The 144,179-nt window shown below is 42.7% G+C and overlaps 7 protein-coding genes across 13 annotated transcripts; 3 read left to right on the top strand and 4 right to left on the bottom strand.

Moving 5' to 3' along the window:
* Positions 1–3,455: 3,455 nt before the first annotated feature.
* On the bottom strand, positions 3,456–5,460 carry fam43a (family with sequence similarity 43 member A). The gene has a single exon (XM_021603574.3). It carries the CDS (start codon positions 5,217–5,219, stop codon positions 4,185–4,187), a length of 1,035 nt encoding a protein of 344 aa, XP_021459249.2. The 5' UTR covers positions 5,220–5,460; the 3' UTR covers positions 3,456–4,184.
* Positions 5,461–6,411: 951 nt separating this feature from the next.
* lsg1 (large 60S subunit nuclear export GTPase 1) lies at positions 6,412–13,758 on the top strand. The gene is made up of 14 exons (XM_090235395.1): positions 6,412–6,819; positions 8,460–8,586; positions 8,696–8,816; positions 8,965–9,051; positions 10,460–10,546; positions 10,640–10,700; positions 10,856–11,032; positions 11,155–11,550; positions 11,675–11,776; positions 11,891–12,027; positions 12,269–12,399; positions 12,531–12,610; positions 12,781–12,951; positions 13,110–13,758. The coding sequence occupies exons 1-14, from the start codon at positions 6,727–6,729 to the stop codon at positions 13,299–13,301; spliced, it is 1,962 nt and encodes a 653-aa protein (XP_090091521.1). The 5' UTR covers positions 6,412–6,726; the 3' UTR covers positions 13,302–13,758.
* A 980-nt stretch (positions 13,759–14,738) lies between these two features.
* tmem44 (transmembrane protein 44) lies at positions 14,739–19,857 on the top strand. Its single transcript, XM_021603572.3, has 10 exons — positions 14,739–15,340; positions 15,434–15,563; positions 15,679–15,766; positions 16,075–16,238; positions 16,343–16,429; positions 16,610–16,777; positions 16,901–17,041; positions 17,281–17,385; positions 17,497–17,643; positions 19,564–19,857. Exons 1-10 carry the CDS (start codon positions 15,159–15,161, stop codon positions 19,690–19,692), a joined length of 1,341 nt encoding a protein of 446 aa, XP_021459247.3. The 5' UTR covers positions 14,739–15,158; the 3' UTR covers positions 19,693–19,857.
* A 9,357-nt stretch (positions 19,858–29,214) lies between these two features.
* Positions 29,215–98,261, top strand: atp13a3 (ATPase 13A3). 4 transcript variants are annotated; one of them, XM_021603569.3, is made up of 32 exons: positions 29,215–29,436; positions 50,273–50,353; positions 67,853–67,937; positions 69,133–69,306; positions 73,921–74,100; positions 74,288–74,358; positions 75,892–75,975; positions 76,429–76,498; positions 77,779–77,913; positions 78,472–78,544; positions 78,874–79,005; positions 79,215–79,391; positions 79,554–79,711; positions 79,926–80,114; positions 80,254–80,466; positions 80,784–80,903; positions 81,068–81,085; positions 81,190–81,343; positions 81,615–81,860; positions 82,706–82,878; positions 85,220–85,348; positions 85,439–85,518; positions 85,660–85,702; positions 85,814–85,923; positions 86,103–86,199; positions 86,308–86,380; positions 86,811–86,988; positions 87,286–87,464; positions 87,642–87,730; positions 87,893–87,973; positions 89,001–89,093; positions 89,904–98,261. In XM_021603569.3, exons 3-32 carry the CDS (start codon positions 67,887–67,889, stop codon positions 90,114–90,116), a joined length of 3,783 nt encoding a protein of 1,260 aa, XP_021459244.2. In that variant the 5' UTR covers positions 29,215–29,436; positions 50,273–50,353; positions 67,853–67,886; the 3' UTR covers positions 90,117–98,261. The 4 variants fall into 4 exon arrangements, with proteins under 4 accessions (XP_021459244.2, XP_021459243.2, XP_036833872.2 ...); XM_021603568.3 differs by having other exon boundaries at positions 78,871–79,005; XM_036977977.2 differs by lacking the exon at positions 89,001–89,093.
* Positions 98,262–99,989: 1,728 nt separating this feature from the next.
* LOC110524173 (small conductance calcium-activated potassium channel protein 1) lies at positions 99,990–106,934 on the bottom strand. Its single transcript, XM_021603566.3, has 8 exons — positions 104,450–106,934; positions 104,212–104,307; positions 103,675–104,093; positions 103,267–103,408; positions 102,434–102,544; positions 100,633–100,760; positions 100,431–100,500; positions 99,990–100,334 (listed from the first exon to the last, which is right to left on the bottom strand). Exons 1-8 carry the CDS (start codon positions 106,091–106,093, stop codon positions 100,053–100,055), a joined length of 2,892 nt encoding a protein of 963 aa, XP_021459241.2. The 5' UTR covers positions 106,094–106,934; the 3' UTR covers positions 99,990–100,052.
* Positions 106,935–109,826: 2,892 nt separating this feature from the next.
* On the bottom strand, positions 109,827–120,122 carry LOC110524172 (coiled-coil domain-containing protein 124). 3 transcript variants are annotated; one of them, XM_021603564.3, is made up of 5 exons: positions 120,008–120,122; positions 114,049–114,232; positions 113,649–113,856; positions 113,441–113,546; positions 109,827–111,818 (listed from the first exon to the last, which is right to left on the bottom strand). In XM_021603564.3, exons 2-5 carry the CDS (start codon positions 114,205–114,207, stop codon positions 111,617–111,619), a joined length of 675 nt encoding a protein of 224 aa, XP_021459239.1. In that variant the 5' UTR covers positions 114,208–114,232; positions 120,008–120,122; the 3' UTR covers positions 109,827–111,616. The 3 variants fall into 3 exon arrangements, with proteins under 3 accessions (XP_021459239.1, XP_090091519.1, XP_021459240.1); XM_090235393.1 differs by lacking the exon at positions 120,008–120,122 and adding an exon at positions 114,847–118,790; XM_021603565.3 differs by lacking the exon at positions 120,008–120,122 and adding an exon at positions 114,487–116,737.
* Positions 120,123–133,078: 12,956 nt separating this feature from the next.
* LOC110524171 (N-acetyllactosaminide beta-1,3-N-acetylglucosaminyltransferase 3) lies at positions 133,079–138,981 on the bottom strand. 2 transcript variants are annotated; one of them, XM_090235392.1, is made up of 2 exons: positions 138,836–138,981; positions 133,079–135,686 (listed from the first exon to the last, which is right to left on the bottom strand). In XM_090235392.1, exon 2 carries the CDS (start codon positions 135,674–135,676, stop codon positions 134,516–134,518), a length of 1,161 nt encoding a protein of 386 aa, XP_090091518.1. In that variant the 5' UTR covers positions 135,677–135,686; positions 138,836–138,981; the 3' UTR covers positions 133,079–134,515. The 2 variants fall into 2 exon arrangements, with proteins under 2 accessions (XP_090091518.1, XP_021459238.2); XM_021603563.3 differs by lacking the exon at positions 138,836–138,981 and adding an exon at positions 138,768–138,830.
* Positions 138,982–144,179: the final 5,198 nt, after the last annotated feature.

Raw genomic sequence — 144,179 nt, 5'->3', positions numbered from 1 at the left:
ACGCCTGCTCCCACTCTCCCTCTCTGACACTCAAGGGCGCCAGGCTGCCTTTCATTACGCACACCTGTCATCATCATTACAAGAATCAGCGTTCATTTAACTCACCTGGACTCCTTCACCTTTTGATTGCCTTCCCTATATCTGTCGGTTTCCTCTGATTCAGCCCTGTGTCAGCATTGTGGTTGTTCCGTTTCACCTGTCCAGAAACAGTCCTTATTCTGTTCCTGTCCGTGGTTATTAAAATGTTCACTCCCTGTACCTGCTTCTCGTCACCAGCGTCGATCCTTACATTACCCCCTCATTTTTTTTAACATTAAAAAATATATACATATTTTGGTTATTCTTTTACCATTTTATTTGAAAACAATCACAGTAAGGTACTTAATTGTTACCCAGGAATGATTTGATATTGAAATACAAACTGCTGCATTGGACCTTTAAGGTGAAGTTGTAAGTGACATTTGAATTTTAAAAGACTATTTTATTCCTTTTATCAGTGAAAAGGGAGAGACAATAACATCTGCTCTCGCCCCACGAGGTTTGAATTAACATATGTTTACATGCACTAAATGTCAACACATCGTGTTAAACTGTTAAATCAGACACACTCAATAAACACGGAGAGGATATTCAGGTTATGCTGAAAAACAAAAGAGACAGGAACAAGGTTTGGCGGCCTTGTAAAGGCATCCGCATACTTGGTCCGGTTTGTTCCTAGCAGAACTCAGCTTGGCGAAGCGAACATCTGTGCCACGCATAATCCCTTAAAAAGATTTGCTTAAAAAAAATTGAAAAAAGCAGAAATATTACTGTTTGTCCCTCTTGAGACGCTGTACAAAACAACCTCCAGTAACACTTCAGAAAAATAGTCACGAATCAATCTAAGATAAATCATGACTCTGCCATTCATTTTGACATTTTTTAGTCGCCTGATATTACATCTAACCAAGATGTTTGATGCAGTATTGCTCAAGTTAACAACATTGGCATGAAAACGAGTCATCTGTCGTTGAAAGACAACAATCACTTAATTGAAGAATCCTTATTGTTGACCAATCACAGACAAAGGAGTGTAGACTTCCGCTACCGAACTTTGGCTTGCCTCAAGAAAAATGTGCGCTCAAACAGCCGAACACCAAAACGAACAGAAACGTCACAAAATGTTGTCATAATATATGCATTAGCCATTTTTACTAGGAAGCATATGGTAAGCTTAACAAAGCATCCAAATGTAGCTTGCTGGCACTGAGGGAAAATATACAGTAGGTCACGGCTGCACTAGGGCGAAACTGTCTAGTGATGGCAAGGGGTACTTTAAAAATAGAAGACTAATGGACAGTTTCGCTGTCTTTATGAGAGGTTTATAGCGCTAGTTTGCAGTTGTCCACTAATAGCACATCCTGCTGGTTTATTATGTGGTGAGCATGGGCTGATGATGTCATACTGTCTGTGGTGTAATTATTGTATGGGAGGCTTCAGTGAGACTGCAGCTAGTGCAGATGGAAGCAGCACCACATTGACAAGGGGAACTGTGTGGGTTGACACACTGTTGCTATTTCGATTCCCCCAGTACAGTTTCCATCCACTCCCTGAAAGAAAGAAAGTGCAGCGAGTGACACAGCCTTGGTGTTGTGTAGTTTTGTCTTACTATGTCCTAGTGACCACCATTGCATCAATTCAAAATGAGGAGATGTGTTGCTTTTTATAGGACCCATGGGCAATCATTGATTGGCCCAAAGCACTGACTTCCCATTTCTAGAGCCGTGGTGGGCCATCCAGGCTATATATGAAGTGTTGGAAAGGTCTTGGGTCTGTTGGTTAAGTGCAATAGGCACTGTTCATATAACAAGACACCTTCACACATCACCTGGATTCTAAACAGGGAAGAAGCTCATCTTTCTCGCCTCATCTCTAATTCAGTTCTTATTACTGTGCCGCAGCACAGGTAGAAGTGGCTGCCTCTGAAGTAGCATCTCTGCATGCTGTAGAGTGCTCTGGAGTAAAGCACTGGCAGACAGACTGAGGCTAATGCTGGACTGAAGCAGCACTGAACTATCCCCAACTAGAATACTAATGTCCATATCAATACAGTAGTCCTTGCAGACAGACAGCCACAGAGAGTGGAGACTGCCCTCAGCTCCCTTCTCATGAAATATGATCTTAAGAACACCATGCCCAGTAGTGTGACAGCCCTGACAGAGCAGTGCTGTGACCATGGTGGCACTACTGTGTTATTAATACCACTCAATGTGACAGGCAGGATCTGAATACAGTTGGTGGTATTCATGTGGGCCTGTTGCTATGCGTGTTTGGTAGAGCATGGACGGGAAGCTTCCGTGACAGTCCTTCTACTTATAGAAAAGCAATAAAAGTAGCAGTGTGGCTGCAGTCTGTGAAAGCAGATAGCACCCTAAGAGATACTGTAGGTCACACGTGTGTGTGAGCCTGAACATAGAGTCACGAATTGAATAGGATCTGTATGGAGCCTAATAAGAGCATATTCTGTTTAGGCAAGACAACCTAGGCTGTAGGCAAGACTTTAAATATCAAACACGCTGACAATTGGGCTAACATACACACATGACTCAGATGTATTGATACACATCGTTATTTGTAAAGTACGTACGGAACTTGAATCTGTACCAAATTCTGCAGTAACAAAATTGTAATAATAAATTAATAAGAATTAGCTTAGTAACTACTATAAATAGACACCTTGGTCTTACATTAAGTCTTTTTTTTTATGTAACACAATACTCCCTCTTTAATGACTTGAGCCCCTAGTGGTTTACCTGGGCCTGTTCCTGTTGTACGACTACAACCATAATAACAATCATGAAACATTTCTAGAAATCCCCTAATTACAATGGTGACTGCGATACAGCGAGCCCACCTTTCAAAAACAGAGCTGGAGAGAAAATAGAGGTGTTGTTTGCGGTGTGATTTTCACTGCAGGTGTCGACGCAACAAGTAATGGATCTACTACCTCTTGAAACATTGTCACCAAAATAAACTGAGCAACGCAGAAATGTCTGTGAGAGAACTGACAGTTGACTAATTTACTAGAAATCATTAGAACAAGAGAGTATTTTCCCTTTCCCAGAATAAACTTGGCCATGAGATGTCTCTCCCATGCATGCCAACCTCCACTAAAACTATTTTCCCCAAATTGTGTGATTCCCAAGGATGGGGGGGGGGGGGTGTAATGTTGGTAAATTAATCTTTATCAATCAGCTACATACAAAAAAGTAGGCCATAAAAAAATGTAAAGTGTGAATGCTGATATGTTCCATTAACTCATTGCAATTCTAAACCCAGTGGTGCATGCATGGACCTAAATTTGGAGGGGTAAAGTTGAGGCATCAAATAACAGGGTGCACATACTCTACGGAAATGATACTGGATTCTTAGAAGTATTGTACCAAATGAGTGCATGAACTATACAAACGCCTGCATATTCTTTCATTTTTATTTTGTATTGGTCTTTTTTTAAGGTTCACATAAACAAACCACATGTTCTCCTTTAAAAAAGAATGGATATCTGTATACACATAATGCATTTACGATGTACATATTAATACATTAGGGTAATTTTCTTTTGCACAGCAAAGATATGACATTATGTTTATGAGACCATATAGGCCTACGAGAAAACGATATTATACACATAGCCTAATAAACGTAATACTCGACTGAATTTAACAACAGTTTTTAATTGTAGAAAAGCGTTCTGAAAGGAGAGTGAGGGACATCTACTCTAACCCATCGAGCCAAAAAGTAAACGTGCTTTTAAAACGTAAAGTTACATATTCGTGGACAATGTTGTTCAAGAAGAATGTCATTTCCATGAGGGAAATAGGTTGGGTAAACAAGCTCTAATACAAACCCTCTTATTGAAGAGTGGAAATCACTGTCCTGGTGCGCACTGCGAGTTTGGGGTTCAGTCTCAGCATGCAGTCCTCCCCTTTTCTGTAGACTATCCATGTTTTCCCAGAATATCATTCAATAATAGGTGTTTTTTGTGCGGATTATGTCCACAATCATTGTAACATGTATCCTTTCACGAGGAGCCGCAATACTACAGGCATTGCCTACACTCATTTAATGGACAGCGTGAAATAAACAGAAAAGCAAATTATTTGTGGAGGCAATTTTGGCTCCAGGACAATGCAGACTTATTTATGTTATTTCCTGCATCTTCCCCCCTCGAATCCGTTAGAGACCGAAATTGGCTCCTGGTTGCTTTCTATTGACGATTCGCTGCCCGTGCTCTCCCCGGAGAGGAGTCGGGTAACCCTAAAGTCCGCTTTTAGCGTTTGTACGTCGTTTCCAATGCACATCTCTCCAAGGTCACTGATAATCTGGGACAGCTCCTGTTTACCATTGCCCACACAATCGTCATTCGTGTCTAGAATGTCCTCACACTCAAAGAGCATCGCTTTCTCCTCCTCCTCCTCTCCGATCAAGTCCTCTGTGATAGAGCCCAATTTGGGTGCGCTCCTGCTGCGCTCCACCGGGGGTTTGTAATAACACTGTCCGTTTAGAAGCTTCCTGAGAGGCACAAGGGGTATGGTTTGTTCCCCTATCAGCTGCTGTTGCTGGTGCCTTGCATCGTCCCTCCTTTTGAGTCTTTTAAATTCAGCAAGCGCTGTTGCCGAGGTCTGGTACAAAAGCAGTGCCATGGCCTTTGCCTTCTCCGGCTTGGACACCAGCACCGCATGGCATCGCAGCATCACTGCCTTGTGCTTCATCTCATGTCTGTATATCCAAGCGAAAATTTTGTGTAATCTTGGGTCGGCAACGCAATAGGTTATCCGGTGCAATAAATACAAATGTCCCGGTCTCCTCGCCTTGTCGTCCACATGCACCATCCGGATTCCCTGCGAGCTGATGGTCAGTTTCATCTTCGTGCCATTTTTGCCCATTTCGCTCTTGCCCCAAATCTTGCTCACAGCCACGTCCGTACAGCCTTCTCCTTTCGACTGGATGGTGGTGGCATTGCCCAGGTAGAGGACCGTGTATGTGGGGTCTTCGCTGGTAATTTTCACCTTTTTCCTTTTTGACTTGAACATGCTTCCAACCCTGTTCAAAGCACTCTCCGGACAAGACTTGGCAAAGGAGGTCAGCGCAGAGTAGTTCAAACTCACGGCATAACCCTTCTGCTTCGACTGTTTATCTTCATCTATCAGGTCGAACTTGTTCTTCTTCCAAGGCAGCATTATATGGTCGTGTCACGTAAACAGCAAAAAATCTACAACTACAGCGAACGTTTTACTGCAACTAAATCTTATCTTTTTACTGACCCTTTTCATATAATAGCAACTCCAATACAACAAACAGTCAAGTTATCCTGTAATGCATGTGTTCATCCTCTGAAGACTTCTCCATAACCAGACAACTGCGCTATCCCATTCTGCGGTTAATGATTGCTGTGAGGTTGGTTCTGCTGTGAGTGGGATGGTCTACAGTGGATATATACTGGGTTGAACCATTTCAGTGTCGCTGCAGGGAACATAGAGGAGGAGACCAAAGTCAAACAGCTCTCCCTTGAGGATAAAATTGGCACTCAGAGCGCACTTACAAAGGTTTATTTATGAACTGAAATCATACGAATTTGGGAAATATAGGCTAATATACAAAACTGATAACAGCTTATATACACCCGTCCGGTAAATTGCAACAATAATTCCGTTGTGCCTACATTCACTCAAAACACAACGGATATAACTTCTGTTTCTAGTTCGTTTAAAAACATAAATCTAAATGCAAGAGGGATACAAATCGAGCCTATACATAGCCTACCTAAAGTTTCATTATATCAATCGTATAATACAAATTAACGCTGGTTTGCGGTCAATTATTCAATGTATGGCAATGCACAAAAATAATTATTTTGGTCCTCATCCTTTGTTTTATGCTGCCATCTGTTGGCAATGATACAGAGTTTCCCCCTGTACTGATAACATGCGTTCAAGCCTCTTTCATTCGTCTGTAACAAGTTTAAAATAAAATAACATTTAAGAATAAGAATGTTAGGCTATACGTATAAGTAGGCTATACAAGTAGGCTATACGTATAATTAGGCTAGAGTATAATAGTCTCTTCATGAAACACCCCCAAACAAAAGTGTGGAATCTTCTGAAAACTTTCCCCACAAAAAGGAAAAAATAACTGTATATATAATATATAAGGCCTATAGTTATGAAAAAATATAGTTTACAAATCTATCTGAACTAGTTTGTGTTGCGCATGGATTGCAGAAATATAATTATAAATATATTGAGTAGGTTATATATTTAGAAATGAATACAATTTAGTATCGACATTTAGGTGGTAGCATCTGTCACATGACCTTGTCCTTGGCGGAACTATAATTTGCCAAAGGATGTTTCCTTCAATGCATATTTGAGTGTTGGACACATCTTTTGGAATGTACCACAAATCAAAAGTCAATGCACAAATCATTACATTAAATCCTAATGAAAGCTATACAAATACACAGCGAGTTTGATTCAATAACCTCCAGGTTCAATAATCTCCAGAAATAAGTCTAATTATACATTAGAGAAAACGCGATTAATCTCGATAGTTATTCGTCATTCTGCAGTGAAGTTGGGACGTTCCGTTTCACTTCCTCATGGGATAACAATTCTCACATGGGCTACATTTTTACAAAAACAGATTTGTGGTAACGTTAACAAGCAAGGCTAAACAAAAATCGAAAAAATGGGTAAGAAAAAGTCTGCCATGGGGCTCGGGAGATCACTGATAAAGGAGAGACTCAACGCAGGCCGAGGCAACAAGAGGGGCGATACTTGGGTAACGTTAACTGTTACTATATGTTGATGATACATGTTTCAACAGCTAGCTAGCTAGTTAGCGAGCTAGACATATAACAGGGTTCTATCCAGTTCTACCTTACTATTTCGCTGAGGAACGTTAATTGGAGGAAAGCAGAATTTGGTGAATTTGTTAAATGAACTACATTGCCTTTGGAAAGTATTCAGACCCCTTGAATTTTTCCAAATTTGGTTACGTTACAGTCTTATTCTAAAATGGATTAAATAAAAAATTATCCTCAGCAATCTCCACAAAATACCCCATAATGACATAGCTAAAACAGGTTTTTAGATAACAACTTTAATATTTACATAAATATTCAGACCCTTTGCTATGAGACTCGAAATTAAACTCGGTTGCATCCTGTTTCCTATGATCATCCTTTAGTTGGTTCTACAACTTGATTTGAGTCCACCTGTAATGTAATTGATTGGACATGATTCGGGAAGGCACACAAGTCCCACAGTTGACAGTGCATGCCAGAGCAGAAACCAAGCCATGAGGTTTAAGGAATTGTCTGTAGATTGTGTCGAGGCAAAGATCTGGGGAAGGGTACCAAAACATTTCTGGAGCATTGAAGGTCCCCAAGAACACAGTGGCCTCCATTCTTAAATCAAAGAAGTTTGGATCCACCAAGACTCTTTCCAGACTTGGCCACCTGGCCAAACTGAGAAATCTGGGGAGAAGGGCCTTGGTCAGGGAGGTGACCAAGAACCTGATGGTCACTCTGACAACTCCAGAGTTCCTCTGTGAAGATGGGAGAACCTTCCAGAAGGACAACCATCTCTGCAGCACTCCACCAAACAGGCCTTTATGGTAGAGTAGCCAGATGGAAGCCACTCCTCAGTAAATGGCACATGACAGCCCACTTGTAGTTTGCCAAAAGGTACCTAAAGGACTCTCAGACCATGATAAACAAGATTCTCTGGTCTGATGAAACCAAGATTGAACTCTTTGGCCTGAATGGCAAGCATCACGTCTGGAGGAAATCTGGTACCATCCTTATGGTGAAGCATGGTGGTGGCAGCATCATGTGGCAGGGACTATGAGACTTGTCAGGAACGAAGCAAGGATGAACAGATCAAAGTAGAGAGAGATCCTTGATGAAAACCTCTTCCAGAGTTTTCAGGACCTCAGACTGGGTTCACCTTCACCTGGGTTCACCTTCCAACAGGACAACGACCCTAAGCACTCAGCCAAGACAACGCAGGAGTGGCTTTGGGACAAGTCTCTGAATGTCCTTGAATGGCCCAGCCAGTGCCCGGACTTGAACCCGATCGAACATCTCTGGAGAAACCTAAAAATAGCTGTGTAACAACGCTCCCCATCCAACCTGACAAAGCTTGAGAGGATCTGCAGAGAAGAATGGGAGAAACTCCCAAAATACAGGTGTGCCAAGCTTGTAGCGTCATACCCAAGAAGACTTGATGCTGTCTAAAAACCTGTTTTTGCTTTGTCAAATTGCTTTAATTAAATCAATTTTAGAATAAGGAAGTAATGTAACAATGTGGTCAGAATATTTTCCGAAGGCACTGTACATGTTTTAATGACCGTCTGTCTTATTAGCTGTAGCTAGCTAGACAGCTTTCTGATGACTAAACTTGATCTCACATTGCCAGCTCCACACCAGTGAACTGAACGATGGCTACGACTGGGGTCGTCTCAACCTGCAGTCAGTGACTGAACAGAGCTCTATGGATGACTTCCTTGCAACTGCTGAAATGGCCGGGACAGAGTTTGTTGCAGGTAAATACTCTATTGCATTGACGTGACAAGTGATCCTTGAAAACAGTCATCTACAAGTACTTTAGACTGGATTCCCAGGATGCAACTAATGGATAAAATGTTTCCCCAGAAAAGCTCAACATCAAGTTTGTGGCAGCTGAAGCTCGGGCAGGATTACTGACAGCCGAGGAGACGGCAAAGCTGAAGAAGCTGCACGAGGAGAACAAACAACTCCTCAGAATTCCACGAAGGTGCAGTAAGCCCAGAGACTTCAAAGTTATTACACTGTCAACATGTATTTTATGTCTTCTTTCTAGTTGTCTTAGAAGTAAGAATTGTGCTAATATTGCATTGCATCTGATGTTCCATTACTGCCTTATTTTTCTTGTAATATTTCAGGCCTCACTGGGATGAAGGCACCAGTCCAGAGGTCCTCCAGCAGACAGAGAGAGACAGCTTCCTGGAGTGGAGAAGAGAACTGGCAGAGTATGAACCCCCCCCCCCCCCCCCCTTTAATTGAATAGGATGTAATTGTTTTGATGTTATAGATTGTGTGCCTGCATTAAACCTTTAACCCTATTCTTAATTGTCTGCTATAGCATGTTTTGGGAATGGATTTAAAAGTTAACGTGAAAAGAAATCTTCACTTGAACTTGATTGATCAACTCCAACAGCCTTCCTGCATCTAACACAATTTGTATAATTTTGTTTTCCTGCAGTTCAGTGTTGTCACTAACTTTGCTCACTCAGAGGGCTGTAAGAACAAAAAAATGGTAACCAAACATATGGGATAAAAGGCATGGTGAGGGATTAATGCTGCACCATCCTGTTAGTAGTTCTTAAAGAGTAAGAATATGAAATTAAATAGTTACAATGTAAGAAAAAAAAGTGTGGATATAAAAAAAAGTGTGGAAAATATTATTGAATGATTGATAACACACTATTAGGCAACATAAATTGGATCAACCACATTACGTGGACAATTAATCAATATTCAGACTTAAGGTTGTCTATAAAATAATGCCTATAGAGAGCAATAGTAATGAAGTATTTTTGTAGGCACTAACTCCGCCATGGCTCATTGGCCAAAGCCTATGGGGAAATCAATGTATTTTTGTAGTGCTTTTGGATAAATGCCGAAAATAAAGTCTGGTAAACACAGGCTTAGGAGATCTTGTGTTTTGTTCTATGAGAATCTTCATCAGCTAATGTCACTTTTTGTGAATTTTGAAGCATTTATGTAATCAAAACAAGCACAAAGGTTGATTCTATTATCTTAGACTAAAATGTATAAGATCTCCAAAACATGTATTTATCCCAAAACTCCAATATTTCCACCATAGAAATGGCTGAACGAAACAGAGGTAACTCATTTCTGTTTTTTAGGACTACAAACTAGCGAGTTCTATAATAGTAATTTAAAAAAAAGCCACTTTATCATATCTCAACATGTGGAAATATGGAAGAACCGGGATCATTTGAAATGTAAGGGACATCGCACTATACATCACCTGAAAACGCATTCATTTCCATTTAATTTCATATTCAAGTTTGGACATACAAAATAACAATAATGTCCTTATTTCATTTATTTAGCTGTGCTTACCAACCTATAAAAGCCATTGAAGCAGACCTAAAGTAATTGTTTTAATATTGTTGAGATGAGTAAAAATGCAATGCAAATTGCCATTCTAATATGGCATTGCTAGTATGACCCTCTTGACTTCTCAACCACCTGGTAAAGCGCTGTTACTTCCAAAAGTTGGGGGTTAGGGAGAAGAAGAAAAAAACCTGAAGGTCTTATGAGTTAGTAATAACCCTTTAATTCACCTTAAATTCCTAACACTGTTTTATGTCAGCAGTGCCTGGATCTTTATCTTATCTTGTTTTATAGGCTTGAAGAGGAGCAGAAAATGATTCTCACACCTTTTGAGAGGAATTTGGATTTCTGGAGACAGCTCTGGAGAGTGATTGAGAGGAGGTAGGAATCAGAGCTGCTCGGTCTTGTGACACTGATTGTCAGCTGTTCGATGCCTTATATGATGGTGGAAATGTTGTGAATTTCCCTCCGCAGTGACATTGTTGTTCAGATTGTTGATGCCAGAAACCCATTGCTATTTCGTTGCCCTGACCTGGTAAGTAAAGGGCCTAAGGCTGTCACATCAAACAATTGAGGCCAATTTTTCTTGAATGTGGGATGAAATTGCCAGGTGGGGGAACCCACCCCACCAAACTGATAGTAGGGGAAACATTGCGGTATTTCACCCATTGATCTTCCTGGTTCCTGTAGGAGTGCTATGTAAAAGAGGTGTCCCGGTACAAGGTGAACTTGTTGCTGGTGAACAAGGCTGACCTGCTGACCCGGCAGCAGCGGAGGATCTGGGCCAGATACTTCCAGAGAGAGGGCCTCCGCGCTGTGTTCTGGTCCGCACTGGTGGAGAACGAGAGGCTGGAGGCAGAGGAGAAGGTGAGGAGGCAGTCACATTTTAATTGGAAGGTCTTAGCCTGTTTAAACCTGGTTACTTTATTTGACTGATGAAAGACAAGTTGCTAGGGTTCTCCTCTTCTGCCTTTGTTCACTCGTCACAGGGAATGGAAGTGGAGGAGCAGGAGGATGAAAAGAGCGAAGCGGAGGATGAAGGTGAGGGAATGCCAGACAACGACAATATGAGCCGAAGACAGGAGGTAGAGGATAACAAGGAGAAGAATGAGGAAGAGAGCGAGGAGGAAGATGATGAGGAGAGCGATATGGAAGGGGAGCAGTTTAAAGACTGCGTAGCAGAGGGAGACTGGCAGACGGCATCGGAGGGTGAAGAGGCATCAGAGGATGAGGAGGCAGATGACGAAGAGAGTATAGATGGCTCCACCCACGGCTCCTCCTTCCACAACTCCAGTCGCCTGCTGACAAAAGATGAGCTGCTTGCCATATTTAAGGCGGCTCACGATGGGCCAACATTGAAAGAGGGCGAGCTCACAGTGGGGCTGGTGAGTACACACAGATACACACACACTGGAAATCGATAGGCTCAAATGTTGCAGTAGGAGAACAGGTCTTGTGTTTGGAGTGACGTTTGTGGGATCTCAATTCTCCTATATACTCTCTGAACAGGTGGGGTATCCCAATGTGGGCAAAAGTTCGACCATCAACACCATTCTGAGAAATAAGAAGGTGTCCGTCTCAGTAACGCCTGGGCACACCAAGCACTTTCAGGTAAAGACCGGCTCTGATGTAGCCTGCTGGACCTCTTAAAATGTGTTCCTTTGGTGACGATACATTATTTTCTTGTGGGGTCAAAGCATTCAAGTGTGTTTGTGTGTGTTCCAGACGCTGTATGTGGAGCCAGGTCTGTGTCTGTGTGACTGCCCTGGCCTGGTCATGCCCTCCTTTGTGTCCACTAAAGCTGAGATGATGTGCTGTGGGATCCTGCCCATCGACCAGATACGAGACCATGTGCCTGCCATCTCTCTCATATCCTTCAATTACCAACCCTACACACCGCTCATCTGTTAACTTATGGGTGTAGAAGAGTCATATTTATTGTCCCAATCAATAGATAATACTGGAACAATCTCTTTCTGAAATACATGAGTCACGGTTAGATCTGTTTTAAGTTGGACGAAAATAGAGCTGCACATTTTACACCGGTAAAGGAGTTTTCAGATGTTTGATTGGGTGTTCGGTGTGGTTAAGGCCTTAACAGACTTCTCACGTGTGTCAGACAATTCCTCGGGATGTGCTGGAGGGCACCTATGGCATCAACATCATCCGCCCGCGAGAGGACGAGGACCCCGACCGCATCCCCAACTATGAGGAGCTACTGATGGCCTATGGATGTGAGACTATAAACCCTGACCGTATTCAGTACAGCACAGTGTAGAACAACTGACATAGCACAACGTTAGCCATATGATAGTGATGGAGTCCGAACAAGCCATTGGCACTGTTCTGATCGGTTCTCTTTCAGACATGAGGGGCTTCATGACAACACACGGACAACCTGACCAGTCGAGATCAGCCCGTTACATACTCAAGGATTACGTCATTGTAAGTTAACCCTCATCCTTCTCCTCCCGCCGCCAAATACATGCTCTTGTTGTACAACTCTGGTTTATTAGGCAGAATAGTCTAAATATGGTTTAGTCTGTTTACCTACAATTCAGTCGGTAGTAATGGGAGAGCAGCACCACTAACTGGTTCTGTCTGACCATCTCCAGGGAAAACTGCTGTACTGCCACCCTCCTCCCCACATCAGTGCTGCAGACTTCCAGCCCCAGCACAGCAAGTTCCAGGCCGGAGATGCAGACGGTGAAGACTCCAAGATAGGCAACAAACCGAGCAAAGTCAAGAGGCATGAGAATCTTGTGGACAAGAACTTCTTCCATCAGGTACAGTAGAAGGCAACTCCATAGAAATTACATTCAAATGCTGCATTTGCAGAATTGACACCAAACTCAAGCCAGTCTAGGCAGATGACTTTATTACCATGGGTTGTAGTGAAATGGGATAATTCAGATAGTAACCCCATTGTGTTTTTTTATTCCAGGAGAATGTTCGGGCGCTCACAAAGGGGGTCCAGTCTTTCATGGGTTACAAGGAAGGCAGCGTAGGCCAGCGTGAACTGGTAAATCAAGGGAAACCTGGCTTAGAACAGCCTGTGGGCAAACCCTGGAAGAAGCATGGCAACAGGAACAAGAAAGAGAAAGTACGCCGACTCACCAAGCACCTGGATGCCTGAAGAACATCTATAAACTGTTAGAAATCGCTGGTAGTTTGGATTGTTAACCCCCAAAGGACTTTCCAATGCAATTACACAGGAATTGGTATGTAGATACTGGTCAACAACAATAACCTCCATTGCACTTTTGCAATATGGAGAAACGGGGAAAGGTTGCCTTTTGATATCAAACATAATTCAGGATATTCTGTGTAACTCATCATGCATTGCAGTGACAGTACATTCCACTATTACCAGAGCAGAGTTGGGGTCAACTCAATTCCAGGAATTTCTGCAACTGAGATTGAGCCTTACTCTGAACCAGAAGAAATTCATTGGAAATCAATCAGTGAAGATTGTCATTTTTCAATAATGTTTGTTACAAGGTGCAGCCTATTGTACTTTACAGCAGGGATATTCAGCAGGGGGTCCGCAAAAGTATATTAAAAAAATAAAATAATGCTTTTTTAAATGTCAATGTTTTTACGAATATCGCAAGTAACAGATACAATTGTTTTACTTACATACCTACAGTAGAAAAGAGAATAATATATTTATGATAATGTCAACTTTATTTGTCAACTCCTAATATTGAGCAAATTACACTCACATAGGAATTGAAAAAGCACCCGTGAATAGGCTACCAGTGCAGCTTGTAAGCTTTCTTGACTTGGACATACATTTTTGCCAACACATGGCTAACCTTTCAGCGAAAACGTGTTTTGGAGTTACCTTTTGTAGTTAATAGGTTATTTTAGAGTTTACACTTACACGTCCAATTATAATGTGGCTGCTGGTAAGCTTTTTTGATTTGGGCATAACGTACATTTTTGCTAACCTTTGTTTAACCAGCTAAAGAGCTGCTCTTAGCGAAAATGGTTCGAGTTACCTTTCTGGTAATTATATTGCGGGAAGGTAAAAAAAAAAAGACTCTTCAGAGAGTCTGTCGAAATTGGGCAACATAAATATGAATTGCTCATTTGCTACGTGAGGCTTATTTGATCGAATAGAAGTTTCATCATGGTTAGGTTATAAATGTACTGATAAGTTGGCGCACGTGGCATTTTGGCAACTTACCCAGTAAACGACCAGTATACCGGAGTTGCGCCTGCTGTCATAGAGCTAGATAGAGGACTCATCGTAAGTATTGCCACCATTTTAATGTACTTAACTGGGTGGGCATTCCTATATGAGTTGGGAGCATTCAGCAAATGAACAACCATTTACTTCTTTAAAATTGAGATAGCCTCAATGGCGCTTTCACAGACTGTAATAGCACAGATACAAAGATGAATCTTCTATTTATCTCTATGGCCTGTTCACACGGGTATCTGCCCTCTCATTGGCTAGAATGGTCCCACCTGATCTCACCTCTCCCTGCCTTCCATCTTTGAGGACAGGCATTTCCATTGTTTGAGCTGTCACTCGAATATCAATATAATAGACAATCTTTGCGATAGCTCACATTTTTTTCTCAAGAGAACTGCCTTTTATCTTTCAGTGTACAGCAAAAATGTGTCTGACTGTACCATTAGAAATGGTTTCCAATTGATTTGCTTTGTTGCACATGACTGGTGTACGCAAAAAAAAAAGCGAAGTACATTTTCATATTAATATAAATGAAATTGACCGAGTTTCTCATTACATCTACCTCCATTTGTTTAGTAAATGCATCAACATTCCCTGGCAAGATCATGCGTTTAAATTCGTATATTGAACCAGTGCTTCTATTGGGCAGCGCTTTTGTGAAGTAAATGCATGTCATCAGGGCACAATCGCGCACATCTTTTACATACCTGTGCTGTGCACCACCTGTCGCAGCTGGTCATATTTGCCATTCCCTAGATTTGTTTTAGGTCAACGGCATAGTTAGAAGATATGGGAGTGGAAGCACAGAGTGTCACAAATGGACAAAGCAGAGCAGAAAGCCTTTCGTTTGACTTTACGTCTTGGTGGCGCCACGACATTATATCGACCTGTTTTTCAAACAGACAGAACGTTTGCATCTCGACCGGACTCGTCTGTTTGTCCGTGCTTCTTTTGATAATATCCTGTTTTATGTGAGTATGTGGGTAATTATGCATTTAAACATGGAGTAAAGGCTACTTATTATAGTTGTTTTACTTCACTTTTGTCCGAAATGCTTGTTCAAGGCTGGTATGTCTGAGATGCAGAGGCCGGGACAGGAATTCCGGCAAGGAGGCAGCCTGTGTCCTCTACTGTTTCTTTGGCAATTTGTGCAGCACCATCGGGGCATTTCTCTCCAATCAGCTGGCTCTTCAGGTGACAAAACGATATTCTATTTCCAGACCCTATATGGGCCTATACTGCATAAGATCATGATTACCTGCTACATCCATCATTATATTCCATGTTTCTTCCATTGTGATTGTTTTAGGTCATAATGGGTGGTTTTATGGCAGCTGTAGAAGTTATTCATTTCATCTCCATCTTCCCGATATTTTTGCGTTGGAACACCAGAGCAGGTAAGCGAGAGGGTGGGTCCCTTTTACACATGTATCACTTTTGCCTTTTTTCCTCTGAGTTGCTCACAATAGCCCTTTTGGCACAGCTTGTGCTTTGTATCCTGTCCTACAAGCCCTTATCAACACCCTACACTTGCACAATGTGCATAGGCAAAACAGTAAAGAAATGTTTTATCTATAAAGCCGAGCGATACCAAACAAATGAGGCTGAAGAGAGGGCCTTGTGAAATATATTTTTTCATGTTTCAATGGGCAACATTCAGTCATCAGAGCTGCAATCCTTAACCTTTGCCCCCTTTTCCCCTCAGAGAAGAGGCTGAGGATGATGAAGAGGAGGAGGAGGCAGAACTTCATGGCTGTGTCTCTGCTGTTGGTGGTGGGTGGAGGGAGCTACCTAACCTCCAGGACCAGCCATGGGCTTGTAGACAGACCTCTCACTGGGAGAAGACTTCTTCTCACTGACCTCCTGCATGTAAGTGTGCAGATTCTCCTATGAATTCACTCTTCTATTACCTCCCATAAATTACAGAGTGACCTTTTCAATGGCTCACTGACTACGCTTGTCTTCTTGGGCAGGACCGTATGGAGGTCCTCGGTTACATTCTTGGTCTACTCTCTTTTGTGATTGCCTGGACCTCTAAGTTCCCTGACCTCTCCAGAGCAGTAAGTGACACCCCGTCACAGTTCACGTCCATTCATGTCTGAGTTGCCCATACTTTGCTGTATTGTCACAACAGTCCCTCAAAGCCAACTGTTATGTGGTAAAACACAGCGTTATACATAACGCTCACCGCAATACTGCATAATGCCCGTAGCACTTTAACCTCTACGTTGATCTTTTAGCACAGAGGGGAGAGTTCAAGGGCACACGTGTCCTCTGGGTTGCTGTGCTCTTTGGCCGGTGCCCTCTACACCTCGGCCATATTACTTTACGACACCCAGTATGAGTTTGTACTGAGAGCCATGCCGTGGCTCCTGGCGTCAACGTGCTGTGCAGCCCTGGATCTTGCTGTATCCTTCTCAAGCTTATGAATATGTGAATAGAATATCGGGTCATCTCCCTAAATTGACAGAGTTCTAATTTAATTGAACCCCAACCTCCCCCTTTCAGTTTTGTCTTGACTTTGTGGTCAGATTGTGGTCCTGTCCTGGTGTAGGAAGGGTACCCCTGAGCAGCAGCCTGGGGGGGGTTCTCCAGATACAGAGAGTCTCCTGGGCGGCTCCTCTCCCCCCAGTCAGCACAACTCCAGTGGGAAGACAAAACAAAAACACCCAGTAAGCCCACAGTCCTGTCTTCATATGCCCGGGTTGGGGAGCTGGACTCTGAATGTCTGATTAAATACTTACTTGTATAGAAAGTATTGGAATGAAAGACCAACTAAAGATCTTTAAGCTACAGAATGAAAGACAAAATGGCAGTTTGAGAACTCTTTCATTCATATCCAGGCTTTGCTTCACACAGTATTTGATAATCCTCTTTTTAAATAAACACCACTCTTATTTCCTCATGTGAGTTGGACTTGGATGGAGCTCCTCCCCGGGTTCTCTCCAGTAAGAAGAATCTAAAGTTTGCTGACATGGGGCATTACATGGATGTCAACATTCAACCCGTGCGAAAGGTGAGGGTCAAGACTTCTTCAGAACGTCTGCCATGGGCAAAGTTTTTATTTTATTTAAAAAAAACTTGACATACAACTCAGATTTGTACCTCCTTCGATGTATGATTTCAGGTGTGTCTAAAGGAGGTGACTCTCTCTAGGGAGGAGGGGGTTTCAGAGAGCCTTCCCCTCAGGAGGACAGTGAGGGTAGTGAGAGTGGATGAACCCTGCACCTCCGAAACGTTCTCAGACTCCTCATCCCTCAACTCGGATCTGGAGGTCAGATGAAGACAAATCTTTATATCCTGTAAAATCATCTTCTACAGTGAGATATGGTCCAGGTCTTCTGAGTTAGTGAAGTGTAGTATGTGGTAGTCAAGAGATGTGAACTGTAAAACCACTTTCTGCCACAAGGTTGTGATAGTGTTCAACCATCCTCCACACACTAGTTGCTTGTGATTTATCTACACATCAAGGAAGCCGATAATTTTCTGTCAGAACACATTGCAGGCCTATTACCAAGTAATGAAGGTAAAATCAAGACCTTTAACTGCAAGCTCTTCTGAAGTGCTTTGCTTGCCAACTTACTATTTATTTAACTTTACTTCATTATGCTCAGGTCTTCCCATGTGAACTTGCTATTCTGGTGCAGTGACAGTCCACTCATGACCAACCTGTCATCCTCATAATTAGGAAAAGTTTAGAATGGTTAGGGTGAGCGTGCTATGTTTTTAATGCCTTGTGGGAAATTAATTTTCTATTGGCACCCTCACATCTTTCGAATAATGGTGCTCTCTGTGGTTTTGCAGAAAGCCAAGTCACAGAGGATGTCATTTAATCTGAAACAATTGCAAATGGTGTGAGGGAAAACAATTGGAACGTTATACTATTCACCAAACAGGAAAAAGCAAATGATGTGAACCTCCCCTGGCAAAGTGCATTAAAGAGCAGTAGGGCCCAAACAAGGGTTCAGAACATTCTGTAGTTAACATGGCTGAATTGAGTCATTGTCATTTTGTCAGCAGTGGCATTCTACAGCTATGGGCTGTAGTTTGTACAGTATGAGGTTTTTCATCCGTTCACTTAACATCTCAAATGTTATTTGCCTTTGGTTAGCATTAACTATGGTCTGATAAAGGCCAGACGTCCAGTTACTTAGTAATATATGATGGGGGTTCAGTTAGTCCGTTTAGTTCTGTCAACACGTATTGCATAATCTTCAATCACTAACGCTCAGACAAATCATCCATAAGTGGGGATGGGCTGGCAGCCTGGCACACGTGTTCCTTTAGGTCTGAAGGGCTGTTCTGGATTCTTTGAATGTAATGCCCCTCTACCTTCATTTCTATTATATAATACGAGACTGTCTAGGGCCATACAGCTGTAAAGTTGTTTGGTCTTATTTGGAGAACAAACGGGCCAAGTATTTAAAGCATTTAATTTACTACTGAATGATATAAAAAAAATAATTAGCATAAACCATGATGCTGACAAAGGATTTAGGTCATTTTTGCATATCACTATGTGCTTTTGTATTGAAATCTCATGAGGAAATAATAAAGGCCTTTTGCAATTTTGCCGGCTGCATAAACTCACCACAGGGCTCTGTATAAATGGTCTGTTTTCTTGTTACTCTGAAAACAACCCCAGCCACAAGAAAGCTGCTTGGAATTCCCATTAGTATTGTTTTTCTTGCTCATTTCTGCTGAGCGCTTGTTCGAGTTGGGTTGAGGTGAGGCGGAGGGGTTGAATTGTTCAAGATTTGCGTTGTGGCCCCATTATTCTGCTTTTAAAAATCAAGGATTAAATAGCAGGGCCATTCTGCCTCGGAAGCAGGCACAAAATGGTTGCCTAGTCTATAGGAGATTCGTCACTCAACTCTGCTATTTTGGGAGCTGTTTACGGTCTCCTGTGTGTTGCCTGCTGGTCAGGGGCTTGGCTCAACATTTTGGACACTGCTCTCCAAGGACTGAGGAGTTTTTTTGGTTGAACATGTGACCACATTGAGTATCACAGTTTGCAGGTTGCAGTGAACAAATTTAACATTTGTGTTTTTATTGCAGTGTAGAATATTTCCTTAGAGACCAAGAACACAATGTAATTAAGAGGTAGACATAAACAATGTGTCAACCATAATGAATATGCATAATGGGTAAACGCTATCTCTGCCCTGTAACAACACAACTGTCTTCTCTCCAGTGGGATTTTGAAGACGCAAATGCACAGTGGAACAAACTGCTAAAAGAGAACGTGGATGGGTTTCCCCTGCAAGAATGGCCGAAGAACCCAAGCCCAAAACCCACCTGCAGCTGTGGTGGCATCATTTGACAGGCTGGGAAGCGGGTATAAAGCAGAGTGGGTGAAGTGGTGTGATAATTTCAAACACTGGTGAATGACCTGGTGACACTTCCTCATTACATCACATGGTCAGATCTGTGTTTTGGATTGTGAATATAAAGATAATAAAAGTGCAAAAATTGATCTTCCATCAAACTTTGTTTTTGTCATGTCTTATACTCTCATTGGGTGTAATAAGTTATTGGTTTGTTGACATAACAATGTGGACATTGAGCCAGCTGGTTTTAGTTTCATGGAAGATTTAATTAATGGGTTCAATTACTAATGGATGCACTATGGCAGTGCATCTGATTCTCTTTGTAAGTTTGTCAACTACAGATGCTGTCATCGCTCCTCAGATGCTCAGCTCGCCTCAGACAGCTTTCCTGTAATGGGTTTGCACCACTCATTAAACAGATGACACCCAGACTCATCAGCTTGGTGTTTGCATGGACTGCACTAAATAATGAGACCCATTTGGGATGTGTCACTGTAGACCATCCTTAATAAAACAATATCGCTCCATGTCTGCCTCGCAAGGTCAAGGGTTCACTTCCTGAATTTTCCTAGTCAGGCCAGGTTATCAGGGCTAAACTGGGAAAGGCCCAGCAGACCTGATTGGAGCCAGATTAGAGGACAAGGGCTCCTCCGTCCTTCCCAGTAGCTCCCAATCCTCTGCCTGTCTGGCCCGTTTCTCTAACTAGCGGATAGTATGGTGGCAGAGTTGTTTTAACTGATGGGCATTCAAGTGACTTCCCTGGGTTCTGATAAAATGACAAATATATTCGAGCAAAACTGTAAAGCACATTCTTCACCACATTACATATCATTTGACATGTCTGCTGAAGACATTGGTCTGTGACAAGAATGACGGGTATCCCAATAAATTGATATATAAACAAAAATATAAATGCAACAATTTCAATAATTTTACTGAGTTACAGTTCATAAGGAAATCAGGCAATTGAAATAAATTCAGTAGGCCCTATGGATTTCACATGACTGGGCAGGGGTGCAGCCAATGGTGGGCCTGGAAGGGCATAGACCCACACACTGGGGAGCCAGGCCCAGCCAATCAGAATTAGTTTTACCACACAAAAGGGTTTTTACAGACAGGAATACTCCTCCAGTTTCATCAGCTGTCTGGGTGGCTGGTCTCAGACAATCCTGCAGGTAAAGAAGCCAGATGTGGAGGTCCTGGGTTGGCGTGGTTACATATGGTCTGCGGTTGTGAGGCCGGTTGGACGTACTGCAAAATTCTCTAAAATGACATGGAAGTGGCCTATGGTAGAGAAATCAACACATTTTCTGGCAACAGTTCTGGTGGACATTCCTGCAGTCAGCATGCTAATTGCACATTTCCTCAACTTGAGACATCTGTGGCATTATATTGTGTGATGCAACTGCACATTTTTTGTGGCCTTTTATTGTCCCCAGCACAAAGTGCACCTATGTAATAATCATGTTTAATCATCTTCTTGATATGCCACACCTGTCGGTGGATAAATTATCAAGGCAAACAAAATTTGAAAGAAATAAGCTTTTTTTTAAATCTTTTATTTCAGCTCTTGAAACATGGGACCAACACTTTACATGTTGAGTTTATATTTGTTCAGTATAAATGGTAGGCTAAATAAATGCTTCAGAGTTCAAGTAACAGACACATCTCAACATAAACTGTTCAGAGGAGACGTGAATGGTTGAATTGCTGCAGAGAAACCACTACTAAAGGGTAACAATAAGAAGAAGAGACTTGCTTGGGACAAGAAACATGAGCAATGGACATTAGACCGGTGGAAATCTGTCCTTTGGTCTGATGGGTCCAAATGTTTGATTTTTGGTTCCAACCACCGTGTCTTTGTGAGACGCAGAGTAAGTGAACGGATTATCTCTGCATGTGTGGTTCCCACCGTGAAGCATGGAGGAGTGATGGTGTGGGGGTACTTGCTGGTGACACTCAGTGATTTATTTTAGATTTCAAGGCACACTTAACCAGCATGGCTACCACAGCATTCTGCAGGGATACGCCATCCCATCTGGTTTGTGCTTAGCGGGACTACATTTGTTTTTCAACAGGACAATGACCCAACACACCTCCAGGCTGGGTAAGGGCTATTTGACCAAGAAGGAGAGTGAAGGAGTGCTGCATAAGATGACCTGGCCTCCGCAATCACCCGACATCATCCCAATTGAGATGGTTTGGGATGCAGCCAACAAGTGCTCAGCATATGTGGGAACACCTTCAAGACTGTTGGACAATCATTCCAGGTGAAGCTGGTTGAGAGAATGCCAAGAGTGCAAAGCTGTCATCAAGGTAAAGCTTGGCTACTTTGAAAAATCTAAAATATATTTTGATTTGTTTAACACTTTCTTGGTTACTACATGATTCCAAATGTGTTATTTCATAGTTTGTCTTCACAATTATTCTACAATGTAGAAAATAGTAAAACTAAATAAAAACTATTGAATGAGTAGGTAGGTGTGTCCAAACTTTTGACTGGTACTGTATTTACAAAAGTATGTGGACACCCCTTCAAATGAGTGGATTCGGTTATTTCAGCCACACCTGTTGCTGACAGGTGTATAAAATCGAGTACAAATCCATGCAATCTCCATAGACAAACATTGGCAGTAGAATGGACTTACTGAAGAGCTAAGTGACTTTCAACGTGGCACCATCATAGGATGCCACCTTTCCAGCAAGTCAGTTCAGCTGCCCCAGTCAACTGCAAGTGCTGTTATTGTGAAGTGGAAATGTCGAGGAGGAACAACGGCTCAGCCACAAAGTGGTAGACCACACAAGCTCACAGAACGGGACCGCTGAAGCACGTAGTGCGTAGAAATTGTCTGTCCTCAGTAGCAACACTCACTACCAAGTTCCAAACTGCCTCTGAAAGCAATGTCAGCACAATACCTGTTCGTCGAGAGCTTAATGAAAAGGGTTTCCACAAGCCGAAGATCACTATGCCAATGCCAGGCAGCGGCTGGAGTGTTGTAAAGCTAACACACACACATCTAAGTAAAGGAATGGAATGGAATTAAGTAAGAATATGGATGAGCAATGTCAGAGCGGCATAGGCTAAGATACAATATATAGTATAGAATACAGTATATACAATCGTGGCCAAAAGTTTTGAGAATGACACAAATAAAAAATTTCACAAAGTCTGCTGCTTCAGTGTCTTTAGATATTTTTGTCAGATGTTACAATGGAATACTGAAGTATGATGTGTTCTTAGGCAAAATTGTGAGTGAGCCCACTCCCTTGGCTGAGAAGCAACCCCACACATGAATGGTCTCAGGATGCTTTACTGTTGGCATGATACAGGACTGATGGTAGCGCTCACCTTGTCTTCTCTGGACAAGCTTTTTTTCCGAATGCCCCAAACAATCGGAAAGGGGATTCATCTGAGAAAATTACTTTACCCCAGTCCTCAGCAGTCCAGTCCCTGTACCTTTTGAAGAATATCAACCTGTCCCTGATGTTTTTCCTGGAGAGAAGTGGCTTCTTTGCTGCCTTTCTTGACACCCAGCCATGCTTCAAAAGTCTTCGCCTCACTGTGCGTGCCGATGCACTCATACCTACCTGCCTGCTGCCATTCCTGAGCAAGCTCTGTACTGGTGGTGCCCCGATCCTGCAGCTGAATCAACTTTAGGAGACGGTCCTGGCGCTTGTTCAACTTTCTTGGGTGCCCTGAAGCCTTCTTCACAACAATTGATCCCCTCTCCTTGAAGTTCTTGATGATCTGATAAATGGTTGATTTAGGTTCAATCTTACTGGCAGCAATATCCTTGCCTGTGTAGCCCTTTTTGTGCAAAGCAATGATGACGGCACGTGTTTCCTTGCAGGTAACCATGTTTGACAGAGGAAGAACAATGATTCAAAGCCTCACCCTCCTTTTGAAGCTTCCAGTCTGTTATTCGAACTCAATCAGCATGACAGAGTGATCTCCAGCCTTGTCCTCGTCAACACACATCTGTGTTAACGAGAGAATCACTGACATGATGTCAGCTGGCCCTTTTGTGGCAGGGCTGAAATGTTTCGGGGGGATTCAGTTCATTTGCATGGCAAAGAGGGACTTTGCAATTAATTGCAATTCATCTGATCACTCTTCATAACGTTCTGGAGTATATACAAATTGACATCATACAAAAATTTATATTTGTGTCATTATCAAAACTTTTGGCCACGACTGTACATATGAGATGAGTAATGCAAGATATGTAAATATTGCTAAAGTAGCATTATTACAGTGGCTAGTGTTCCATTTAAAGTGGCCAATGATTTCAAGTCTGTATATAGGCAGCAGCCTCTCTGTGCTAGTGATGGCTGTTTAACAGTCTGATGGCCTTGAGATAGAATCCGTTTTTCAGTCTCTCGGTCCCAGCTTTGATGCACCTGTACTGACCTTGCCTTCTGGATGATAGCGGGTGGAACAGGCAGTGGCCTTCCTGTGACATTGGGTGCTGTAGGTGTCCTGGAGGGCAGGTAGTTTGTCCCCGATGATGCGTTGTGCAGACCGCACCACCCTTTGGAAAGCCCTGCGGTTGTGGGCGGTGCAGTTGCCGTACCAGGCGGTGATACTGCCCAACAGGATGCTCTCAAGTGTGCATCTGTAGAAGTTTGTGAGTGTTTTAGGTGACAAGACAAATTTCTTCAGCCTCCCGAGGTTGAAGAGATGCTGTTGCGCCTTCTTAACCACACTGTCTGTGTGGGTGGAACATTTCAGTTTGTCACTGATATGGAGGCGAGGAACCTTCTCCAATGCTGTCCCGTCGATGTGGATAGGGGGGTGCTCCCTCTGCTGTTTCCTGAAGTCCACGATCATGTCCTTTGTTTTGTTGACATTGAGTGAGAGGTTATTTTCCTGACACCACACTCCGAGAGCCCTCACCTCCTCCCTGTAGGCTGTCTCGTCGTTGTTTGTAATAAAGCCTACTCCTGTTGTGTCGTCTGCAAACTTCATGATTGAGTTGGAGGAGTGCATGGCCACACAGTCATGGGTGAACAGGGAGTACAGGAGGGGACTGAGCCCGCACCCTTGTGGGGCCCTAGTGTTGAGGATCAGCGAAGTGGAATGTTGTTTCCTACCATCACCACCTGAGGGCGGCCCGTCAAAGTCCAGGACCCAATTTCACAGGGCAGGTTTTAAACCCAGGGCCTTAAACTTAATGATGAGCTTGGAGGGTACTATGGTGTTGAATGCTGAGCTATAGTCAATTAACAGCATTCTTACATAGGTATTCCTCGTCTAGATGGGATAGGGCAGTGTGATGGTGATTGCATCATCTGTGGACCTATTGGGGCGGTAAGAAAATTGAAGTGGGTCCAGGGTGAAAGGTAAGGTGGAAGTGATATGCTCCTTGACTAGTCTCTCAAAGCACTTCATGATGACAGAAGTGAGTGCTACGGGGCAATAGTAATTTAGTTCAGTTACCTTTGCATTCTTGGGTACAGGAACAATGGTGGCCATCTTGAAGCATGTGGGGACAGCAGACTGGGAAAGGGAGAGATTGAAAATGTCAGTAAACACACCAGCCAGCTGGTCTGTGCATGCTCTGAGGAAGCGGCTAGGGATGCCGCCTGGGCCGGCAGCCTTGCGAGGGTTAACACGTTTAAATGTCTTACTCACGTCGGCCACAGAGAAGGAGAGCCCACAGTCCTTGGTAGCTGGCCGCGTCAGTGGCACTGTGTTATCCTAAAAGTGGGCAAAGAATGTGTTTAGCTTGTCTGGCAGCAAGACGTTGGTGTCTGTGACATGGCTGGTTTTCCTTTTGTAGTCCGTGATTGTCTGTAAACCCTGTCACATACGTCTTGTCTGAGCTGTTGAATTGCAACTCCACTTTGTCTCGATATTGACATTTTGCTTGTTTGATTGCCTTGCGGAGGGAATGGCTACTCTGTTTATATTCTGCCATATTCCCCGTCACCTTGCCATGGTTAAATGCGGTGGTTCGTGCTTTCAGTTTTGCGCGAATGCTGCCATCTATTCACAGTTTCTAGTTAGGGTAGATTTTAATAGTCACAGTGGGTACAACATTTCCTATACACTTCTTGATAAACTCAGTGATCGTTTGCACACGTCCATATTATTCTTAGTGGCTACCTGGAAACATATCCCAGTCTGCGTGATCAAAACAATCTTGAAGCGTAGATTCCGATTGGTCAGACCAGCGTTGAATAGTCCGTAGCATGGGTGCTTTCTGTTTGAATTTCTGCCTATTGGAAGGGAGGAACAAAATGGAGTCGTGGTCAGATATACCGCAACACCAACTGCGAGCCAGGTCGAATCGCCCAACATCAGTGCCCGACCTCACTAATGCTCTTGTGGCTGAATGGAAGCAAGTCCCCTCAGCAATGTTCCAACATCTAGTGAAAAGCCTTCCCAGAAGAGTGGAGGCTGTTATAGCAGCCAAAGAGATTGTGTCAGGCATGCAGAAACCAGCACAGCACACATGCATATTGTAAATGCAGGTCCTGAAACCAAGTCACTGCCAGTGCATTGTATTCATTCTGATGTCGTCTGAGTGCTGAGCTGGCGTTCCCCGGCCTGTGGGCTGTGAGGGTCCAGACCCTGAGATTTATTATTTTCCCTTCTGAGACTGGGGCAAATGACAACAAACTGTCTTGTCCATATAAATATGTGGAATTCTGTTTGCACAACTGACTGGGAGCAAGGATTAAAACATCTGAAGCAGCAGTCCTGAATGGGCTTTCTTGTTTTTCTTTAGGATTGGTGAGTACGTCATAGAAGCCCACACTTTGAGGGAAGATAGATATGGGATGTATTCAAGCCAGTCTAAGCTATTAGAGCTTTTGCTCATTATAGACTATGCATATGCTACAGGACCTTCAGAAAGCATTCAAACCCCTTGACCTTTTCCACATTTTACTGTGTTACAACCTGAATTTAAAATAGATTAAATTGAGATTTTGTGTTACTGGCCTACACACAACATCCCATAATGTCAAAGAGGAATTATGTGTTATTATTTATTTATTTTTTACAAATAATAAAAAATGAAAAACTGAAATGTCTTGAATCAAGTATTTAACCCCTTTGTTATGGCAAGCCTAAATAATTTCAGTATTTTGGGGGGGACTTAAGTCACATAAGTTGTATGGACTCTGTGTGTAATAATACAAAGCACTAAAGTAATACAGCAAAGCAATTCACTTTTTGTCCTGAACACAAAGTGTTATGTTTGGGGCGAATCCAATACAACACCCGAATTAGTACCACTCTCCATATTTTCAAGCATAGTGGTGGCTGCATCATGTTATGGGTATGCTTGTAATGGTTAAGGACGATAGTTTTTCAGGATAAAATAGAAACTAAATGGAGCTGAGCACAGGCAAAATCGTAGAGGAAAGCTGGTTCAGTCTAATGTCCACCAGACACTGGGAGATTACCCTTTCAGTTGGAATATAACCTAAAACACAAGGCAAAAAGTTACCACTGGCTAAGTTTATGACGTAAAAATGCCTATTTACTCTGTTTCATCTGACTGCGCAATCCACTGTTTCATCAGCCCAGCCAAACAATTAATATACTTGATCTGCACTATAAAAAGCATATAGACATTATCTCACATTACTTTTAGACTAACATTATGTTTTCAACAGTAGAGATTTGTATAAACCTTGCTGTCTGTCTCCGACATTTGCAACATTGTTTCAATATTCAAATTCGATCTCCAGCTGTCCCATTGTAATGAACGTGTCGGGAGTCGGGACAAAACAGACAGGCAGGCAGCGTTTCTCAATCAGTCGAAATCATGAATCAGCGGGCATCATTTTTATGGATATTTCAAAGAAATATAGATTGAAAAAAAAGTACAATGAAACAAAGTGCAGCTAGTTGCAGTCTTTCCAGCTTCAGTTTGAAGTGATTGTGTTAGCTGCGTTGTTGGCTAGCTCCTCTGAACAACAGTGTCCTGAGAGTGAGAAATGTTCTATGACAGATTAAATTGTGCTTCATTAGCTCATTGTTATGGATGTATCCAAATAAATTTCACTAGAAAACAACTTAAACAAATGCACTGGGGAGAATGTCTCCCCCACATTCTGAAATTGCATTTTTGTCCCCCCAGTTCTATAAATGGAATGTGATACAGAACGAGGTAACGGTTTGCTTTACGACAATGCAGATGCCTCCAAGCGGTCGGATAGGCTGTTTGGAGTGTTTATACGACTGGATAAAATATATATATATATATATATTTTTTAGGTGCCCCCACTTCTAAAACCAAAGTTGCGCCCCTGAGCAACCGAACCAATAGAACGTACGACCAGCCGGCTTGGGTAGCAACCCTAGATTTGTGTCAGGACTATTTATTGTGGAAGGATTAAATAGTATGAATAAATTCACCAAAATAACGTTTTTAATGAAAATATGTCAATCATTATTTGAATATGTTGTATAAAAGTGATAATGCCCTCGAAGCTGGTGTTTGGAGGATATATTGGCACAGTTTTCCGACCCTCGACTTAGTCTCGGACCTAACAACCCCCATTCCAATATATCCCCCAAACACCAGTTTTGAGGGCATTATCATTTAGAGACTTTTCCAGAAAGAATCATAGCTGTAATCTAATCGCTGCCAAAAGTGCTTCTACAAAGTATTGACTTGGGTGTGAATACTTATGTAAATGAGATGTTTCATTTTCAATACATTTGCTTTAATTTCTGAAAACGTTTTCTTTTTGTCATTATTTTTGTATTGTGTGTAGATGGGTGAGAACAAAATATCAATTTAATCCGTTTTGAATTCAGGTTGTAATACAACATGTGGAATAAGTCAAGGGCTATGAATACTTTCTGAAGGCACTCAAGTTCTTGGATGCATTCAGATTCAGTTTTCAAATTCAGTTCTCTAAATTCAGATCCAAAACCAGAGACATCCTGGTACTTTGTCAGCCAGGAATGGTAGAGAACAGATAGAATAACCCTCTCTCTGTGGTAAACATAAGATTCTGGCAATTTCTGAAGCCAATGTGGCATGTTTAAATGTATTTTTTTTTCATATAAATGTGTCTAGCGTTTGAACCGTTTTGGTTATAAGCTATTATGACCCCATTCCTAAAAACTTAGTCTATTGAACATGGACGTGCCTTCTGTCCCCTCTATGATGACCACAGCCCGCCCACATTTTGAGTTTAGTGTGTGTCATATCTATACATTTAACCACTTTTGAGGTAAAATATTTTTTTAACAACCATCCATTTTATAACTGGGAGACATTAGAGATGTGAAAAAAACATGGTTGTCTTTTGTTCTACCTCGGGTAGGGGTATCTCAAAAACTAAAGCCCTTTTTGAGGATTGGCCACTAGCCTATTCATGCTGTGGCTATGCATGCAGAGTACAACCATGAATGAAATGTAACGCTAGATTGTAATGTTTAAAGACAACAAATGTGACCCAACGAGGTGAATGAATAGAAGATTTCATAAGGAAAGAATGTGTGCCATTTCACCTTGCGTAGGTTCTCTCGTGATCTCATATCCTGTGACAAACATCCTCTTGGTAAGTGAGCCAGTTTCAGGCAGTTCATTCGACGACTCATTCGCTCGCTCTTCCACTGAGCTGTCAAACACGTTAGATATTAAAATATAGATGGCCAGCTAGCTAAGGAACTATTTGACTCTTCAACAACGTTTTCCCATTTAACAATAGCTGTTCTCGTCTTACTATGACTCTCAGGTGATCTTCAGAGAGTCCAGGTGGTTCTGGTAAGTGTCTTTATTAATTTAATTTGAACCCTCCACATCACCCCATGTACTGTTGGAGCGTGCTATATAGGCTAGCTAGCTGTCTATAAGAAAGCAACCTAGACACAGTGCCAGTCATCCTCAGCCATGAGTGTAACGTTAGATAGACTTGGTCGGATTGCGTTCCCATGTGTATAATCAAATGGGGATTCCTCATGTCGGTTGTCTGCCGTCTCTCCTGACCCAAGTAAGTAGTTTCACATTGACAGCTGAAAGAGTAGGGCTAGCGAGATACACTCATGATATTATCTGAAGAAAACATAAGCTAATTTAGCTAAGCTTTGCTAGCTGTTATTGTATGCCGTTTATGACAGAGTTGGCTGGCTAAAATAACCAAGATGACAAAACAACACGACTATTTGCTTTTGCTACTAACTAACGTTAGGTAGCTAGCTAGTGTGTATCATCGCTGTCTGGCTCTGTATCTAATGAGTGGCTACTGCACTGCACTCAGGCGGGCAGGTCTGCCGGTTTTGACTAACAGAAGTGACTTTTCGTACAAGGTTAGGAGAATTTACGCAGCAGGTTAGGAGTATTAACGTAGCAGGTTAGAGGAATTAGTTTTAAGGTTTTAAAGCTGGAATCCTTAGTTACTACATCCATCTTTGGACGTATAAATTAAAGATATACCCATTGATTCTTGAATATAACAAAAAAATGCCTTATGAGCTTCAACTTTTGTACCCCATCAGAAACCAAAATATAAGCTTGTTTTACTCCAATGTTTGTAAACAAACACTGTATAGCCTCAAAACATGGTTAAAACTATAATTGTTATATCATGGATAGTCAGTCCTTTCCTCCATAGCTGTCTATGGATTTGAGTGGTTACATTTCTCCAGGCCCATCACTCAGGCTATCTCAGAGGGCTAGTTAAAGACTGTCAATAAATTTCACAATATAATTAGGCAATTTTTTCATGTTGTTCACCTTTTAGTTCTCATTACATGCTTTCAATGTTTGTATATACATTTCTACAATGTATAGTATGTTTGAGGTTAAGTCATTGAAATTTGGAGCTATTGGAATTTTAACATTGTCCCATGTACAAATTTACCCTAACTAACCCCTATAGGGATATCCAAAGTCAACCCAAATTATGCTTGGGTTGTGTGCTTCTGGACTCTGAATTGATGATCACTTGGGTGCTGCCAGCTGTGAGCATGTGTGAAACAAGCCGAACCTTCATTGACATTGTGATGCAGTCACAACCACAAGTCTCACAACTCTGTTTTAGATGTGACTGAAATCATGACCCAAATTATCCTATTTACAGGTAGTACATTTAGACAATAAATGTTTAACTCAAATCGATGCCACATAGTCTGTTTCCTATATGAGAAGTTTAGTTTTTTTAGTGGCAGTTGCTCTTTCAGGAAATTAGGGCTTTGCCCAAATCAAAGAAATTAAGTAAACCTTAGGATACCAGTGATCAGCCGGATCAAATCGCATTTTATTTGTCACATGCTTCGTAAACAACAGGTGTAGACTAACAGTGAAATGCTTACTTACAGGCCCTTCCCAACAATGCTGAGAAAATATAAAAATAATAACACAAGGAATAAATACACAACGAGTAATGTTAACTTGACTATATGCACAAGGTACCAGTCAGTCGATGTGCAGGGGTACGAGGTAATTGAGGTAGAGAGATATGTATGTGTGTATATGTATTTATATTAGTGGTGCCCAGTCAGCTGTTTGTTCACCCGCACCCGCCTGCAATTGCTAATAACCCATTCGCAACCGCCCAACTATATGTGGAAATCTGAGGCTTGCACCCGACCATAACTCGCTAATATAGAAAATGCGCTGGAGGCTACAGTCAGACTGCAAAGTATTTTGTTGACTGGGTGCATGATTATGCTTTGCATGATTTAGATACTTTTCTGCTTATAATTTCCAACATATTGGTACGGTTTTTTGTTGTTGTTGTAAGTCATCTCTATAATTAGATGCATGCAGCTTATCTTCTGTCATTATATGTTGCCCTAGAAGACTAAATAAACCCATGCTCACCAGAACGTCGTAAATAGTTTCAATCTAGTTGACATCGGGAAAGTTTTCTGTCATCCCTGCTTCTTTTGTAGAGCAAAGGCATTTAGGGACTGGGGGGAGAATGTAATAACAAAAGAGAACTGGAAAGTTTACAAATTACATTTGCATTCTCTCAAGATGATGAAAGAAATAATATTTCTTCACACCTGTTCTCAAGTTAACATTTTGCCACCATTTGGTGTATAATTTTACAACTAGAAATGATTAATTCTGCAGGAGTTAATATTAAAGCTATATGAGGTTATAGGTCTACAGTCAGTCAAGATTTCAGTTTCCATTTAACTCATCTGAACAGTAGGCTACAGTTTCCATGATGTGCCATCGGCCTATTGGAAGTCCCTAGCTGTGTTCAATTACCCATACTAACATACTACATACTTAATGAGTATATACTACATACTATTAGTTCATTTGTAAATGAACAGTATCCTTTCAGTTGAGCGTACTAGAGCTTTGCCTGTCTACAGGAAGTTGATGCTGTTGCTATGCAACTTTTTGCTAGCTTTTCAGAGCTCTCAGGGGGTTCAGAGCGCACACTGGACGCTCTGGCTGAGGAGTAGGGTTGATCTGAGAGTTCTGATGTCATAACGGCAGTCAAGCACCCAAATTAACGTTGGCTAGTTACTTCCAGACACAAATGAGAGGACATCTCACTCTGGCCATTTTACTCGCCATAGCAGAGCTGGTTAGGCTGTTTTCATGTTATCCAGAGCGTTGGTGAGTGTAACTGTGCTGTGCTGCTGGCAACAATTTAAATATGTTTTTTTTTACGAAGTTTACTGACACTGGTCATATTCCACGGGTGTTGAGTGTTCGTAAATTCATCAGTTATTCTGCGCTCTGGCACAGAAAGTGCTCTGAAATCGGAGTAGATAACCAGAGTGAATTAACAATGTCCATTGAAAACACAATGTCTATACCACTTAGCTAAGAATGATGAATTATCAAGTCAATAAACGTTGGGTAGTTAGTTAGATGGCATATAGTTAATATACTGGCAAGTCCGATATATTAGTTACACTAGGTAGCTAGTTAACTTCTTAAGGTATAAGGGGCAGCATTTTCACTTTTGGATAAATAGCGTGCCCAATTTCAACTTCCTGCTACTCAGGCCAAGAATATAAGATATGCATATTATTAGTAGATTTGGATATAAAGCACACTGAAGTTTCTAAAACTGTTTGAATCATGTCTGTGAGTATAACATAACTTATGTAGCAGGCAAAACCCAGAGGACTAACCTTTCAGAATTTTGCTTTTTTGAGGTCTCTGTCTGTTCAGTGTGTTCTCATTGGGAAACTATATTTCTTAGGAACTTGTTTTCAGTTCCTACTGCTACCACTGGATGTCACCAATCTTTGGAATTTGGTTGAGGTTATTCATTTGTGCAATGAAGAAGTATGGCCATCTAGGAACTGCGTAACACTGTTGAGAGTTGCGCAAGACTTGAAAAGTAGCTTGGTTTGTTGTCTTCCTTGAACACAGATAGACCCTGATAGTCTTCAATTTGATCGATTATAAACATTTAAAAATATCTAAAGTTGTATTACAAAAGTAGTTTGAAATCTTTTGGCAAAGTTTTCAGGCAACTTTTGAAATATTTTCTAGTGCCGTTGCGCAATTTGGAAGCTGTTTTTTTCTGGATCAAACGCGAACGAACCATCAAAAATGCAAAGCGTCAATACAGGACTAAGATTGAATTCTACTACACCGGCTCTGACACTCGTTCGATGTGGCAGGGCTTGAAAAATATACGGACTACAAAGGGAAACTCAGCCGCGGACTGCCCAGTGACGCAAGCCTACCAGACGCGCTAAATGCCTTTTATGCTTGCTTCGAGGCAGGCAACATTGAAGCATGCATGAGAGCACCAGCCGATCCAGACGATTGTGATCACGCTCTCCGTAGCCGATGTGACCAAGACCTTTAAACAAGTTCACCACTAAGCCTAGGACCCTGGGACTAAACACCTCCCTCTGCAACTGGATGCGGGACTTCCTGACGGGCTGCCCCCAGGTGGTAAGTGCAGGCAACAACTCATCTGCCACGCTGATCCTCAACACGGGCCCCTCGGGTGCGTGCTTAGTCCCCTCCTGTACACTGTTCACCCACAACTGCGTGGCCAAGCATGACTCCAACACCACTAAGTTTGCTAACGAGAACAGTGGTAGGCCTGATCACCGACAACGATGAGACAGCCTATAGGGATGGTGTCATAGACCTGGCAGTGTGGTGCCAGGACAACCTCTCCCTCAATGTGAGCAAGACAAAGGAGCTGATCGTGGACTACAGGAAAAGGTGGGCCTAACAGGCCCCCATTAACATCAACGGGACTGAAGTGGAGCGGGTCGAGAGTTTCAAGTTCCTTTGTGTCCACATCACCAGCAAATTGTCATGGTCCAAACACACAAGACAGTTGTGAAGAGGGCATGACAGCACCTTTCCCCCCTCGGGAGACTGAAGATTTGGACTCTGTCCCCAGAGTTCTAAAGTTCTAGAGCTGCACCATTGAGAGCATCCTGACCGGTTGCATCACCGCCTGGTATGGCAACAGCTCGGCATCTGGACCATAAGGTGCTAAAGAGGGTAGTGCGTATAGCCCAGTACATCACTGGGACCAAGCTTCCTGACATTCAGGACCTATATGCTAGGCGGTGTCAGAGGAAGGCCCCCAAAATAACCTTCTTGTTATCATTTAAAAAAAAATGTAAACATTTATTTTAGTAAATATTTTCTTTACCCAACAATGCAGTTCAAGAAATAGAGTAACTTCTTGGTGACTGGGGGGGCAGTATTGAGTAGCTTGGATGAATAAGGTGCCCAGAGTAAACTGCCTGCTACTCAGCCATAAAAGCTAGAATATGCATATAATTAGTATATTTGGATAGAAAACTGTTTGAATGATGTCTGTGAGTATAACAGAACTTATATGGCAGGTGAAAACCTGAGAAAAAAAATCCAACCCGGAAGTGGGAAATCTGAGGTTGGTTGTTTTTCAACTCATGCCCTATTGAAGATACAGTGGGATATTGGTCATGTTGCACTTCCCCTGGCTTCCACTAGATGTCAACAGTCTTTAGAACTTTGAGGCCTCTACTGTGAAGTGGGGCCGAAATGAGAGGGGAATGAGCCAGGTGTCTGGCAGATTGCCACGAGCTCGTGACGCGCGGTCATGTGAAAGTTAGCTTGCGTTCCAATGCTTTTCTACAGACAAAGGAATCCTCCGGGTTGGAACATTATTGAATATTAATGTTAAAAACATCCTTAAGATTGATTCTATACTTAGTTTGGCATGTTTCTACGACCTATAATATAACTTTTTGGACTTTTCGACCAACCTTTCGGCTCGACTTGCACGTGCGTTTGGATTTGTTTACCAAACGCCCTAACAGAAGTATCTATTTGGACATAAATTATGGACATTATCGAACAAAACATTTATTGTGGAACTGGGATTCCTGGGAGTGCATTCTGATGAAGATCATCAAAGGTAAGTGAATATTTATAATGCTATTTCTGACTAATATTGACTCCACAACATGGCGGATATCTCTTTGGCTGTTTTGGTCTCTGAGCGCCATTCTCAGATTATTGCATGGGTTAAATCTGACAGCGGTTGCATTAAGGAGAAGTTCATCTAAAGTTCCATGTAAAATAGTTGTATCTTTTATCAATGTTTACTATGAGTATTTCTGTAAATTGATGTGGCTCTCTGCAAAATCACCGCATGTTTTGGAACTACTGAACATAACACGCCAATGTAAAATGAGATTGTTGGATATAAATATGCACTTTATCGAACAAAACATGTATTGTGTAACATGATGTCCTATGAGTGTCATCTGATGAAGATCAAAGGTTAGTGATTAATTTTATCTATATTTGTGCTTTTTGTGACTCCTCTATTTGGCTGGAAAAATGGCTGTGTTTTTCTGTGACTTGGTGGTGACCTAACATAATCGTCTGTGGTGCTTTCGCTGTAAAGCCTTTTTGAAATCAGACACTGGCAGGATTAACGAGAATTTTATCTTGAAAATTGTGTAAAATACTTGTATGCTTGAGGAATTGTAATTTTGAGATTTTTGTTGTTTTGAATTTGGCGCCCTGCACTTTCACTGGCTGTTGGCGGGGTGGTACACTACCGTCCCGAATATCCCAGAGAGGTTAAGGGCTTGTACGTACAATTTCTCGCCCCAACTCCGGATCCTGGATGTCAGGAAGTCCAGGATCCAGTTGCAGAGGGTGTTTAGTCCCAGGGTCCTGAGCTTAGTGATGAGCTTGGAGGGAACTATGGTTTTGAATGCTGAGCTGTAGTCGATGAACAGCATTCTCACAGGTGATCCTCTTGTTCAGGTGGAGGAGGGCAGTGTGGAGTGCAATAGGGATTGCGTCATCTGTGGATCTGTTGGGGCGGTATGCGAATTGGAGGGGGTCTAGGGTGTCTGGGATGGTGGTGTTGATGTGAGCCATGACCAGCCTTTCATTGCTACAGATGTGAGTGCAATAGTCATTTAGACAGGTTACCTTGGCATTCTTGGGCACAGGCCCTATAAAATCATTTATTTTTTCTTAAGTTTCTGCTCTCAATCACACTTTAAAATAGGTCTTTGGGAGACCCTTTCTATCTACCAGAACACTTTTCACTAACAGAAAGTGGTACGCGCGTGCACCGCACATACAGAGATGGAGAATTCTTATTGTCTCTTCAGAAAGTTGCAGGAAATACGAATCACTGATGCATTCTGTTAATTTCTTACGATAAACTTAGGCTATTTAATAAATAATCAATATAGTTGATTAGTTGATTCCTTAAGTTCAATTCATTTTTGAGTATTGCATTCCGTTTATGTCTGGATTCCATCTGCGTTCTCTGCATCGCAGATTTTATAGGGCCCTAACTATGGTGGTCTGCTTGAAACATGTGCGCAGTCTCTCCCAGACTGGGTCAGGGAGAGGTTGAAAATGTCAGTAAAGACACTTGCGAGCTGGTCAGTGCATGGTCTGAGTATGCGTCCTGGTAATCAGTCTAGCCCCGCGGCCTTCTGAATGTTAACCTGTTTATAGGTCTTACTCTCATCAGCTACGTAGAGAGGGATCACACAGTTGACCGGAACAGCTGGTCCTCTCATGCTAGGTTCAGTGTTGCGTGCCTCGACGCGAGCACAGAAGGCATTTAACTCGTCTGGTAGGCTCACGTCACTGGTCAGCTCGCGGCTGGGTTTCCCTGATAGTTTCCAAGCCCTACCACCTCCACCGAGTGTCGGGCCGTGTCTCGACTTGACAGTTTGTGCAGCTTTAGTGCTCTGATGGAATTCTGACAGCGTCATGCGTCTACATTTAAATGTCTACAGTGTGTCCGGATTCCCTTATCCCGCGCTATATTCAAATGCCAGAGTGCGCTCTACAAACACATACTGGTGTTATTATATTTTCAACTAATTGCAGTAGCTAACTAGCAAGCTAGCCTCTGTAGCTAGCAAGCAACACTAAAGGGATTGTAAAAGGATTAGCATAACGCTAGCCAAACCAAAAATATATTTTCTAAATATTTGCTACCCCCTCACATTTGAGGCCAACAAACGTGTTCCTCGTGCTAGGAACGTATTTCCTCCAACGCTATAATGAAAATGTTCCTCTTACTCCCAAAACATACGTTTTCTGGATACTTGTGGGAGCAGTGTTGATGGCGTCGCTCATTGTATGTGCTTTTGGTAGCCTGATTGCGTTCAGAGGAGAAATCTGCACACAATGCATCCCTGACCACCTGTTGAAGTGGTCAGCCAGATCTGAACACAATCAGACCACAAAACGACTTTTGTGTCTCCCGTCTTTTCAATGCGGTCTTCGTATTTTGATAGCAGAAGTCGCATGTAAGTGTCAAGTGTTTACACGACCAGAGCCGGCGTAGTAGGATTCGATTTTAGTCCTGTATTCACGCTTTGTCTGTATGCTGTACTTGTCGGAGGTCTTAGTGGAATTTCTTATAAGCATCCCACTCATTGAAAGCGGCAGCTCTAACTTTTTGCCCAGTGAGGGTGTTGCCTGTAATCCATGGCTTCTGGTTGGGATATGTACGTACGGTGCATTCGGAAAGTATTCAGATCCCTTGACTTTTTCCACGTTTGGTTACGTTACAGCCTTATTCTAAAATGTTTTTTTTTTAATTCCTCAATCTACACACTATCAAATGTATTACAAATAAACATGCATTATTTCATAGTTTTGATGTCTCCAATATTATTATACAGTGTAAAAAATAAAGAAACCTTTGAATGAGTAGGTATTCTAAAACTGTTGACTGGTAGTGTATGGTCACTGTGATGAATAAATAACTAAACTGCCTTTGAGGAATAAAATGCTATCTACTACTAGCCCATATTTCTTTTTTTCTTTGATCAGGAGCATCTTGGAGGTAAGTCTTTGTTAATAGACTAGTTTGGGTGTCAGATTTTATTTTAAGACTTGACAGTCTCTTCTTGGTTTCCTCATGAATGTGCCAACTGCAGAAGTTGAGGCTCTTCGGCATCCTGTTTTGCCATGATTTGTATCCCATTGATAATGTACATTCCATTTTTGGGATTAATTGATTAGGATAATTAAACATTTCAGATGTGAAGAAAAGTACCTCGTTACTTTTTCTGCATCTGGCTGCAGTGTTCACTATCACAGTACAGTTAGAGCCCCTCTTTCTGTTAGAGCCCCTCTTTGCTTTCTGGAAAGCTCAAGTTAGTACAGGGTGTTCTTGCCAAACTGGAGATTTGGAGGTGGTTATGGAGGGCTTGAGAAGCGCGGCACCAATCTCCCCCAGGCCTTTGAGCCGATGCCTGGGTACTTTTCACAGGTGAGCTCAAAGACTGTGGTCTGTAACAGGTCTGCCCATGTTGATCCGGAGTTGGGGCGAGAAATATCCTGACATGGTGCAAGTCCCTTCAGTAGCCTGGCACTGTTTGCACTCCAAGCCCACGGGCTGCGGCACATAGAGGGTGGCCTTTCTAGTCCCTGCCCTGCGGTTTACCTTCCAAGGCCAAGACAAACCAGCAACCCCCATCACTGAAAGCGTAATTAAGTGCTTTAGATTAAAATAGAAACAAATGTGAAATTTTGCGCTACGGAGTGAACCAGAGAATCAAGTTTTTCTGCCGAAATGGGGAGTCCGAACTGGTACCCTCGAAGACTGAACATTGTTGATGTGAAATGGCACGCTGAAATTATATCTAGTGAAGTTGACGAAATTAAACTGCTTGGAGTAACCCTGGATTGTAAACTGTCATGGTCAAAACATGTTGATACAACAGTAGCTAAGATGGAGAGAAGTCCATAGGTTTGTCGCACCTGGACTGCTGTTCAGTCGCTTGGTCAGGTGCCATAAAGAGGGACTGAGGAAAATTGCAATTGGCTCACAACAGGGCAGCACATCTGGCCTTTGGATGTACACTGACATGCATATTATTAATGTTAGCTCTCTATCTCTCATGGCTCAAAGTGGAGGAGAGATTGACTAACCACTACTTGTATTTGTGACATTGACATGTTGAATGCACCGAGCTGTCTGTTCGAACTATACACTCATGCATACCCCACAAGGCATGCCACCAGTCTCTTCACAGTGCCCAAGTCCAGAACAGACTATGGGAGGCACACAGTACTAAATAGAGCCATGACTACATGGAACTCTATTCCACATCAAGTAATTCATGCCAGCAGGAAAAAAAATTATTTTAAAAAAACTGGTAAAAATACAGCTTATGGAACAGCGGGGACTGTGAAGCAATGCAAGCATAGACAAACACATATACGCATAGTGTACAAGATGGCGCTGGAGGAAATGGCCGCCGTTTTACGGCCTCCTAACCAATTGTGCTATTATGTGGGTTTTTTTTCACGATATTTGTAAATTATTTTGTACATAATGTTTCTACAACCTTATCTTACGGCAGAAAAGAGCTTCTGGATATCAGGACAGCGATCACTCACCTCGGATTAGACAAAGATTTCTTTTTCAACAACAACAGCAAGCAGGACTCACACGATTATCTCCAAACAACCCACAGGGCAGACATCCCAGTTATTCGCAAGAGGAAGTGAAGCCGAGGATGAAGAGCCGGATGCCTCGTTCGGACCCGCAGAAGACAACTAGGAAAGCTGCTGTTACCGTCAATATTACTCGCCAACGTGCAGTCAATGGACAATAAACTAGACAAGGTAAGATCACGAATATCCTACCAACAGGACATCAAAAACTGTAATATCCTATGCTTCACGGAATCGTGACCGAACGACGACATGGATATATGCTGCACCGGCAGGATAGAACAGCACACAGGTCATAAGACGAGGGGGGGGGGTGCGGTCTGTGCATATTTGTAAACAACAGCTGGTGCACGAAATCTAAGGAAGTCTCTAGATTTTGCTCGCCTGAAGTTGAGTATATTGGAATAAACTGAAGACCACACTACTTGCCTAGAGAGTTCTCAGCTATACTTTTCGTGGCTGTTTATTTACCACCACAGACAGATTCTGGCACTAAGACCGCACTCAGTCAGCTGTATAAGGAAATAAGCAAACAGGAAACCACTCACCCAAACCACTCGCTCCTAGTGGTCAAATACTTTTTTTAATGCAAATTTAAATCAGTTCTACCAAATCTCTATCAACATGTTAAATGTGCAACCAGAGGAAAAACAATTCTAGATAACCTGTACTCCACACACACAGACGCGTACAAAGCTCTCCCTCGCCCTCCATTTGGTAAATCCGACCACAACTGTCCTCCTGATTTCTGCTTACGAGCAAAGATTAAAGCATGAAGCACCAGTGACTCGGTCTATAAAAACAATTGTCAGATGAAGCAGATGCTAAACTACAGGACTGCTTTGCTATCACAGACTGGAACATGTTCCGGGATTCTTCCGATGACATTGAGGAATACACTGGCTTTATCAATAAGTGCATTGAGGACGTTGTCCCCACAGTGACTGTACGTACATACCCCAACCAGAAGCCATGGATTACAGGCAACATTCGCACTGCGCTAAAGGGTAGAGCTGCCACTTTCAAGGTGTGGGACTCTAACCCGGAAGTTTTGCCCTGCGACGAACCATCAAACAGGCAATACAGGGCTAAGATTGAATCATACTACACCGGCTCCGACACTCGTCGGATGTGGCAGGGCTTGCAAACTATTACAGACTACAAAGGGAAGCACAGCCGCGAGCTGCCCAGTGACAATAGCCTACCAGACGAGCTAAATCACTTCTATGCTCGCTTCGAGGAAAGCAACACTGAGGCATGCATGAGAGCATCAGCTGTTCTGGACGACTGTGTGACCACGCTCTCCGTAGCCGACGTGAGGAAGACCTTTTTAAACAGGTCAACATACACAAGGCTGCGGGGCCAGACGGATTACCAGGTTGTGTGCTACGGGCATGTGCTGACCAACTGGCAGGTGTCTTCACTGACATTTTCAACATGTCCCTGATTGAGTCTGTAATACCAACATGCTTCAAGCAGACCACCATAGTCCCTGTGCCCAAGAACACAAAGGCAACCTGCCTAAATGACTACAGACCCGTAGCACTCACGTCCGTAGCCATGAAGTGCTTTGAAAGGCTGGTAATGGCTCACATCAACACCATTATCCCAGAAACCCTAGACCCACTCAAATTTGCATACCTCCCAAACAGATCCACAGATGATGCAATCTCTATTGCACTCCACACTGCCCTTTCCCACCTGGACAAAAGGAACACCTATGTGATAATGCTGTTCATTGATTACAGCTCAGCGTTCAACACCATAGTACCCTGAAAGCTCATCACCAAGCTAAGGATCCTGGGACTAAACACCTCCCTCTGCAACTGGATCCTGGACTTCCTGACAGGCCACCCCCAGGTGGTTAGGGTAAGTAGCAACACATCTGCCACGCTGATCATCAACACTGGAGCTCCCCAGGGGTGCGTGCTCAGTCCCCTCCTGTACTCCCTGTTCACGCACGACTGCATGGCCAGGCACGACTCCATCTCCATCAAGTTTGCTGACGACACAACAGTGGTAGGCCTGATATCACCGACAACGACGAGACAGCCTATAGGGAGGAGGTCAGAGACCTGGCCGGGTCGTGCCAGAATATCAACCTATCCCTCAATGTAACCAAGACTAAGGAGATGATTGTGGACTACAGGACTACAATTCTCATCGACGGGGCTGTAGTGGAGCAGGTTGAGAGCTTCAAGTTCCTTGGTGTCCACATCAACAACAAACTAGATTGGTCCAAACACACCAAGACAGTCATGAAGAGGGCACGACAAAGCCTATTCCCCCTCAGGAAACAAAAAAGATTTGGCATGGATCCTGAGATCCTCAAAAGGTTGTACAGCTGCAACATCGAGAGCATCCTGACCGGTTGCATCACTGCCTGGTACGGCAATTGCTCGGCCTCCGACCGCAAGGGTCTACAGAGGGTAGTGTGTACGGCCCAGTACATCACTGGGACAAAGCTGCCCGCCATCCAGGACCTCTACACCAGGCGGTGTCAGAGGAAGGCCCTAAAAATTGTCAAAGACCCCAGCCACCCCAGTCATAGACTGTTCTCTCTACTACCACATGGCAAGCGGTACCGGAGTGCCAAGTCTAGGACAAAAAGGCTTCTCAACAGTTTTTACCCCCGAGCCATAAGACTCATGAACAGGTAACCAATGGTTACCCGGACTATTTGCATTGTGTGCCCCCAACCCCTCTTTTACGCTGCTGCTACTCTGTTCATCATATATGCACAGTCACTTTAACTACACATTCATGTACATACTACCTATTGGCCTGACCAACCAGTGCTCCCGCACATTGGCTATCTGCATTGTGTCCCACCACCCGCCAACCCCTCTTTTTATGCTTCTGCTACTCTCTGTTCATCATATATGCACAGTCACTTTAACGATACCTACATGTACATACTATATAAGCCTGACTAACAGGTGTCTGTATATAGCCTTGCTACTCTTTTTTTTCAAATGTCTTTCTACAGTTTTTTTATTTCTTTACACACATGTACCTTTTTTGGCACCATTGGTTAGAGCCTGTAAGTTAGTGAAATACTAAGGTTTACACCTGTTGTATTCGGCGCACGTGACAAACATTTGATTTTGTGTTAAAGGTCAAATCAAAGTTTTATTGCCCACATACACATGGTTAGCAGATGTTAATGCGAGTGTAGCGAAATGCTTGTGCTTCTAGTTCTGACCATGCAGAAATATCTAACAAGTAATCTAATTTCACCACTACTAACCTTATACACACAAGTGTAAGGAATGAATAAGAATATGTACATATATGGATGAGCGATGGCCGAACGGCATAGGCAAGATGCAGTAGATGGAATAGAGTACAGTATATACATATGAGATGAGTAATGTAGGGTATGTAAACATTATGTAAAAAAAAAACATTGTTTAAAGTGACTAGTGATACATTTATTACATCCAAGTTTGAATTATTAAAGTGGCTAGAGATTTGAGTCAGTATGTTGGCAGCAGCCACTCAATGTTAGTGATGGCTGTTAAACAGCTTCTCTCAAGGACTGTTATTCACTCTCTCGGCCCCAACTTTTATGCACCTGTACTGACCTCGTCTTCTGGATGATAGCGGGGTGAACAGGCAGTGGCTCGGGTGGTTGTTGTCCTTGATTATCTTTTTGGCCTTCCTGTGACATCGGGTGGTGTAGGTGTCTTGGAGGGCAGGTAGTTTGCCCCCGGTGATGCGTTGTGCAGACCTCACTACTAGAGGTCGACCAATTATGACTTTTCAACGCCGATACCGATTATTGGAGGACAAAAAAAGCCGTTACCGATTTTAATCGGACAATTTTTATTTTTTAAATTTCTTTAATTTTTTTTATTTTGATATATTTCTAATGACAATTACAACAATACTGAATGAACAATGAACACTTATTTTAACTTAAATAAAATCAATTTAGTCTCAAATAATGAAACATGTTCAATTTGGTTTAAATAATACAAATGGTGTTGGAGAAGAAAGTAAAAGTGCAATATGTGCCATGTAAAAAAAAAAAAAAAAAAAGAGCTAACGTTTAAGTTCCTTGCTCAGAACATGAGAACATATGAAAGCTGGTGGTTTCTTTTAACATGAATTTTCAATATTCCCAGGTAAGAAGTTTTAGGTTGTAGTTATTATAGGACTATTTCTCTCTATACCATTTGAATTTCATATACCTTTGACTATTGGATGTTCTAATAGGTACTTTAGTATTGCCAGCCTAATCTCGGGAGTTGATAGGCTTGAAGTCATAAACAGCTTGAAGCATTGCGAAGAGCTGCTGGCCAACTCTGTAAAGTGCTGTTTGAATGAATGCTTGAGTCTGGCTCGTTGCGAACTAATTTGCCAGAATTGTACGTAATTATGACAACATTGAAGGTTGTGCAATGTAACAGCAATATTTAGACTTACGGATGCCACCCGTTGGATAAAATACAGAACGGTTCCATATTTCACTGAAAGAATAAACGTTTTGTTTTTGAAATGATAGTTTTCGGATTTGACCATATTAATGACCTAAGGCTCGTATTTCTGTGTGATATTATATTATAATTAAGTCTATGATTTGATAGTGCAGTCTGACTGAGAGGTGGTAGGCAGCAGCAGGCTCAAACTGCTGCATATTCCCTAACTCTGTTTCACAGAACGCAAGAGAAGTGACACAATTTCCCTAGTTAAAAGAAATTCATGTTAGCAGGCAATATTAACTAAATATGCAGGTTTAAAAATATATACTTGTGTATTGATTTTAAGAAAGGTGTTGATGTTTATGGTTCAGTACACATTGGTGCAATGAGTGCTTTTTTTCGCGAATGCGCTTGTTAAATCACCCGTTTGGCGAAGTAGTTTGTGATTCAATGATAAATTAACAGGCACCGCATCGATTATATGCAACACAGGACAAGCTAGATAAACTAGTAATAGCATCAACCATGTGTAGTTAACTAGTGATTAAGATACGTTTAATGCTAGCTAGCACCTTACCGTGGCTCCTTGCTGCACTTGCATAACAGGTAGTCAGCCTGCCATGCAGTCTCCTCATGGAGTGCATAATCGGCCATGATTGGTGTCCAAAAATGCTGATTACCGATTGTTATGAACTTGAAATCGGCCCTAATTAATCTGCCATTCAGATTAATCGGTCGACCTCTACTCACTACCCTCTGGAGAGTCTTGCGGTTGTGGGCGGAGTAGTTACCGTGCCAGGCGGTGATACAGCCCGACAGGATTTTCTCGGTTGTGCATCTGTGAAAGTTTGTTTTTGGTGACAAGCCTAATTTCTTCAGCCTCCTGAGGTTGAAGAGGCGCTGTTGCGCCTTCTTCACCACGCTGTCTGTGTGGGTGGACCATTTCAGTTTGTCTGTGATGTGTACGCTGAGTAACTTAACTTTCCACCTTCTCCTCTACTCCTCTACTGTCCCGTTGATGTGGATAGGGGGGTGTTCCCTCTGCTGTTTCCTGAAGTCCACAATCATCTCCTTTGTTTTGTTGAGTGTGAGGTTGTTTTCCTGACACCACACTCCGAGGGACCTCACCTCCTCCCTTTAGGCTGTCTCGTCGTTGTTGGTAATAAAGCCTACCACTGTAGTGTCGTATGCAAACTTGATGATTGAGTTGGAGGTGTGCATGGCCACGCAGTCATGGGTGAACAGGGAATACAGGAGAGGGCTGAGAACGCACCCTTGTGGGGCCCCAGTGTTGAGGATCAGCGGGGTGGAGATGTTGTTTCCTACCCTCGCCACCTGGGGCCGTCCCGTCAAAGTCCAGAACCCAGTTGCAGAGGGCTGTGTCGAGACCCAGGATCTCGAGCTTAATGACGAGTTTGGAGGGTAATATGGTGTTGAATGCTGAGCTGTAGTTGATGAACAGCATTCTTACATAGGTATTCCTCTTGTCCAGGTGGGTTAGGGCAGTGTGATTGCGTCGTCTGTGGACCTATTGGGGCAGTAAGCAAATTGGAGTGGGTCTAGGGTGTCAGGTAGGGTGGAGGTGATATGATCCTTGACTAGTCTCTCAAAGCACTTCATGATTACGGAAGTGAGTGCTACTGGGCGATAGTCATTTAGCTCAGTTACCTTAGCTTTCTTGGGAACAGGAACAATGGTGGCCCTCTTGAAGCATGTGGGAACAGCAGACTGGGATAGGGATTGATTGAATATGTCCGTAAACACACCAGCCAGCTGGGCTGCGCATGCTCTGAGGCCTGAGGGCACACACTTAATATGTTGTGAAATTTGTTATGAATGTATTGCAATGTTTTGAAAATGTTTAACTGTGTTAATTTTGCTGGATCCCAGGAAGAGTAGCTGCTGCCGGGGATCCATAATAAATACGACTCTCAAACTAAAAGCATACTTTTTAGGACAAATCACTCAACGCTAAACCTTGGTTAGATCTATTACTGAATAATGTGGCTATTGAGCAAGTTGAGGAGACAACTGCTGGGTGCAACCCTAGATAGCAAGCTTTCATGGTCAAAACATATAGACTCAATGGTTGCTAAAATGGGGAGAAGTCGGTCGATAATAAAGCGCTGCTCTACCTTAACAGCACTATCAACAAGGCAGGTCCCACAGGCCGTAGTGTTGTCGCACCTGGACTACTGCCCAGTTATGTTGTCATGTGCAGCAAAGAAGGACGTTGGTAAATTTGCAGTTGGTCCAGAACAGCACTTATCGCACTTAGATGTACGCATCGCACTTAGATGTACGCGGATGGAATGTGTCAGTAACATGCATGTCAGTCTCTCCTGGCTCAAAGTTGAGGAGAGATTGACTGCATCACTATTGGCCTTTGTGCGAGGTGTTGTTGTTGAAGGTACCGAACTCTGTTCAAGCAATTGGTACTCATCTGGTACAACACAGACGGGCAACCAGAGTTCTCCTCACAGTCCCCAGGTCCAGAACAGAGGCTGGGAAACTAACCGTCTTAAATAAAGCCATGACTACATGTACCCCTCTGCCACCCCAGGTAGCTCAAGCTAGCAGAAAAACAGTTTTTAAAAAGTGAAAATAATATTTACTGTGGAAAGACCCAGCCATTTTATTAATCTTGTTGCGCTATGTATTAGACCTAGATATTGTGTATGTACTGATATTTAGACTGTGTGATGTTTTAAATGTATGTGTTTGTCCTTGACTAATAATGTTCTGTACTATGCATTATTTCATGTGGACCCCAGGAAGAGTAGCTGATGCTTTTGCAGTGGCTATAGGGGATCCTAATAAATAACAATATTTATTGGTCCTCACAGGTATACTAGTGCTAGAAATTGCCAGGGACCTTGCGATACGATATTATCACTTAGGTAACAATACGATATCTATTGTGATTCGATACTGTGATTTTATTGCAATTCAAAGTTCCAAACCTATTGCTCACCATATTTCTGCTGCAGAGCGACAAGCCATGAGAACTAGTTTTGATCATTTGCGGAAATAAAAGTGCTGAAAACAAATTTGTCTCCCTATTTGAAAAGATGGAGAACAAGCTATGAAGGGAAAATACTGGAGTTTTGGTGCAGGTACAGCAAACTATTGTCAAAAATAATATCTCTATGTATGTGTGTGTATAACTGTTGCATATGGACATTGACTTTGTGGACCTCCTTCCACTTTGAAGTCCTTATCCAGCATGTTTCTCTTTGAAAGGCACTTAGCTAGAGATCTTGCTAGTTAGTTCAGGATCAGACGGAAGTCATGACCTCCCTCTTCGTCTTTGTATTACGACATTCATAAAGAGGGCCTCGGTTTGTTTAGAGCTAGTGCCAACAATCAGAATGGTCATCTGCAGTAGCCTATGCTTGCCGTGCTGAGGTCTATTCAGTGCCAAAAAAGCGTCTCTTATGTAAAACATATTGCTTAATCTCTCGAAGGGTGTTATCAGCCGTTTTTCCCAGGCTGTAGGGCCATGCCACGGCTAATCCAGGAGCATGTGGCCTGACTTAGGGCTCCACGGCTGTTTGATCTCTACATTTTGTTTTTCTCTCCTCTATCAGTCCCTCTCTCTCTCTGCCTCCGGAGCTAGCCTACACGCATTTTATCTAGGGCTCTCCTTTACCTCCCAATCTGATTTCATCTCTAGTTCCCCTCTATCTTCTGGTCGGTGGATGAATGCCACCTCTAATGTCAACACCGTGGTCTTGTCTGTTATGAGATATACCGTTTGTGCGGTCTCCACTCAGGATGACTTGAGTCCCTCATCTTGACGCTGCGATTTTGGTAATAGCGGTCTCTGAGATTGATTGAGTCTTCACTGACTACTGCTTTGGACTATCGCTTAGAGTTAGGGACTCCTACCGCAGCTTAAGGTGAGTTTGACTGGGTGAATCATGTTGTTTTGACAGGTTGGGATTGAACCGAACGCTGCTCATAAAATAAATGGATATGGCAAGGAGCTCTTTCTTTATTTGCAGTTTGTAAAAAGCTTGGTTTTATTAACACATTCCTGCCATTTGTATTGGTTGTACAAACCTCTTTTTACTTCACCTCTAGCAAACTTGGGTCTTTTTTCACTTGTGTATAATCAATTCACTTCAATTCAACTTTATTTGCATCTGTTTAACAGATGAATGCTCATTTGAATGAATCTAATACCACAAAATGTACAGTCGAGGGACACATGAATATCAGCCATGGCTTACAGTGCCATGTCTGGTACTTGGCTCAGCAGAAGCTCTATCAGGAGGGAGGGGGGGGGTTCACACGCACTAAACAAAAGCAGATGCAGGGGGTCCAGGATCCTGACCTGAGAGCAGAGGGGCAGGTGAGCACGGAATAAGGCCACTGGTGGGGGTGATATACAACTGGATGTCAGCACTGCCGGGAACAAAGCCCAGCAACAATGCACTGTAAGTAGGAGGGGAAGTGATAAAGAAAGCATATTGAGCTGAGAGCACGACTACAACAAACACTTTTCCCTCTGAATTCTTCCATGAATTATGACAGCCCGTCATTAGGTCATGGGTTATTGTTAGCTTTTCTATCCCAGTGTCCAAGAACAGGCGAGGGGCAAAAAAAGAGAAGGACCACAGTCTGTCTCATCCAAATTGCTGAGTTATTGGTTTTTGAAGGCGTGTTTATCCTGAAGTCGAGTCTTTCACTCAGGTTGTTGTGAAACGTATGCAGTCAGTCAACTATGTGGGTGGCTGAATTGCTGCTGCTGCCGAAGGCCTCCTTGATTCCAAAAAGATTGCTCAACCTCAGAGCGGTGTGTAAAAGCCTGACTGTCCACCGTTAACTGTTTTCATCATGAGAGCAAACTTGCTCTGTGACATTTAAGAGAAAAGTGTTAAAGATGAAACAAACCTGCTACTCATTAATGCTTAGTTTTTTTCCAGTGGACCCTGGAACATGTCTTTTGATAGCTGGTTTCAACCTCAGAGTTTAGGCCAGTTCCTTTTTATATTACTGTCAATTTTACGCTCATGGACAAAATGACAGTTAAGAAATGACCCACAGGTACACTACAGTCTGTATGCTCTAGGCAGAAAGGTCAGTTGATGTCTTTTTGTGTGACTGATTGGCTGTGTCTTGTCTCCAATTTCACAGGTTAGAGTGGTTTGGTTTTGTGGGTAGCGCCTGGAGAAGTGGGTGGGTCCCCTCCTTCAGTAGCCGAGTGAACTCTCATCTTGTGGTCTCTTCTTGCCTCCAGGCTGGGAAATGTGTCATCGGGTGTTCCAATTATACGGCGGCATCTTCTCTGAAGGCCTTCCATGTGTTTGATCAGGTGCTTTATGAGACCTGGCCAAACCGGTGAACCGTATTTCAGGACAGGCCTGAAGAATGTCACACATATTTGTGTAATAACATTGCCCCAGACAGCTTTGTGAACTGATTTCACTCAGAACATTGTTGTTAGAAAACCAAGCTTTTTTTGAGCCCCTTGTAGAAAGGGCTTCTTGAAGTACGGCTACAGACTGCCTGTGGGACTGTGTCATTATTGGCCTGTTATACAACATTGACAGTGGTGCAGGTTTGTCGTGATGTGCGGAAGTCGCTTAACCTTAACCCTACCTGCCTACCAGTCTCACATTTTAACAGGAAAAGGTTTGGCACTGGCAAGTTCTTATTCTTCTCTCCAAGCCACATGTGGCGGGGCCAACTGTGGTCAACTGATGGCCTTGTTCTCGTTCTCTACATAGCATAACCACGAACCAGAGACTATGCTAGGTAATCAAATGAAGACCAACAATGCAGGGTTTACCCGGCTGTGGAGAAGTCTAATAATATCTGCGGTCATATCTGACTGAGCCTACCAGGGGGTTCTGAACTGTAGCGTAGCTCACAAATAAATACAAGTTCTGTCAACCATGATGGTTCCAGCTGCGACTCTTTGAGCATTCAGAAACCGATGGTACATTTTCAAGAGTGCAATGACGAGTGTTATTTTTATTTTGACAATTGACAAGAATCTGAATCCAGGGATGTCTCAAACCTAAACTTACAAAATAACTGTCAAAATGCTCACCATTGTTCCTTCTGTTTTCAGTCTAAAGTCTCTTGTTTGACAGACTTCTTGATTTTCTTCAACAGGTCAAACTTTTGAATGTTCCCAACTACACATGCTATCAGCCAGTTGCCATATAGTCCCCCCTGGGTGTGTTTATACGTGGTAAGATTTTAGAGAAAGGGTTCAGAGCCTTTTGATCGAAGTGTCTAATGATGGTTCTCTCCTGTCTGTCTCCCAGGGGTCCAGGCTCGTGTCGTGAGAGGGAGAGCTACAGAGGGGAGGAGGAACGTCTGGGGGCGTCGCTGCCCGGGTTCTCAAGGTAACACCTGGATCTCTTCTGATATCTGTCATGGCTCTCTAGAGTATGTGTGCCAGTCTATGTAAATCTGTCTGACCATTGAGACTTTAGTTATGTCACTCTATTTGTACAACTCCCCCTACACTCTCACCTACCCACTCTGAAGTTATACAGTGCCTTCAGAAAGTATTCATAACCCTAGACTTTTTTCACACACAAGTTATTTTACAAGCCTGAATTAAAATGGATTCATATTTATTTATTTATTTTGAATTTTACCCCCTTTTCTCCCCAATTTCGTGGCATCCAATTGTTAGTAGTCTCATCGCTACAACTCCCATACGGGCTTGGGAGAGACGAAGGTCGAAAGCCATGCGTCATGCATCCTAAAATTGATTCATATTGAGATTTTGTGTCACTGGCCAACACACAATGCCCCATAATGTCAAAGTGGAATTTGTTTTTAGTAATGTGTACAAAAAAAAAATGAGAAGCTGAAATGTTTTGAGTCAATAAGTATTCAACCCCTTTATTATGGCAAGCCTAAATAAGTTCAGGAGTAAACATTTGCTTAACGAGTCACATAAATTGCATGGACTCACTCTATGTGCAGTAATGCTGTTTAACATACTTTAATAATTTTTTATTACTTCCTCCTCTCTGACCCCGCACATACAATAATGTGTAAGGTCCCTCAGTCGAGTCGTGAATTTCAAGCACCAATTCGACCACAAAGACCAGGGAGATTTTCCAACCCCTCACAAAGAAAGGCACCTATTGGTAGATAATTAGCAGACAATAGCCAGATTTTCATGCAAATATTCTAGAATCCGCATAAAGAAAATATGCACAGTTTCCACCAACTGGACTTTACACCACAAAATCAGTGCATGATGATGTAGTGCACAGAAAATGTACTTGTAAGTAAAATGTACGTTTTTGTGTACTAAATACAAAACTAAAGTTCAATGTGTGTCCATTTGCCTTTTCAACTCTACTGATAGTTTTGTCTAAAAAAATGGTTGTGTTAAATAGCAAATGTGCCGAACAGCTCGCGGTTTGTCTAATCTACACGAGATTATTATGGAGACGAGCGAGAATATTTTTTGGGGTCAAGTGGCAGTCCAGCATCGATCATGTCACCAGATTAAGACCCTCGATATTTATTGGAAAGGAGCATCAAGTTCATCACTGTGCACTATCACCACCCTCTGAAGTTCATCATCACTTCTTTCATCTGTAGCCTAATAAACTGCATGGTTTTCTGAGTTGTAGTGGGAGGACCACACACCATATAATTGACTCAAACTTGACTTTGATATGGTTATTATATCAATTATTTGCGCATAAAGGCATTTCCACAGCCATTTCAACATAATACATTTTACAGATACAAAAAGATCCCACCATGTCAAACAAACACCGAAACTTCCTGTTTCCATCACCCCTGTCATGATTATATATTTTTTTTAATACAACATGACTTTAATTGCATAAGAACTGAGGATGAGTACATGGTTATTGAATATCCCTTTGAGCATGTTGAAGTTATTAATTACACTTTTGATGGGTGTATCAATACAGCCAGTCAAAACAAACAGCCATTAAACAGTTTAATGGCTGTGATAATAGCAAACTGAGAATGGATCAACAACATTGTACTTACTCCACAATATTAACCTAAATGTTACAGTGAAAAGGAAGCCTGTACAGAATAAAAAATATTCCATAATGTGCATCCTGTTAGCAATAAGGCACTAAAGTAAAACTGCAAAAAATGTGGTAAAGAAATTAACTTTGTCCTGAATACAAAGCGTTATGTTTGGGGAAAATCCAACACAACACATCAGAGTACCACTGTTCATATTTTCAAGCGTGGTGGCTGCAGTATGTCATTGGCAAGGACTAGGGAGTTTAGAATAAAAAAAAACAGAATAGAGCTAAGCACAGGCTAAATCCTAGAGGAAAGCCTGGTTGTCAGCTTTCCAACACACTGGGAGACAAGGGGAGGTCACAGTTCAGTTTGTAAACTTGTTTACATGGCTGACTTACTGCAAATTGAGAAATTATGTGACTATAATAACTCAACAGAAAGAAGAAACCGTATTATGAGTCCAAGATCAAGGATATAAAGAATGCATATTTTTGGGGGTACTTTAAATGAAATTATAGGCAGAAAAATGAATTCGACATCTTTTGTTGAATCAGATGGCTTATTCATCACAACCATGATGTTGCCAATTATTTACATTTCTTAATTGGCAAAGTGGGCAATAATAAACAGTTAGCCATGTATATATAAAAAAAAAAATAATAATAATGAAGGAAAGCATTGCAAGTTTGAATTTTGTAAAGTTAGTGTGGGAGAGGTGGAAAAATTGTTATTGACCAATAACGACAAACCTCCTGGCATTGACAACTGAGGATGGTAGCTGACTCTCTAACCACTCCTTTATGTCATATATTTAGGAAAGTCTTTGTCCTCAGGCCTTGAGGGATGCCAAAGTCATTCCGCTACTCGAGTGGTAAAGCGGCATTTACTGTTTCTAACAGAAGACCTATCAGCTTGCTTACAGCTCTCAGCGATATGTTGGAAAAATTGTTTGACCAAATACAATACTACTTTTCTGTAAACAAATAAACACTTTCAGCCTGCTTATATAGACACAAATGACTGATAATTGGTTGAAAGAAATTGATAATACCAAGATTGTGGGATCTGTACTGTTAGATTTCATTGCAGCCTTTTGATATTATTGACCATAACCTGTTATGTTAACTTATGTGTTATGGCAGATGTTGAAAAGCCATATCGTGGATTCAGCGCTATCTAATAGAACTCGGGGGGTTTTCTTTCATGGAAGCTGGCCCAGAGCAGAGCGGCATGTCATGCTCTTCATTGTAATCAGAGGGCTAATATTAATACTATGCATGCCAGTCTCTCTTGCCTAAGAGTTGTGGAAAGACTGAGTCACTTGTTTTTATAAGAAACATTGTGTTGGAGATTCCATATTGTTTGCATAGTCAACTTACACGTGGGCACTGATACACACACTTACCCCACTGGACATGCCACCATGGGTCTTTTCACAGTCCCCAGGTTCAGAACAAATTCAAGGAAACGTACAGTATTATACAGGGCCATGAGTGCATGGAACTCCCATCTTATATAGCGCAAGTAAACAGCAAAAACAAATAAAGCAACACCTCTCCCCCTTGTGACCTATTTGTTGTGTTTATGTACTGACATGTACGTGTAACTGAGATGCGCGTGCGCGCACACACACTCCATGTTTTTAAATGTATGTAAATTGTGAAGTCTTTTATAAGATTAAATCATGACATGAACGTTTGATTCTTATTGAAGAGATGGTCCGGACAGGCTAGGCCTACTTCAGCGAACTCACACAAGCACACCCCCGTAAAAGCACCCGTCAATCAATCATGTCAGACACGAGCAAATATTTCTCCTTTCAACTTTGTGCATGACACAAGAATTTTTCCAACAATTGTTTAGAGATTATTTCACTTATACTGTATCACAATTCCAGTGGGTCAGAGTTTACATACACTAAGTTGACTGTGCCTTTAAACAGCTTGGAAAATTCCAGAAAATGAAGTCATGGCTTCAGAAGCTTCTGATAGGCTAATTGACATAATTTGAGTCAATTGGAGGTGTACCTGTGGATGCATTTCAATGCCTACCTTCAAACTCAGTGCCTCTTTGCTTGACATCATGGGAAAAGCCAAAGAAATCAGCCAAGACCTAAAATTGTAGACCTTCGCAAGTCTGGTTCATCCTTGGGAGCAATTTCCAAATGCCTGAAGGTACCACGTTCATCTGTACAAACAATAGTACGCAAGTATAAACACCATGGGACCACACAGCCGTCATACCGCTCAGGAAGGAGACGCGTTCTGTCTCCTATAGGTGAACGTACTTTGGTGCGAAAAGTGCAAATCAATCCCAGAACGACAGCAAAGGACTTTGTGAAGATGCTGGAGGAAACAGGTACAAAAGTATCTATATCCACAGTAAAACGAGTCCTATATCGATATAACCTGAAAGGCCGCTCAGAAGCCACTGCTCCAAAACTGCCATAAAAAAGCCAGACTACGGTTTGCAACTGCACATGGGAACTAAGATCATACTTTTTAGAGAAATGTCCTCTGGTCTGATGAAACAAAAATAGAACTGTTTGGCCATAATGACCATTGTTTTGTTTGGAGGAAAAAGGGGGAGGCTTGCAAGCCGAAGAACACCATCCCAACCCTGAAGCACACCACCCCAACCCTGAAGCACGGGGGTGGCAGCAACATGTTGTGGGGGTGCTTTGCTGCAGGAGAGACAGGTGTACTTCACAAAATAGATGGCATCATGAGGCAGAAAAATTGTGGATATGGGTCTTCCAAATGGACAATGACCTCAAGCAACTTATTGTGGGAAGCTTGTGGAAAGCTACCCAAAACGTTTGACCCAAGTTAAACTATTTAAAAGGCAATGCTACCAAATACTAGTTGAGTGTATGTAAACGTTTGACCCACTGGGAATGTGATGAAAGAAATAAATAAAACCTGAAATCATTCTCTCAACTATTATTCTGACATTTCACATTCTTAAAATAAAGTGGCGATCCTAACTGACTTACGACAGGGAATTTCTACTCGGATTAAATGTCAGGAATTGTGAAAACTGAGTTTAAATGTATTTGTCTATGTAAACTTACACCTTCAACTGTACAAGGTATCTGTACACTGCTTCAAATTAGTGGTTTCAGCTATTTCAGCCACACCCTTTCTTGACAGGTGTATAAAATTGAGCACACAGCCATTCACTTTCCATAGACATGTTGGCAGCATAATGGCCTATTGAAGAGCTCAGTGACTTTCAACATGGCAACGTCATAGGATGCCACCTTTCCAGTAAGTCAGTTTGTCAATTTCTGCCTCGCTAGAGCTGCCCCGATCAACTGCAAGTGCTGTTCTTGTGAAGTGGAAACATATAGGAGCAATGGCTTAGCTGCAAAGTGTTAGGCCACACAAGCTCACAGAACGGGACCTCTGAAGCGTGTAAAAATCATCTGTCCTCGGTTGCAACACTCACTGCAGAGTTCCAAACTGCCTCTGAAAGCAACTTCAGCACAAGAACTGTTAGTCTGGAGCTTCATGAAATGGGTTTCCGTGGCCGAGCAGCTGCACACAAGCTAAAGATCACCAAGCGCAATGCCATACGTCAACTGGAGTGGTGTAAAGCTCGCTGCCATTGCACTCTGGAGCAGTGGAAACGCGTTCTCTGGAGTGATAAATCACGCTTAACCATCTTGGCAGTCTGACAGATGAACCTGGGTTTGGCGGATACCATGAGAAACTACCTGCCTTAATGCATGGTGCCAACTATAAAGTTTGGAGGAGAAATGATGATCTAAGGCTGTTTGTTTTTCATGGTTCTGGCTTGGCCCCTTAGTTCCAGTTAAGGGAAATATTAATGCTACAGCATACAATGACATTCTAGACTATTCTGTGCTTCCAGCTTTGTGGTAAAAATTTGGGGTTAGGCCCTTTCCTGTTTCAGCATGACAATGTCCTCACTAATGCGCTTGTGGCTGAATGGAAGCAAGTCCCTGCTACAATGTTCCAACATCTAGTGGAAAGCCTTCCCAGAAGAGTGGAGGCTGTTATAGCAGCAAAGGGGGGACCTACTCCATATTAATGCCCATGATTTTGAAATTAATTGTTTGATTGAGTAGGTATCCACAGACTTTTGGTAATGTAGTTCATTTCATGGGAAAATGTTTAAACACTGTATTTCACCACTGCTTTCCCTTAGTTAAACCACGTAAGAGAGCAGTAGATGGATTCTGAAAACCTTGGTTTACAACTGGTCTTAAAAAGTCCTCAGTTAAAAAAATAACATTCAAGTTGTATGAAAAGTTGGTCACAAATCCCTATCCCCTGAATTCTGCAAATTTACAAAAAGTATAACACATTTTACTCGCCTACGTCAAATTTCCCCCCAAAATATTTTACTACTGTGAAGCATGGGGGTGGAAACATCATGCTTTGGGGCTGTTTTTCTGCAAAGGGACCAGGACGACTGATCCGTATAAAGGAAAGGAAAGAATGAATGGGGCCATGTATCGTGAGATTTTGAGTGAAAACCTCCTTCCATCAGCAAGGGCATTGAAGATGAAACGTGGCTGGGTCTTTCAGCATGACAATGATCCCAAACACACCGCCCGGGCAACGAAGGAGTGGCTTCAGATCTCAACCCCATAGAAAATCTTTGGAGGGAGTTGAAAGTCCGTGTTGCCCAGCAACAGCCCCAAAACATCACTGCTCTAGAGGAGATCTGCATGGAGGAATGGGCCAAAATACCAGCAACAGTGTGTGAAAACCTTGTGAAGACTTACATAAAACGTTTGACCTCTGTCATTGCCAACAAAGGGTATATAACAAAGTATTGAGAAACTTTTGTTATTGACCAAATACTTATTTTCCACCATAATTTGCAAATACATTCATTCAAAATCCTACTATGATTTTCTGGATTTTTTTTTTCTTCTCATTTTGTCTGTCATAGTTGAAGTGTACCTATGATGAAAATTACAGGCCTCATCTTTTTAAGTGGGAGAACTTGCACAATTGGTGGCTGACTAAATACTTTTTTGCCCCACTGTACATCTTCCCCAAATCAATGCAAACTGGTATTGTTCCTGAAGATGAAATTGCCAAAGTTATCCTACCTCTATAAATCTGGGGATCCCAGTTCTTTTACAAATTATCGGCCAATATCTGTATTACCACGTTTTTCTAAAATCCTGGAAAAATTGGTGTATAAGAGAATGTTGAAACATTTAAATGAACTATGTATCCTATATGAGCACCAATATGGTTTTTGTCAACTAGTCCACAGATGTGGCTCTTTTGTGGAAACGTCATAAAATAGGCCTACCTGATTACTTCTTATCAGTGCTGGACTTGGACTGAATTAGGTTCCGGTACTCATTTTGGGTGCTAGTATTGTTTTATATTTAGGTGCAGGAGCTCCACAATACTTTTGAGCTAATATTCTACATAACAGGAACAGAAGCTCAAGCAGTAGAAAATTAGGTGCCGGTACTTAGCTCAGGTGAGCTCCTGCCCAAGTCGAGCACTGCTTATTATCGCTTACGCAAATAGTCTACAGCTGTGTCTGTCCCGAGCTCACTGACCCGGGAATATAAGGTTTGCTAGCGCAAGCTTCAGGCCGGACCCAAGTAGATAGTTTATGCAATGTTTCAAGTTCGTTGCAGACAGGCTATCAAATCAAATCAAATGTATTTATATAGCCCTTCGTACATCAGCTGATATCTCAAAGTGCTGTACAGAAACGCAGCCTAAAACCCCAAACGGCAAGCAATGCAGGTGTAGAAGCACGGTGGCTAGGAAAAAAATAATAATAATTACAGGCAGAACCATTGAAACTGGAGCAGCAGCACGGCCAGGTGGACTGGGGACAGCAAGGAGTCATCATGTCAGGTAGTCCTGAGGCATGGTCCTCCGAGAGAGAGAAAGAGAGATTTAGAGAGAGCATACTTAAATTCACACAGGACACCGGATAGGACAGGAGAAGTACTCCAGATATAACAAACTGACCCTAGCCCCCCGACACACAAACTACTGCAGCATAAATACTGGAGGCTGAGACAGGAGGGGTCAGGAGACACTGTGGCCCCATCCGAGGACACCCCCGGACAGGGCCAAACAGGAAGGATATAACCCCACCCACTTTGCCAAAGCACAGCCCCCACACCACTAGAGGGATATCTTCAACCGCCAACTTACCATCCTGAGACAAGGCCGAGTATAGCCCACAAAGATCTCCGCCACAGCACAACCCAAGGGGGGGCGCCAACCCAGACAGGAAGATAACATCAGTGACTCAACCCACTCAAGTGACGCACCCCTCCTAGGGACGGTATGAAAGAGCCCTAGTAAGCCAGTGACTCAGCCCCTGTAATAGGGTTAGAGGCAGAGAATCCCAGTGGAAAGAGGGGAACCGGCCAGGCAGAGACAGCAAGGGCGGTTCGTTGCTCCAGAGCCTTTCCGTTCACCTTCACACTCCTGGGCCAGACCACACTCAATCATATGACCCACTGAAGAGATGAGTCTTCATTAAAGACTTAAAGGTTGAGACCGAGTTTGCGTCTCTCACATGGGTAGGCAGACCATTCCATAAAAATGGAGCTCTATAGGAGAAAGCCCTGCCTCCAGCTGTTTGCTTAGAAATTCTAGGGACAATTAGGAGGCCTGCGTCTTGTGACCGTAGCGTACGTGTAGGTATGTACGGCAGAACCAAATCAGAGAGATAGGTAGGAGCAAGCCCATGTAATGCTTTGTAGGTTACCAGTAAAACCTTGAAATCAGCCCTTGCCTTGACAGGAAGCCAGTGTAGGGAGGCTAGCACTGGAGTAATATGATACATTTTTTGGGTTCTAGTCAGGATTCTAGCAGCCATATTTGGCACTAACTGAAGTTTATTTAGTGCTTTATCCGGGTAGCCGGAAAGTAGAGCATTGCAGTAGTCTAACCTAGAAGTGACAAAAGCATGGATTAATTTTTCTGCATTTTTGGACAGAAAGTTTCTGATTTTTGCAATGTTACGAGTAGCCAATGTGATTTCTAGGATATTTATTTTGATCAGGTTATTTTCAATCTGCAGGCTGCAATGTTTTTATTTGTTGGCCTTTTACATAGTTTTTAGGTTTATCATTTTCATTTAGATTTTGATAGAATTTTGATTAACCACATGACAATGATTTTGAGATATGAAGAAGTTATTTTGAATTAAATAAAACGGTTTCACAAAAATGTGCATATGAAAAATTTAACTGGCACACAGATTGGTAGAAATGGTAAGATAAATTGTGCCGACTCCTTGTTTGGCATATTACCGGCAACTTCAGGAGAGTAACAGGCTGACTACACAGCTCGCTTCATGTTCGCAAGCGTTGAAAAATAAATGTAGGAATCTATGTTGTTCAATTATTGTACCCACACTGCTCGTGCGTGCCAACTAGCGTCTGCGTTGCCATGGGCTAAAATAGTTCAGTTCTATTTCTGACGTAGATGGCGCTGCAAGTCCTGCCTCTCCCATCTCCTCATTGGTTTATAGAAGCAGGTACCCACGTGCCATCTGCTCATTGGTTATACCCAAGTGGGTGACTGAAAGACAAATGAGGTCAGTGGCAGTAATGCACCTAATTTATGAAAGTTGCCAATCGCAATATAAAGTCAAGAGAAGAAAAGGCCTGGAAGGAAGAGAAATGACTTCGGTTGACGATTTTATGTGTTAATTAATTGGCGGAGCACACCAAAATGTGGAATAAGTCAGTGTATGAATACATTCTGAAGGCACAATGTTTACCAAACATGCCAAAGAAACATTAACTGCTCTATTCCTCTTTAGCTGAACTTAAAAGGTGAGGTGTTGATGTTTTAGTCACAGCAGAGATTTTATTTTACCTTTTATTTAACTAGGCAAGTCAGTTAAGAACAAATTCTTATTTACAATGACAGCCTAGGAACAGTGGGTTAACTGCCTTGTTCAGGGGCAGAACGACATATTTTTACCTTGTCAGCTCAGGGATTCGATCATACCTTTCGGTTACTGGCCCAACGCTCTAACCACCTACCTGCTGCCCCATAAATGTGTTGGGTTGGTTAGACCGTAGTCACGCCTCTGTTTTATTAGTGCTAAAATATAGATGAAATGGATGTATCTGTTCTGTATCGACATGAATAATCCCCACATTATATGTCTGGTAATATTTTTATTTTTTATGGTGACAAAATCAATGGATGATGATGATGCCTTAAATTACCTCAGTTTTTGCATCGACTTCAGTGCCAACCATCCAGCAATGTTTTAATAATGAATGGCCTCAAAAGTCCCACATTGGTGTTCTGTATACACTGTCTGGGACTGTTATGAACTGTCTGTTTGTCTTTAATACACTGCCCATGTCATTTCCACACACCATAGGGTGGCCTGCACAGCGGCCCGTCGCCCTCCCTGGACTCCTGACCTGCTGTAAAATAGTAGGAAGGGCTTGGTCCCAAGCTAAATATCCTGCTGTGTGCCAGGGAAAGAAAGGGCTGAGTGCTGTGGGCAGATAAGATCAGGGCCGGGGGCCAGTGGCATAGTGCAGGGGAGCGCGGCAGCGGGGCGGCCCAACCCAGCGCCGGCCCTGACAGCCAGCCAGGGTTAGCCCTGCTGCTGAGTCCCCTTCTTTTCTCCCTCTCTCCCCTTTCACACTGCTCTTTCTCTGCGTCTCTCTCTCAATCTCTTTTCCCTTGTCGCTCCATTGTTGTTACAACAATGTCCTGCCAAAAGCCCCTCTATATCGCTGCTGGCCGGCCTGCCTCCCTCATGCATCCTTTTTTTTCTCCACCTTTGGGCCTAGAGAAAAGCCAGTCCCCTGAGATCACAGGCAAAGTGTCTGCTCAGAGGCCTTGTTGGGGTAGGAATGGTTTCTGTAGTCTGTACCATGGCGATATACCCCCACTCCATATGTGGAAGCAGAAGGCACCTGCTGTTTGTAGTGCACTTCAATGGGGCACGACCTACATGAGGGGGAAAATATGTTGCTGCAGTCAAATATTTGGTGTGTGTAAAGAGGACGCACCTAATAAAAGTTGAGGCTTTGATGATTATAATAACCACTGGCAACATTGATGGCCATAAAGCTTCTCTGTTTTCAATGACAAGTCTAATCCTGTAAAAGCGACTGAGCATTAGAGCTTTTTGTCCTTGAGTGCTGTCTGTCTGTGCGCACAGCCCCCCCCCCCCCCCCCCCACAGATATACTGTACATTAATTTATTGCGATTCTCTCCAGCATGATATCTGACACCAGCCCAGCGATGGCTAAAGCCAACCTGTTGTTTTTGTTGGGGGTGGATGTTTAAACGCGTGTGTTATCCCCCCTGCTGCATCTAATCGCAGACATGCATGGGCCAGCCTGTTTCCTACCATAGCCCCAGACCTCAGCAGTGAGCCCAGCTAAATCTGGAAAACCAGTACCACACAACCGGCACATGTACAAAGAGAGGATGGACCTCCCTCCGGGTCACCCAGGCCTGCTATAATTTTAAAAAATGTTTTATTAAAGGTATTTGTTATTTTCATTGACGCCTAGTGCCCCTGGCACAATGCGACAATGAGGCATTCAACCTGCTGCCATCATGCTCTGGTGGGCATCATGGAATCTGGTTGGAATTCCAAGCCTTCCGTAGTGTGACTCTGGGGACCGTCCCTATCATGTTGTCAGGATATGAGAAAACATTCCATGGGTTAGGGCCTCCCGTGTGGCGCAGCAGTCTAAGGCGTTACTAAAGACCGGGTTCATTTCCCGGGCTGTGCCACAACCGGCCATGGCCAGGAGCCCCATAGGACAGCACACAATTGGCCCAGCGTCGTCCGGGTTAGAGGAGCGTTTGGCAGGTTGAGCTCATTGTGCTCTAGCGACTCCTTTTAGCAGGCCGGGTGCCTGCGGGCTGACCCCGGTCGCCATTAGAACGGTGTTTCCTCCGACATATTGGTGCGGCTGGTTTCCTGGTTAAGCCTGCGGGTGTTAAGGAGCGCGGTTGGGCAGGCCATGTTTCGGAGGACGCATGACTCCACCTTCGCCTCTCCCAAGCCCCTTGGGAAATTGCAGCGATAACACAGTAAATAACATTCCATGGTTTATTTGGGGGGGGGGGGGGTTTCAGTTTGGGGCTGATATGGTGCTGATGTTGGAAGTTATGATTGCATTCCATTACGGTGTCACTTTATGTCCATAACGTTGAGAGTAATCTGGCCCTTAGGAGTTTAGCTAATTGTTTTGAAACAGACTGTTGCTGTAGACGCTACACATTTGTTGATTGAATGGATGCTTGTTTTTTAGCCAGATGCATGTTGAAGTTCTGTAGCGTCTCTTGCTGCATCTTTGATTCTCTTTCAGCTTTGGCTGTACTGGTTGATTCCAACTGCCTTTTCGACCCTGACATTCCCCTTCAAACCCTTTCCTCTTTTGTACAGAGAGGTCAGGTTCCTCTCAAAAAGGTCATTGCAGAACACACACACAGACACACACTCCCACTGAGTCCTGAGTCATCAGATGGGTGTTACTCAATACCCCCCATGACTCTTCTTTCTCCCTCTCAGCTGTCCTCCAGGGATGGCCAGCTGTTGGGAAAGGAGCTTGTCACTGTCTGTGGGAGTGTTCCATACCGGTTGTCACAGCTGCACCACTCATGCTTTGTTTCAGGTGTTCTCCGGTCACCCGGCTGTCTGATCCTGTAGGGACCTGCAGAGGCAAACCTAGAGTCATATGGCAAACCCAATGTCATACTGTAGGGCTACTTACTTTAATGCATGTAACTTACAATGGGTTTTGACAATTTCACTACCTTTTTGGAAACAAAACACTGTTTAATAGAAGGATCCTTTCACAGCATTATAAGGCTGCGTTGAGACAGTGACTTATCAATGACCCAAACCCAGCTCAGTTAATCCCTACCATTGTGACGCTGAGTTGTCATAATGCTTCCTCAAATGTACATTAAACCACGGGCGTTGGTAGACACAATGTAAGTAACTTAACCTTTCTGATCTCCCCATCCCGGATCCGGGATCGTGAATACAGACTCAAGCTCATTACCATAACGCAACGTTAACTATTCATGAAAATCGCAAATGAAATGAAATAAATATGCTAGCTCTCAAGCTTAGCCTTTTGTTAACAACACTGTCATCTCAGATTTTCAAAATATGCTTCTCAACCATTGCAAAACAAGCATTTGTGTAACAGTATTGATGGCTAACGTAGCATTTAGCATTAGCATTCAGCTGGCAACATTTACACAAAAAAACAGAAAAGCATTCAAATAAAATAATTTACCTTTGAAGAACTTCAGATGTTTTCAATGAGGAGACTCTCAGATAGCAAATGTTCAGTTTTTCCTGAAAGATTATTTGTTTAGGACAAATCGCTCCGTTTTCTGCGTCACGTTTAGCTATGAAAAAACCCCTGTATCCAGGATTGTGTAAATCTATCAGCAAGCTCATTAGCATAACACAACGTTAACTATTTATGAAAATCGCAAATGAAATGAAATAAATATGCCATCTCTCAAGCTTAGCCTTTTGTAAACAACACTGTCATCTCAGATTTTCAAAATATGCTTCTCAACCATAGGAAAACAATCATTTGTGTAAAAGTAGCTAGCTAGTGTTAGCATTTCGCGTTAGCATTTAGCGTTAGCATCCAGCACGCAACATTAACAAAAACATAAAAGCCTTCAAATAAAATAATTTACCTTTGAAGAACTTCTGATGTTTTCAATGAGGATACTCTCAGTTAGATAGCAGATGCTCAGTTTTTCCAAAAAGATTCCTTGTGTATTAGAAATAGCTCCGTTTTATACATCACATTTGGCTACCAAAAAAAATCCGAAAATTCAGTCCTCAAAACGCGAACTTTTTTCCAAATTAACTCCATAATATCGACTGAAAACATGGCAAACGTTGTTTAGAATCAATCATCAAGGTGTTTTTCACATATCTCTTCATTGATACATCGTTCTTGGACACATGCTTTCTCCCCTGAATCAAATGGTAAAGTAGAAGCAGCTGGCAATTGCGCACCGAATTCGACGCAGGACACCAGGCGGACACTTGGAAAATGTAGTCTCTTATGGTCAATCTTCCAATGATATGCCTACAAATACGTCACAATGCTGCTAAGACCTTGGGCGAACGACAGAAAGTGTAGGCTCATTCGTTGCGCAATCACAGCCATATAAGGAGTGAATGAAAAACAGAGCTTCAGAAATTCTGCTAATTCCTGGGTGATGCATCATCTTGGTTTCGCCTGTAGAATGAGTTCTGGGGCACTTACAGACAAAATCTTTGCAGATTCTGAAACTTCAGAGTGTTTTCTTTCCAAAACTGTCAAGAATATGCATAGTCGAGCATCTTTTCGTGACAAAATATCGCGCTTAAAACGGGAACGTTTTTTATCCAAAAATGAAATAGCGCCCCTAGAGCTCTAACAGGTTAATGTATCTGTTGATCCTACAGCTATTGTATGCAGCAATCATGTGCCTATGAACCAGATGTATACTGTTAGCACTGAGGCGGTGTGCCCTAGTAGGAAGACACTGTGCAGCTCACCCTGCACTAAGATAAATAACATGAGCATATCTACTTCTGCTAAGCTTCCCAGGAAAACAGTGAAAACAAGTAAGCATCCTAGACAAGTGCTCAAAATTGCCCATGTTAACATATGTAGCTTAAGAAACAAGGTTCATGAAATCAATAATTTGCTAATAACCGATGACATTCATATTCTGACTATCTCTGAAACTCACTTAAATAATACCTTTTTATACAGCGGTATCAACAAAATGTTATAACATTTACATAAAAGACAGAAATGCCATTGGACATGTTGCTGTTTATATTCAGAACCACATTCCTGTAAATCTTAGACGATCTCATGTTTTAAAAACTGTAGTAGTAATATGCCTTCAGGTTCATCTGCCTCACCTAAAGCCCATTTGTGAGGTAAGCTGCTATAGACCACCAAGTGCTAACAATCAGTATCTGGATAATGTGTGAAATGCTTGATAATGTATGTGATATCAACAGAGGTATATTTTCTTCTGGGTGATTTTTAAATATTGACTGGCTTTCATCCAGCTGCCCACTCAAAAGCTTCAAAATATAACCAGTGCCTCCAACCTTGTTCTGGTTATCAGTCAGGGTAGTTATAAATAGCATGTATTGATCACATCTTTAATAATGCTGCAGAAATTAGCTTGAAAGAAGTATCCATATCCATTGCATGTAGTTATCACAATATAGTAGCCATATCTAGGAAAACCAAAGTTTTGGAATGTTAGTCCTAAATATTTCTCAACTAATTCTGTTATAAATATTGTGGAAATGGAACAAGTTGAGGAGACTAAACTGCTTGGAGTAACCCTGGATTGTAAACTGTCATGGTCAGAACATGGGGAGAAGTCTGTCCATAATAATGTGCTACTCTACCTTCTTCACAGCACTATCAACAAGGCATGTCCTACAGGCCCTAGTTTTGTCACACCTGGACTAGTGTTCATTAGTGTGGTCAGGTTCCACAAAAAGGGACATAGGAAAATTGCAAATGGCTCCGAACAGGGCAGCACGGCCGGCCCTTGGATGTACACAGTTAACATTAATAATATGCACGTCAAAGTGGAGAGGAGAATGACTTCATCACTACTTGTATTTGTGAGAGGTGTTGACATGTTGAATGCACATGTTGAATCAGACACCCATGCATAACCCACAAGACATGCCACGAGGTTTCTTCACAGTCCACAGACGATGGGAGGCGCACAGTACTACATAGAGCCATGACTACATGAAACTCAATTCCACATGAAGCAGGAAAATTTGATTTAAAAAAACTGAAAAATACACCTTATAGAACAGCGGGAACTGTGAACCAATACAAAGATAGGCACAGACACATGCATACACACCCACGATAACATACGCACTATACACACAAGTACACATGGATTTTGTACTGTAGATGCAGTGGGGAGAACAAGTATTTGGTACACTGCCGATTTTGCAGGTTTTCCTACTTACAAAGCATGTAGAGGTCTGTAATTTTTATCATAGGTACACTGTGAGATGGAATCTAAAAAAAAATCCAGAAAATAAATTTTAAGTAATTAATTTGCATTTTATTGCATGACATAAGTATTTGATCACCTACCAACCAGTAAGAATTCTGGCTCTCACAGACCTGTTAGTTTTTCTTTAAGAAGCCCTCCTGTTCTCCACTCATTACCTGTATTAACTGCACCTGTTTGAACTTGTTACCTGTATAAAAGACACCTGTCCACACACTCAATCAAACAGACTCCAACCTCTCCACAATGGCGAAGACCAGAGAGCTGTGTAAGGACATCAGGGATAAAATTGTAGACCTGCACAAGGCTCAGATGAGCCACAGGACAATAGGCAAGCAGCTTGGTGAGAAGGCAACAACTGTTGGCGCAATTATTAGAAAATGGAAGAAGTTAAAGATGGTCAATCACCCTCAGTCTGGGGCTCCATGCAAGATCTCACCCCGTGGGGCATCAATGATCATGAGGAAGGTGAGGGATCAGCCCAGAACTACACGGCAGGACTTGGTCAATGACCTGAAGAAAGCTGGGACCACAGTCTCAAAGAAAACCATTAGTAACACATTAGGCTGTCATGGATTAAAATCCTGCAGCGCACGCAAGGTCCCCCTGCTCAAGCCAGCGCATGTCCAGGCCCGTCTGAAGTTTGCCAATGACCATCTAGATGATCCAGAGGAGGAATGGGAGAAGGTCATGTGGTCTGATGAGACAAAAATAGAGCTTTTTGGTCTAAACTCCATTCACCGTGTTTGGAGGAAGGAGGATGAGTACAACCCCAAGAACACCATCCCAAACATTAAGCATGGAGGTGGAAACATCATTCTTTGGGGATGCTTTTCTGCAAAGGGGACAGGACGACTGCACCTTATTGAGGGGAGGATGGATGGGGCCATGTATTGCGAGATCTTGGCCAACAACCTCCTTCCCTCAGTAAGAGCATTGAAGATGGGTCGTGGCTGGGTCTTCCAGCATGACAACGACCCGAAACACACAGCCAGGGCAACTAAGGAGTGGCTCCGTAAGAAGCATCTCAAGGTCCTGGAGTGGCATAGCCAGTCTCCAGACCTGAACCCAATAGAAAATCTTTGGAGGGAGCTGAAAGTCCGTATTGCCCAGCGACAGCCCCGAAACCTGAAGGATCTGGAGAAGGTCTGAATGGAGGAGTGGGCCAAAATCTCTGCTGCAGTGTGTGCAAACCTGGTCAAGAACTACAGGAAACGTATGATCTCTGTAATTGCAAACAAAGGTTTCTGTACCAAATATTAAGTTCTGCTTTTCTGATGTATCAAATACTTATGTCATGCAATAAAATGCAAATTAATTACTTAAAAATCATACAATGTGATTTTCTGGATTTTTGTTTTAGATTCCGTCTCTCACAGTTGAAGTGTACCTATGATAAAAATGACAGACCTCTACATGCTTTGTAAGTAGGAAACACTGCCGATTTTGCAGGTTATCAAATACTTGTTCTCCCCACTGTATGTGGTAGTAGTGGAGTATAGGCTTGAGGGCATACAGTGTGCTGTTGAACGTGTGAATGCATTGTAATGTAATGTAATGTAATGTCCAGTCTCTTCTAGTTAATCATTCATTCAGTTGTCCAACTGTGCGTTTATGGCTCTGGTTTCAGTCACTGCACAGGTGGTGTGGTTGATCTCATTGGTCTCACTTGAAGGTTCAGTGTGGTTGAGTCATGTTCTGGTATGCACTGGGTTGGACACCCACTCTGAGATATACTCATGCCTTCGTACTGGGGGTAGACTCACGTTCTCATGTAGTGGTGTCATTGTGCTCTTGTTTCAATGAAGCGGTGCTCAGTGGGCTTGGTGACTCATCTGCAGAATGGAGAAAGAAGACCTGAAGATCGTGAACAAGGATGAGGAGGATGAGATGGTGTGTTCCCTCATTTTATTACCTCTTTCTACCTTGTTTCTCCCCCCCCCCCCTTTCCTTCACTCACTCGCACGGCCCTGCTACACTACAGCCATCGGGCGTCCGGCATTGCCTTCAGCCATTGAGGGAATGCTTCCTTTGAAATCATTGAAAGCCGCTATACTGCCGGTGTTGCGCTCACATTGCGTCACGTCCAATGGCAGTGTCCAACTCAAGAATCTCCAATGTTCAATTCTCGATGGCTGAATTAAAGTAATGACAAATAGTTGATTTTGGTTGCATATGGCCTCCAAGAACTACTAGCTAGCAGAAACTCTAGCTAGCTACATTGACTATTTTCACAATGTAAACAAAAGTTTTAATGAATACTTGCGATAAACTGGACCAAAGCTATTGTACTTCAGCGTAATCGATGAATATGGTACAGTAGGAAAATAGAATACACACTTCCCCTCTGCTGTCAAAACATCACACTCTGTGTAGCAGGTAGTGTCACATTGACGCGACGCTTATGGCAAAGTAACTTGACTTGTATAGTGGAGCTGAAGTGTCTCTTGCTCTCTCACACTGTCACAGCTACACCACTCAGGCTCCACTCTCAGGTCAACCGGCTGTCTGAGCCTGTAGGGACTGGCAGAAGTAAACCCAGAGTCATATGGCAAACCCAATGTCATACAGTAGGACTACATTTGGCCAACTCGAGTAGGACAGCATGTTGGAGAGTATTCCAACTCTGTCCGGTCCAGGCTATTTTAGTTTATAATTTAATTCAGTTGTCCAACTGTGCGTCTCAATCTCGCTCGCTCTGTCCCTCTCATTTGGTTGCTCTCTCTCGCTCTGTTGCTCTTGCTCACACGCTACCTCTCCCACATCGCTCACATGCTTCCTCTCTCCGTCTCTTACTCTTTCGCTGTCTCGCCATCGCTCTCTCGCTCGCTGTCTCTCCATCGCTCTCTCGCTCGCTGTCTCTCCATCGCTCTCTCACTCACACACTCTGACGCAAACACAGCCTGGCTAGCTACTGCCCCCTTGAAGATTCAGACAAATTACAAAACAGACTTGATCCTCTCAATCCGTATATGACGTGACACACATTTGGTAGAAGTACCGAAAAAGTACAGTTTTGGTATACCGTGCAACAGTAATATGAACTACAATTTTAACTGTCCTCTCTCCCCTCCATGGCCCCCTCTAGGAGCTCCAGGGGTACCGTGTGTGTCGGTGGCGTGTGGCGGTGGTGGGTTTTTGGGTGCTCTGTACGGGGGGCTTCCTTCTGCTGCTGCTCTACTGGATGCCAGAATGGTGTGTGAAGGCCACCTGTAGCCGGACCACTGTCAGAGAGGCCGAAGTGGTGCTGCTCCAATCCACTGTAAGTCATTGTCCTCGTTACTATGGCAGAAACCATTCTGGATATTTCAGTAACTATTTTATTTTCAGCCACCAATTTGTAGTTAAAAAATAAATATATTAGGCCTTAAGTGTTTTCTTATTCAAACATTAAGTCACTAGCAGTACCCCACGCTTACATGTAAATAAAAAATGTGTATCTGAGTCGTTTCACTAATTCAGTACCCTTTGAGATGTGTAACATGGTGTTTATTTGGGGGGGGTAATTTTAAGATTCTGTCATAAAGAGCAAATGTTCAACTTAATAAAAAACATGTTTTTTTCCCCAACTCGAGGTTAAATAATGGCTCTAATTATTTTTGTGTAGTTTTAGTAGTTCTGAAAGCAGCAACCAAGAGCCAAATGGGGTCCCTGAAAGTTGTGAACTATGTTATCACGTAATTGCTGTCAAGCCCCTGCAACTGTGCACAAAGACATGCACATGCTTGGGCTCACCCCACAAACTCTTTTAAACTTGCAACATCATTGGACATCATTCCACCTGCCAGTCAACATTGCTGGCTAATTCCTTGTTGTACGAACTAGTATGTTACATGCTATATGTGTGGTGTCGTATCGCGCCTGGTAAAAACCTTAGAAATTTTGAATATATTGAACAATAAACTAACTAAATACACCATTGAGATACAGGTTGTGAGCATAGTGTTTCTGATCGGTTTGAGAATTGTCTTCTAATGTATTTGTCTGGCTAAAATGGCATGTTTAGCTAATTTAATTTTCTGCTTGGTTTCCAGAGAAATGGAGCCTATTGATAGCGAAATTAAACAAGGTCTAAAAGATAGATGGTTTATTATGCATGTACGAGACATACATTGACACATTTGTTCCAAAACGGGCGGGTTAAAAAAGAACAATGTTTTCATCCTCTGGAATGCCTCTAAGTGCCAAATAAAGTAACAGGGTTGACCGTAACAGGGTTGACCGTAACAACCATCAATCCCCTTGTGAGAGGGCAAGTGGAAACTTGTGTACAACAGGGAGGGGCAATTAAATGTAATCTATCTATTAGTAACAAGGATGACCTGTTATACTTGACCCACTCAGTTTTCCGTTACAAAACACCAGAAAATGGCCAAAAATACACTGCTCAAAAAAATAAAGGGAACACTTAAACAACACAATGTAACTCCAAGTCAATCACACTTCTGTGAAATCAAACTGTCCACTTAGGAAGCAACACTGATTGACAATAAATTTCACATGCTGTTGTGCAAATGGAATAGACAACAGGTGGAAATTATAGGCAATTAGCAAGACACCCCCAATAAAGGAGTGGTTCTGCAGGTGGTGACCACAGACCACTTCTCAGTTCCTATGCTTCCTTGCTGATGTTTTGGTCACTTTTGAATGCTGGCGGTGCTTTCACTCTAGTGGTAGCATGGGACGGAGTCTACAACCCACACAAGTGGCTCAGGTAGTGCAGCTCATCCAGGATCAATGTGAGCTGTGGCAAGAAGGTTTGCTGTGTCTGTCAGCGTAGTGTCCAGAGCATGGAGGCGCTACCAGGAGACAGGCCATTACATCAGGAGACGTGGAGGAGGGCAGCAACCCAGCAGCAGGACCGCTACCTCTGCCTTTGTGCAAGGAGGAGCAGGAGGAGCACTGCCAGAGCCCTGCAAAATGACCTCCAGCAGGCCACAAATGTGCATGTGTCTGCTCAAACGGTCAGAAACAGACTCCATGAGGGTGGTATGAGGGCCCGACGTCCACAGGTGGGGGTTGTGCTTACAGCCCAACACCGTGCAGGACGTTTGGCATTTGCCAGAGAACACCAAGATTGGCAAATTCGCCACTGGCGCCCTGTGCTCTTCACAGATGAAAGCAGGTTCACACTGAGCACGTGACAGACGTGACAGAGTCTGGAGACGTCGTGGAGAACGGTCTGCTGCCTGCAACATCCTCCAGCATGACCGGTTTGGCGGTGGGTCAGTCATGGTGTGGGGTGGCATTTCTTTAGGGGGCCGCACAGCCCTCCATGTGCTCACCAGAGGTAGCCTGACTGCCATTAGGTACCGAGATGAGATCCTCAGACCCCTTGTGAGACCATATGCTGGTGCGGTTGGCCCTGGTTTCCTCCTAATGCAAGACAATGCTAGACCTCATGTGGCTGGAGTGTGTCAGCAGTTCCTGCAAGAGGAAGGCATTGATGCTATGGACTGGCCCGCCTGTTCCCCAGACCTGAATCCAATTGAGCACATCTGGGACATCATGTCTCGCTCCATCCACCAACGCCACGTTGCACCACAGACTGTCCAGGAGTTGGCGGATGCTTTAGTCCAGGTCTGGGAGGAGATCGCTCAGGAGACCATCCGCCACCTCATCAGGAGCATGCCCAGGCGTTGTAGGGAGGTCATACAGGCACGTGGAGGCCACACACACTACTGAGCCTCATTTTGACTTGTTTTAAGGACATTACATCAAAGTTGGATCAGCCTGTAGTGTGGTTTTCCACTTTAATTTTGAGTGTGACTACAAATCCAGACCTCCATAGGTTGATAAATTTGATTTCCATTGATAATTTTTGTGATTTTGTTGTCAGCACATTGAACTATGTAAAGAAAAAAGTATTTAATAAGAATATTTCATTCATTCAGATCTAAGATGTGCTATTTTAGTGTTCCCTTTATTTTTTTGAGCAGTGTAGTAGAATCAGCTCACCTGCTTTTACACTATGATTTGACTATTAGATGTTAAATGTTTTTTTTTTATAGCAATTTTTTTTAATAAAAGGCATTAGTTTCAATATGTTAAAACGAGAGTTCAGTTCATGTAACAGGGTTGACCTTAAAATGAGGGACATGCTGAATTTTGGCACTAGCAAGACTTTATTCATATAAAAATCTGATTTTATTGAATTGTCCGTGTGGTCTATATTGAATGTAACAGGCTTTTAAAATTCAATATTGGTGCACAATTTGTACTTAAAATATGAAAAGGCACTCATTTTGTGGAATGACTCATCTGTTCAGCTTTTTGGTCTCTGGATAGACTATAATGCCCATATTCTCAACGCCGGAGCATAACAAACTCCCATAGTCCTATTTCCTGTGGGATCATGGCACTTGCTTTCTCTTTAACATGCAATGCTAGCCTACAATGAACCCATGTTATCCATATATAGGCAACTGCCAACACAATTGAGCCATTTGAGTAAATGAGGGATGTACAGTATATTGAAATCAGGTGCTTCCACACCGGTATGGTTCCTGAGTTCAATAACAATTATATCCCGTCATGCTTAGGAACATGTATAACAATTCGGAGCAGGCCATTATCTTGGCTATTCCCTCATAGGATGACAATGTCCCCATCCACAAGGCAGGTTTGATTACTGAATGGTTTGATGAGCATGAACCGATGTAAACCATATGCCATGGCCATCACCAGATCTCAACCCAATTGAACACTTATGGGAGAATCTGGAGAGGCGCCTGAGACCGATTTTTTTTTTTCCAACCACCACCAACAAAACACCAAATGATGGAATTTCTCGTGGAAGAATGGTGTTGCATCCCTCGAATAAAGTTCCAGACACTTGTAGAATCTATGCCATGGTGCATTGAAGTTGTTCTGGCTCGTGGTGCCCCAATGAGCCCTATTAAGACACTTTTTATGTTGGTATTTCCTTTTCTTTGGCAGTTACCTGTACTGTATTTTTTTTTTAACAGTATGGTTTGAGACTAACTTTTTCCCCTTTTGGCACTGGTGCCACTGCCACTAACATTTTCAGTTGGTGGCACCAGCCCATGATTTTGTTACGGCGTCACGCAATAGAAAACATTTGGAGTAATGTTTTAGGGTCATTTTCAGTGCTATTGCGATGGTATGATTAAAGAAATACGTAGTTATGTCGAAGCAGGAATGCATGATAAATATATTTTGACGTGCAAACCAGTGATTGGCATGTATTTGGGTTGCCAATTAGGCTATTGTTGCTACAATTTTGCTGTCAAGATAGGGCTCCGGAATTGCAGATTTATTTTGTTCAGGAGAGATTAATTTGCTTATCTTTTTTTTTTGAACAAATAGCACAGGCTAATTGACTTTGGGCAACTTGAAACCAAAACCCCAAAAATATAATGTTTTGAGTGAAGTGACCAGGTATAATTTGTAGCTCGCAATGATGCAACCACATCCAAGTGTGGAGGTGTAGTTTACACCTCACTGGTGTGTCTACCAGCTTACGTTTGTTGCCTATGTTTTAACCTAGTGCTTATTTGACTCATTATATACCTTTTATTTGAAAGGATTTGGGAGTTAGTTTAAGAGTTTGGGATTACAGGGCAGCGGGTCATCAGGAAATTTTACGCAGGGGCCCGACAGACTATAAGTGCAGCAGTGCAGTTGATATTGTACCGGGGATTATATTTCTATTGTGATTAATAATTATCATGGTAAATTGGAATGTCCCGTCAATGAGCATAGTGGATAGAAAAATACAAAACCAGGATAATGCATCACTCTCCATCAATGAATCTGACGCTGTTCACATACAAAGGCTTTATTTTTGCTTCACTTAAGTAATGGGAATACAAGACAACCTGTCACCGCTGATTGTGTGTGTGTGTGTTCTCAGGATGAGTTTAAGCGCTGGTTCCTAGCCAAGGTGCGTGTGATGCTGGCCCCCGGGAGGAACCCCTTTGACAGCCTGGAGACCCAGACCACTCCCCCCATGGCCAACGGACACTCCCCCCACTCCTCGAACAGCCCCACCCAGGAGTTCAACAGGAAGTACGCAGAGTACCAGCCCACTCAGGTAATAACACGTGATGGCACACACAGTAACATACATGGATGGTCTTTTTACTTATTTTACCTGTCTTTCTCTCACACAGTCACAAAAATATAAACTTTCATGGTCAATTGGGGGGGTGCACCAAAAAAGTTTCTGCCTTCTGTTGATAACATTGTGTTATTCTTTTTTTTTTTCCTTCTCATTTCAGATTCGCTATTTTACACTCCATAGCACAAAGTACTACTGGAATGACGAGGTCCAGAATTTTGAGGTGTTAACGTAAGCAATTTAACGAACCATAATTATATTCAGTGACCTGGACATTTTTTGAAGTTACAGTGCATTCAAAAGGATTCAGATGCCTCCAATTTTTCCACATTTTGTTACGTTACAGCCTTATTCTAAAATAGATTAAATGCGTACATCTCATCAATCTACACACAATTCCCCATGACAAAGCGAAAACAGGTTTTTAGAATTTTTTTTACAAATGTAGTATATAAGATTATATATATATAATCTTATTTACATAAGTATTCAGACCCTTTGCTATGAGACTTGAAATTGAGCTCAGGTGCATCCTGTTTCCATTGATCATCCTTGAGATGTTCCTACAACTTGATTGGAGTCCACCTGTGGTAGATTTGATTGATTGGACATGATCTGGAAAGGCACACACCTGTCCCACAGTTGACTGTGCATGTCAGAGCAAAAACCAAGCTATGAATTTGAAGGAATTGTCCGTAGAGCTCCGAGACAGGATTGTGTCGAGGCACAGATCTGGGGAAGGGAACCATAACATTTCTGCAGCATTGAAGGTCCCCAAGAACACAGTGGCCTCATCATTCTGAAATGGAAGAAGTTTGGAACCACCAAACTGAACAATCGGGGAAGAAGGACCTTGGTCAGGGTGGTGACCAAGAACCTGATGGTCACTCTGACAGAACTCCAGAATTCCTCTGTGGAGATGGGAGAACCTTCCAGAAGGACAACCATCTCTGCAGCACTCCACCAAACAGGCCTTTATGCTAGTGGCCAGATGGAAGACACTCCTCAGTAAAAGGCACATGACAGCCTGCTTGGAGTTTGCCAAAAGGCACCTAAAGAACTCTCAGACCATGAGAAACAAGATTCTCTGGTTTGATAAAACCAAGATTGAACTCTTTGGCCTGAAAGCAAAGCATCACATCTGGAGGAAACCTGGCACCATCCCTATGGTGAAGCATGTTGGGGGCAGCATCGTGCTGTGGGGATGTTTTTCAGCGGCAGGGACTGGGAGACGTGTCAGGATCGAAGGAAAGATGAATGGAGCAAAGTACAGAGAGATCCTTGATGAAAACTTGCTCCAGAGCCTTCTGCCCCAGTCTGAGGTCCTAAGGTTCACCTTCCAACAGGACAACGACCCTAAGCACACATCCAAGACAACACAGGAGTGGCTTTGGGAAAAGTCTCAATGTCCTTGAGTGGCCCAGCCAGAGCCCAGAATTGAACCCAATCAAACATCTCTGGAGAGACCTGAAAATAGCTGTGCCGCAATGCTCCCCATCCAACCTGACAGCGCTTGAGAGGATCTGCAGAGAAGAATGGGAGAAATTCCCCAAATACAGGTGTGCCAAGCTTGTAGCATCAGACCCAAGAAGACTTGAGGCTGTAATCGCTGCCAAAGGTGCTTCAACAAAGGACTGAGTAAAGGGTCTAAATACTTAGGTAAATGTGATATTTCAATTTTTATGTGCGTGTATCCAAGCAAATGTGTTCCAGTGGAGGTTTCTGGTTTCCCCTCTTTCACGCATGCCTGCACACACACCACAGGGGCTTGGAAGACCTGGAGGTGACCTGTTCCAACATCCACTCAGAGCACAGCACGGGGCTCACCAGCAACCAGCAGGAGTACAGGTAGAGACTATTTCATTGCACTTTACCCTCGACTGGACTCCGGACTACAGCTACTACTGCAGCTTATTGAATAACCCAGAGGTTTGCCCTTTCCTATGGTAGATTCACCACCCCCATCCCCCAGACTTCACAACTGCCGGCCACAGCAGCATCTCTTGTCGCCTTAGACGACCGGACATCTAATAGCCCAGTCACCTAACAAAGCCCTGAAAACACCTGATAATAGCCCTGCTGTCAGTCTGCTCAGGACTGGCCTAATGCTCCCTGTGTATCACATACCCAGCGTCTAGTGTGTGTTGAGAGTGTGACTCTGACCTACTTAATGCAGCACTGTCAGTGTCGGCACCTTATCAAGGGTTTTATTACAACCCTTTACAACGGTTTGTTATAAAGTGGAATGAGCTGTTGGGTTCAACATTTACAGTTCAAACACTGTCTCATTCTTTCCCACAGGAGACTGTTTTTCGGAGTGAATGAAATTGCAGTGAAAGTGCCTTCAGTTTTCAAGCTGCTAATCAAAGAGGTAGGAGAGGTTTTGGGGTTTAAATGGGAATAAGGTATTCATGTCCTTTACTTAAAGAATGCTTGATGTTCTTGCCATGGTTCCTTTTTTACTGTCTCTGAGAAGTAATTGATATCATTAGCCTACAGTGAGTGTACAAAACATTAGGAACACCTGCTCTTTCCATGACTGACATACTGACCAGGTGAAAGCTACTCTCCCTTATTGATATCACCTGTTAAATTCACTTCAATCAGTGTAGATGAAGGGGAGAAGACATGAAGGGTTTTTAAGCCTTGAGACAATTGAGACATGGATTGTGTCTGTGTGCAATTTAGAGGGTGAGTGGGCAAGACAAAAAATTAAGTGCCTGAGTGTTTTAAGAACTGCAACGCTGCTGGGTTTTTCCCGCTCAAAAGTTTTCAGTGTGTATCAAGAATGGTCCACCACCCAAAGGACATACAGACAACTTACTAATAATTTACATCCAAAGCTGCATATGAAAATCAATAGCTATTTTATCTGTGATCCTGATAGATGTAGGATCTTAATTTTAGCGTGTTTGCTACAGCTGGAAAATAATCCTTCAGCAACAGGAAATGTGAATTTATTATGTGAATTTTAATTAATGGACATTTTTGTAGCGGTTGTTACATTTTTCAAAAGAGAAAATCAAGTCTGAAATTACAAACGTCAGAAGCACTTTTAAACCTCAAATACACTGCAAGTTTTACATTTACAGCTCTCCTGCAACAGTGTGATCCAAATAATGAGAATCATATCCAAGAGCTGTGCGTGGCATTCTAATGATTACATTTTGTTGAATGGAAGCCAACAGCTTTAAAAAAAGAAAAATGTTTTAAAAAAAATGACCGGACATAATGATTCTCAGTTGTTGCAGGGAGGTTGTCTTTAGTCTAATGAGTGAACAGGGCCAACAATGGCAGTACAAACAGCATTTTCCACCTCCGCAGTTCCTCTCAGCTCCTTATTGTCTTTCTATCTCTCTGATGTCTCTCTCGCTCTTTCTGACCTCACTCTCTCTGCGACAGTCTCCATCTCGCTCTCTGTCTCTGTTGTGCGCTCTGTATAAGAAACACATTGAACCATATGTGTCAATCAAAGGGATATTTGGCGTTCATTTATACCATCTTCACACTTACGCCAAACCATGACTGGTTAAGTCTGGCTTAATCAGTCATTATTCTAGTAGTATGTCCAAATTGATGTCTTTTGTTGCAGCTTGTTGTTTTGAAGAAGTTGGCTGAACTACCTGTCCCCCGGTCTCCTCCCCCCTGCAGGTCCTCAACCCTTTCTACATCTTCCAGCTCTTCAGTGTGATCCTGTGGAGCGCCGACGAGTACTACTACTACGCCGTAGCCATCGTCTTCATGTCGGTCATATCCATAGCTACCTCTCTGTACACCATTAAAAAGGTACGTCTGCCCCCCCTCACGTTCCCTTCTTTGTCTTTCTCAACTCCTCCTCTTACTTCCTTCATTTTTACAACATTTATGAAATAATCAAAAGTTAAAGGTGAATCTGGGGCCTTGCTGATCCAGACTGAGCTCAACAAAGCTGGACTAAGCCAGAGTTAACTGCAATAGCCCCCTCCCCACTCTAATCCCAGAACCATTCAGGCCTGCATGAAAGGGCCCATCTCTGTATGGTCTGCTGCCCCCGAGGCCCTGGGTTCACCCCCTTACAATCACACCGCATAGGTAGGGAGATGGAAGAGGAGGGGTGGAGACTTCTGCCGGTGCCCTGGGTTTACCCAAAGCCCCCTTTAGAATCACACTGCATTTGTGAAGAGAAGGATATGTAGAGGAAGGGCATGGATGGAGAAAGGGTGGAAGAAGAGGGGGGGGGGGGGTGAAGGCTTCTCTCTAACCCCGAGGGAAATTAGAAGCTGTTAGCTAGAGGCCTGTTTTTCTAGCACCTGATGTGTGGTTCTGCTTATTTTCTGTTTTCTGAAACTTTTCTCTACTTTTCAGCAATACGTCATGCTTCACGACATGGTGGCAGCACACAGTATTGTCCGTGTTTCAGTCTGCAGAGCCAACAACGGTTTGTCTAACATACCTCATTTAGATTTTATGCACTTTGGCTAGTGTTCAATTAGCCGCTAGAAGGTCACACTTTTTTTGTGCGTGTCTGCGGCAGTGAGCTCAGGCCCACATATGATGATGCCTCAGCGTTTTTCCCCTGCTGCTCAGAGTGGCAAGAGTAATGAGAGATGTGCTGAACAAGAGATGCACAGAATACCTCTCGTTTTCTCTCTCTCTCTTACCGCCCTCTACTTTCCCTTCCTTTCTCTCTTTCCTCTGCTCTCCTCCTCTCCCCCCTGTCTCCACACCTACTGCCTCTCTCCTCTCCTTTGTGTTGGATCATAGCAGACATCGAGGAGGCCCTGTCCACTGACCTGGTGCCCGGCGATGTCATGATCATCCCTAGCAACGGGACCATCATGCCGTGCGATGCGGTGCTGGTCAGCGGCACCTGCATTGTCAACGAGAGCATGCTGACAGGTGAGACCTGGAAATTCTGCTACAGACAGACAGACCAACGTCTGTCTGTCTCACTACCCAAATACAAAATGTATATTTTACATTTGTGCAAAACAGCACACAACATTACACTCTGTAAATGCTGTATACTTATGCATCAAAGCTCCCAGACTCAACCTCCTTCTCGCCCCCCCCCCCCTCCTGTCCCACCCACCTCCTCCTCCCCCAAGGTGAGAGTGTGCCGGTCACCAAGACCAACCTCCCCAACCCGGGTGAGGGGGACAAGGAGGGTGACGGGGCCTACAGCATGGAGGAGCACAAGAGACACACCCTCTTCTGTGGCACGCACATCATCCAGACCCGTTTCTACTCAGGGGAACTGGTCAAGGCAGTGGTGGTCCGCACAGGTTAGTGTGTATGTGTCCTCAGTCACAACACGCGCACACACAACCTATTTTATTTTTGTTCGATCATGATCTACCCTCAGATTTATTTTTAGGATCAGTTGGCACATTCTGAATTCTGCTATCATCGTAAATATGCTCGTCCGTGTCCCCCTCCCCCACCAGGCTTCAGCACAGCTAAGGGCCAGCTGGTGCGCTCCATCCTCTACCCCAAGCCCACGGACTTCAAGCTGTACCGCGACGCCTACCTCTTCCTGCTGTGCCTGGTGGCTATAGCCGGTATCGGCTTTGTCTACTCCATTGTCCTCAGCATAATGAACAAGGTACTGGACTGAACATTCAGGGAAGAGGGAGAGTGACTAGTCCTTTTTAGATGGTGTACAGTGGTAATGGTCAGTGGTAATGTGGTCAGGGCATTTCATTGGAAAATGGAGTTGAACTGAAAAAGACTGGCTATTTAGCATCACGTTCAATTCCTACATGAACTCCTATTGTATTGGACTTGTTTTCTTTGCCTTCTCCTCTACTGTGGCCCAGGTACCAGCCAAGACCATCATCATCGAGTCCCTGGACATCATCACCATCACCGTGCCCCCCGCGCTGCCCGCTGCCATGACGGCGGGCATCGTGTACGCCCAGCGCCGCCTCAAACGCATCGGCATCTTCTGCATCAGCCCCCAGAGGATCAACATCTGTGGCCAGCTCAACCTGGTCTGCTTCGACAAGGTGGACACACACACACAGACACACACACTAGTAGAGGCTATGCTTGGGAAACTAGTTGTATTATGGCCTGACCTCTATATTTACTTTGACGAAAGGGTTATTCTCCCCCTATTCACCATCTCTGCTACTCTCTCCTCAGACGGGTACACTCACAGAGGATGGACTAGACTTATGGGGAGTCCAGAGAGTGGAGAATGGCTCTTTCCACCTGTCAGAGGAGAATGCTTACAAGGAGAGTCTGGTCAAGTCCCAGTTTGTAGCCTGCATGGCCACCTGCCACTCTCTTACCAAGATTGATGGCCAGCTGTCCGGAGACCCTCTGGACCTGAAGATGTTTGAGGCCACAGGTTGGGTGAGTGACCGAAACTGGACCTTTAACCTCTGTCCTTCACTATTTCTTAATCCGTCCAATGTGTTTCATTCCGAGATATGTCGAAAGTATATTGGACAAGTTGCTTTGATAGATTTTCCGGCTTACTATTTCTTACTTTGATGTAAGAAATTGTAAGCCGGAAAATATCTCAAAGCATATTCGCTTTCCCCTGACTTTCAATAAATGTGCCGATCACGCTTATGGGTCCATTTTGAGATGTTGGTCAGTTGAAATATCCACTTTCGATACAGCTTAGCGTTTCTTTCATGTTTACTCCTCCCTCTTCTCCTTGTCAGATCCTGGAGGAGGCCACTGAGGAGGAGACCTCCCTCCACGACCGCATCATGCCCACCGTGGTGCGGCCCCCCAAGCAGCTGATGCCCCCCGAGCCCGTCATGTCACCCGAACAGGACATGGTACGAATAGTTTACCCCCACCCCACCCGAGAGCAAGGCACTGATGTGTAAATGATTAAGATTAAGCTCTGTCACATATTCACCTGTCACAACCTGTCACATATTATTTGAAAGGCACTGTTTGATTGTACATTCACTCTGTTTACTTCACTGTCACACTGTAGGAGCTGTATGACTTGTCGGTAAGTAGTGCTGTCGCTCTTGTTTTTAATATTTCTCCTAGTTTGACTTGGAGGTGAAAGATCTGGAGGTGAAAGGGAATTCTGTGTGTTGTGTCCCCATACAGTTGGCCTATGAGATTGGTATTGTGCGTCAGTTCCCCTTCTCCTCGGCGCTGCAGAGGATGTGTGTGGTAGCCCGTCTGCTGGGGGAGAAGCGCATGGATGCCTACCTCAAGGGGGCGCCAGAGGTGGTGGCCAGCCTCTGCAAGAAAGACACTGGTTGGTCTCTTAACTGTTTACTCTGAATTTGACAGTACATTTTGCAGATGCTCCTATTGAGAAGTTATGGCCAGTATAGTAAGGAACGAACGCTCGGCTATTCAGTCGTAGCCTTGGACTAACTAAGTGTGATTATCATGGTCACGTCATACGACTGGTGTATTGACCTGATGCCAATGCCATGATAAAGACGAGCATTTTCAGTGAAATGTTTTGCTCCCTGGAATTGTTCATTTTGAAGATGTTTTTTCGAAACCGTCTGTCCATGTAGTTCCAGAGGACTTTGCGGATGTTCTGGAGGACTACACCAAGCAGGGCTTCCGTGTCATCGCCCTGGCCCACCGCCGCCTCGAGTCCAAACTCACCTGGCACAAAGTCCAGAACGTCAACAGGGACCAGATGGAGGCCAACATGGAGTTCCTGGGGCTGATCATCATGCAGAACAAGCTGAAGGCTGAGACCGCCGGGGTACTGGAGGACCTCCGCAGGGCACACATCCGCACCGTCATGGTCACTGGTGAGAAAGCGGGCACACCAACATGTTTATCATATCAACATACACAGTAAAACATCATCACTGATCTGACTTGACTGGATCTGTGAAAGCCATTCAGTAGACTTGGATGCCAATGGTCTTGAATCAGTGATGAGTGACCTCAAGGTATATGCCATTTAGCAGAAGCTTTTTTCCCCAAAGCGACATATAATCATGCATGCATACATTCCACATATGGGTGGCCACAATACTGGTGTTTCAAGCGCCATGCTCTACCAACCGAGCCACACAGGATCACTATCGGACATGAGTTGTCACTCTCTAATGACAACCACCAGGACCCATTCATACTGTAGCCATGCCTCACACACGTAGAATGTGATGTTGGCTGTGATGATCTTTGGATTTTTCTTGTGGTTCTCAACGCTTTACGGAGGTATTCCTGGAATCCAGACTAATACAGTTCTGGGCCGTGCAGCTTAACTGGCAGAAAGAGCCAAAGTCCTGCCCGGTGTCCCTCTCTCTCCTTTTCTCCCTCTGTCGCTTTCAGCACTGTAAATGTAATCACACAATTATATGGTTTCACCGCCCGCCAACCCCTCTCACTAACCCGTGGCCTGTCATGCGGACCACTGGTCCAGAGCCAGTATGCCCAGGCCGCCCCATCCCAACCCCTACCCAGGTTTAGAGTTTCACAAAAGCATAGCGCCAGGACAATACCCCCCTGTACCTCAGGGAATAGGAGGCAGTCGCCTCTTGGGCAATGATCTAAAAATCTGTTTTGTGTGTCCCCCCCCCCCCCCCCCTTCCATAATGGTTATGAGTAGGTCTGTGCCTAAAGGCAACATTTAACATCTTTCCTCCAGGTGACAACATGTTGACGGCCATCTCAGTGGCCAGGGACTGTGGCATGATCCCCCCTCAGGACCGGGTCATCATCGCCGACGCGCTGCCCTCCAAAGATGGTCAGTCGGCCAAGATCAACTGGCGCTACGCAGACAAACCCAGCAAACATGTGGGCAAAGCCCCACGCCTGGAGGTGAGAGACGGACCCCTGGCGGTGGGTGTGGCTAATTACAGCTCTGTCAGACAGACACACACACACACACACACACTAGATGCTGGGTGAGTGAGATGGAAAACAGAAACACCACACATGAGTGCCCTCTGTGGGCCAGCATGAGTCATGATTAAGCTAGTTGTTCGGATCCCCCTCAGTTTCAATGAGAAGCTGGTTACATCAGAACTCAGAAATAGCCCAGTGATCACATGCAGCAAGAATGGATGAATGAATGGGTGTGTTCTGGGTTCTAGACAATGGCAGCCAGTCATTGTGTCAGATTGTGTCTAGATGCTATCAGGAATATGTATATTTACTGGCATACCTTAAAGGGATAGTTTGGGATTTTGGCAATGAAGCCCTTTATCTACTTCCTCAGTCAGATGAACTTGTGGATACCATTTGTATGTGTTCAGTTTGAAGGAAGTTGCTACCTAGCGTTAGTGCAATTACTGGAAGTCTATGGGAACAACTAGCACGCTAACTGTCCTTGTGGACTTCGTCGTTGCGCTAAAGCTAGTTAGCATTGGCTCACGAAACTTGCTCCAACTTCCTTCGTACTGGACGTTGAGACATAAAAATGGTATCCCTTGTTCATCTGACTCTGAGGAAGTAGATATAGGGATTTGGCAATGAAGCCCTTTAAGGTCTCCACATCAGTTTATATGGAAACCAGTGGTAATTTCGTCAACAAAAATAGTGACAAAATATTTTTCAGTGGCAATTGACGAGACTTTAACTAACTAAATAGACCCAGAAAAAAAAACGAAACGAAAAAGCTTTTTCATTTCAGTTGACCAAAACGAGACACGAATAAATTACCTCTGTGACTAAAATCTGACTGCTAAGTGGACTTGAAAAAGTTTTTGGGTGAAATTGAGAGCTTTATTAGCAGCACAGATGCGCAGCACAGTTCTGTTGCGCAGTGGGAAGGATGCACCAAACCCGGCCTACATCATGTGAGCTGCGGGGGAGCAAGAGGTGAGGCAGACGGGCTCCGCCTCTGATTATACACATCACGTTAGCGACTCTCTCTTGCTTCCCGTAGATAACCAGTCACCACCAACTTCCTCGTTGGCTATCCTTTTATCCTTTGCCTGGTTAAGAAACACAAGCTGCTTTACGAAATGAAAAACAGTAGCTGCATTGAGTTTAATAGTAAAACAAGTCTAGCTATGTTTTTCTCTCCCTTGAGTATAGAGAAGGAGGCTGTCTTTGAATTTGTAGTCTCGCTCAACCCTCCCACTTTCCCCACTGCATTTCATAGGCAGGTTCTGTAGCCAACTCTCCCTCTTTTCCTGAGAGAAACAGCTTGATTCTAGCCCTTACGGTTCTAAAGATATGACCCATAATACCGGCACTACGTGTTTTTCTCTCTATCGTGCATTGGCGGGACACATTTTGCATTTTGCAAGTGGCTCGTTCTAAAACTAGGCTACTTGCAGACCGGACCGTTAACTATTTGTTTAGGCGACTACTTGTTCAGTCATAGGGGTCAATTTATTGACTCAATTCCTCTTGCCACTACACTGTATCTGACTGGGTAAATCACTTTTATTTTGTGTTAATGGGGACTCAGACTTGAACACTTGGACCAGTACTCGAGCACCGATTCGGACTCTACGTTTTTGTGACTCCACTACATCACTGGGCGAAACAGTCATTAGCTCCCATTCTACTTTTGGACCCCAATGTGGCTGTGGCATCTGTGGAACGTTGACCACAATGCCAATGACGTGACCGAGTGACGGATGTGCAACCCTTCCTGCTTTGCGGCACCATCTGGTGATTATGCTTCTCTCGCGCTCTCTCCACTTGTGTGTGTCTATTTGTTCTGTATGTAATGTACACTATCTATGTAGGCTGAGTGAGGAATTTACATGGCCAGATAATTCTTCTATATGTTTGTCATATTTCTGCTACTGGGAAGAGAATAGGATGTTACTCAGACATGTGTTGGTAGGACAACGCTATGCATGTTTGTGCACATAGAAGTCAGTGACGTATGTTTACTACAGGTTAATGAGGCAATACAAATGTGACGTCACTAAAAATGAAAGGGCATTTAGTTGACTAAAATGGCCCACTGTTTTCGTCATTTTGACAATAACTACACCACTTTTTAACTACACCAAGTCTTAATGATATTTTAGAGTGCCACAGTGAATATTGGTGGAAACTGAAGTTGTCAGTCGCTAGCTTTTACAACTGTTACTCTACATAAGCCATGTTGTATCACTCATCTGCAAGATGTCATTCTTCCCTTGTTCACCTGTACCTGCTTGCCCCCCTGTCCCTGCTTGCCCCCCTGTCCCAACAGGAAATAGAGATCAGTCTAGAGGATGTGTGTCACACTGACGAGCCCACGTCTCAGGACCAGTACCACTTCGCCATGAGTGGCAAGTCCTTTGCTGTCATCTCTGAGCACTTTCAGGATGTGCTGCAGAAGGTAATGGGGTCCATTCCCCAATAAACACATAGCTATTGCTGTTGTGATTTGGTTGTGTCTAATGCATTGTTGTCGGCCTATGTGGTGTAGTTGGTGCTGCATGGGACAGTGTTTGCCCGAATGGCCCCCGACCAGAAGACCCAGCTCATTGAAGCACTGCAGAGTGTGGAGTGAGTAGAGACGCTGTTGACCCCATGGGCACAAATAGCACAGTACACACTCACCCTCTTCATAGATCTGTTTAAATTGCATTCATTACACATTTTGTAAATTACAGTTAAAAACAGTAAATTATCTTTCCCCATCTGCAGCTATTTTGTGGGCATGTGTGGAGATGGCGCAAATGATTGTGGTGTAAGTACAGACCTCTTTTGAAAGTGTTTTTTGTTGTCAAATGATCATGCAGATAGTGTCTTCTATGTTATTGCTTCAACTTCCCCCCCCCCCTCCAACCTCGCTCTCTAGGCTTTGAAGAGGGCTCATGGTGGGATCTCTCTCTCCGAGCTGGAGGCCTCTGTAGCCTCTCCCTTCACCTCCAGGACCCCCAACATCTCCTGTGTGCCCAGCCTCATCAGGTAGGCCTGCTCTGGGCCTCAAGCACCAGAACCCTACCCATCAGCTCAACATGGCTAACAAATGAACACCAGCCTACTGCCAAGCTTAGAGACTAATCAGTGAGCCTTATAAAAGCACTTGCATACTGACTCGCTCGATTTGTTCCTAAAAAAATTTTTATAATAATATCTATCCACAGAGAAGGGCGAGCGGCTCTCATCACCTCCTTCTGTGTGTTCAAGTTCATGGCCCTCTACAGCATCATCCAGTACATCAGTGTCACCCTGCTCTACTCTGTGAGTACAGTACCCCTCCCTTAGTCTCTGTACTCCTGTCAGGATATTACTAGTCTCTGGTGTATACAGTAGCTGACCTCTGACCTTATCTCTCTGTAACCATGTCAGATCCTCAGTAACCTGGGAGACTTCCAGTTCCTCTTTATCGACATCGCTATCATCCTCCTCATCGTCTTCACCAGTAAGTAGATCAATACTAGCTAGTTTGACACTTGTCCACAAGTGTCCTGACACTTTTATTGCGATTTAATTTGGTTTTTAGAAACTTACCCCACCAGCAATAGACTTCCTCATTGCTCGTTCTGCAGTATGGGAGTCACGGATAAAAATGAACAAAGTCTCCAAAAACACCCAAATACTTTTATTTTAGAAACGGCAAAGCTCTCAGTAGAGTGATGCAGGTCGTTAGATGTTGGTAAGTTTCTATAAACCAGGTGAAATTTTAGAAAATGGAGATTTGTTAGAAATGAAAGTGAACTTGTCCTTTTAAATTAAATGTTTGATCTACTACCAGCTTCGCTGGGTTTGTACTTCACTCTCTCTACCCATCCTACCTTCCGGTTCCTTACTACTTTCCCTGTGTCTTTGTCTCTCCCACCTTCTCTGTCCAGTGTCTCTGAACCCAGCGTGGAAGGAGCTGGTGTCGAGGCGTCCCCCCTCAGGTCTGATCTCAGGCCCTCTGCTGTTCTCCGTACTGACTCAGATCCTCATCTGTCTGGGCTTCCAGACCATCGCTTTCCTCTGGGTCCGACACCAGGCCTGGTACGACATCTGGACGCCAGAGTCTGAGTGAGTCCAAGTTCAACCCCCAAGCTAACTACTGGACCTATTCAAAACACCATTAGGGGGACAGCAGTAAGAATGTAAAATCACCAATTCACACCAATAACCTGTAACAATACACCAATGTACCAACGAGACGACACTACCAGACTCAAAACAAACCAATAAGCCATATACTGTGAATGTCTTATTGTATACCATTACTGCAAACAGTAGGGACGTCGCCAGTCAACCTTTGACGTGTAAAACTGCTTCCCGATATACATATGACTGTGTGTGCATCTCTGTTCTCTCCTCTCCCAGTGCCTGCAACTCGTCCCCCCATGCCAACTTCTCCCCGAAGCACAACTCCTCTGAAGACGACCACAACATCAAGAACTACGAGAACACCTCCCTGTTCTACGTCTCCTCCTTCCAGTACCTCATCGTGGCCATCGTCTTCTCCAAGGGGAAGCCCTTCAGACAGCCCAGCTACAAAAACTGTGAGGACCAACGTTCCCACGTATTCGCCTGAAAATCGTCTAACAGTATAAAAGTGTTTTTTTAAGTGTTGGATCCAAAATCAAGTTAAGGTTTGAGATTGGTTGGAAATCCACAATTTTTTCCTGTGTGACTGACCTATGTTTGATTAGTTGTTCTGTCTGTCTCTTTCTCTGCAGGGCCCTTCGTGGTGTCATGTATTGGCTTGTACATATTTCTGTTCTTCATCATGTTCTACCCTGTGTCTGCTATCGATGAATTCCTAGAGGTGAGTGGGCATCAACCAGGAGAGACGAGCTTCATACAGATATTAGCCTCAAGCTTCGGTTGAATTGGGTCCTACAGTAATGACTGTGAATTAACATGGCGTTGCTTCACTTTTCTTGTTTAAATGTGCTCTTGAGAATCTGTTCCTCTCCCTCCCATCTAGATTGTGTGTGTTCCATTTGAATGGAGAATCGCTCTGTTCTTCATCATCGTAGTCAATGCAGCCGTGTCTGTCTTGGCGGAGGTAAGACACACACGCTAAACTGTCCATTTTGCAGTATTCTGGGCTCTCTTTACACCATGTTACATAGGTATTTTTCGCATGTACAGTTTTTGTTTTGTCAGTGTTTGTCAGTTTTTGTTTTGTCAGTCATCAATGTTGTCGTCATCGTCAGTGTTTTGATGAAGGTGCATAGGTTGTCACGTGGTGTTCGATTGTGCGTTGACTCTGACCTACTGTCGGAGAGTGTTAAAGGATGAAGTAGAGGGCTGAGCTGTGATGTACCATTTGACTATCTTTTCAGTATGAAAAAGACAGAAACTGCCTCGTCTTTCATTGACGTAACCAACTGAAAATGCCCTCTTGTAACTTGAGCGGGGACACTCACACAATTCCTCCCTTTCTTTAAATACAACCGGTCATCACCACAGTGACGGCCACGCTGTAAACCACTCAGCGCATTAAATCTAATGGGTGGTTGGTTACACACCCAGGCTCTGCTCTTTCTCAATCTCCAAGCGTAGACAAGTGGCAGAAAATGATGACCTAGAGCTGTGTGGCCCAATGATAGAGATGGATCACCGGTGATTTACTATTAGAAAATGCCCCTGGCTTGCCCTGCGCAGTAGAGCAGTTCTCTCTCCCCGCTCTTGAGCCTCCCACACACAGCTTAGCAGTGACACAAGATGGCGGTCTCGCCAAGGCTGCCAACCTCCCGCACACCAACCAATGACGCTCAATGGATAATCACCAGGAACAGATCCCGGTCTCACAACAAAATCCACTTTTAAAAAGCACCATCCTGTTGTAGATGATGACACCCTCTTTCTCATTGTATTTATTGTCTTCGTTTATGTTAAGAATAACTCCTTTTGCCTCTACTCACGACTAACGCACAGAGCTGAAATCACCTCAAATGTCCTTTCAGTAGTTTGACTATACAAAACACAAATGAGGATGGACAAAATCTGCTTGAGAAAAGCTGTGTGATCAAGTAGCCACTCTGCTCTTTGTAATTTTTTTCCCGCCCACTGCGCCTATTATTCCATAGACCCTCGTCCTTGACGTCGTCTTATGGAAGCTTGTGTTCAGCCGAGACAAGCAGGGCAGCTATGGCACCACCCCCGCCACCCCGACAACACAGGTTGGGAAATCTGACACTCCTCTTCCACCGTCGCTTTTAATCTCCCCTGGTGACCCCCCCCTTCTTTCTCTCCTTTCTCTTTCTCTATCACCCAGCACTCTTATTATATAACATACCCAAACCTTGCATGTGTGGACCTTATTGTTCTCTGACCCTCTTTCGCCCCATGGTGGGTTGTCTGTGTTATTACTCTGGGAGCACGATTCCTTCCTGTATTTAATACCCCCAGCAGTAGTACAGTATTGGCTCCAGTAAGCTCCTCCCGCTGCATGCGCCATCAAAGCGTCCCCTGTTAGCTCCAGTGTGAGTGGAAACCACATGGTCTAGGTCAGGTACAGTATCCACTGCAGGCTAGCTGAGAAGGGTATGTCTCCCACCCATGGTGTCACTCTTGATCCCACCCATGGTGTCACAAATTATCCTAAGTAACTTCTCTGTTGCACTGCTTATTTTGAGGTAATTCTCGGCAGAAAAACGACAATCCCCCAAACGTATTGCCAGCCATGCTTGACTTGATTTGAATTACCTAATAACTTATTCTGTTGAAATTATAGAATTTTTCACAACAGTTAAAAACCATAATAAAACAATGTGTATGCATGCTGCAATAGTGAACCAATCTGAATACCATCACTACCTTTTTAGGTTATATAGCGCATGTGAGATCATTCTACCTTCTAAAGGCACAAAAATACAAAAGACATTTGGGAAGACAATGAATGAGGAAACGTATCCACAGAGGAAAAAAATATTCATTAAGTTTTCTTTGCCCTTTCCCTCCTCTTGTTGTTGTTATCGTGTGGTTTCCAGGGTGGCATAGACCTCTGGGGACCCAAGTGTCTGTCGTGGCTGTGCTGCCGGCAGAGGAAGGTACCCAAGGCACTCTACATGCACCTGGCCCAGGAGCTGAGTGTGGACCCCGACTGGCCCCCCAAACCCACCACCACCACCGAAGCCAATCCCCCGCCGCCCGGCAACACCCCAGAAAACTGCTCCTCCTGCCAGATCATGGCCAATTCCTAGCACCCCCCCGCCCCCGATATTGCTAAAGTAGATATACATACACGACCAAAAGGACAAACTGTTGTCTATGAAAAGGACGAGGCGAAAGACTATGAAAGATGGGGTGATGGTAAAAATGGTTTGTGGGATGGACAAATGGGAGTGTCCAGGTATCTGGTCTCTCCATGCTCTTTGCTGCTCAGATCCATCACAGTGTTCAGAACCTGGCTAGTCTACATAAGCCCCACCAACCAAACCCCTCAACCTGCCACCACCCCCTGGTCTACAAAGGTTTGTCTACTACACAAATACATCCCAAGGATAGTTTACTCCAGCGATTCTCAACTGGTGGGTCACAACCCAAATTTGGGTCACGGGTGGTTTTGAATGGGTCGCAGTTGTCTGGACTTAAACGACTAAAACCAGTTAGAAAGTGATTAAATAATGTAATCTGACCTATTTTTCTTCAATCACTATTTTCAATATAGAGCTAATTAGCGGCACTATGTTAGTTGATTTTGTGGTCTCAAACCAGTGAGTTTATTGACATACATTTTTCCAGATTGCATTGCTAATTTTCTTTGTGATGCAAATACACTATATGACCAAAGGTATGTGGACACCTGCTTGTCAAACATCTCATTCCAAAATCATGGGCATTAATATTGAGTCGGTGCCCCCTTTGCTGCTACAACAGCCTCCACTCTTCTGGGAAGTCTTTCCACTAGATGTTGGAACATTGCTGTGAGGATTTGCTCCATTCATACACAAGCATTAGTGAGGTCAGGCACTGGTGTTGGGCAATTAAGTCTGGATCACAAAGGTGCTCAATGGTGTTGAGGTCAGGGCTCTATGCAGGCCAGTCAAGTGCTTCCACACCAATCTCGACAAACAATTTCTGTATGGACCTTGATTTGTGCACAGGGGCATTGTCATGCTATAACAGTGAAGGACCTTCCCCAAACTGTTGCCACAAAGTTGGAAGCACAGAATCGTCTAGAATGTCATTGTATGCTGTAACATTAAGATTTCCCTTCACTGGAACTAAGGGGCCTAGCCCGAACCATGAAAAACAGTGCCAGACCATTATTCCTCTTCCACCAATCTTTACAGTTGGCACTATGCATTGGGACAGGTAGCGTTCTCCTGGAATCCGCCAAACCCAGATTTGTCCTTCTGACTGCCAGATGGTGAAGCGTGATTAATCACTCCAGAGAATGCGTTTCCACTGCTTCAGAGTCCATTGGCGGCGAGCTTTACACCACTTTAGCCGACGCATGGCAATCTTAGACTTGAGTGCGGCTGCTCGGCCATGGAAACCCATTTCATTAAGCTCCCGACGAACAGTTCTTGTGCTGACGTTACTTCCAATGGCAGTTTGGAACTCGGTAGTGAGTGTTGCAACCGAGGACAGGTGATTTTTACGCGCTTCCGTACTCGGCGATCCCGTTCTGTGAGCTTGTGTGGCCTACCACTTCGCGGGTGAGCCTAGACGTTTCCACTTCAAAATAACAGCACTTACAGTTGACCGGGGCAGCTCTAGCAGGGCATAAATTTGACGAACTGACTAGTTGGAAAGGTGGCATCCTGTGACAGGGCCATGTTGAAGGTCACTGAGCTCTTCAGTAAGGCCAATCTACTGCCAATGTTTGTCTATGGAGATTGCATGGCTGTGTGCTCGATTTTATACACCTGTCAGCAACGGGTGTGGCTGAAATAGCCGAATCCACTAATCTGAAGGGGTGTCCACATACTTTTGTGTATGTATGTATATGTGTATATATATATATATATATATATATATATATCTCAAATCGCCAACCTGGTTTAATTTGTGTCCGGGGCAAAACCAGTTGAGAACCACTGGTCTACTCTATATTCACTCCCCTTCTCCTCACCCGGTGTACCTGTAGTCCTTGGTGTCGACAGGCTGGGTCCTGTGGCAGAGTCAGACCCCGTGCTGAAATATGCAGCAACCGAACACACTCCAATCTTAGTTCTTATTTCTACAGTTGTAGTTGCTGCTGCCGTGATTCCTAAAGAGGCTCAAGGTCTTCTCCCATTGCTTTTGTTTGTAAGCAGCCACCAGACATCTCCACTAAGGTGGTTATCATCATACAGGAGACTCGAAGCATGGATGTGCATGAACCCAGCTCCATATAGCCATTGTTACATGGTGGTTGGAACACTACTGCTTACCCAACAGTACTGTAATCTTATTATTGCTGAACCAGAACCTTTTTGTATTATGAAACAGTATGTGCGCAGAAGAGGCAGCATGCAATTGGCTTGGAATCATGTGTAGCAGCAACAAACCCCCCCCCCCCCCCCCCCCCGCATGTAGAAACCATCCATAGGCGAATAGACTTGCAAAATCGTGTCAAACTGGCCACACATGGGCCAGCATTGCTCCTCATTGCTCCTCTTTGGAAGGAAAAAAAAAATGATCCTGTATTGCATTTCTTCCCATGGAAGAAGAAACAAGGTATGATAATGGCATTGTGAAATTCATTAGCTAGCTGTATGCTCTCTCCATACAGCCGTGCAACTGGCAACACACACTGTACTACCGATACACACTGCGCAATAGCCATAATAGCATGCATGTATAACCACTGCACAGTCAAAAGAGAAATCAAAGGGCTAATACTCATTGTCCATGAGAGGAAGCTGCTGGGTGGAGATCTAGGATGACGGGCTCAAATCAAATACAATCTCATTTCATTTGTCACATGCTTCGTAAACAACCGGTGTAGACTGAGTGAAATTATTACTTCCGGGTCCTTTTCCAACAATGCAGAGTTAAAGATATAAAAAATAATTACAATAGAAATACTAACAAGGAATAAATATGAATAACAAAACATTGCTATGTTCAGGAAGTACCGTGCAGGAGTACAAGGTAATTGAGGTCGATATGCACATCAAGTAGGTGTAAGTGACTAGGCAACAGGATAGATAAGACTGTAGCAGCAGAGTATGTGGTGAGTGTGAAAGTGTGTGTGTGGCATCAGTATGCATGTGTGCCCGAGTTTGTGGGTGTGTAGGTAGATTCCAGTGTGTGTGCATTGAGTTCATGCATAGAGTTAGTGCAGAAAAGGGTCAATGCCGGAAGTCCAGTAGCCATTTCCTTATCTATTTACCAGTCTTGTTTAGCAGTAGTGCTAAGCGATTAGTGTTTTTTTGGAGGTCGTTTCGGTTCGATTATTAAAAAATAGTCACGGTTTTAGGTTGTGATTATTTGGGTTAAATGCTGCCCATTTACTGCTGATCACTTATTAACCATTTATTCACATTACTTTAATATAAAATATATTTCTGTGTATTACATTTGTTTTATTTGATGACTTTATTTCATTACAAGTCATCATCTCATGTCTATAGAGCTGCTGTCTGACAAAATCACTATTCTGTAGCTCGTCAAAGTAAATAATACTTATGACTGCTGAATAACAACGATCAATCACTTTAATCATGTATTTTCTGGTAGGGATACCTCGCGAAGCAACAGCTGCTCTGTCACCTCACAATCGTGCATTCTTGTCTCTTCCTGTAGCAGGCGTAAAAGAAACATAGACCGGACAAGTAGATGCACAGTGGATTATGGTCATTGTAGTTAATTAACATGTTATATGCACTAAACTATGTAGAATACTGGCCTGTTGGAAACTACATCGCACAGTTCAGGCCGGATCTGATGTATCTCGAGAGAAACTGTAGAATGTGCTCATTGAGCATACAGAAAAAAACTTAACAGAATGGAATTCAAATAATTGAACCAACTTCAGCCAATTAGTTGCTTAAAACAACAAAAAATAAACGTAATTGCTCAGCAATATTTAGCGGTCTTATGGCTTGGGGGTAGAAGCTGTACAGGGTCCTGTTGGTTCCATACTTGGTGCACACTGGCACTGCTTGCTGTGAGGTAGCAGAGAGAACAGTCTAAAACATGTGAGGGAAAAGTCTGAACGTGCTTGATACCATTTAATTCTAATTCCATTACAATGAGCCAATCCTATACCTCTGCCACCATTGTTGTCCATATACTCGAAGATACAGTACACAAACATGCACGCACGCATGCACACACACACACACACACACACTGTCGCGATTCATATATTCTCAACAGCTAAATTGGTTCACATTATTTCATAACATAAAATGTTCTGTGTGCATTGCTGTCCACCCTCATGTGTTCACCATATTGTAGATGTCATATTTTCTGCCGGTCAGGTGTGTACTATAAGCCAGTCTTTCTCCTCATAGTAGCAGATCAGGTATCGTCAGAGATCCTAGTTTGTGTTCATCCAAAATGTGTTTCAGAATTGTCAGAAACACGGTACTGAGAGATACCGCTAGAATGCTAGTTCAAATCAAAAATAATTTTTAGACAGAATGACATGTTAAGGCAGTGTTAATTTATTCTGTTTTTTTCTGCATCAATCACTTTTGTTTATTTAAGATTCATATTTAAATTTCAAGAATAACAAACGGTTGTTACTTACAATGTCGTAGTTATACATAATTACCAGATCAACCCTTACAGATCTCTATTGTAATGTTAATGATTTCCTGTGTGTTGGTAGTATGGCAGGTCCTACGGGCCCTAGTTTTGTCGCACCAGGACTACTGCTCAGTCGTGGTCAGGTGCCACAAAAAAGGACTTATGAAAATTGCAACTGGTTCAGAACAGGGCAGCACGGCTGGCCCTTGGATATACACAGAGAGCTAATATTAATAATATGCATGTCAATCTCTCCTGGCTCAAAGTGGAGGAGAGCATGCCTGTATTTGAATGCACCAAGCTATCTGTTTGAACTACTGGTGCACAGCTCAGATACCCATGCATACCCCACAAGACATGACACGAGGTCTCGTCACAGTCCCCAAGTCCAGAACAGGCTATGGAAGGCGCACAGTAAATAGTAAATAGAGCCATGACTACATGGAACTCTATTCCACGTCAAACAACTCATGCATGCAGTCAAATTAGATTTAAAAAAACAGATTAAAAAAACACCTTATGGAACAGCGGGGACTATGAAGCAACACAAACATAGGCGCATACACACGCACACATGGATTTTGTACTGTAAATATGTGGTAGTGGTGGAGTAGGGGGCTGAGGGCACACAGTCTGAATGTATTGTAATGTTTTTAAAATTGTATAAACTGCCTTAATTTTGCTGGACCCCAGGAAGAGTAGCTGGCAGCAGCTAATGGGGATCCATAATAAATACAAAATATGATAAAGGTGTATACAATGCACACTAAAGAGCATTTTCCAGAAATACCGGTCATTGATTGACGATATGACCAGGGGCAATAGTACATCCTTATGTGCCAATTCACATGTCTAAACGAACTCTATGATTGAATCCAGTTTTGCTTTTAGTAAGGGTATTTTTACTAAATGTTTCTGAAGAATTATTCATGTTGGTTATTGTTATTTTCTTCTGTTCAAGGGGATCTTTCCTAAATATCTGTAGAAGACTCCAATTATTTTATTTAAATGTGGCATTTAGTTCAATTCAAAATCAAATGTTAGTTTTGTTGAATGATTATATAAAACAAACCATATTTTGTCTTTCCCAAAGAGTAAAGAACATTTTAATCAATGTTCAAATGGTTGTAAACAAGTAATATCTGTTTCCAGATCGGTCCAAAAAGCCGAAATCAAATTAGACTGGAATATTATGTGTACATTTACAGTATTTGTGTGTTTTTAAAATTTTGCTTAAATATTGTTTAGAGATGTGCTTGAAGTCTGAAGTCTGTATTTTTCATTCATCTAAGGGCTGTAGTGTTGCTTTCGACTCTATTTGTGGTACTGTTTCGTCACGATCAGTTGTCTGTACACTTTTTATTTTCTTTTTTTACCGGAACAGCAACGCTGTGTTCATCTTTCTGAATTAGACATGATTCTATTGGGCATTTCTATAATTATTATTTAAGCCAATGATGAAGTGCGATTGTCTAGGGCCAGAAGTTATTTCTGACCTTGTGACCTAACCAGGAAAAACTGGGCTGTAGTTATACTTTTAAAGCCTGGAATGTTGCTTGGTGAGGTGTGAAACTCCTTGCCCTACGACCAATATCTAGTCACGTGAGGAATATATCTTGTCAGTACTCTGAAAACAGTTACTATTAATCTAATGATTTGAAATAAGGGATTCCATATAATATCCAGTGCCTTCAGAAAGTCCCACCCCTTTACTTCTACACACAATACCCCATAATGTAAAATGTTGTTTTTTAGAATTTATTTGACAAATTAATTAAAAATGAAAATCTGAAATGTCTTGAGCCAACTATTCAACCCATTTCATATGGCGAGCCTAAATACGTACAGGAGTACAAATGTGCTTAAGTTGCATGCAATAATAGTGGTTAACATTATTGTTGAATGACTACCCCACACATACAATTATCTGGAAGGTCCCTCAGTTCAAAAGTAATTTTCAAGCACAGATACAACCACAAAGACCAGGGAGGTTTTCCAATGCCTCGCAAAGAAGGGCGCCTATTGGTAGAAAACAAAAAGCAGACAATATTTGAGGGTGGTGAAGTTATTAATTACACTTTGGATGGTGTATAAATACACCCAGTCACTACAAAGATGCAGGTGTTCTTTCTATCTCTGTAGCCGGAGAGGAAGGAAAACCGCTCAGGGATTTCGCCATGAGACCAATACTGATTTTTTAAATTGTTAGAGTTTAATGGCTGTGATGGGAGAACTGAGGATGGATCAACAACATTGTAGTTACTCAACAATACTAACTTAATTGACAGAGTGAAAAGAAGGAAGCCTGTACAGAATAAAAACATTCAAAAACATACATCCTGTTTGCAACAAGGCACTGAAGCAATACTGCAAAACACTTGGTAAAGAACTTTTTGATCTATATACAAAGTGTTTTGTTTGGTACAAAATCCAGCACATCACTGAGTACCACACTTCATATTTTCAAGCATGGTGGTGGCTGCATCATGTTAGGGTATGCTTGTCATTGGTGAAGACCGGGAGTTAATTCAGATCAAGATAAATGGACTAGAGCTAAGCACAGGAAAAATCCTAGAGGAAAACCTGATTTGCTTTCCTGGTAGACAAATTCACCTGTCAACAATAACCTAAAAAAACAAAGCCAAATATACACTGCAGTTGCTTACCAAGACAACATTGAATGTTCCTGATTGGACTAGTTACAGTTTTGACTTAAATCTGCTTGAAAATCTATGGCAGGACTTGAAAATGGCTGTCCAGCAATCATCAACAACCAATTTGACAGAGCTTGAAGAATTTTAAATGGCATAATAAGCTAATATTGTACAAGCCAGGTATGCAAAGCTCTTAGACTTACCCCAAAACACTCACAGCTGTAATTGCTGCCGAAGGTGATTCTAACATTTATTGAATACTTATCTAATCAAGAAATATGTGTTCTATTTTTCATAAATATATAATTTTTCTTCCACTTTGACAAGAGTATTGTGTGTGGATTGTTGACCAAAAACTCCCACTCCAACAAAAATGTGTAAAAAGTAAATGGGTGTGAATACTTTCTGAAGGCATTGTATTGGCACCTCAGTTTGACAAATATTGTTTCTGGGCAGAAATATTCTGACAATCTTTAGTTGAATGTTCATTTCAGCACCTGGCACCTAAAATATGTAAATGATGCTTTGAGTTTTTATACACAGTCTGTATGTAAAATCACAATGTACAGGCTGAAGAGTGTGCATTGCTGTGGATATCACAACCCCTCTCCTCTAGAGAGGATTGTTTTGCTGCTAGGGGAATGATTCTCTCAACTGTCATAACCATGCACCTTAATGCTTCAACTTTGAATCAATAATGATAACCCTAAAACTTACAAATTGTTATTCTGATAAATGATATTTTACCCAGATACGGCTATATCATAGCAATGAAGTGTATGCTGAAACTCTATGCTCTTAAAAGGTACATTATACCAGTTGTTGACATCTGTAATCACCTGTTTTTTTTATTAAGTGTTTGAAACGAACCATTGAGGCATTTAGAACATATCAGCCACTGAGTCTGTAGAACTTCCAGTGGAATTGTTTCCTCAGGGAAATGTGTGTATTTGTTACATATAGAGAATTATAATAAAATTAATACCTAACTGAATGCAAAACAAAGCCTGTTGGTTAACATTTTATTCAAATTTTCTGTCTTTGTTTGTTGCCACAAAATCTAATCTCCCAACCCTCAGTAAGATTCTTCTCTGGAAATGTTTTTGTTTTTTGTTGCAGAGATGTAGATTGCTTGTAATTTATATATATGATTTCTTTACTAAGGATTGTTTCTAATTTCTTTAGATTTCTTTTGATTGTCTTTTCAATAAATGTGGTCTTCAAAAAAACATGTTTGACTACTTTATAGTAAAACAAAAAAATTTAGTCCGGGATTTAATCCAATCGCGCTTTGTCGACAATGTGCCATTTACAGGTAGTTTGCGATTGAGCGGACATATGCAGCATCTACCATGAACGCAGACTGTTCTTATTATACCTCCGTGATGCGGATTCCATGAATGCAGGAACACATGCGCCTTTAAAAGGTATGTTTAAAAGGTATGTTGCTGACAAAGCGCAATCGCATTGAATCCCGGCCATACTAGAGCCCCACAGTGTGTCAGAATACCCATAAAACCTAGTGGTCTAACAGGAAAATGGTTCCAATCGTTTTACCAACATTCATTTTTCCCACGCAAACTACAAATCCCTATATTGTCCAATGTAAAACTTGCACAAGACAGTTTACAGATTGTCAATTTTTAAAGAAATGTAGCCTATTTATTCATTACTACATTTAGCAAACATCACATCGTTAATCCAGAGATTCTTACCTTTGCCTCGATTCGGCAGTCTCGTCCAGATCATTATGGCATTTGTAGTTCTTTATAATAGCCACATTAGCAGCTAATTAGCTTTTAATTTTGGGGAGGTAAATACAGGCGAATATATGGATGTCACCTTGTCCTAGAGAGATTTACATGGTTATCAAAATGTCACGCCAGGGTAAGCCTGCATGGAACGCAACCCTAATTTGAAGTGTTTCTCAAATCAACTATGGGGAAAAATGTAATGGTGGAAAAAACATTTGGAACCATTTCCCTGTTTGACCACTAGGTTTTATGGGTATTATGACTCTTGGTACTCTCTTAGGCCAAGATGCAATCAGATCAGCGGTAACCCACATTTAGCTGACAAATGCATATGTGGCTTTTCACTGCTTTTGTTTAGGCGGTGTCAGATGTGTAATGTTAGACCTGTCAAATCTACAAGTGGCTCTTGACGTTATCTATCGCGGACATTGCCATGGAATGAACTGAGTAGAAATTCCATGCTTCTGTTACAAGTTCAAACACTGGAATGTGTGATGTAATGTACACCGATTTAGTCTGATAAATCCTTGATATTTAATCATTTTAAATGTAATTGTCATTATTTCTATATAGCCTGCAGTTTCTCGTTCTAAACTTCTAAAGCGGGTGTGGTTTCATGACTACTACAAAAGCAGCTCACTGATTCGACAGGTATAATGCAGGCAGTTACACCACAGACAAGGGGAAACCCAGATACGTCACGGGGTATAAATCTGAAGCTTTGTTTAGAATTTAATGGGACAGCCCCAAGTTTTGCCAAATTATGTCGTCTGGTCTTTGGTGTCCCAACGCAGGTAACGTAGCGGGAAATAGTTAGGGTGGCTAATACGGGAGCAGCATTAGCCACCCTAGCACGATGGTGTAATGGGATTTTATTAAGACTAGCATTTTTCCCTTTTTGGGGGGACTGCACAAAAAAGTAACTTTTTCCTAAAATGCCATGCCTAAATGCCACCGCTATTCAAGAATGGCCCAGGTACACAGACTGGCAATCCAGGATAAATCCATTTAAGGTCACAATCGTGGAAATGTGGCTAGGCTGTCAGCTGTAAGGAATGGTCTGTGGTGCAGTGGAAAGGGACCGTTGGCACCTAGCGGGAACCCAGTGAAGCTCCGATTCCGACGAGGCTTTCCGTACACGGTGGGCCAAGCCATCCAGGAAGTCCTTGTGCTGCTGTGTGACCGCTTGGGAGAGCAGGCTGGGTAGGGCCTGCAGATTGACTAGGATGGAGTCCAGTTTGTCGTCCAAACTACCAATCCTCCTATCCAGCTCCTCGCTGCGCAGCTGCAGGTCAGACACCAGGTCGTACATCATGTTCTGAGTCTGTGGCGCAAAAACAATGTCAAACTTGTGATCGGTGTTTAGAAAGAAATATATCAATTAAATATGATGATAATGAAGATGATCATGAAGGTCCACCTTGGCTAGATCCACAAGTGTGTTAGCCTGGTCGGTGAGTTTCATCTGTTCCAGTTTGACTCTGCGCAGTCTAGGGGAAAGTGAAGTGGAAGGGAGTTATGGAGGGCAAAGGTAAGGGGTAAGTTGGGCTGCATAACATACTCACAGATATACGCACATCAACTATTTATTTAACAATGGTTTGAAAAGGCACACTACTTACTGGTGAATGGCTTGCAGAAATTTGCGCTGATGTTTGCGTACCCTGGCGTGATCAATCTTCTTGACTAACTTGGTGTGTTTGTAGATAAGCCATGTCTCTCTGAGTACATTGGCAGCTGTGTTTTTCACCTGTAGGGAACATTCCAGAAAACAACAAATGTTTTGGTACAGTCCTATGATGGTATCTAGCCCGTAGCGTGGGACTTGGGCCGTGATTCAAGCTGATCACGCTTTGTCGGCAATAAACCTTTTAAAGAAAAGGCCATATCTCTGTCCAGTGTCTGTTATTTGCCCATCTTAATCTTTTATTTTTACTGGCCAGTCAGAGATATGGCTTTTTCTTTGCAACTCTGCCTAGAAGGCCAGCATCACAGAGTCGCCTCTTCACTGTTGATGTTGAGACTGGTGTTTTGCGAGTACTATTAAATGAAGCTGCCAATTGAGGACTTGTGAAGCGTCTGTTTCTCAATGTACTTGTCCTCTTGCTCTATTCTGGTTAGAACCAGTTTGTGCTGTTCTGTGAAGGGAGTAGTACCCAGTGTTGTACCAGATCTTCAGTTTCTTGGCAATTTCTCGCATGGCATAGCCTTCATTTCTCAGAACAAGAATAGACTAATGAGTTTCCGAAGAAAGTTATTTGTTTCTGGACATTTTGAGCCTGTACTCGAACCCACAAATGCTGATGCTCCAGATACTCAACTAGTCTAAAAAAGGACCGTTTTTTTGTTGCTTCTTTAATTAACACTACAGTTTTTAGCTGTGCTAACATAATTGCAAAAGGCTTTTCTAATGATCAATTAGCCTTTTAAAATGATAAACTTGGATTAGCTAACACAACGTGCCATTTGAACACAGGATATATGTGTGTTCTATTTTTCATAAATATAAAATATTTCTTCCACAAAATTCTGTACAATTCAAATGTTGTTATGATTATGATCCAGGCCTACAGTTAATGACATGACAGCCAAACCCAGTGAGCACCGATTGACGCAGGACATCTATTGACGTTTATTATTGGTTGACATTTGGTCCATCCACCCTGGCCTTGGGCGTGTTTGAGCGGATCACTTTTGTCAAGTCGGTGACCATCACAGATTTAGCCTTGTCTGGACCAGCCTTGATTTGCCCAATAATACTAGTCTATGACTGGTCCAGATTTTAGACTTGTTGTAGTTAAAATATTATTTTGGTTGTGTCAGTAAACTTCAAACATGATCACTGCCATTTCTGAAGCTTTTGAAAAGTCTGACATAAGTGACAAACAATCATGAGTAATTGATACTTTAATCTCCATTTTGCCCCATTTTGCTATTTTATTGGGACATAATAACTTGGCATAATGTTTTCTTCTTTGATATTTTGCCGTAGAAGCAACAACCAAAATAGACGTCTTTTCAACTAAAACTAGATGTCAATAGGAGGTTCGGCAGAGTCGTCTTTTCAACTAAAACTAGATGTCAATAGGAGGTTCGGCAGAGTCGTCTTTTCAACTAAAACTAGATGTCAATAGGAGGTCCGGCAGAGTCGTCTTTTCAACATCTGTAAAAAGACACCTTGATAATGTCTTAAAATACATCTTTTAAACTTTCACTTAGAACTGAAAACTAAAGTGGCTTCAATGTCCGACAACATTTTGCTTACTGGGTTGCTGATTGGGGGGCATTGTCTTTATTTGTAATGTCTCTTCATAAAATATTTTGATTATCCGATACGTATCAGGTTAGGGTCGTAAATCCACGGGTTCAGTTCGTGTCAGGCCCAACATTTTGGAGCCATGAAGACCTCTAATGTCCACTTACTCGTTTATAGAGCTGAGTGTCCATCATAAAGTTGTGAACATGCTTCTCAGCTCTGGTCAACTCAGACTTCCTGGCAACTACAGCAACCACCAGGGCAGTGCAGCCAGCCCCCTAAGGAGAAAAGACAAAGGCAGTAATACTTTTTCATGGGGAAAAGTGTTGTCTTTATATCGCATTAGATATTATTTATTCAATATAATAACACATGTACAGGCATATGTTTGTTTTGTTGCTGTTGCCAGTATATCAGTGTATTTTCACCATAGTTCATCCAACTACAAACCCCTTCTCGGATTACACTGATCTGGTTCTGTGTACTAACTCCTGAACTTGGGATAGGGTTAACTATCACGTATCATATTGAAATATTGAGTGTTTAGGTTTAGAGGGTCTACACCAGAAGTTAATGCTTATCTGTAGGAGGAAGGTATATGGTGTGTGCAATTAAGCTTGGAATGTACTGAATGTAGGGAAAGTGGCAGGCATTGATAAGGGGAGAGAACCATGGATTAGTGCTGAAGGGGGTCGAGGTCAGGTCACATTAAGGGAGATAGAAAGGTTTATGGCACGTATCACTTAGGATCCTGCCTAGCAGCCTTCCTCCTAGGCTGAGGAGACTCAGCCTAGGAGGAAGGGTTAAATATCAGTGTTTGTGTGAAAAGGTTTTTATCTAATGCAGCTGTATCGATCCTCTGGGAAGAATAAACTTGGTTAAGTTTTCATAGTGTCCATTGAGTTTTTACTCTGAGAAATTCAAACTTAACACCTTAGAGCTGCCTCATCCTGAATGTCATAGATCTCTTTTGACACTTGCGGATGCATAGGAAACATACCATGATTCCAGTCAGCAGACACACACCCTTTCCACAGTAAGTGTGAGGGACCATGTCTCCATAACCAATGGAGAGAAAGGTGATAGAGATGAGCCACATGGCCCCAAGGAAGTTATTAGTCACTTCCTGTGTGTCATGATACCTGGAGGAACAAGAAATATATATGTATTATAATAAACACGTATCTCTTTTTTTTTTTACAGTATAACATCTTATACTCTATTCCATACATTTGTGTATGTTTCATTATATATCAAGCAAAGAGGCATAGTAGAAGTCCATAACATCTTGATCTCACCCCAATCAAGCGAGGCATTAATCTTACATAAGGATCTTCTTCACTGAGAAATGTACTGGGTAGTAGTGATACAGTGTTGATGGAATGCCTACTGTGTCTGGGGCCTGTACCTCTCACATACACGCACCGTCCACGCTGCGATGATCCAACAAGAGACGCTGAAGACCAGCAGCACCGTGCCGGGGCAGATGGTCATGAGGGTCTTCATGACGAACCGCGTGTTGAAGTTGATCTTGTTGAGGGCGCCGATGCTGCGTGACGAGGCATCCGTGAAAAGCTTGCTGTGCAGCAGCATGACGCGACCGATTAGGTAGAGCCTGAGGAACATGGGGATGGAGAGGACGAGGTCCACGTCGGCATTGGTCAATGAGTGTGGGTAGGTGAAGGCCAGCCGGGCTGTCCAGGTGAAGATGTACTGGCCCGGGATGGGGTGGATGGCACAGACCAGCAGCTCCAGCACAACCAGGAAGATCCGCTCATATGTCATAGCAATCCTCCAGTCGTCAGCTGCATTGTCCACCATGAAGAGCTGTGTGTGTAGGTGTAAGGATAGGAGGGCAAACAAGGAGATTTAGATGTGGGGGGGAAAAGAGAGCAAGGGGAAAAAGTGTAAAATGAATGTATTAATGGTGATGGTGGCATATCACCTGTATTTCCCGTGCATGGTACATCACAATGAGGCCAAGCAATACAGCAGTTGAAAGGCTGACGAGGCATTTCAGAGCAAATGAGTATGATGATTCCTGCAGAGAAGATAGACAATTAAGATCCCCTCTTTTAAAATGTCTTGTCTTACCATTACGCTGGGCCTCATATTCATGGTAGACCTCTAATTCTGCATGACATTATGACGGGTCAATCCACTGCAATAGAGACATTTCTTACCTTCGTGTAAACCCCCCAGGACAGTTCCGTCTCCGTCACCATGACAACAATCCCAAACATCCCGAAAATCAAGGCATAGTCGCTCAGCTGTTTGCGCTTTCCAAATAGCGCTCTACGCTGGCCCAATCTGTAGCCAATGTCCTTAGTCCTCTTCTGTGGCGCGTCTCCTCCTCCCTCGCTGTTGCCCTTACTATTGTCCTCACTGAGGCCTTTGGAGAACACCTCCTCCAGGACGGACCTGTGAAGAGTCTGGAGGGGCTCTTGTCTTGCTGAGTCCAGCTCTGAAAGGTTGGGTGGCGAAGCTCCTAAGCTGCTCAGGGGTCTCCCAACATCCCCATTGTATTTAGCGCTTGTCACTACTGTGTCGGGAGGGAGTGGGCTACTGCTCTTGGACAGGGAAGGCGTTGAACCAACATGGCCAACCTTTTTGGTATGAGGATGTACCTGTTGCTCCCCTTGTCGTTGCCCTTCTCCCTCTAGTTGATGGTTCTCCTGCCACCGCTGGCTACTGGAAGAGGAGTGAGCACTGCTTTTGTCGCTAGTAGCCGGGAATGAATTCTTCCCTCGTGGGCTGCTGCTGGATGGGTAGAGAGAACACTGATGGCATTTTAGAATGCTAAGATGGTCACAACAATGCTGCCTTTGAGGGTGTTGCTGTAGTTGCTGGTTTAAGTAAGGTTGTTGGCTTCCACAATGCACTCCACACTCATTGGCACAGCAGCTAGGTAAACCGTTTCCTAGCATCCATTGGTGTTGTGTATCTAAGGGAAGTTTCTGTTGGTCCTGAGATTGAGACAAAACCAAGAGCTGCCTAACTTTACTTGACTCATTGCCATTCAGAGGTATATTCAGTGAAGGCTCTGTTTTTTCAGTAGTCGAGACTGGTGGTAGGTTATGCTCTTTAATCTTGAAACGATTATGGGTCTGCTGCTGCCATTGATTATACTCCTTCAGCCCGTCTTCTCCTCTGCATCGGGATGTGAAATTATCCTTCTCGGGATTGACAGTCCCTGTTGAGGGATCCTCTTGACTTGGTTTCTGCCTGAAAAACCGGGATGACGATGACACCAGGGAGTTCTGAGGATAGGAGTGGGTATACTGTAGAGAAGGAGGAGTTCCCTTCTTGGAGAATGTGGAGAGGCAGTCCTTCAAGAAGCCCTGCTTTGATTGTGGCTGGAAACCGGCCACCTCTGATCCATGTTTTGTACTAGGAGAATAGCAAACAGAGCCACAGTCCGCATCAGGATGTCCCACCGTGGTCCCATGCCACTCAGCCAACAGTGGGCTTTCACGCTGCAGTTCAAGAGTACCACCCACCTGGCTACAAAAGAGCAGGAGATCTTGATTGCTCAGTTTTGACAGTGTAGTTTTTAATGGTGGAGATTTCCGTGGTGGAGCGACTCCATTTGGAGTAGCCTGTGGCGGAGAAGTGGAAGTGGAAATGCTGTTATTGCTCTGCTCTGGTATTGACATTTGGGGCTGGAGGGCAGTTCCAGAGTAGCGATACTGCATGACCTCAGGGGCTTTGTCTGGTAGAGACTGCCCTCGAGAGTTGCAGTGATCCGGGTCTTGGTCGTTGCAAGCGTCTCCTGTTGAATCGAGCCGACGTGTTGCATTGGTGGGTTTGACCAGAACCAGCCTCATAATGTATGATGATGACAATTATTTATTTAATTTCCTGTGTACTATGGCAGCTAAAAGCTGAATTGCAGTAACACATACAAGGAACCAAATTTCAATGAACAAAACAAGATACAAGAAGATCAAAAAGTCAGGGAGTTGAGGCAAGAATGGAGGTTGAACAGTCTGAGCGGTGAAGGGATGGAGGGAGCATTTTGGTCACAGCAAGGGAGGTCGGTGGTCATATCAGAGTCAGTCCGAGACTTTTCCGGAGCCTTTACCACAGCTCGCTGTCCCCGGCGTCCTCAGCCTCCCCTTATGGACTCTGTAAGTAGCTGGCTAGCTACTCCTCCGTACTACCAATGTGTAGCACCGACTTGGGGGGTGCCCCACAATCCGATAGCAGCTTAACTTAATGTTTCCTGTACATGTTGTATATTTTATTCATATTTAGTTGTTTTTAACTGTCTTTTTAATCAACATTCAGTTTTTGTTAGTTAACTAAGTATTGTTGAATAATTTTATGAATTTAGAAAAAACGGTGATGCTGGCAAGTTAGTTGAACATGAACTTAATGGGAAAATCTTGTCACTTGTAACACTGTTTACATTGATGAACTGCAAAGACTTTGCTAGGAAGGAATCCAGATTCAAATGAAAATGTTTGGCATTTTCAACCCAACTGCTTATGTTGGTATAACCATGTGCAATAGCCAATGCATTGTTGATCATTTTTTGAAGAACAAAAATAAGATTCAGTCCATAATATTATTAATAACCTATTTCCTCAGGTTATGCCGGTTGCTGCATCCATATTCATGGTGTATTACAGTCATCCAGCTAAAAGAGCGTTGGGTTCACACAAAAATAATCTGTAAGAAAGCAGAGGAAACATGAAGGAATACTATACAAAAGACATTGACACTACTCCCTCTTAAAAGCTGTAAAGTATCTGATCAATAAGACATCATTTTAAGTGAACAACATGCTCTACATTTTACGGCAAAAGCTAACAAAGATCCAAGTCAAACATAGAAGTTCTAACAGATAAAACATTTTTAGGAGACATGTGTATAACAGTCTCCCAAAGTGAGACTGGAGAGCTCCTGTCAAAACCAGATGAGCCCCTCTGATAGGAATCTTCCTCAAACAGGGATATCACCATTGCTACGGATGTAGGCACTAAGGACATATATAAACCTATATTGTCAACCATAACTGAGTTATCAATGTTGAATATACAATATAAAAAAACATTTGTGTGTACGCTAACCTTTGTCATTATTTAGCCTTGTGTATTTTCCGACTGAGCTTGTAGAATGTGGTGACGGTAAAACATCCACAGTACTATTTATTTTAGAAACTTATTAGAATCCCATATTATTCAATTGATTTTACATTTCCGTCTAACAGTGTCCTAATGCACCGCAGATACTTGCCCCCGGGACAAGAAACCTAGCCTAATTTATCAAACGACTACATAATATTCAAGAAACTCCACAAGGAACTGGTTAAATGCAGTTCACAATATTGTGCATTTAAACTGAACAACTATCAGACCCTCTCTTTGCTTGCTTAATACATGTATGACTCTTTAAGGAGAAAAAATCTCCCATTTATTACTTTTCTCTGCTCTATCGACCCAAAGCATGAGAAATAACTGACTAGACCCCCGTAGCCCAGAGACTCTTACCTTGTTCCTTCAGATACGTTTCTCTCACTCTCCTTGTAGAAAGCCACGCACAACTTGGAGGTGATCTTGGCTAGTGCCGGGGCAGGGCACCGCTCGAAAGGCTTTTGAAGTGGGAGCCAGACAGCAGACTTCCTAGTGCTCAACACTTGAGATAGGGCCGCTTTCCTTTGAAAGTGATCATTAGGATTCAAACTGAAGAAAGGGCAGCTGCTGGGCTTATTAAAGGCCTGGCATGCAAATGCAATGGGGGACAAAGCATTGGGTCTGTGCGGGATACAGAAAATGATGTGACATCAGATCTAAGCAATAAGGACCAATTCACACTTCACACATACATAAATGGACTCAAAGCAGGCCCATAGATAGCTAAAAGAACAGTTGGTTGTAGGGGGAGTCGGTCGGTGCTTTCAAAGCAGAATTGTCAATTAGGGGTCAGAGAAACTTGTCATTGATGTTTCGTCGTTCAAAAGCCTACACAGAGCCTCTTATCTCCTCCGCCACAAGGAACATACAAAGCCTCTTTCTCGTTCATCTTTCCTTGCATCCTCTCTCCTTTTAAAAACGCATTGGAGAAAAAGGTCTCGTGTAGGACCTTGGGTCTTCTTCTCCAATACGTTTGAGAAAGAGTTGACGGAAATAATATGCGTGGAATCATAAAGACAGACTGAGCAGGGGCCAAAGTTTCTTTAATCTGCACGTGAGCGAGATCACCTGAACATAATACATCACATCAAATCTGTCACACACTTAGACAACTGACTTGTTGTTCTCAATGTATGTCTTGTTCTACAGAACAATAGCCTATATACACAGCTATTATATACAGCTATTAATTAAGTGTCTATCGTATATACAGTTGTCATAAATTATAGCACTTGCATCAGCCCATTGTCCAAAAGTGACATTGGCTTTCGCCATAGCAAGTAATCATAAAACATTGGATTTAATAATGCATTTGACAACATACACAGTGCTTAATGTGGTCATTGGGCCATTTACTTATGTTTACATAATTAAACCTATAGGCGTAATAAAGGTTTTATATTACGCTTTATGTACTTATTTACTATAGTTGAGGGCTTAATCACATTGGATACCAGGGATTGTCTCTCACCAACCAAGAGCAACTCTGAAGGTTATGACATTTGAATGAACAATCATATAAACTGAACAAAAATATAAATGCAACATGTAAAGTGTTGATCCCATGTTTCATGAGTTGAAATAAAAAATATAATGTTCCATACACACAAAAAGCTTATTTCTCTAAAAGGTGTGGCATATGACATTGTGCTGGGGACAATAAAAGGCCACTCTAAAATGTGCACTTTTGTCACACAACACAATGCCACAGATGTCTCAAGTTTTGGGGGAGAGTGCAATTGGCACGCTGACTGCAGGAATGTCCACCAGAGCTGTTGCAAGAGAATTTAATGTTCATTTCTCTACCATAAGCTGCCTCCAATGTCGTTTTAGAGAATTTGGCAGTACGTCTAACCGGCCTCACAACCGCAGACCACATGTATGGCATCGTTTGGGCGAGCGGTTTGATGTCAACGTCGTGAACCGAGTACCCCATGGTGGAGGCGGGGTTATGGTATGGGCCGGCATAAGCTACGGACAACGAACACAGTTGCATTTTATCGATGGCAATTTGAATGCACAGAGATAGTGACAAGATCATCAGGGCCAGACTTCGTGCCATTCATCTGCCGCCATCACCTCATGTTTCAGCATGATAATGCACAGCTCCATGTCGCAACGATCTGTACACAATTACTGGAAGCTGAAAATGTCCCAGTTTTTCCATGGCCTGCATACACTCTTTCCTGTTACGCTCTTTCAAACTGGTGGCAGGCAAAGTTACAAAGACCACTGCGTGCTTGGTCAGCAGGCTACTGTTTGAATGTTGCTGTGCTTTAAAAAAACATTGTAAAGAAAGGCAGCACAGGACACTGTCATAAGCCAAATAAATATTTGCCGTGCTTCAAAGGTCAGTGTATATCGTGTTCAAGTGAATTGTAATATAAATGTGGCATAAATTAAAAAACAAAAAGACAGTTGATTTAACAGCAAATATGGTAATGAGATTTATTGTTCGTCCTCTCAGTTACAACTTTCATTTGAACTAAAAAGAAACACTACCTATGCAGATTTACTTGGATAAGAGGGTTTTGACTATATATATATATATATATATATATATATATTCCACAGTAACTTCTTACACCTGTCTGGTATTGGCATCTATAACAGTATTGTAGCAGAGTAAAAGGCATGGCTACAACAATACTGTATTCTTGTATAAATGCCAACAGCCAATTCCACCTTATAAATATAAAATTGATAAGATATCTTATAGATCAGCAATTAACTAAATGGATGAGGATGTGAGTGTAGTCTGCTGAGTGTCATCCAGTGGCATAGCATGAGAGTCAAATTCAGGAGCCACTGGGAACAAAAGATGAGTCACATGGATGAATTCCAATTCCCTTCCTTTTTACTGTAAGTGTGCACTTGTTGACTCCATTGTGTTTAAAAGCACTGGATTTGTGCAAGTATTCCTTACACTCGTCTATTCATTTTAAATCTATGAAAGGGAGTGAACATGTGTGCACTTCAAATCAGAGTTTAGTCGCGTACAGATGACTTGTTTCTAGCTCCAGCAGTGCAGTAAATGCCTGTCTGCACTTTGGGAGAAGGACAGAGAACTAGAACACAGCTAAACACTTTCAGTATCCTCTTCAGACGGAAACCTGGCTGAAAACGAGCACTAATGTAAGGCATATGCACACGTCTGAAAGTCTATTTAAGTGGCGAAATGAATGTAGATCAAAATGCAGTGAATTTTAAAAACCCTCTTGTGCTAAATGATTGTGCTGTTGAAACAGAAGTGGTGGGCGTTAGGAGACACTTCTTAGCTGCAGCTCCTAAAACACAACTGACGAGATGTGGTGAGCTGTATGCTTTCAATAAATGAGATGGCCTTTCTACATAAACGCTCAAACATGAAGGTGAGAAAATGGTACGTAAACCTGCATTACATTTTTTTTTTGGGGGGGGGGGGGGGGGTAATTTAGATTTACATGAATTTGAGATTTGAAATATTTTTTTGTAGTCTTTTCAAATTTCACTTACAAAAAAGCAATAACAATCTCCATACAATTCAATGTAACCTGAAAGCAGATGCAGGATTCAGACCTAATATTGCATGATACCAGGATTAGCAACAACAGTATTGATTTATTGAGTGGGTGCACCTAATAAGGCCTTGTTAGGATGGGGAACAGGTGCCACAATACACTTTATCATAGGGAAAGGGGTGGTCATTTCCAATGGTGCCCAAAATGGCAGTTCATAACAAGTCAACTGGCTCTGGTCATGATTTTCTTACGTGAGTTATTATCATCATCATTGGGGGGTTAATGGAGGCGATTACGATAGGCAAGAGTGCAGATCACATACCTGTAGTCTCATTCTCAGAAAGAATTAGATATGTTAGTGTATTGTGAACTGAAATAAATTACTTTAATCTCTTTTCAACATAAGTGCCAAAAACTGACAGTGGGAATAAAATCCATAAACTGCCGAGATGCTTCACAAGTGGACATGCACAGTAAAATAAAATCATCAGGAACATTGGTTGGGAGTTTGCTTTTCCTTGTCAAATCGGAACGAAACAAGCGGAAGTCCCAAGGTGATTCCTTGCATCGGAGGTCCTTCCTAGGGAATGAATGCAGCTTTTCCAGCAACACATTCATAAATGGGGGAATAATTATAGGTTGGGGGCATCTTCCATTGTAAGGTCCAATGTGCATAGGTAAACAGTTTTTTTTAGCTGCTGCTGGAGTTGGTTCACTTTGTGTTGTAGTTGGCAAAGCGCTGGTTCAGGGGGTTCTCTGGCGACTTCATCCACTCCTTTTTCAGCTGTTGCTTGAGCTGCGACAGCCGCATGTTGGGGTTCTCTTTTTTAAGAAGGGGCATGTTCAGATCCTCGAACGCGGCGAACGCTGCCTTCACCCTGCGCTCTGGGTGGCGGTCGAGCTCTTCAGCCGTGCTGGGAAAGAAACACACAAGAGGACGGGTTGAAATTAGGCTCTCGACTTCTCTCACGTTAGCTACTCTATGGACCCTCATACTTATGATACCTGCCATGCCTGCTTCATCTTCTTTTATATAGCCTAGAGTATGAGAAGTAACTGATGTTATACAGTGCCTTCAGAAAGTATTCACACCCGTTGACTTTTTCCACATTTTGTTGTTACAAAGTAGGATTAAAATGGAATCCATTTACATTTTTTGTTAACAATATACAAATACTCTGTCAAAGTGGAAGAAAGTCTAAGAGCTTTGCACAGCTGGATTGCAAAACATTTGCCCATTATTCTTTTAAAAAATTGTTCAAGCTCTGTCAAGTTGGTTGTTGATCATTGCTAGACAGACATTTAAGTCTTTCCATAGACTTCCAAGCCAATTTAAGTCAAAACTGTAACTAGGCCACTCAAGAACATTCAATGTCGTCTTGGTAAGCAACTGCAGTGTATATTTGGCCTTGGGTTTTAAGTAATTGTCCTGCTGAAAAGGTGAATTTGTCTCCAAATGTCTGTTGGAAAGCAGACTGAACCAGGTTTTCCTATAGGATTTGCATGTGCTTAACTCTATTCCATTTCTTTTTATCCTGAAAAACTCCCTTGCCGATAACAAGTGATGATGATGCAGCCACCACAAAAATATGGATTTTCAAAACACTTTGTATTCAGGACAAAAAGTGAATTTCTTTAGTGCCTTATTGCAAACAGGATGCATGTTTCGGAATATTTTGTAATCTGTACAGGTTTACGTCTTTTCACGCTTTCATTTGGGTTAGTATTGTGGAGTAACTACAATGTTGATTCATCGTCAATTACCTCCCATCACAGCCATTAACCTAATGGTTTTAAAATCACCATTGGCCTCATGGTGAAATCCCTGAGCGGTATCCTTCCTCTCCGGCAACCGAGTTAGGAAGGGTGCCTATATCTTTGTAGTGACTGGGTGTATTGATACACCATCCAAAGTGTAATTAATAACATCACCTTTCTCAAAGAGATATTAAATGTCAACTACCAATAGGTGCCCTTCTTTGCGAAACATTGGAAAACCTCCCTGTTCTTTGTGGTTGAATCTGTGCTTGAAATTAATTGCTGGACTGAGGGACCTTACAGATAATTGTGTGTGTGGGGTATAGAGATTGGGTTGTCATTTAAAAATAAGTTTAAACACTATTATTGCATACAGTAAGTCCATGCAAATTGTGACTTATTAAACACATTTTTACTCCTGAACTTACTTAGACTTGCCATAACAAAAGGGTTGAATATGTATTGACTCAAGACATTTCAGATTTTCATTTTTAATTCATTTGTAAACATTTCTAAAAACACAATTCCACTTCGACATGATGGGGTATTGTGTGTAGATCAGTGACACAAAATCTAAATCCAATACATTTTAAATCTAGACTAACAACAATATGTGAAAAAAAGCCAAGGATTGTTAATACTTTCTGAAGGCGCACCAAACCCACTTGGTTGATAACGGTATGGTACACCAATGGAAATGCTCCCCTGGTAATCTTAACATTGTTACCCCCTACAAAAGCAACATTGAGAGATTATGCCTGTATACAGTACTCTGTACCTGAGCATGGCAATGGCATCCTCTATGGTTCTAGCCTCCACAACACCTTCCTCAGGAATGATGCGATTCACGTTCTCCTCCAGGGGTGTCTCCAGGTGGCTCTTCTCTGTGGACACGAACATAGGAGAGGGAGACCATAAGAATACAACAGAACCCGGAGAGGAAAGAGCCTGGTTAATGATTGAAGGTATATTGGTAAGGTCATTGCCTTTCTCTTTGGGTTGCTCCTGCTGTTGTAGCTGCTGCTCGACATGCAACATCTCCTCAATCTGGGCCCGAGTTACTTTGCCTGCCACCACAGCAGCAGCAGCAGCCTCCTTGGCCTTGCCCTTAATCTTTGCAGCCTCCTCATCTAAGAGCCGCTGGTTCTCCTTCTTTCGCTCCAGGGCCTCAAGGCGCTTTTTCTCCTTGTCATCCTGCAGGTTCAGAGAGGGGACATTTAAAGTCAAGCCTAAATGATCAGGCCCACTTCAACATTCAGTAGATTCTAGAGTGTGGTGTCTGTACATACATAGCCAGATACTGGATCGTGATATACCCCAATATAATACTACTGCAGACTATTTGACCCCGTGTGAGAATAGGAAACGGAGTGCGAAAGGCCTCACCTTCCTCTGTTCTTTCTTCAGGACATGTTTGTCGTTCTCCTGCCATAGTGCATCCTCCAGCTCCTTCTTCTTGCGGGCGTCTTCCACTGCTTTGGCCTCTGCCTTGCGGGCCTTGGCAGTGACCGCCTTGGAGTTCTCACCCTGGAACTTCTTCGGCATCCCTAAGACTAGGCCTATTCTTCAGCTGACAGAATCAATGTATTATTTTGACATTGTTTTCGACGAACAACCTAACTATACATAGAGCCATTCTATCATAAACCAAACTAGGTGGCAAGTTGACTCACCATCGAATTGACACAGACAAAAATACTCTGAAATCGTAATAGATAGCCAGAGTGAATTTATGAATGCACCCCCAGTAGCTAGCTAGCAAGCTAGCCAACTTTGGGAAAAGGAAAGGGGGATACCTAGTCAGTTGTCCAACAATGTATTCACCTGAAATGTGTCTTCTGCATTTAACCTCAATCAGAGAGGTGCTGGGGCCTTAAATGGACATCAACGTCTTCGGTGCCCAAGGAACAGTGGGTTAACTAACTGCCTTGCTCAGGGGCAGAACAACATATTTTTTACCTTGTCAGCTCGGGGATTCGATCCAGCAACCTTTCCCAAAAATGGAAAAATGCCGCTGAAGAACATGGCTGACGTTTCACATTCTCCCAACCAATTGTGCTATTTTGTTCTTTCTTTTTTTAGTTTTGTGTAACTTATTTTTTAAAGTATTGTCTACATAATATTGCTGCTACTGTCTCTTATGACCGAAAATAACTTCTGGACATCAGAAAAGCGAGTACTCACCGCGGACTGGAAGAAACTTTTTCCTTTAACGGGTACGACAAGAAGGATATCCTGCTTTCATTGGAACAGGCCCAGATCCACACTTTTTGCGTGAAGAGGCGAGCGAGTAAACTCCCAATGCCTTCCATGCTTCTTGTTAACGTGCAATCATTGGAAAATGAAATTGATGACCTACTATTAAGATTATCCTACCAACGGGACATTAAAAACTAACATCTTATGTTTCACCGAGACGTGGCTGAACGAAGATACGGACAATATAAAGCTAGCGGGATTTTCCATGCACCGGCAAAACGCTACCTCTGGTAAGACGCGGGGTGGGGGTGTGTGTCTTTTTGTCAATAACAGCTGGTGTGCGATGTCTAATATTAAAGAAGTCTCGAGGTATTGCTCGCCTGAGGTAGAGTACCTTATGATAAGCTGCAGACCACATTATCTACCAAGAGAGTTCTCATCTGTATTATTCGTAGCCGTCTATTTACCACCACAAAACGAAGCTGGTACTAAGACCGCTCTCAACCAACTCTATAAGGACATAAGCAAAGAAGAAAATGCTCACCAAGAAGCGGCGCTCCTAGTGGCCGGGGACTTAAATGCAGGCAAACTTAAGTCAGTTTTACCAAATTTTGTGTAACCGGGGGGGGGGAATCCTAGACCACCTTTACTCCACACACAGAGATGCATAGAAAGCTCTTCCCTGACCTCCATTTGGCAAATCTGACCATAATTCTATCCTCATGATTCCTGCTTACAAGCATAAACTAAAGCAGGAAGTACCAGTAACCCGCTCAATACGGAAGTGGTCAGATGACGTGGGTGCTACACTACAGGACTGTTTTGCTAGCACAGACTGGAATGTGTTGCGGGATTCATCCAATGGCGTTGCAGAACACACCACCTCAGTCATCGGCTTCATCAATAAGTGCATCGATGACGTCGTCCCCACAGTGACTGTACGTACATATTCTAACCAGAAGCCGTGGATTACATGCAGCATCCGCATCGAGCTAAATGCTAGAGCAGCCGCTTTCAAGGAGTGGGAGACTAATCCGGACGCTTATAAGAAATCCCACTATGCCCTTAGACATACCATCAATCAAGAAAAGCGTCAATACAGGATTAAAATTGAATCCTACTACACCGGCTCTGACGCTCGTCAGATGTGGCAGGAATTGAAAACTATTACAAACTACAAAGGGAAACCAAGACATGAGCTGCCCAGTGATGCGAGCCGACCAGATGAGCTAAATGCCTTTTATGCTCGCTTCGAGGCAAGCAACACTGAAGCATGCACGAGAGCAACAGCTGTTCTGGAGGACTGTGTTATAACGCTCTCGGTAGCCGATGTGAACAAAACCTTTAAACAGGTCAACATTCACAAAGCCGCTGGGACAGATGGAATACCAGGACGTGTACTCAAAGCATGCACGGACCAACTGTCAAGTGTCTTCACTGACATTTTCAACCTCTCCCTGACCTAGTCTGTAATACCTACATGTTTCAAGCAGACCACCATAGTCCCTGTGCCCAAGGAAGCGAAGGTAACCTGCCTAAATGATTACAGACCCGTGCCACTCACATTGGTAGCCATGAAGTGCTTTGAAAGTCTGGTCATGGCTCACATCAACAGCATCCTCCCGGACACCCTAGACCCACTCCAATTCGCATACTGCCCCAAAAGATCCACAGATGACGAACTATCATGGTCCAAACTAGAGGTCGACCGACTATGATTTTTCAACGCCGATACCGATACTGATTATTGGAGGACCAACTAAGCCAATACCGATTAATCGGCCAATTTTTTTACATTTATTTGTAATAATGGCAATTACAACAATACTGAATATTTATTTTAACTTAATATAATAAAATAAATTTAGCCTCAAGTAAATAATGAAACATGTTCAATTTGGTTTAAATAATGCAAAAACAAAGTGTTGGAAAAGAAAGTAAAAGTGCAATATGTGCTATGTAAGAAAGCTAACGTTTCAGTTCCTTGCTCAGAACATGAGAACATATGAAAGCTGGTGGTTCCTTTTAATATGAGTCTTCAATATTCCCAGGTAAGAAGTTTTAGGTTGTAGTTATTATAGGACTATTTCCCTCTATACCATTTGTATTTCATTAAGCTTTGACTATTGGATGTTCTTATAGGCACTTTAGTATTGCCAGTGTAACAGTATAGCTTCCGTCCTTCTCCTCGCTCCACCCAGGGCTCGAACCAGCAACACAACGACAACAGCCACCATCAAAGCAGCATTACGCATGTAGAGCAAGTGGAACAACTACTAGAAGGCTCAGAGCGAGTGATGTTTGAAACGCTATTAGCTAGCCATTTCACTTCGGTTACACCAGCCTCATTTCGGGAATTGATAGGCTTGAAGTCATAAACAGCACAATGCTTGACGCACAACGAAGAGCTGCTGGCAAAACTCACTGCTGGCAAAACTCAAGTGCTGTTTGAATGAATGTTTACGCGCCTGCTTCTGCATACCACCGCTCAGTCAGATACTTAGATACTTGTTTGCTCAGTCAGATTATATGCAATGCAGGACACGCTAGATAATATCATCAACCATGTGTAGTTAACTAGTGATTATGATTGATTGTGTTTTATAAGATATGTTTAATGCTAGCTAGCAACTTACCTTGGCTTACTGCATTTGCGTAACAGGCAGTCTCCTTGTGGAGTGCAACGAGAGAGAGGCAGGTCGTTATTGCGTTGGACTAGTTAAATGTAAGGTTGCAAGATTGGATCCCCCGAGCTGACAAGGTGAAAATCTGTCGTTCTGCCCCTGAACGAGGCAGTTAACCCACCGTTCCTAGGCCGTCATTGAAAATAAGAATGTGTTCTTAACTGACTTGCCTAGTTAAATAAAGGTATAAATAAATATAGAAATAAAAAAATTGGCAAATCGTCTCCCAAAAATACAGATTGTTATGAAAACTTGAAATCGGCCCGAATTAATCGGCCATTCCGATTAATTGGTCGACCTCTAGTCCAAACATACCAAGACAGTCATGAAGAGGGCACGACAAAACCTTTTCCCACCTCAAGAGACTGAAAAGATTTGGCTTGGGTCCCCAGATCCTCAAAGATTTCTACATCAAGAACATCCTGACCGGTTATGTCACCGCCTGGTATTGCAACTGCTCGGCGAATAGTTTTATGGGCTTTCCTCTGAACCACCCAGTACATCACTGGGGCCAAGCTTCCTGCCATCCAGGACCTATATATTTTTTATTTTACCAGGCAAGTCGGATAAGAACAAATTCTTATAATCAATGACTGCCCCTGACGACAGATTTTTACCTTGTCAGCTCGGGGATTCAATCTTGCAACCTTTCGGTTACTAGTCCAACACTAACCACTAGGCTACGCTGTCTCACCATAAAATTGTCAAAGGAAAGCCCATAAAATTGTCAGACACTCCAGTCACCCAAGTTATAGACAGTTTTCTCTTCTACCGCACGGCAAGCGGTACCGGAGCGCCAAGTCTAGAACCAAAAGGCTTCTACCCCCAAGCCATAAGACTGCTGAACAATTCATAAAATTGCCACCGGGCAATTTACATTGACGACCCTCCCCCCTTTTGTACACTGCTGCTACTCACTGTTTGGTTGTTACATATGATGAGTCACTTCACCCCCACCTACATGTACAGATTACCTCAACTAGCCAGTACCCCCACCCCTGCACACTGACTCGGTACCGGTGCCCCCTGTATATAGTATCTTTATTCTTATTGTGTTACTTTTTATTATTCTTATTTTTGCCGACTTAGTAAATATTTTCTTCTTCTTGAACTGCCCCGGTTAAGGGCTTGTAAGTAAGCATTTCAAGTCTACACTTGTTGTATTCGGCGCATGTGGCAAATAAAGTTTGATTTGATTTTGGCCCAACGCTCTAACCACTTTGGCATGTTAGCTTGGGTGCTTGACTGCCGTTGTGAGGTCAGAACACTCTGATCAACCCTACTCCTCGGCCAGAGCGTTCAGAGTGCGAAACGCTCAGAGTTTACAAGCGCTCTCTGGCACTCCAGCGTGAATTTACGAACAATAGGGCTAATATGGCTATCTTCTCCGATTTCAGAACACTCATCTGAGTGTGCCAGAGCGCAGAATAAGTGATGCATTTACGGACGCTCAACACCAGTTGATTATGGCTGATGTCAGTAAACGGCAAAAATAAATAATACAAATGTTGCCAGCTGCGCAGTTAGTCGCCAACGCTCTGGATAACACGAAACCAGCCCAACCAGTACTGCTAGGGCGAGTAAAATGGTCAGAGTGAAGTGTTCTCTCATTTGTCTGGAAGTAGCTAGCAAGCTAGGAGTAGGGTTGATCCGATCGTTCTGACCTCAACGGCAGTCAAGCACCCAAGCTAACGTTGGCGAGCATGCTTACTACTTCCAGACACAAATGAGAGAACACCTCACTGACTATTTTTACTCGTCCTAGTGGAGCGGATTAGGCTGTTTTCATGTTATTCAGAGCGTTGGTGATAAACTCTGCAGTTGGCAACCATTTAATTACACCTTTTTGCCGACGTTTACCGACACTGGCCATATTCAATGAGTGTTGAGCGTTCGCAAATACATCAGTTATTCTGCGCTCTGGCACACAGACGAGAGTGCTCTGAAATCGGAGAAGATAGCCAGAGTGAATTTACGAATGCGCCCATAGTTAGGCACCTGCAACGTCACGGTCTTTGTGGCTCAGTTGGTAGAGCATGGAACTTGCAATGCCAGCGTTGTGGGTTCGAGTCCCACGGTGGACCAGTACGAAACGGTACAAAAATATATCCACAGATTGCTGTAAATCGGTCTCGATAAGAGCATCTGCTAAAATGTAAACATGTCATCGGCTACCAAGTTGATATAGCTAGAAGCTCTCCATGTCAACTATAGCATGATAACGTTAACAAGCTAAGCCAAACGTTAGATACCTGAGTCACACGAGTTCTGTATTTACCAATGGCCAACTTGCATAACGCGCTGTTTAGCTAACGTTAGCTATAGAAGTTAGCTAGCTACTAAGCTAAAGTTAGCTAGCAAAGATGAACAAATAAAATATTTCACAGAGTCTGAATTCGTGGCAATTGACTATTAACCAATGTAAAAAATATATATCTTTGTGAAAAGAAAAAGGGTCGTACCTGAGCGACAACAGGTTATTGTTGTTTCGAAAAGGCATCTGCCAGCCCCCCTTTCGTGACGATGACGTACTTCTTCTTCCATGGGGGTTAACGGCGGTTGGGATCCAATGTTAATGGGGCATTACCGCCACCAGCTGGACGGGGTGTTGAATAGGAAACTACAAAAATATTTTTATTTTTTATTTTATTTCACCTTTATTTAACCAGGTAGGCAAGTTCTCATTTACAATTGCGACCTGGCCAAGATAGAGCAAAGCAGTTCGACACATACAACAACACAGAGTTACACAAGGAGTAAAACAAACATACAGTCAATAATACAGTAGAAACAAGTCTATATACGATGTGAGCAAATTAGGTGAGATAAGGGAGGTAAAGGCAAAAAAAGGCCATGGTGGCAAAGTAAATACAATATAGCAAGCAAAACACTGGAATGGTAGATTTGCAATGGAAGAATGTGCAAAGTAGAAATAAAAATAATGGGGTGCAAAGGAGCAAAATAAATAAATAAAATAAAATAAATACAGTAGGGAAAGAGGTAGTTGTTCGGGCTAAATTATATATGGGCTATGTACAGGTGCAGTAATCTGTGAGCTGCTCTGACAGCTGGTGCTTAAAGCTAGTGAGGGAGATAAGTGTTTCCAGATTCAGAGATTTTTGTAGTTCGTTCCAGTCATTGGCAGCAGAGAACTGGAAGGAGAGGCGGCCAAAGAAAGAATTGGTTTTGGGGGTGACCAGAGAGATATACCTGCTGGAGCGCGTGCTAAAGGTGGGTGATGCTATGGTGACCAGCGATCTGAGATAAGGGGGGACTTTACCTAGCAGGATCTTGTAGATGACATGGAGCCAGTGGGTTTGGCGACGAGTATGAAGCGAGGGCCAGCCAACGAGAGCGTACAGGTCGCAATGGTGGGTAGTATATGGGGCTTTGGTGACAAAACGGATGGCACTGTGATAGACTGCATCCAATTTGTTGAGTAGGGTATTGGAGGCTATTTTGTAAATGACATCGCCGAAGTCGAGGATTGGTAGGATGGTCAGTTTTACAAGGGTATGTTTGGCAGCATGAGTGAAGGATGCTTTGTTGTGAAATAGGAAGACAATTCTAGATTTAACTTTGGATTGGATATGTTTGATGTGGGTCTGGAAGGAGAGTTTATAGTCTAACCAGACACCTAGGTATTTGTAGTTGTCCACGTATTCTAAGTCAGAGCCGTCCAGAGTAGTGATGTTGGACAGGCGGGCAGGTGCAGGTAATGATCGGTTGAAGAGCATGCATTTTAGTTTTACTTGTATTTAAGAGCAGTTGGAGGCCACGGTTGTATGGCATTGAAGCTTGCCTGGAGGGTTGTTAACACAGTGTCCAAAGAAGGGCCAGAAGTATACAGAATGGTGTCATCTGCGTAGAGGCTGCACAGTAAAGTTTCTTATCGATGGCGGTTAAGATATCGTTTAGGACCTTGAGCGTGGCTGAGGTGAACCCATGACAAGCTCTGAAACCAGATTGCATAGCAGAGAGGGTATGGTGAGATTCGAAATGGTCAGTAATCTGTTTGTTGACTTGGCTTTTGAAGATCTTAGAAAGGCAGGGTAGGATAGATATAGGTCTGTAGCAGTTTGGGTCAAGAGTGTCCCCCCCTTTGAAGAGGGGGATGACCGCAGCTGCTTTCCAATCTTTGGGATTCTCAGACAACACGAAAGAGAGGTTGAACAGGCTAGTAATAGGGGTGGCAACAATTTCGGCAGATAATTTTAGAAAGAAAGTGTCCAGATTGTCTAGCCCGGCTGGGCGGCAGGGTAGCCTAGTGGTTAGAGCGTTGGACTAGTAATTGGAAGGTTGCAAGTTCAAACCCCCGAGCTGACAAGGTACAAATCTGTCGTTCTGCCCCTGAACAGGCAGTTAACCCACTGTTCCTAGGCCGTCATTGAAAATAAGAATTTGTTCTTAACTGACTTGCCTAGTAAAAAATAAAAAAATAAAAAAAATTGTAGGGGTCCAGATTTTGCAGCTCTTTCAGAACATCAGCTGACTGGATTTGGGAGAAGGAGAAATGGGGAAGGCTTGGGCGAGTTGCTGTGGGGGGTGCAGTGCTGTTGACCGGGGTAGGGGTAGGGGTAGCCAGGTGGAAAGCATGGCCAGCCGTAGAAAAATGCTTATTGAAATTCTCAATTATAGTGGATTTATCAGTGGTGACAGTGTTTCCTATCTTCAGTGCAGTGGGCAGCTGGGAGGAGGTGTTCTTATTCTCCATGGACTTTACAGTGTCCCAGAACTTTTTTGAGTTTGTGTTGCAGGAAGCAAATTTCTGCTTGAAAAAGCTAGCCTTGGCTTTCCTAACTGCCTGTGTATAATGGTTTCTAGCGGTTCAAAATTTCTTGAATGGGGCATGCTTATTTAAGATGGTTAGGAAGGCTCTTTTTTTTAAATAACCAGGCATCCTCTACTGACGGGATGAGATCAATATCCTTCCAGGTTGATTAGAAAGGCCTGCTCGCTGAAGTGTTTCAGGGAGCGTTTGACAGTGATGAGTGGAGGTCGTTTGACCACTGACCCTTTACGGATGCAGGCAATGAGGCAGTGATCGCTGAGATCTTGGTTGAAGACAGCAGAGGTGTATTTAGAGAGCAAGTTGGTTAGGATGATATCTATGAGGGTGCCCGTGTTTACGGCTTTGGGGAGGTACCTGGTAGGTTCATTGATCATTTGTGTGAGATTGAGGGCATCAAGCTTAGAATGTAGGATGGTAGGGGTGTTAAGCATGTTCCAGTTTAGGTCGCCTAGCAGCACGAGCTCTGAAGATAGATGGGGGGCAATCAGTTCACATGTGGTGTCCAGAGCACAGCTGGGGGCAGAGGGTGGTCTATAGCAGGCGGCAATGGAGAGAGACTTGTTTTTAGAGAGGTGGATTTTTAAAAGTAGAAGTTCAAATTGTTTGGGTACAGACCTGGATAGTAGGACAGAACTCTGCAGGCTATCTTTGCAGTAGATTGCAACACCGCCCCCTTTGGCAGTTCTATCTTGTCTGAAAATGTTGTAGCTTGGGATGAACATTTCTGAATTTTTGGTGGTCTTCCTAAGCCAGGATTCAGACACAGTTGGCAGAGTGTGCTAAAGCAGTGAATAAAACAAACTTAGGGAGGATGCTTCTAATGTTAACATGCATGAAACCAAGGCTATTACGGTTACAGAAGTCATCAAAAGAGAGCGCCTGGGGAATAGGAGTGGAGCTAGGCACTGCAGGACCAGAGGAAAAGAGGAGGAGTAGGATAAGGGTACGGATAAAAGCAATGAGAATTGGTCATCTAGAACGTCTGGAACAGAGAGTTAAAGGAGGTTTCTGGGGGCGATAAAATAGCTTCAAGGTATAATGTACAGACAAAGGTATGGTAGGATGTGAATACAGTGGAGGTAAACCTAGGTATTGAGTGATGATGAGAGAGATATTGTCTCTAGAAACATCATTGAAACCAGGAGATGTCATCACATGTGTGGGTGGTGGAACTAATAGGTTGGATAAGGTATAGTGAGCAGGACTAGAGGCGCTACAGTGAAATAAGCCAATAAACACTAACCAGAACAGCAATGGACAAGGCATATTGACATTAAGGAGAGACATGCTTAGTTGAGTGATCAAAAGGGTCCAGTGAGTAGTGAGGTTGGTTGGGGTCACGGCGATTCAGACAGCTAGCCGGGCCATCAGTAGCAAGCTAGCATAGGATGGAGGTCTGTTTTTAGCCACCTCGTGCGTTTCTGTCGGTAGGATTAGTGGGGTTCCGTGTGGTTGATGGGATCAATCCAATTCTCAAAAAAAAATAGATATAGTTATAGAGGCCCAAGAAAAAAGAAAAAAAATAGTCCGATAGGTCTATTCAGATAGCAGCCGATAAGACAGCTAACGATTAGCGGACCGCAGATGGGCGTTCAGGTAACGTCGCGACGGAGGAGCCAGCTGGATAACTCCCTGGGGCAGATAACGTCGGTAGTCCAGTTGTGAAGGCCCGGTGGGGCTCCGCGTTGGCAGTAAAACGGGTCCGGATAGGTAATTGTAGCCCAGGAGTGGCTGATGGAACTCTTCAGCTGGCTTGCTTCGGAATAATTGATGTATGCTCCGGAATCGACGAAAGCCGATAGTCACACGGATAGCAGCTAGCTAGCTGCGAGATCCAGGTATAAATGTCCAGAGCTTGCGGTTGAAATCCGGGGACATGGAGAGAAAAATAGGTCCAGTATGTTCCGGTCCGAGTCGCGCCGTACAAAACTGGCGATAGATTTTCGAGCTAAAGGATAGCTGATGACCACAAACCGTGGTTAGCTGAATACTAACGATTAGCCAGTAAAGAAGCTAACTAGCTTCTGGTTAGCTTCAGGCTAGCTTCTGGTTAGCTTCTGGCTAACTTCTGGCTAGCTTCTGGCTAGCTTCTGGCTAGCTTCTATGGAGGGTTACAGATTTGAGGGAAATAATACTTTCTTTTTTATATATATATAAATTGGTGAGGCGGGTTGCAGGAGAGTGTTTTGAAGATGAGTTTATGGAAAATAAAAAAATATATTTAAAAACGTATGCAAAGAACGTTGTAAATATATATATATACGGGACACGACAAGACGAGGACAAAAGACGTCTGACTGCTATGCCATCTTGGTGACAATATTGCGGGAAAGGGGGAAAACGTCATCATACAAAATAAAACACCAACTAAGAAAACCCGTCCCACTTATTCATTCACAGCACTCCAAAATACATCCCTACACAGGCTCAGGGGCCTGTGATGGTGGTACATTCGCCGACAGGAATTCTTGCATGGACTCGGCTGTGAAACCACAAAAACCAAAAAACTTTCAGTGGCATTCACAATGATTTCAATGTTCTTAGACTTCTTCTCCACGTGTGCTGTACAGTTTATGCCCATTGCAATAAATAATACAAAGTCCACCTTTTAAAAATGTATAATTTCACTATCCCTCAGTTGATAAGAACTCTGGTCATGTTAGCTCTACTACCATTGTTTCTTCCCCGCCACTCGTTCCTTCTAATCGTCTCACCGCCTCCAGATAAGAGACACGCTGGACATGCCTTACCCTTGCCACCTCATTCTCCTTCACCCTAACAGGGCACTCCAGGAATTCAGGCGCATGTTCACCTCCACAGTTGCAGAATTTCACATCATCTGGCATATGATAGTCTTCCCTTCTGCACACACTTGACACATGACCAAATATTTTACATTTATGACACTGAAGGGGCTTATGCACAAAAAGCATGTATCGTAGCTTATGTACAAAATCATGAATCCTAACTTTATATAAGAAGGGAGAGACTCTTCATCAAAGAACAGTAGCATGGATGAAGTTAATATATTTTCTCCATCCACCATACAGGTCAGTCAACGTGCATCAACCACTCCATCGGTGTCTTCCGTAATATCCTCTGCCTTTATTTCTTGTGCCACCCCAGAAATAATCCCCTTGATAGTTGCCCGGCTACGAAAATCTATACAAGAAACCTTCCACTCCGATATATTTTTGAGTCTTAAAACACACTTCTTCTGCTCGGCAGACACACAAAAAATCTAAATAAGATCACTTCTTGTGACTCTCGCCGACTTCACACTTTCCTTCAAAACACTCCAGATTTTCCTCGAGACGTTAAATTAATTTCCCAAGAAGTATTGATTTCAAAACCCTCACCCCGACTAAAAACAAGTCTAGTGGTTTCCTATTTTCCACCACAGCTTTCGATCTCTTGTTCCCCTTTTCTTCGCCACTGTAACCCACTCATTCTCTCTTTCTGTACTATTAGCTTCACCCGTCTCACTGGCAGTTTCAGTAAAGGCCACAGCTACAAGTTCTCCAGGCCTGCACATCTCAGACGACCTGAAGTGATCCCTTTACACAGACAGTGCAGTGAAGACGGCACAACAGCGCCTCTTCAACCTTAGGAGGCTGAAGAGTTTCGGCTTAGCCCATAAGAACCTCACAAACTTTTACAGATGCACCATTGAGAGCATCCTGTTGGGCTATATCAACACCTGGTACAGCAATTGCAACGTCCACAAACACAGGGCTCTCCAGAGGGTGGTGCGGAAAGCCCAACGCATCACATGGGGAACACTGCCTGCCGTCCTTGACATCTCCAGAACCCGGTGCCAAGAAGATCATCATGGACCTCGTCACTCGAGCCACGGCCTATTCACCACGAAGACAGTACAGGTTTTTTATTTTTAACATTTATTTAACTAGGCAAGTAAGTCAAGAACAAATTCTTATTTACAATGACAGCCTTGCCCGGCCAAACCCTAACCCGGACGACGCTGGGCCAATTGTGCACCGCCCTATAGGACTCCCAATCACAACCAGTTGTGATACAGCCTGGAATCGTCTGTAGTGACACCTCTAGCACTGAGATGCAGTGCCTTAGACCGCTGCGCCAGTCGGGTTCAAAGTTGGGACCAAGAGACTGATAAACAGCTTCTATCTCTAGGCCATTATACTTTTAAACAGTCACCACTAGCTGGCCTCTGCCCAGTACCCTTCCCTGAACCTTATTCACTGTTACTAGCTGGCTACCACCCGGTACGCAACCCTGCATCTTAGAGACTGCTGCCCTATGTACAGTACATAATCATTGAACACTGGTCACTTTAGTAATGTTTACACACTGTTTTATCCACTTTATATGTATATACTGTTTTCTAGTTATGCTCATCCTATATAACTACTGCTGTACACACCTTTTCTATTCATATACTGTCCATATTGTCTATACACTATTATTCAGTACATTCGGAAAGTATTCAGACACCTTGACTTTTTCCACATTTTGTTATGTTGCAGCCTTATTCTACAATGTATTTAAAAAATAATTGTAAAATAATTTTCAATTGATTGAACATGATTTGGAAACGCACAGTCTTGTCTATATAAGGCCCCACAGTTGACAGTGTATGTCAGAGAAAAAAACAAGCAGTGAGGTCAAAGGAATTGTCCGTAGAGCGCTGAGACGGGATTGTGTCGAGGCACAAATCTGAGGAAGGGTACCAAAACATTTCTGAAGCATTGAATGTCCCCAAGAACACAGTGGCCTCGGGGGAGAAGGGCCTTGGTCAGGAAGGTGACCATGAACCCGATGGTCACTCTGACAGAGCTCCAGAGTTCCTCTGTGGAGATGGGAGAATCTTCCAGAAGGACAACCATCTCTGTAGCACTCCGCCAATCATGCCTTTATGGTAGAGTGGCCAGGAAGCCACTCCTCAGTAAAAGGCAAATGACAGCGCACTTGGAGTTTGCCAAAAAGGCACCTAAAGGACTCTCAGACCATAAGAAACAAGATTCTCTGGTCTGGTGAAACCAAGATTGATCTCTTTGTCCTGAATGCCAAGCGTCACATCTGGAGGAAACTGGCACCATCCCTACGGTGAAGAATGGTGGTGGCAGCATTATTCTGTGGGGATATGTTTCAGTTGCAGCATGTTCTGGTCCACTATATGGGACTCTGACAGTTCAGGCTTCTCAGGTAAGTATTAGGGAAAATGTGGCATCTGTAAATCCTTTTTGGAGCCGTTGGAACCTGTGTGGGCCTGGGCTGCCTTGGGCTTCCTAATGTGTCACCCTCTGAGCCGGCTTGCAGCGTGAATGTATGGTCCCATAGTATGTTATACCAAGTGACCAACTGAAAGGGAATGAACAGTTATGAATATTACTACTGTTACCTGAAGGAGGGAACGAGGCATAACATATTTGGGTTTAGGCTCGCTGAAGAGCAGAACTGAATTGAGGAAATGGATGTGAACCCCGATATTATAGCCTGGAAGGAATGGATTCCGGGGGCGGGCTCAGTATCCACTGGGTCGTTGAGTGCGACTTCGGTGACGAGGATTGGTCATTGACGTATGTTCTACTTCGTTCCCTCCTTCATGTTAAATGTGCAACCAGAGGGGAAAAAAAACTCTAGACCACCTTTATTCCACACACAGAGATGCATACAAAGCTCTCCCTCGCCCTCCATTTGGCAAATCTGACCATAATTATATCCTCCTGATTCCTGCTTACAATAAAAAACTAAACTCCAACCAGAAGCCATGGATTACAGGCAACATCCACACTGAGCTAAAGGCTAGAGCTGCCGCTTTTAAGGAGCTGGACTCCTTAAAAGGACTCTAACCCTGAAGCTTACAAGAAATCCCGCTGTGCCATCGAATCAACCAACAAACAGGCAAAGCGTCAATACAGGACTAAGATCGAATTGTACTAGAACCGGCTCTGAAGCTCGTGCAGTTTAAAAAATACAAATAAGAATAAGAAATATACCAGATATACCAATCCTGCCTGTTTGCATCACTGGTATATTTCTTATTCTTATTTGTATTTTTTAAACTGCATTGTTGGTTAGGGGCTTGTAAGTATGCATTTCACTGTTAGGTTTATATACCTGTTGTATTCAGCGCAAGTGACTAATACATTTAGATTTTTTTATTTGATTTGAATACTTACGTAATTGTGATATTTCAGTATTTTTACCGCTTTTTGCTTTGTCATTATGGGATATTGTGTGTAGATTGATGAGGAAAAAAGCAATTTAATCCATTTTAGAATAAGGCTGTAATGCACTGTACTTCCATTCATTTTTTAAACTTGAGGCCCTAGAGCAAAACCAATGTTTTCGTGAGAGTTTCACCTTTCCACAGGGATTTCATATTAGTGTGTAGCCCAAACTGTTCAGACACTACAGACAGAAGTTGGCAGATCGGTTTGAATTGACACATTTTTATAGAGATTTTTTTATTACAGTAGCAGTTAAAAGTTTGAACACACCTACTCATTCAAGGGTTTTTCTTTATTTTTTACTCATTTCTACATTGTAGAATAATAGTGAAGACATCAAAACTATGAAATGACACATATGGAAGGAATCATGTAGTAACCATTTATTTGTATTTTTTATAAATCAAAAATATATTTTAAATTCTTCGAAGTAGCCACCATTTGCCTTGATGACAGCTGTGCACACTCTTGGCAACCCCTCCCCTAATTGGAGTAAACTAATGGAAAGTAACACGTAGGCTTCTCCTTCCAGCGTATACATACTATATATATTTGACGGACACAGTATATTTTACATTACTTATTTTTTGTTTGTTTTATTTAGGTATTAGAGAGGTGCACAGTTACACTGTCTGTACATTTTGAATAGCTGTTAGGGTTAGGGTTAAAGATCTTCAGGGCTATGTAATACTTGACAGTGTACTTATGAGGCGATTACAACACATTATTACCTTGTGTAGTAACTTTTCAATGTCACCAAACCAGGATGTGGGGGGGGGGGGGGGGGGGGACAGTGCACATTAAACAACGTTTCTGTAAAAGTGCCGGGTTTTGGCCAGCCGGCTAATTTTCAACCGCAGTCCCTGGGCAAGTTATTAAAAACAATAAAAAATAAATTTACAAACTGTAAAAATACCCACTTCTTTACAGGGTGGTAAATCGTGTAAGGGGAGTGCCAGTGAAAATATTGGCAGTAGCAGAAACCTATGACTCATCAGGAATGACTTGAAGGGCTGGGTACTCCTTATACAGGAAAATGCCTCTCCTTTGAATATGTCAACATTGCAGCTTCGGATGGAAGCAGACACTTATGACGTCACCTACAGTGCATGCTGACTTAATTCATCCTTAAAGAAAACGTCAATTTCATCTAGCCAATGACAACATGCTCTGGTATTAAACCAAGAAACAAGTTATATTAACCAATATTCAAAAGGACATGCTAGAATTTCTTCATAAAACATCCTGGGAATAGGCTATGGAATTAAACAATTTTTATTTGGATCGATATCCTAGTTGTAAAGCAACACATTATCAAAGCTTATTGTGAAATTACTTAGTTTTACTTTGTGCAACTGGCTCAGTGTGATTGTGGTTTTATTAAAACACGTGAACTTTGCCTTTAAAAGGCTAATTGTCGACAGTAGACCTTCTCTGAATACTTATGTAAATAAGGTATTTCTGTTTTTATTTTTAATATATTTGTAACAATTTTTTTTTATCTAAAAACTTGTTTTCGCTTTGTCATTATGGGGTATTTTATGTAGATTGATGAGGAAAATATGTTACTTAATCCATTTTAGAATAAGCCTGTAATGTAACAAAATCTTGAAAAAGAGAAGGGGTCTGAATACTTTCCGAATGCACTGTATATCAAGTAAATTAAATAAAACGTGTTATTCAATTCCAACTGCATAACAGACAAAGTACAAATGTAGGATCTTAATGGAATAACCCTGTTGCAGGAGAACTTAAGAAATAACAAAAGAAAATAATTGAGGTTTAAAAAGACTTCCCTTACGAAAAATGTAACAACCCCTACAAAAATGGCCATACCTCAATTACCTCGACACCAGTGCCCCCCGCACATTGACTTTGGTTTTCCTATATACAGGGGGGTACTGGTACAAAGTCCCAAAGGCTGGGCCTAATATAGTGTATAAGAGGTCAATGAAAATGAAGAAATCATGTGACTAAGCTAAATAAAAATAAACTATATTATGAAACAAAGATCAATTATATAAAATAATGATACTAAAAAGCTTTGGAGCACCTAAAATTAAATTTTGGGGAAAAAAGCCAACTCGGCTTCATCATACATTGAATCAGATGGCTCATTTATCACAAAACCCACTGATATTACCAACTACTTTAATTACTTTTTCATTGGCAAGATAAACAAACTTAGGGATGACATGCCAGCCACAAACACTGACACTACACATCCAAGTATATCTGACCAAATTATGAAAGACAAGAATTGTGCTTTTGAATTACGTAAAGTCAAATGTGGAAGAAGGGTCTGACAATCTGGATGGAAAATTACTGAGGATAATAGCGGACGATATTGCCACTCCTATTTGCCACATCTTCAATTTAAGCCAACTAGAAAGTGTGTGCCCTCAGGCCTGTAGGGAAGCTAAAGTCATTCCACCACCCAAGAATAGTAAAGCCCCCCTTACTGGCACAAATAGCCTGACCAATCAGCCTGTTACCAACCCTTAGTAAACTTCTAGAAAAAATGGTGTTTGACCAGATACAGTCCTATTTCACAGTAAACAAATTGACAACAGACTTTCAGCACGCATATAGGGAAGGACACTCAACAAGCCCGGCACTTACACAAATGACTAATGATTGGCTGAGAGGAACTGATGATAAAATTATTGTGGGGGCTGTCTTGTTAGAATTCAGTGCAGCTTTTGACATTATCGATCATAGTCTGCTGCTGGAAAAATATATGTGTTATGACTTTACACCCCCTGCTATAATGTGGATAAAGAGTTACTTGTCTAACAGAACACAGAGGGTGTTCTTTAATGGAAGCCTCTCAAACATCATCCAGGTAGAAGCAGGAATTCCCAAGGGTAGTTGTTTAGGCCCCTTGCTTTTTTCAATCTTTACTTAACAACATGCTACTGGCTTTGAGTAAGGCCAGGGTGTGTATGTATGTATGCGGCTGACAACACTATACACGTCAGTTACTACAGCGACTGAAATGACTGCAACACTTAACAAAGAGCTGCAGTTAGTTTCAGAATGGGTAGCAAGGAATAAGTTAGTCCTTAATATTTCCAAAACTAAAAGCATTGTATTTGAGACAAATCATCTACTAAACCCTAAACCTCAACTACATCTCATAATGAATAATGTGGAAATTGAGCAAGTTGAGGTGACGAAACTGCTTTGGAGTAACCCTGGAATGTAAACTGTCATGATCAAAACCTATTGACACAACAGTAGCTGTGATGGGGAGAAGTCTGTCCATAATAAAGCACTGCTCTACCTTCTTAACAGCACTATCAACAAGACAGGTCCTACAGGCCCTGGTTTTGTCGCACATAGACTACTGTTCAGTCGTGTGGTCAGGTGCCACAAAGAGGGACTTGGGAAAATTGCAGTTGGCTCAGAACACGGCAGCACGGCTGGCCCTTAAAAGTAAACAGAGAGCTAACATTAATGACATGCATGTACATCTCTCATGGGTCAAAGTGGAAGAGAGATTGACTTCCTCATTACATGTTTTTGTAAGAGGAGTTGACAAGCGGAAGGTACCAAGCTGACTGTTTAAAAAACTAGCACACAGCTCGGAAACCCATGCATACCCCACAAGACATGCCACCAGAGGTCTCTTCACAGTCCCCAAGTCCAGAACAGACTATGGAAGGCACACAGTACTACATAGAGCCATGACTACATGGAACTCTATTCCACACTGGGTAACTGATGCAAGCAGTAGAATCAGATTTAAAAAGCAGGTAAAAATACACCTTATGGAACAGCAGGGACTGTGAAGTGACAAACATAGGCACAGACACATGCATACACACATGATAACATACGCACTATACACACACGTACACATGGATTTTGCGTTGTAGATATGTGGCAATGGAGTATGGGCCTCCTGCCAAGGCAGCAGCTAATGGGGATCCATAATAAATACAAATACTAAAATGTATACCTGGTGCTAACATGCATCCTTTGTCCTGATCTTGTCCATGTTCTGACCGTGCCCAAATTTTTGGACAAGTGTAGATGATTAAAATAGCATTGGGATCTGATCTTCCCAGGGGCGGACTGCCCTGGCATTTCTAACACAACGGATCATTTTTTTCTGGAAGCCTCCACACCGGCCCATTTTTTTCCGAGGCCCCCTTTATTAGACAAATAATGACACTTTTGCTTAAAAAAAAAAAGTGTGTGTGGTCATGGAAAATCAGCTAATTGTATCACAAGTAGCGCTGAAAAATTGCTTAAACTATGATGCATTAATTGAATACCTGTTTCTAATGTTAATTTATGTCCCTAATCCATTAAAATAAACCAATTAGAAAATGAAAAAAGGCTAAATATTAAAGTTAGATACATGTTCAGTTGTAACTCACTGGCATTGAATAATTATCGTCCTTTCAAAACAGCATCAATGATGAGATGGAATGATTGTGCTACTATGCCTTCCTTCTTTTAATCACTGACCTGATTCTGACATGGTCAGATTGCGATAGTAATGAAGTGGAAACCTGGAACCCCCCAAAAATCCCCTTTATTATAAAGCATTGCATGCATCTATTATATGCGGGTCCGGGAAAGAATAGACCTTTATATAAAATGATTTCACACAATTGTACATAGTTTTACATGACTGGAGACATTAGACAAATCTTTTTTAATACCACACAAATGACCGAAATGACAATTAAAAGTCTGTGTTCGTGTGTGTGATTAAAGACAAATAAATCACACACGCAATTTGCAACAACACTGTGTGAGAGTTCAGCGACCAGCCAGATGAAGACTAAATGACAGCACCCTCCTCAGGGGACAGGTATTCAGTGTGAAGCCAATTAGTACACAGCTGGGACCACTAATTGCTTTGAGTCTTCCTCCTATATCGGTGTGCCAGGAGAGGAGCTGGGGGAGGATTGGGAGTAGAGACGAGGACCTGTGAGGGCGTGGGTTTTTCCTACCTCAGAGAAAGCATCTGGGACTGGGCACCTTGTCTCTCTGTTAACCTAGGCAGGTTTTAGGTAGAGAGAAGCGTTCCTCCTGTAACTGTTACGTATAGACGATAGTTTAAGACAGGAGTAGCTGTTCATTGTTTTGCTTTCTCTTTTTGGCCACAGCCTTTAGGCCAACAGCTTAGTTCTTGTTTTGTTACGCTGGTGTTTCAGCGTTGGATGTCCCCTGTACTGGAGTTATTTTGTCGGGCGAAAGAAGACCCGTTTAGTAAATGATACAAAAGAAAAGGAACCCACAACCACTGCCTCTGGTCTGTTCATTTTATGTCTCCAACCTGTGTTAGGGTGCGACGGACAAACTGATCTGTTCACAATTGTTATACAAATGGATAAAAAGTATATTCTATAAACATGCAGTCAGCATTAGATTCACAGAAAGACACACAGGTGTTCATCCTCTGATTATGAATTTAAAAAGAGAACATTTTCAAGAAAACATTTCCAAAGAACAAACAGAATGCCTAAAGACAAAGAATGCCCTGTCTAACCGTTATTGTGCAGTGAACCACAACAGTTTCCTATCTGAGCTTAGCGGGTGGTGGCGTGTTCCTGAGGCACTGTGGTTTACACTAGAGTGTTCAGATAAAAAGGTCAAACACAGCAGACAAGGAGTGTAAAGAATGAGAGAATCAACGGCTAAACAAAATGGACATTCATTTCCCCTTTAAAGTATAATAAATAAAAGTGATGCATAGTGACAGGTATACACGTCTACTCATTTTTTTTTTTGGGGGGGGGGGGATTATAAATCAATGTGTCGTCAATCATTTACATGAATAACAGTGCCAGCTGTCAAATTTCACAGTAACCTGCCATATGCCAATAGATCCGGCATTGTTCAAACATCTGTAGGAATAACACCTGCTTTGAGAGAGCACACCTCAGTAATTGCTTGGCAAAAAAAGATTGGAAAAAGGAACCTGAGCAGGCGTCTGATTTCAAGGGTTAAAGTGAACCTTGCAAATTCCCACATTTCAAGTTAGGTTCATGTATTCCATGCCACATAATATATATCTGATGGGGTAGAAATCTGTGTACTAGAATTATTTCCCTGTAATAACAAGGGTCGTAAGCGTCCACTTTTTGGGAGGGGACTTGCAGTCCAGCAGTCTTGACACCAAAATGGGACTCTGGCCTAAGACCAGCCTTTTCCAGACACATTCCCATGTAGACGTCGTCAATTGGCAAAATGGGAATGGTATGGGACATTTTGTAAATGACCATAGCTGTGTATCCAGAGAGCAGGAAACCCCCTCCACCACAATAAGGGGGATACGAGTCTGACTCTTGAACCTGGACTGGGACATAGTATTTGCTCCCTGACTCTCTAATGGGTCCGACATAGCGGATTAGATAGCCCGCAAAAAGGTGCTTGTCACCATCTTTGTTTTCTTGGCTCTGAAGGAAGTCCACCATGTTATCTGTGTTCGCGAAGATATCATCGTCACCGTTGAAGAGAAATCTGGCCTGGCGGCAGTTCTTGTCCATCCACTCTAGGAACACGATTTGCTTCAGGGTGAGGTTGAAGAAGGAGTCATTGAAGTCCCACTGCAAGATAACATTATGCTCACGATTCTCCAGTCGTAAAAGCTTGTTTAGCGTGCGCTTCTCAAAGCCTGTGCCTGTGGTTCCAGAGAGAAAAATCCTGCGGATCCACACTTCGTTTTGCAGTCTCTCCTTGGCCCAGGTTTTCCGTAGTACCTCACGGCGGTCGTAATTCACGGGTGAGCTTTTTATGACCAGCAGAAGGAAGACGTCAGCAGACTTGTGAGGGCCTCCACATTTATCAGGTACGTCCAGCAGCATTGGGAAGTGGCGGCAATGACGATAGAAGAGGAAGTTTTGGATGTGACCAGGCAGAGAGGAAAATCCTGACACATTTGCGGCAGACTCATTCCGTTGACAATGGCCCCAGTTGAAAACACCTGCGCTCTCACTGGTTGGTTTCTGAGGTCTGTTTTTGTAGGTTAATTCCTTTCTGTTTATCTGGACATGGTTAGAGGGTTCATCAGGGGGAATGTCCTCTTTAAAAAAAATGATGACCAGGCACAGAATGGCTATTACAAGTAAAGCTGTCACCTCAAGCAAACGAGAAGACCTTCTCATCCTTGTTGCTCTGTAATGAGAAAAAACAAGACTTGCTTTTAAAATGGGCCACAAATACATCTGTGTTTCTTGTCCCTGTACAAAGAACAACTATTTTAGATGACACAGTCTTAAGCTCTAATTGGTTGACATACTATAAATTGAGAAATTTGGTGACTGAATTGAACAAAAATAAGAAATTATATTATGAAACCAAGTTAAATGACATTGTAAAACTGCTTTGGAGTACCACAAACGATATCATGGGCAGAAAACACAAATCATCTCCATCATTCATTGACGTTTAATCATTTCAATTACTACTTCACTAGTAAAATGAAAAAACTTTGTTGCAGTTCTATGCCCAAAATATGTCTGCAGAATATTTTTTAACCAAATGCTTCCTACAGTATGACAAACATAAGATGACTGAGACAGTCATTACTGAGGAAAATAGTATTCAATTTGAAATAAAGAAATTGTCACACGAATGCATAAAAAAGTATATTCTATAAACATGCAGTCAGCATTAGATTCACAGAAAGACACAGGTGTTCATCCTCTGATTATGAATTTAAAAAGAGAACATTTTCAAGAAAACATTTCCAAAGAACAAACAGAATGCCTAAAGACAAAGAATGCCCTGTCTAACCGTATTTTGTGCAGTGAACCACAACAGTTTCCTATCTGAGCTTAGCGGGTGGTGGCGTGTTCCTGAGGCACTGTGGTTTACACTAGAGTGTTCAGATAAAAAGGTCAAACACAGCAGACAAGGAGTGTAAAGAATGAGAGAATCAACGGCTAAACAAAATGGACATTCATTTCCCCTTTAAAGTATAATAAATAAAAGTGATGCATAGTGACAGGTATACACGTCTACTCATTTTTTTTTGGGGGGGGGGATTATAAATCAATAATCAACTATCTATCTCTATGATGTAGAAGAGTACTATTGATTCAAATCCTTTCAACCTTTGGACAATGACGTCCTTCAGGGGTTAGGCAGGGGTGTGACAATAATGAAATACCAACTCAAATGAGATCAAGTGTAAAATCAGTATTAGGTAGTTCTTGGCATATGCATTCAATTTTCTCAATTGCATCATAGGACTGCAGTAATGGAAATGCAAGGCAATAGGGTGGCAACTGATCCAATGTTGTCATGTCTGGTGAAAATAAGTGGAACAAGCCGACAGTTCTGGACGTTCATCAAGACATGTTATGCAAAGTGGATGAGCAATTTCTCAAACAACTGGGGGAAAAAAAACAGCAAGAAAAATAGATAGCACTGTTAAGTAAAGGTTAATGCCATACAACAATTTCAGAAATGTGCTTATAGTTGGGTGTTTACTTGCGTATCAAGGCTTTCTTCCCGTTTGAGGCTAGAAAGCAGCTTTTTCAAAACACTTTTCTTTCTGTAATTGATTGTGGCGACTTATTGGATCTGCATGCAGCCTCTTCTGTGTTAAAGAGACTGTTTATCATGCATCTCCGCGTTTTTTAAATAAATTCTCACCCACCTTTGCGCCTTGTATCAAATGGTGGTTCATCCAATATAGATCAATAGAGGACTCATCTTTATGTCTGTGCTATTATAGTGTCTGTGACAGCATGGGTAGCGCCATTGAGGCTACAACCTATAAGAATCCCCACCCAGTTGACTAAATTGACTACTTTAAAATGGCGGAAGCATGGTTTGAAGCCCTCAATGGCGCTGCTCATGCTAAAATTGCCTTTTTGCCATTAGAGGTCCCTATCATTCTCAATGGTTCATCTACAAAGCCCTTCTGGGTAACCTAAACTCCCCCTCTACCTTGGTAGCCTGCTCTCCTTCACCACTAGCAGTTACTAGATGCAGTCTACTAGGTTGTTGCTACATAAAGTCCCCAGGGCCGTTACCAAGTGAGGAAAGATTGCCTTTTCCTATTGTTAACCAGAAATAGCCGACACTCGAACAGCTGATGTTTTGGTGGTGTCGGAGGTGTGTGTGTGTAATCTAACTGCGTTGGAGCTGTCAAATCGATGAGCAGCTGCTCTTTATCATGGCCACAAAAAGCCACACCCATCCCACTCACGTTAGAAGTTTAGAAAAAGAAAGTGGAGGCTATAAATAATGACGGTCAAATTGAAAATCATTCAACTAAATCATTTGGATTTCTATCAGCCTAATCAAGGTGTAGATTACATTATATCTCACATTCAAGTGTTCAAACTTGTAAACAAGGTTGAATGGGATTTCTCTTCATTTGGCAGCATGCAGCCAATGGCAATGTCCGCTTTAGGTATAGACCTAATGCCAGGAGCCGCTTGTGGATTTGACAGCTCTAACGCAGTTCAACCTTAGGCACTGTCAAAACAACCGAGACTCCCTAAAAACATGCCACTTCAATACAGCTACAACTTTTTTTCTGGTTAATAATGGGGGCCTCAAGGGAAGATATGGGCCGGTGTGTAAGAAATGCCAGAGCTGATTTCTGGTCCCAGTCCACCCCTGTTGACAACCCTATGCCCACACACACACTGTTCAAGTGCTTGTATAATTAAAATTAGAAATACATATTAAGCTACTAACCAATGTGATTGTGACAGTGTTGTAGTGTAGGTGAATTTCTTTAATTCATTGACAATAAGAGGAAAGTGGTGTCCCCCAGTCAATCGTGTGCAATCTGAAACCGTCTGCCCGTTTTAAAACTTTTTTTTAATCCAACTGTGAATTTACAGGCGAACAATTTCTTATAATAACCACATGTGCCTCTGTCACAGTAATTAAGCAAATATCCTCTATACTAGTAGGTATTTCGCTGTAATGCTTAGCCTACAATTGATAGTGGCTCATGCCTATAGTTCCTAAACTTCTCTCTGGGTAGCTTAGCCTACGGATCTGCACGACTTTATTCTAATTGTATTGGAACGTCCAAAAGCAGTTTATTTGTTTGTTCGTATCAATAAAATTGATCTGTCATTACTTTTTAGTGATTATATTCGTATAAGTTACGCCAACAAACAAACCAATATAGTAGCCTATATGTATTTGTAGTATGGTGAACTTATACAACTAATTCATTGCCATAGAAAAGCATATCTGCATATTTACAATGCACTTGTTTCTTACCTTTTCCCCCTTCCGACAGAACGTCTGGTGTTGACTTGGCTCACTCTGAAAATTATAAATACACTTACCTCTTAGCGCTGGGCGTTATTCACCAGGGGCACCGTTCAGTACGAACACATTCTAGAACGTTGCAGATAGAAATACCACAAACAGAGCCGATGTGATTACTTATTCTGCATGTCAGTGATGCATGCTTGTTTTATATAGCGTTCCAAAACGTTGTATCCTTCTGAACACTTACCTATTACATTTAATGTCCCTGAATATGCGCCTTGCGTCACCTCAACCCTTCCACGAATCACAGGCTAAGATAAATGTAATGTATTCATTAAAGGGGCAATATGCATTGGTACATCTTTTTCTTTTTTAAACTTTTAAATGAATTATACTGTATCACAAGAGGTTGGTGGCACCTTAATTGGGGAGGTTGGGCTCGTGGTAATGGCTGGAGTGGAATAGTGGAATGGTAGCAAATACATCAAACAAACACATGGTTTCCAAGTGTTTGATGCCATTCCATTTGCTCTGTTCCACCCATTATTAAGAGCCGTCTTCCACTCGTCAGCCGCCACTGTACTGTATAGACTCATTGATTGGTTGCAACCTGGTCTCAGAGCATTTAGTAATATTATTTTCGGAAATCCGAGACACACCATTTAGTATGATATGTCATGTTATGTTAGGCTACAGTACATTAGGCTTCCAATTTAATAGTGGTCGTACAATATAGTACGAATTGTGGGACATGTAGTATCCTACGTCTTGATTGCACATTTGCCCCAGTATGCTTTGACCTGTTTGGTATGATAAATGACCTTACCTTAGGTTACATTACATAGGCTACCAATGGAATAGCGGTCCTAAACTCAGCAAAAAAAGAAACATCCCTTTTTCAGGACCCTGTCTTTCAAAGATAATTTGTAAAAATCCAAATAACTTCACAGATCTTCACTGTAAAGGGTTTAAACACTGTTTCCCATGCTTGTTCAATGAACCATAAACAATGTGGAACGGTCGTTAAGACACTAACAGCTTACAGACGGTAGGCAATTAAGGTCCCAGTTATAGAAACTTAGGACACTAAAAAGGCCTTTCTACTGACTCTGAAAAACACCAAAAGAAAGATGCCCAGGGTCCCTGCTCATCTGCATGTAACAACACCTGCACAGGATCGGTACATCCGATCCTCAAACCTGCGGGACAGGTACAGGATGGCAACAACATCTACCCGAATTACACCAGGAATACACAATCCCTCCATCAGTGCTCAGACTGTCCGCAATAGGCTGAGAGAGGCTGGACTGAGGCCTTGTAGGCCTGTTGTAATGCAGCCTGTTGTCTTTGCAGGCAATCTCAACGCTATGCGTTACAGGGAAGACATCCTCCTCCCTCATGTGGTACCCTTCCTGCAGGCTCATCTTGACATGACCCTCCAGCATGACAATGCCACCAGCCATACTGCTTGTTCTGTGCATGATATACTGCAGGACAGGAATGTCAGTGTTCTGCCATGGCCAGCGAAGAGCCCGGATCTCAATCCCATTGAGCACGTCTGCGACCTGTTGGATCGGAGGGTGAGGGCTAGGGACATTCCCCCCAGAAATGTCCGGGAACGTGCAGGTGCCTTGGTGGAAGAGTGGGGTAACATCTCACAGCAGGAACTGGCAAATATGGTGCAGTCCATGAGGAAGAGATCCACTGCAGTGCTTAATGCAGATGATGGCCACACCAGATACTGACTGTTACTTTTGATTTTGATCCCCCCTTTGTTCAGGGACACATTATTCCATTTTTGTTAGTCACATGTCTGTGGAACTTGTTCAGTTTATGTCTCAGTTGTTGAATCTTGTTATGTTCATACAAATATTTACACATGTTAAGTTTACTGAAAATAAACGCAGATGACAGTGGAGGACGTTTCTTGTTTTGCTGAGTTTACATATACAGTATCAGTCAAAAGTTTGGACACACCTACTACTTCAAGGGTTTTTCTTTATTTTTACTATTTTCTACATTGTAGAATAATAGTGAAGACATCAAAACTATGAAATAACATATGTAGTAGTAACCAAAAAAGTGTTAAACAAATCAAAATATATTTTAGATTTGAGATTCTTCAAAGTAGCCACCCTTTGCCTTGATGACATCTTTGCACACTCTTGGCATTCTCTCAACCAGCTTCACCTGGAATGCTTTTCCAACAGTCTTGAAGGAGTTCCAACATATGCTGAGCACTTGTTGGCTGCTTTTCCTTCACTCTGCGGTCAAACTCATCCCAAACCATCTCAATTGGGTTGAGGTCGAGTGATTGTGGAGGCCAGGTCATCTGATGCAGCACTCTCCTTTGTCAAATATCCATACACAGCTTGGAGGTGTGTTTTGGGTCATTGTCCTGTTGAAAAACAAATGATAGTCCCACTAAGTGCAAACCAGATGGAATCACTGCAGAATGCTGTGGTAGCCATGCTGGTTATGCGTGCCTTGAATTCTAAATAAATCACAGACAGTGTCACCATCAAAGCACCTCCAAAACTCCTCCATGCTTCACGGTGGGAACCACATATGTGAAGATCATCCGTTCCACTACTCTGCATCTCACAAAGACACAGCGATTGGAACCAAAAATCGCAAATTTGGACTCATCAGACCAAAGGACAGATTTCCACCGATCTATTGTCCATTGCTCATGTTTCTTGGCGCAAGCAAGTCTCTTCTTCTTATTGGTGTCCTTTAGTAGTGGTTTCTTTGCATCAATTTGACCACAGATGCCTGATTCATGCAGTCTCCTCTGAACAGTTGATGTTGAGATGTGTCTGTTACCTGAACTCTGTAAAGCATTTATTTTGGCTTCAATCTAAGGCTGGTAACTCTAATTAACTTATCCTCTGTAGGAGAGGTAATTCTGGGTCTTCCTTTCCTGTGGCGGTCCTCATGAGAGCCAATTTCATCATAGCGCTTGATGGTTTTTGCGACTGCACTTGAAGAAACTTTAAAAGTTCTTAAAATGTTACGCATTGACTGACCTTCATGTCTTAAAGTAATGATGGACTGTCTTTTCTCTTTGCATATTTGAGATGTTCTTGCCATAATATGGACTTGGTCTTTTACCAAATAGGGCTATATTCTGTATACCATCCCTACCTTGTCACAACACAACTGATTGGCTCAAATGCATTAAGAAGGAACAAATTCCACAAATGAACTTTTAACAAGGCACACCTGTTAATTTAAATGCATTCCAGGTGACGACCTCATGAAGCTGGTTGAGAGAATGCCAAGAGTGTGCAAAGCTGTCATCAAGGCAACGGGTTGCTACTTTGAAGAATCAAAAATTATTGAAAACAAAAATGTGCTTTTTGGTCTTAATTTAAGATCAATAGGCAGTGTGGTTAAGGTCAGGGTTAAGAAGAGAAATTGTATAAATGGGCAGGGTTTAGCCATGATTACATTTCCCACTGTAATTCTGGGTCAATATGTAAAATATGTCATTTTTTATTCTGTTTTATTTGCATGTAACATTTTAATTGATTAATAAATACTACACCTTCTCTGAAATATCCTGTTGTTGAAGCATTAGTCTATTTTTTAATCTAAGTTATTTTCCTAATTCTATGTTAATAACAATTGCATTTCAACAACACAAATGACAACAACAACAGTGACAACAACAACAACAATGCAATGACAGAAATAAACATCATAATGTTAGGTAGTAACATGAAGGACAGCTTATAAAAGTGTCTTAAAAATGTTGTGCCTAATTATTGATATAGACTGCAAGTTATAAATTGCTACAGTAGACAACATTACTTGTCCATAAATTCACTGTGTTTTTCATTGTTTCTTTGCAGACTACTGTATCTGTGGATTGCTACCTTCTTTCATTCTTCATTTACTCATTCACTTTCCTTGTTCTCTACAACCAAAACAAAAAACAAAGGCTCTTTTAAGAACTATTCCTTCTTTCTCTCGCTCTCTCTCCTCTTACCCACTCTCTCTCTCCTCTTACTCACACTCTCTCTCTCTAGCTTCTCTTACTCTCTCTCTCCTCTTATCCACGCTCTCTCTCTAGCTTCTCTTACTCTCTCTCTCCTCTTACCCACTCTCTCTCTCCTCTTACTCACACTCTCTCTCTCTAGCTTCTCTTACTCTCTCTCTCCTCTTATCCACGCTCTCTCTCTAGCTTCTCTTACTCTCTCTCTCCTCTTACCCACTCTCTCTCTCCTCTTACTCACACTCTCTCTCTCTAGCTTATCTTACTCTCTCTCTCCTCTTATCCACTCTCTCTCTCTAGCTTCTCTTACTCTCTCTCTCCTCTTATCCACGCTCTCTCTCTAGCTTCTCTTACTCTCTCTCTCCTCTTACTCACACTCTCTCTCTCTAGCTTCTCTTACTCTCTCTCTCCTCTTATCCACTCTCTCTCTCTAGCTTCTCTTACTCTCTCTCTCCTCTTATCCACGCTCTCTCTCTAGCTTCTCTTACTCTCTCTCTCCTCTTACCCACTCTCTCTCTCTAGCTTCTCTTACTCTCTCTCCTCTTACCCACTCTCTCTCTCTAGCTTCTCTTACTCTCTCTCTCTCCTCTTACCCACTCTCCCTCTCGCTCCTCTTACCCACTCTCTCTCTTCTCTTACTCCCTCTATATTCTTACCCACGCTCTCTCTCTCTCTCCTCTTACCCACTCTCCCTCTCGCTCCTCTTACCCACTCTCTCTCTTCTCTTACTCCCTCTATATTCTTACCCACGCTCTCTCTCTCTCTCTCTCTCTCGCCTCTTACCCACTCTCTATCTTCTCTTACTCTCTCTCTCTCTCTCCTTTTCCCCACTCTCTCTATCTTCTCTTACTCTCTCTCTGTATCTCACTGGTTTTCTACACCCAACTCAAAGGCTCTTTTACAAGATGTTCTCTCTCTCTGTCTCTCTCTGTCTCTCTCCGTCTGTCTGCCTGCCTGTCTCTGTATGCACCTGTCTGTCTGCCTTAGTTGCAAGTGTGTGTGCCTGCCTGTTTTGTCTGTGTTTGCCATACTTATCTGTCAATATGTCTGTCTACTTGCCTGTCTACCTCTATCACAACAGCCACATAGAATGGCTTCATCTTTAGAGGAAGACTACGAGGATCAACTGGAAGAGCTTCTGAGACAAGGGCAAGCCCAGAACCAGTAATGTGATTAAAAGAAAAAATGAAGTTTGATGTGTAGACTTTGTCCCCTTTTGAGAAACCTTTGTCCTTTATTGTGAAATACTTGAATTAATCAGTTAACAAAAAAAGTATTTAAGGGCCCTTTTTTGTGTGTCACCCTTTGAAGAGTAGCTGCCGCATAAGCAACAGCAAATTACAATCCAAATGAATGAATGAAACTTTTTTTAGGCCAAGAAACAGAAAACAAAAAAGCAACTGTTTCCAGGGTCCCTT

Source organism: Oncorhynchus mykiss, chromosome 5, assembly GCF_057628025.1.
Source record: "Oncorhynchus mykiss isolate SJ-2025 chromosome 5, ASM5762802v1, whole genome shotgun sequence".
NCBI lineage: Eukaryota > Metazoa > Chordata > Actinopteri > Salmoniformes > Salmonidae > Oncorhynchus > Oncorhynchus mykiss.
The sequence above is the reverse complement of the archived record's forward strand: the minus strand, read 5'-3'. Positions and strand labels throughout refer to the sequence as shown.

Coding starts and splice junctions, on each gene's coding strand:
- fam43a (XM_021603574.3), bottom strand. CDS start 5,219: ATGCTGCCTTGGAAGAAGAACAAGTTCGACCTGATAGATGAAGATAAA.
- lsg1 (XM_090235395.1), top strand. CDS start 6,727: ATGGGTAAGAAAAAGTCTGCCATGGGGCTCGGGAGATCACTGATAAAG. Junction 10,701..10,855: donor TATTTCGTTGCCCTGACCTG/GTAAGTAAAGGG, acceptor TGGTTCCTGTAG/GAGTGCTATGTAAAAGAGGT. Junction 12,400..12,530: donor GCTACTGATGGCCTATGGAT/GTGAGACTATAA, acceptor GTTCTCTTTCAG/ACATGAGGGGCTTCATGACA.
- tmem44 (XM_021603572.3), top strand. CDS start 15,159: ATGGGAGTGGAAGCACAGAGTGTCACAAATGGACAAAGCAGAGCAGAA. Junction 16,778..16,900: donor GTGCAGCCCTGGATCTTGCT/GTATCCTTCTCA, acceptor CTTTGTGGTCAG/ATTGTGGTCCTGTCCTGGTG. Junction 17,386..17,496: donor ACATTCAACCCGTGCGAAAG/GTGAGGGTCAAG, acceptor GTATGATTTCAG/GTGTGTCTAAAGGAGGTGAC.
- atp13a3 (XM_021603568.3), top strand. CDS start 67,887: ATGGAGAAAGAAGACCTGAAGATCGTGAACAAGGATGAGGAGGATGAG. Junction 78,545..78,870: donor AGTCTGCAGAGCCAACAACG/GTTTGTCTAACA, acceptor GTTGGATCATAG/CAGACATCGAGGAGGCCCTG. Junction 86,381..86,810: donor CCTCCTCATCGTCTTCACCA/GTAAGTAGATCA, acceptor TTCTCTGTCCAG/TGTCTCTGAACCCAGCGTGG.
- LOC110524173 (XM_021603566.3), bottom strand. CDS start 106,093: ATGAGGCTGGTTCTGGTCAAACCCACCAATGCAACACGTCGGCTCGAT. Junction 104,308..104,449: donor CCTGGGGGGTTTACACGAAG/GTAAGAAATGTC, acceptor TCTTCTCTGCAG/GAATCATCATACTCATTTGC. Junction 100,761..102,433: donor ACACTCAGCTCTATAAACGA/GTAAGTGGACAT, acceptor TGTTCCCTACAG/GTGAAAAACACAGCTGCCAA.
- LOC110524172 (XM_021603564.3), bottom strand. CDS start 114,207: ATGCCGAAGAAGTTCCAGGGTGAGAACTCCAAGGCGGTCACTGCCAAG. Junction 113,547..113,648: donor GGAGCAACCCAAAGAGAAAG/GCAATGACCTTA, acceptor TCGTGTCCACAG/AGAAGAGCCACCTGGAGACA. Junction 111,819..113,440: donor GATGCCATTGCCATGCTCAG/GTACAGAGTACT, acceptor TTTCTTTCCCAG/CACGGCTGAAGAGCTCGACC.
- LOC110524171 (XM_090235392.1), bottom strand. CDS start 135,676: ATGAGAAGGTCTTCTCGTTTGCTTGAGGTGACAGCTTTACTTGTAATA.